At 41.4% G+C, this 144,179-nt stretch overlaps 1 protein-coding gene across 5 annotated transcripts; it reads right to left on the reverse strand.

Annotated features, from left to right (window-relative positions):
• Positions 1–17,591: 17,591 nt before the first annotated feature.
• PRR5 (proline rich 5) lies at positions 17,592–104,038 on the reverse strand. 5 transcript variants are annotated; one of them, XM_032189008.1, is made up of 11 exons: positions 103,771–103,837; positions 103,582–103,688; positions 81,696–81,833; positions 67,568–67,681; positions 58,120–58,200; positions 50,235–50,283; positions 49,517–49,574; positions 46,276–46,367; positions 43,919–44,059; positions 22,018–22,156; positions 17,592–18,945 (listed from the first exon to the last, which is right to left on the reverse strand). In XM_032189008.1, the coding sequence occupies exons 4-11, from the start codon at positions 67,669–67,671 to the stop codon at positions 18,395–18,397; spliced, it is 1,215 nt and encodes a 404-aa protein (XP_032044899.1). In that variant the 5' UTR covers positions 67,672–67,681; positions 81,696–81,833; positions 103,582–103,688; positions 103,771–103,837; the 3' UTR covers positions 17,592–18,394. The 5 variants fall into 5 exon arrangements, with proteins under 5 accessions (XP_032044899.1, XP_032044907.1, XP_032044890.1 ...); XM_032189016.1 differs by lacking the exons at positions 81,696–81,833; positions 103,582–103,688 and adding an exon at positions 103,958–104,038; XM_032188999.1 differs by lacking the exon at positions 103,582–103,688 and having other exon boundaries at positions 103,771–103,828.
• Between the last annotated feature and the right edge of the window lie 40,141 nt (positions 104,039–144,179).

The following is a 144,179-nucleotide window of genomic DNA, read 5'->3' on the forward strand; positions in this document are numbered from 1 at the left end:
TTGGTATCAATCCATTTCTAGAAGGCTATAGTCTGTACCAGAACCACAGCTATCATCTACTATAGCCACCTCAGCAAGGAGACCAAAGGAAAAACAGGTCTCCTGCTGCATTAGACTGATGCAGTTTGGGCAATAGAAATGAGATCACCACTTTGTTCTTCTATGGACAGAAATTTGAGTTCACTTCTTTCTCCCAAAGGATAGAATTCATACAGAGGAGAAGAAAATAAATAAATAAATAAATTTTCCAAGTGATGATTTGTCCAAAAGCTCTTTGTGGTTTCTATTTGACATACAACATAACACTGACAGAAAATAATTACCCCTTCCTAGCCATCGTCAAAAGTCACCAAGTCATTTTTATGGTGTCTTCTACTGGTGCAAAAAAAGTTTGTACACAAGAGATGGCCTTACAGAAGGATAATCCCAACACACGGTGCTTTGCTGCCAAACATTTAAAGGGCAACAGGAAGGGCTGAGTAGCACATAACAGGACAGAATCCTCAATCTTGATAGTTTCTCTTCCTCCCTGCAGACCCTTCTTGACAGTGTTATTTTATCCTTATAGAGCACTTCTCATTTTGTGGAGATGAATGCCCAGAGACAAACACTGATGAGTTCAGGACACAGGGCACCAGACACCATCCTTTAACCATCGGAAATACTGTGACGTTGATTGGTATACTCCAAGTCAATGAATCAGCATGGAGCCATGTGGCAGCACGCATCTCAAAGCTCCCTCTCTACTGGGGTACACTGCAGCTCTTCATCAACCCTACTGATGCAACTAGTGTCCAAGAGCACAGGGAAGCTCTCAAGAGAGTGCAGTATGCATGGACATTTGATACTATTTGGCCAAGAAATGCATGAAGCTTTACACACATGTGGCTAATGTTTCTCTACATAACATGGAAGCTATGGACTGTCATGTCCTCTCCTTTCTGAAGCATCCAGTTGTGACCTAGAGTTCCATCAGAATCCTGATAATTTTAGTACTGAGGGGAAAACAAACAAACAGAAAAGGCAAAAACGGAGTGAAGAGTACTTGCAATTGGTTAGGAAACTTAGGACAGGGAAGAAGAATCCTTGCAAGAGACAAGAAAAGGTTGGTATCAGAAAGGCTCCAAGCAGAGATGAACTACATGCAGCAGCCCATGTACACAGCCACAGTCTGCCTGCAATCATTTCAAATTGGACTGTGAACAAGAAGCAAAAGGAGAAAGGGACAAAAGGAAGAAAAATGGAAGGAAATGAAATCAAATGGTCTTGCAGAGTAATCTTGCTGCGTAAATGCAACTTTCATCCCAAAGGTGATTTCAGTTTTGGTCTTCACTGGCTTTTTAGGAAACATCTGTTTGTCAAAAATTATGTCTGCTGATTTCTTAAACGTATGTTTACCATGAAATGGGTAATGCAGAAAGATTTGGAAGAGAAATGTGTAGCTTTATAGATAAGTTACAAAAAGAAATCATGGTTCTCAAGGATGTCCTGCCATTGCTCAAGGTCACCACACACAGGTGCCTGCAAAGAGGCACAAAGCAGAAGCAGTATTTGGAATGAGGCTATGAGACATACAGCTACATGTCAGCCACATGAAGCCGAGTGCAGTATTTTGACACCATGGCAGTGCTTGCCTCAGTTTTCCCTAAGCTTCTTGAACCACTGAATCAATTCCAGTGTTAAGATCTCAAGGACTGAAGCTAAAAGAGAATCCATCTCCATCTACTTGCCAGCAGCCAGCACTCCCTTCTATATGGTAGCAGACAGCACTGCTGTTTGGGAAGTGCCTGGACCAAGGCAGGTGAGCACATATCAGGTAGCGTGTGCTTTTTAATTGCTCTTTTTTAAATGGAGCATAGGATATAGTACAAGTAGGTGAGAAGAAAAAAGGTGAGGAGCACACAAATAAAAATGGTTCTTCCCCATTCTTTTCTGCCCTGGTCATTCCATGCCTAAGAATATAAGAGTCCTGACAATTTAGTCTGTAATCAGAAAACTTTGGTAAAAAAAAGTAGTAACTAATCCTTCCCTCACTTCTCCACAGCCCTTAGTATTAAACAAATTGCTAAATATATTCTTCTGAAGGATGAAGGGGCTGTCTAAAGCATGGCATAGCTTAGCTGCTGTTCCTTTCAGCACCACCTGGTTTGGCATTGGCTTAACTTGGTGCAACAATAAGCTTAGGATATTAAACATGAATAGTGGCTGCTTCATCTACAAGGACATGCAAAAAGCAGTCAGAGGCCTTCACATCTTCTATCCCTTAAATGTGTAGGGCTGCATTTGAATCACTGAAGACACCCCATTCACTTCAGAAGGAACTGAATGCACCAGACCTTTGTGGACAGCAAATCAGAAAGTGGTCCTGAATTTGTCACTTTTCCCAATTAAAATCTTTTGCTTGATTTGCTTTATTTCCCATGTACAGCAGAAATGAGAATGTGTACAACTCCTACATTTTTTTAAAGCCACAGCAATTCTTTCATATTATCAGTGTTTTAATTTTTTATTCCATGTAAGAAATACTTAATGCCAAGTTTCCAGTTAAGGGTGGGTTAATTCAAGCTTGACACTGACTCTGCTGTCTAGAATAATGCACATGGTTTGACCAATTCATTTAAGAAGCACGTGATCAGAGCACAATGGCTTTGTGAGAGAAAGCATTGGTATAGCAGGGTTGAGAAATAGCTTGTACACTTGAGGGGAATCCTAGAAAAACAGATCAGTAGATTCTCTTTTTCAGCTACCTAAGGCACAATCAGTTGCTTTTTCCAACCTGTTAGTGTGAAATCACTGGGAAAAGTCCCAGTCTAGGACTTGTACTCCAAGGGATATACATTTTTATTTCTACTCAAGACAGAGCCTTGAAGTACTACCTGTAACTTCCAGAGAAGTATGTTAAACTGTACTGAGATCCAAACTGGACTTCTTTTCATAATTGCTACTGAGGAGGAATGGACAGGCATAATTTGATCTCTGGATTCAGTCAACTCACCCCCTTGTTCATCTCCAAAAGCACTGTTGCTTATTTTCATCTACAAGGGCTGACAGAAGACATGATTTGGGTCTTAAATGCAGGACACTCTTCTCCCCTTCCTCTCAGAGTCCTAATCTGTTGCACTCATGAAAACTGCACTTTCAGAAGATAGGAATGTAGGCAGAAACAGTCTAAGGGTTTTACAAGGTCATTCTTGAAGGATAAGCCTTCTGTGGTGGAGCAACAAGAGGAAGGAGGGCAATAGGCACCCACGAGATTGTCCTGATCTCTGTGGGATTCCAGTGCAGTCAGAATCAAGACACAGAATCCAGCAGAGCACCCAGGCTAGGCTGGGGCTCCCAGCTGCTCCTTCTCTTCCTTTGAGCATCCAAACGATCTCTGGAGAGTGAGCATCTAGCTTTCAAGATGCTGTATAAGCTCCTGCCCCACCATTGGATTGCTTTAGAAAAAGATACTAAAGCGGTATTACTGTGTGTAAATACAGCATAAAAAGTGTAAGTAGAACCTTAGCTTTATACCTAAGAAAAAGTAGTTCCTAAGTACCATAGTCTCTATAGCCTTTATCTTCATTTATTAACTGGTGTTTTAGTGACTTCACTATTGTTTTACCTCTTGCGTTCTGCATACAACTACACAACCAAAGTTACTTTTTCTTCTCCCTCTCTGAATTGTTACACCTTAGGAAACATGCCTTAAAAAGTGAAATTAATCCACTGACTTGAATTGGGTTAGGACCATGTTGAGGTCATACAATTTTATTTGTTTTTAACAATCAGCATACTGAAGAATCTCCTTCCACTTTTCTGGCTTGGTGCATTCAAAGACCTGTCTTTTTGCTCAGAGCAGGATCTGCAGTCCCTGCCACCACCAGAGTTAGGGTTAGAGTAAGGGTTAGGGTTACACTTAGGTTAGGGTTAGGGTTAGGATTAGGGTTAAGGGCTAGAGTTAGGTTTAGGTTAGGGTTACGGTTAGGGCTAGCTTTAGGGTTAGAGTTAGGGTTAGGGTTAGGCTGCGTGCATGCGTTAGGGTTAGGGTTAGAGTTAGGTTTAGGATAAGGTTAGGGTTAAGCTGTGTGCGTGCGTTAGGGTTAGGCTGCTTCCTTGGGTTACGGTTAGTTTAGGGTTAGGGTTAGGTTTAGGGTTAGGGTTAGGGTTAGGGTTAGGCTGTGTCCAGGATTGCCTCTACAGGTGTCTGGGCTGCAACCTCACTGAGCAAGGCTTTTTCGGAAGCCTGGCAGAAGAGAGGGATGACTGCTGGGGTTTTGAAAGGAGCTGGGCAAGAAGGCATGGGGAGCCTCAACTGAAATGTCTTCTCTGTAGCTTGGTTAGGCCTGGGAGGGAAACAGCAGGCAGGGTCTAAGGGAAGCTGTGACATGACAATGTGCTTGGCAAAGAGGTAGAGGAGCAGGGTCTGTTTTCATGGGAGTTCAGCTCTCTCCACTAATGGGAGCTCCTTGCAGTTCCCTGATAAGTGTCCTTGGGTTTTCACTTTTAAGGTTCTCATTTGTGTCTCCCAGCTCTATTTCATGCCTGAGCTTGGAGGACTGGATGTTCAGTGGATTATAAAACATTCTGTTCAATCATGAATTTAGATAGGATCTTTTTATAACCTTGGAAAAGCCCTTGAAATTCTGGATTTATTTTTTTGGTTATTTAAGAGGAATAATAGAAACTCCCAAAGGACATAATATTAATATTACAGTATGCCTAGGCTACAAGAATTTTGTCCCAGATTACCTCTAGCTACTGCAAAGCAGCAAGAGAGATCCACACCTGTCCTTGCCTTTACCTATTCCTTCCTTCCTCTTCTGTTTAGAGATTTAAGAAACTGAGCATTATATTTTATATAGTATCAAGGTGAATATGTTGATCCAACATCAGCAATTTAACTGTAGTTTTGTCTTTAAAGCCAAGTGTGCTAAAGCAGCTACTATGCACATTAATATATTACCAGACTGATGGCATATAAATAAAAGTACAAAACCTTGTATTTCATGCTTTAAAATATATATTACATTTAGTCATTCAACTAAATATTATAAAACTTTCTATATGTCCTAGCCAGGAACACCAGCATAGACTTTTTTTTTTTTTTAAATCAACAGCAAACTGTTAAATACTCTTGCAAGCTGAATTACAATAATCAGCTGGAACCCACAGAATCATCCAAAGCATCCCTGAGAATGGCTGAAGAGTTATATCAAATGGCCTCAAAGAATCACAGCTATTTGGCACGTTGCAAGGCTAGATCATTTCCTACGTATGTTGAGGATATATTTTTAAGATGCAGATTCTTTTTGAACTCAGTATTTCATAAGGTCATCTTAAATCTCCAACTCAGTGACTGAAGTGTAGTTTTCATGTTTGCACAATATATCAATGAAAAACCCACATTCTACCTTTAAAAAAAAAAAGAAAAAGAAAAAACAGTGCTGGAGTTTATCATACAGGTAACCATTCTTGGATTCTCTGTACATGCAAACATTCAACTGACTTTCATTGGAGTAAGCTTTTTCTTAATTTAGTCAGTCTTGGGGCACAGTGATAGAGCAATGAATATGTCTTGATAGATGTGAGTTAAGCACATCATTCTGAACTTTTTTTAAAGTCTGCCTTGCCTTTAGACCAGTGATATACAAGCTAAGCAGTCAGATGCAGTGATAATCACTCCCTTACTTATATGTTCTGGAAATGGGTGTCCCTTGGCTGTGTTGGCCCTTTTCACCACCCGAAGCAAAGCAAAGCTCTTCATGTTTTCAGTGCCACTTCTCCCACTCCTGCAGCCATAATGATTCTGTGCAAGCAAACTTATATCCTCCTCACCTCTCAGAAAAAACACAAAGGTGGCTCAATGAACACCCATAAGAGAAACAGTGTCACCAGAGGAAATGTAATATTCTGTGCTGAGTTGTGGAATATGAGTAAGGACTCATCAAGGCACAAAACCCAAACTAGACAGCCAGCAGCACATGGGGCACACAGATCTGATACAGAGGAAAGTAATAATAATAATAATAATAATAAAACACACCCTAAGCTCTTGGCTAAAGTTCTCTGCCAGGCAGAAAGCACAATAAAGACTGCTGGTCTCATGTACACAATTGACAGATAAGGAACTGGCAGATTAAGGAATAAGATTTTGAGTGAAGATGCAGTGAAACAGAGAAGTTTACTGCTTCACGTGGCTGAGAGCCAAGCCTAGTTTTTTTTTTTTTTTTTTTTTTTCACCAGAAAAACATGCCTTTTATGACATTTATACTCAGGGAGATCAGGAGATGCTGCCCCTCAGAAGCAAGACATTGCCTGTGAGCTTATCAGCAGAACTTTGCATCCTGAAATCCTCAGGCACAGGAAGGAACAAGACACTGCCTTGCTGGGGACACTGTGGCTCTCAGCTCTAGGCCTGGTGCCAGTCTGTCTGTAACCTGCCTGTCTGGAGAAGTCTGCAGAGCCTTCCCATGACACTTGGTGTGTGCCAGAGACAGCCACCTACACTGACTTTAAGGTGATGGAATAAACGATAGTTTTAAGATGGCTGGTTGGAAGTCATGGTCTGCTGGAGACTTATGACAACTGAATAAACCCCAGGCAGGACAAAGGGGGATCTATCTGACTGGATGACCCACCTTATGCCTAGATCAGAGATCACTAGTATAAACAAAAGTTGTGGCAGGTCAGGTTAGGAGAAACTCTCTCAAAGACCCACTGGTAGACCTGAACACTAATGGTATAAAAGAGGTCTGCACCTTGCAGAGTGCCTGAGACAGAGGAGCTGCATGTGGAGACTCTGGTACAAATTGGTAGGAGAGCCCTCCCCAAGCCATGGGATGTCTCTGTGGAAATGGGTCTTGTTGAAACTACTGAGTTTCAGCAGCCCTGTGGCAGTGCCTGTGTCTCAGGGTGCTGGTTCCTCAACGAGGGCATAGGGAAGTTGTCAGCAACTCCAGATGTGCTTGGGGTTAGAATGGAGCCAGCCAAGGTGGAAATAAGACATCTCATGACAGCTACTTGCTCTGGTTCTTTAGAAGACCTTCCACATCCTTCCTCTTCACACCCTAGGATATGGACCAGCTGTGTTGAGCAGCCTGGACTCTCTCTGCCTTTCTGCATGGCACTTCATTTTATTTCCTCTCACTAGGGTCTTTCAAAAGAAGAACTAATTCCCCAAGTTTCTCTGCCTTCTCACCTTAGCCATGAGATGAGAGACCAAAGAAAGGGCACTCTTCTGAAACATCACACAGCAGCTCTTGTGGAGCTTACTACCAGAGCTGGTGCATATGCCATAAGAGCCAATGCCTGAGGAAATTGGAGGGTGCTAAGGTGTTTGTGTTTCTTGACCCATCAGCCCACAGCCAAAGATGCAAGTTTGATCAGAGACAGATTTTGTTGCAAACTCACCATGTAACTGCTGTTGTCTTGAGGAACTTTGGAAAAGAGAGAACACACAAGCCCTTTTATATACAGAGCTGGCTTCTCAGCTTTCAGATGCTGTACTGCTTTCAGATGCTTTTATTTGGAGCAATGGTGCAATCCAGTGGCCAGTTAGGATAGTAACACAACAATACTGTACAAACTCTAAGCTACTGCAAAAACAGGAAGCACCTAAAGGGAGCTGCAATACTATTGAGTATTGCATAATACTATTGGAATGTCGTCTGTTAATGAGTTATCTTAAGAGATGCACAGAGCATCCACATTTCAGGAGAAGAGAGGCTCAGAACTGAGCTGGTGGAACCAATAACTGGGGCAGCAGTTTTTCATGGGCAGTATGGCCTATCCTTACAAAGCCAGTTGTACAGCCCTCACTAATACTCTCCTGAGCGTTGTTTCCCTGGGATGCTAAGGGCAGGTGCTGTGCCTGCTGGCACCAAGCCCAGCACCACACCACTCTGAAGAAAAAGCACATCTGAAAGAGGGCCTGCACAACAGACCAGGGAACACACAGCAGCCACAACAACCCTCTGGCCAAGAGTCCCAGTACCTAGAAAGCATTAGCACTGTCACTGTCAGTAATAAATTAACATTTAAAGTGCAGTAATTGTATTTATTTTTTTGAGGGCCAGCAACTGGAGGTAGGAATTGAGATGTATTTGATCTGTTGCTATAGTCTACATATTTTGGCCTGGAAAACATATTCTTAGTGGAAAGAGCTGAAGCTGCAGGACCCTTTAACCCTGAAAGGAAATGGTACAGGTGAGAGCCCATGTAGACTCTATATCACTGGTCAACCAAATAATCATGGAGTTGAGGCTGTAGAAATACAGCATAAATAAAAAGACTTGGTCCAAAGACTGACTGCTACCTAGCTGGTTGCAAGGAAGGATCTCTCCTCCAAGAACTGCTTTTAGACTCCTGCACTGCCAAACTGTCAACTTATGGCTGTGCCTGGAGCAAGCCTTGCACGGCATAGCCCTCCTAAAAGGCCTCTGCTGGAAGAGGAAGCATTTATGCTGAGCAGACTCCTTACTCCATGTAGTTTTACCTGTGCTTTAGTCTGGAGAGGAGAGGAAGGGGTGCTGCTGAAGGAAGCCGTTCACTACTTTTGACCATGCATCTTTTCTCAGCTCACTTGAGAACAGTCTTCTGCAGAGCAGGCTACAACAAGAGGGTCTCCTAGGAGACACTTGCCTCTGGGCACATCCCTTCACCATCTTCACCTCCTTTATCAAGGCCATGCAAAAAGGAACCCAAGGTGCAGATTCTGAACTCCAACAAGATTATAGTATCATTCTTTGTAGCTTGCAGAGCCAATAAGACCAGTCAGAAAGGCAATAGCAGCTTGGTTAATGAGGGGAAAAGGAAGTTACAGTGGAAGGAGCAAAGGGCATGGCTATATTGAGTCAGCCCCATCTTCAGTTATCTCTTCCTTAAACATGTGGCCAGGCCACTGTCACACCACTCAGTGAACACCTCATTACATGAGGATAGTGGTCAGCTTTTGTCACAAAGCATCCCAGTAAGCTAGCTGGTGGTGTTACTGTACAGAAGAAGAAATAAAAGGAGTGTAGTCATTTGTATTAGAAAAGATAATCCCAGCACATGCTGAAAACAAGCAGGACTTCAGTTTGATTTGGAGTATCCTCTGGGGAAAAATAGGCAGAAAATAACACACCAACACACACAAGTCCCTGAACTATACACAAGAGCAAAATATACAACAGTTTCAAGAGTAAAATAGTTTTTTTCCCCACAAAAAACATTGTATCCTCACATGTATGAGACTGTTTAGCTATGACTTAATGCTATGTTTGAATACTCTTACCACTCAAACCAAGACTGATATATCCACTGTGAGCATTTACAATGAAGTGTTTAAACTGTAGCATGCTAGCCAAGAACATTCCCCCCCCCCCCCCCCCAGGAATAGCTTTTGGAAGATACAAAACGTAGAATATCAAATTAGCTCTTCAGTCTGAGCAAATCATTAAGTAATTTCTGCTGACAGAAAGTTGAATTCACTTCAGTCTGCATAGTAACCGCATGCATGGTCTTTCCAGACTGCATGCGCCAACTGGATACATCACCATACAGTTTCTTTCCTTGCTCAGTGTGCCATCATTTTTACTCCATTTCTTCATCATTTTCTAATTACAGACTAATGGGCCAGATACTGAGCTGCACTGGGATGCTTGCAGTCTTCAAGCCTTCTTGATACTCCGCAGATAAGCTTAGTGGAAGAGTCTGGGAGGATCCATACACTGCGGATAGATCCATAGTACCTTTTGGGGCCTGAACTGTGCAAGACCAATTTCAAAGTATTAGAGCTGCTTGTCACTAAACAACTACTTGCTTATAGGAAGCAGAAAAAGAATAGCCAGGGCAACTAGCATTGCCTTGGTTATATTTAGATGCATCTGGATCCAACAGAGTAAAACTTCAAATGCCACTTTGGATCCTGGCATCCCAATATGATTTTGTGCATGAACAGAGTCCTTGGTGTTTGGGTTCAGGGAGGGGAGTAGTGGACCTGGAAGATAACCAACATGCCAAGCCTATTCTCCCAGCCAACATCCTGAGACTCCAAGAGCGCAACTGACAGCCACCTCACCTTGCAGTGCATCTGCAAACCTGGGCTTTTCTTCAGGAAGCTTTTTATCTAGTACTAGTACCGCCTGGTTTGCTGGAGGTGCAGCATACCCAACCACCACCACTCTTCAGTGCAGGAGTAGATGACAAAAGCAGTTAAAAATAATTTTAAAAGACAATTTTGCCAAAGATTGGGAACACTTGTATGACAAATCAGGATTTAAATTGAAGCTAGTGAAACTGAAAATGTTTTCCACACTTACCCTGACAAATTACTCCTGCCACAAGCCATACAAAATTCTCCTCTCAGTTCTGTAAAAGTTTTTATTTTGGAATAATTTCTGTTCACCCTTCTCCCCCAGAGAGATTTGATCAAATTTTAACAATAGGGAAGTTACAAAGTTGTTGGCACAGATGTGGGGTGAGATCTTTAGCTGCATTTTAAGTCAGTTAGGTTTTACCATTAAATGGTTCACATCTTTTTCCTGCTCCTATACCCCAATGCCATTCTGCTTCCATTTTTGGGGGTGCAATATTTCCACTCCTACTTTTACTACTCTACCTTAACATGTAAGGGTACTGTGGACACCTCAGGAAGTGACCAACTTCTTCAGCTTCCTGTAGTATGTTACTATCCCAGGTGACTGCATCCTTGTGAGATTTACGAATTAAGTGTCTTAATAATTCACAGCAAATTGAGTCTTTGATGATATATAGCCATTGTTCTGGAGAACATGAGTACCATATTTGTGTTTTAACATATGCCTGAGGTTATGAACCAAGCACTTACAAACTAGCAAGTTTCACATCTGTATCTGGCAAAAAATTGTTAGAGTGATCATAACGAATAGAATATTATGATCTCAATTTTCCACAAAACTGCTGGAAGTGGGTAGATAAAAGGAAGGCTTGATTTCTGAAGAGGAATATTTATTTTTTGGACTGGAAGAGATGGATTAAATATGAAGCAGAGATATTTGCTCCTGGGAGTTCCTGAGTATATTCAAAACAGGAAAAAAGGTATTTCAGAGGGATCTAAACTATTTAGAAGAATGGGCAATAAGAAGCTTGATTCCAATAACAAAGTAACATGCATTGAAAGAAGAAAAAACAAGGCATGAAGATACAGAGGTGACGGATTATAAATAAGAATTACTTAGCATATATAGACCTAAGTCAGTGGTGCAGCTATATTAAGAGAATATGATGGTAACAATTACAGAAAAAAACAGGGATGCCCTGTTGATTTACACTCATTCTCTAAGAGGCTGCTTCCTCTTCTCTCATTGTGCATGCTTCACCATACAACCTTTAAGCAAATCACAATCCAGTCGACAATTTAAAGTATAGCAAGAACAACTATCCCCATGTTCTGAACAGGTAACTGATACACAGAACAATTAAGTGAATAAAGCTAAGCAAAAATCCTGCTGAGGACATGGAATTAAACCATCCTAGTCTCCCAGTTCCAGTCCAGCAATTTGATCTCAAGACTGAAGTGAAGATGTTAACAGTGCCCTAAGAATTCCCTGCAAATCATGATTTCAAACCCAAAGTTCAGAGATCTAGGCTTTATAAATGGAGTACATTTTGAGATCTAGCTAAGCCTTCCCAAGACTAACTCTTTACTTTTGCAAAGAAAAAAAAAATTACTTCATACCAAAATTAAACAAATATGGAAGAGCTAGCAGTCTTAAGGTGAAAACACTCATGCAGACCCTCTGTAACAGAAGTATAAACTCAGCCTCAGACACCCCATCTTACAAATGAGACAGCTAACAAACAAAGTCCTGGCAGTTTCATTCCCCAGTAGTCCTGAGGCTGTTCATGTGCCCAGTTTTCCCTTCTCTCTCCTCTGGCTCTGGCAGAGCCTGCTGGCAGCTTGTCTCTAAGGTCAGCAATCCTGCTACAGGCAGGCGAGCAGCCAGTTTGCTAATCCAGTTACGCAATACAAGACCTGAGGGGTGCACCTTTTGTGAAAGAATAGGCTATTATATAATTACTTTATTGTTATATTAATATTAATATTAATTATCATATAATATATAATAGGCATTATATAATTACTAGAGAAGTTACCTGCCTGAAGAATATTAAAAAAATGCCAATGTAATTATGACACTGAGATAGTAGGCCAAGACTAAATTCTTTCTGCAGATCTCCCTGAAGTAAGGCTTTCAAGTGTGATGGAAAGGAATAAGCAGCAGGTTTAAACCAGGTAGGGATTTTTGGAAAAAAAAGTGTTGCATCAGCCTAACTCTGAGTCTGCTAAAACCAGTTGAGTTTAGCTGTTTCTTTGATGAAGCCAGCGCAGAGCACCTGGGGGAGTTTGCTGTCATCTGGGACAACCCAAAATGACATGTGAACCACTGTTTGGCACTTCTCTCAATATCTCAGGGAGCTCAGCCACTTGATCTAACCTCAGTCCCTCAGAGATCCCTAGCACTCAGCTCGAGATGCGGGCCTGCTCTTCCAGCTCCAAACATCATCTCCTCCATTTGCAGAGGAATTGGGATCTAGGAACTGAAGCACAACAACCCACCCCTCTCTCTGCAGGGCACAGGGGAATGGAGGAAGGCTGCCATGCTGGTGGGCCATGAGCCAGATCCAGCTCCCAGGCATTTCCACCAGATGTTGCTTTTTCCTCAGAGAAGACAGAAATTGCTGCTTGCAAGGCAAGTATAACCGTAGCAGCCAAACACCATGTCTTGTGCTAACAAATGTCTAAGCGCAGCAATCTGCTGCTGTAGCTACCATGACAAGTAGAAAGAAAGCAACATGAGAATGCTCTTCCAGGCAAAATGTGTTCCCATTTTAGAAATTGTGGATTCCCCCCCCCCACATCCCACCCCTTCTATCCTTTTGTGGAAAGGTGCAAATAAGACTCCAGTTGTAAACCAAGTGGTTTATTTTCCTGGAGGGCTTGGTGGCAAGGATTTATGTATTATTAAAATTACTGCATATGTTGTCTGCAGCACTGCTGGCTCAAGCAGTACCTGTTTTTCTTTTTTCCCCCTCAAACTTTTGCTGCTTTGAGAAAAAGAATCTCAAATGAAAGTCTTATCTCTGTATATTCAAGGTGGAGAACACAGAGTGAATGAATGCCTAAACACCAGACAAAGAAAACATACAAAACCCAACCTACAACAACAAAAAAGAGGGACAAGTTTGAGTTTGCAATATCACCTCATTCCACAAAGGGCCGGGCTCTGTACCTTTTCCAAGTGGCAGTGCAAAGAGAAATTTTCAGGGCAGCATGCCTGTGAATTGACACTTTTCATTTGCCTTGGCATCATGTGAAGCAGGAAATTTTTCAGTTCCACAAAGTTTGTTTAGGAAACCAACCCACAAGCAAAGCCTCTTGTTCCTCACCGGTGCAGAGTGCTGACCTGTGGTTTTGTGGCAGCTGGGAATTGCAGCCCAACAAAGCACCTTTCTGCAGACATCTGCACTCTTTACCTAACACACAACTGACACTGCTGAAGAAGCATTTGTGTTTTGGAGTGGGCGAGTGGACCAGAGCTGGGAGAAATTCCAGCATCCAGGACTGGACGGAGTATTCATGTGCAGGAGACATCCTCCCTCTTGCTGGCTGGAAAGCAGCACATTTAATGGGCAGGCTAAGTTAGAGGAAACAAGGATTTCTAACTGCTTTTAGATGCTGCTGGAAGTGCTGCAATAGGACACATACAAGCCTGCCGGTTAGAGGATTAAGGAGAATTTTTGGTGTTGGTTCATGCTGCAAGACATCAGGAAGGTCATTAATACAATTGCTGCCAGAAATTAACTTAAAGGACTTTCTGACATCCTTATTTCAGACATGCTCTTGCAGGATGCTATCCTAATAGAAGGTGCAATCTACACGTCTCTAACTAGAGCTTCAGAGACAGAAGATGTGTAGATGTATTTGCATGCCTATACGTTACTAGGGGCAAGTCTAGAAGATGGGGGAGGCTCCAAGCTCTTCTGTCACTGAAGCTTACCAGGTCAGATGGTATCAGCAAGCACATTTGTTTTAGTCAAAAGTGCTAATCAAAAACAGCTTGCCAGGAGCTAATTGAATAAAGGAAAGTCATTTTGTCCATTTCTAAGAAAAAAAGGCCTCCATTTGGGCAGCATTATTTGCAGTCAATTATTCTGCTATTTCCAATTGTGCTCCAGGGAGCTATATTACTTCTCCATAGCGCTTAGCAGCTGTTCATTAGGTTAGCCTCCCAGTTGTTTCTGCTTGCACAATGTTCACCCTGCAGTGCCAGATGAAAGGAATTTTAAGTGCTATCTGTTGCTTTGTATGGCCCTCACAGGATTTTGGAAGCCATCCCAACCAGAGAAAGAGTGGGGAGTTCTTGATTTTTGGATGAGAAGGTAAGATGCCATGGTTTATTTTAACAAAGGAAGGGTAGAGAGGAATAACTGGTATACTGAGAGTGCCACTTCAGGACAAAGTCTGAGTGTGACTGGCACACAAGGACACTATCAAGCAGCAGCATTTGAAACCTGGAAGCTATCACTTCATAGATATATTTTGGTATGACCCTGCACCACTCTCTGACATGTATTTTTCCTTCATAATGACTCCACGACTTGGCTCCAAGAATACCGCATCCCTGATTTGAGTGCAGCTGGTTTACTAGTAGAAGCACCGCAAGTAAATACAGTCTCACATCTGTGCATCTAAACTCATAGAACACTGGCACACTGGGCTTTGACTGCCTTCATATGCTGGGCTCAGCACCACTCACACAATTTGCCACGTCTGACTCCATACCTGTCTATACCTTGCACATGCACAAACCGAGCAGATTCACACACGTGAACTTGCAAATACAAAACACACCAGTAAAAACGCTCAGAGCACTAAGCTAGAACACATCTGCACCCTGTCTGGCCACCAGTAAAGCCACTTCTTGGGAAATGAGTTGATCATAATTTTCATCTCTGAGATCAACAGAGATAGTGGCTTTCACAGGAATTATCTGGACTACCACACCCATTTTTTTCAGTTTACAGTCATATCTGCCTGCATGCTTTAATATGAACTTCAAAGAGAGGCAAAAAGCCACCCTATCACCATTACAGTCAGGAACTTCACTCGAACTTCAGATTTTCAGGCTCTTCACAGCAAGCCTGCTGAGTCTAATGCTTCGTTTCATCAAACAAATAGTCCTGAAAATGCAGCTTGAACCCTTAGAGTCAGAAGGGGTTTGCTCCCTCTTTAGTCATTACCCCAGAAGAAGCTTTTACAAAGCAGACAAAAAAGACTTCTTTAAACACCTCATACGCTAGCAGAGATGCAAATTTAGTTCAGCTAGCTCTAAACCACAGCAGAACTCAGCCTGATCCATCACAGCATCATCTGGTTAATTTACTTTAATGCAAGCCAGTTAGGATCCTCTTCATCCTAAAGAAGATAATCTTTTACTTTCAGCTCAACAGAGCTTATAGAACACCTCACCACCTAAGAACAATTAACAGGTCTCCATTCAACTTCCTTAAATACTCGTTCAACCCTATCACTGCTGATAATCACAGGTGTGGGGGTTGGGCTGGGCTTTAGCTTTGTTTTTCTGCTGTTCTTTCCATCACAACCCCAGTGTGGTCCTGCTGTTAAAGAAAGAAGATCCTTCTGCTGATAGTTTTGACTCAGAAGAGTCCACATTAAGTATAAGAATTAGAAATGTGAAAGCTAGATTCAAGTGCTGGATTGTGATGATACAATACTCTGTGATAGCTGTAGTAGTCTTGAATCCTATCCCTAAGTAACCTTTTAAAACAGCTTGTGGAGGATTTTCATTCAGTAGCTCCATGCATGCAAGATGGGAGAGGTTACTTCATTCTCAGCATACTGGGGGATTCAACATCTCCAACCAAGGAGGAGGACACTAACTGTGCAGAAGTTCAGGTGGGAAGGGTCCTAGCAGTCCCTTTCTCCTCTGAGTTGAAACTATGCTTAATTATTCCCTAGTGATCAAATAAACTTATGACTCTCATTTCATTTAATGTTCCCTAAAAGAAGAAGGTGTGCACAGACCTTGATATGCTGCTTTATAACTTTTCTTGTATGGACTTGAATCTGTTTTGTCCTCCCCTGCACTGTGTCCTTAGAACAAAGCAGTGGTTATTCTCTTTCTCGAACCTACACAGTAATTCAGGAAACCGTGCCTGAAGGAATGAGGGCATGGGCTGAGGACAGTAACTAATCAAGAGGGAAAAAAAAAAAAATAAAAAAGAGAGAGAGAGAACAGAATGGGAGCTCTCCATTTTTGGGAGTCACTGATCCTTTATATATTGGATCCAAGTACAGCTCAACCTCCTCTCTCTCTCCTGTTGTTTATACAAGGCCAACTGTGGCCTCAAACATGCCTTGAGACTGCAGGCCCCCTCTGCTCCCTATCTGAAGAGAGTGTGGGCAAACTCCTATTGGCAGCACCAACTCCAGTTGGTATGATTCTGGGAAGCCTCAGCTGTGAGGTTGCTGCCAGGTTGCTCAGCCCCACCAAGACTGAAGTGCTCTTGGGCATGCCACGGGGCAGAACTGTGGGATGAGAGGCTTCACCACAGTCAGAAAGCAGCCAAATGGGTGGTCTAATCATCTGTGGTTTTAAGTTGTACATCCAGAGGGCTAGAGGGCCTGACTCCTAAACTATTCTGTTCACTGAGCATCAAAGTTTCCTTCAGTCACTGGAGTTGCTCTTGCAACCTGCTTGGGTCTGAATGCTCACATTCCCCACGAGGATGTGTTCCTTGATTGTTAGATTTGGGACTACTGGGACATGAAAGAAATTGTTTATCTCTGTGTAAAAGAAAAGAAGTCTGATGTAAGTGCCTAAAGCAGGGGAAGCTGCACAGCTGAACACGCCAAACACAAATTAGACACTGAACCCCCTACCGTACTTCTGGGGTTCCTTCCTCAGCTGGCTTCTGAGGTTCTCAAATCCCTGTGTTATGGGGAGCCTGGATATCCCTCTGGAGGCTGAAAACTCCAGCACAGAAGCAGGAAGGTAGCAAGAGATTGAGCTGTTTTCAGAAAGATTGAGTAGCAAAGCCAAAGGAAATTAAGTATGAGAAGTAGGGCCTCGAGCCTAGGCCCCACTAGAGGCCTAGTAATCAAAATCTGGGGACAGGTTTGGTGAATTTTGGGGTCAGCAGCACAAATGCAGAGCAAAGCTGGAGAGTCCTTGAATGTCTGAGCTAAGAACCAGGCCCTGCCACACCAAATGGATGTCCATCTTTGCTGAGCAGCTCTGTAGGGGTCTACTGCCTCTCTGCACCAGAAGAGATGCCTGGAACAGAGAGACCTCAAGCAACACTGCATAGACTGCAAAGCCATCTGGTCAAAATCTGTCAGGCATCAGGATTTCTGGTTAACATTGGTATCATATGTACCAATCTGCTGTAAAACCACTGACACATCTCTCATACCCTATTACTGCTAGTGACAAACAGTGGAGAGTGCTCAGGATTAGCAGAGCTGCAACGCTCACAATCCCTGAGTATCAATACATAATTTACAGTATAGACATTATGGTGTTCCTTTAAGAATATAAATATATAATGAGGATTTCCACTGAGAGGCCATATTTTTATTTATTTAGGAAACAATTACGTTGAATTCTGCTGGAACCGCTCCATACAATGGATGCTCCATGAGTCAGTAGTATGCAGATTTCTTGAAAGTGCCATATTCAGAGCAAATTAACTTGGTCTTAAAAACCAGTTTCATGACAACTCTCTTACAGACACAAGGCATTGGCTGTGAAACAGCATCAGGCATTGCATGACATCAGGTAGCGCATTTCTGTTTATTTGCCTTTCTTTGAGAACTCTAACTCACTGTTGGGCAAAGGAGTGCACACAAGATGTACAAGAAAAGGTTAAAAGAGACTTCTTTATCACCATATTCTGTGGCATGAAGGGCCACAGACTTTTTTTTTCTTTTTAAAAGGATATGGTTTTGTGCTCTGGCTGATGTCTTACAGTTCAGAGTACAACTTGCCCTTCTACAGGAATCTCTTGAGAAAATTAATAGTGAACACAGTAATTTACTAGGCTGTATTACTGAAAAAACACTGCCAGTTGCACTAACAGCATTTTAGCAGACACTTGTCAGTTTGTGAATCCCTAAATTTAGAAAGACAGTAAGAAATCAGACTGCAGTAGTGGGGACATGGAGAAGTGGTTGTGGTTTCTTCTCCCCTGCAACAGATTCCCGCTTATTGTAAACTGTTGTGTTTATATACTTCAATACAGCTGTGATAACCTACAACATAGGTTCTGCCCTAGACATATATAGTTTGTCCACAGTCAGCCTCAATGTGTTAGTAGTTTTCATATATAATATTAAAACCCAAGGTCTGTATCCCGATGTCCTTCACATGATGCTCTGTCTGTTCACGTCCACATTGTATGCTGATGAACTGGAACAGCCTCGGCCAAAATCAATAAAAATGCCTTCAGAATCAGAGTCAATTGACTCTAAAATTTGATCCACTATGTTCTCAGGGCTAGAAGAAGGAACTGGAATCAAGGATGGGTCCCTGTCCAACTCAAAAGACCTGTGTGGGTCATCCATTGAGTGGAAGAGTCCTTTCTGTTGCTCAGCTGTGCCAAGCTTGCCAGAGCATTCCACTGACCCAGCACTTGACCTTTCCTGATCTCCTGACAGCGAGTTTTTTGTGGCTGTCATGGAGTTCTTGGAACCATTGTCCATTATGGTGGTGAGGTTGGAGTACCCCTGGAGCTCCAGGCAGGAGGTCATTTCTGAAACAGAGTGCCTTCGGATGCCTGTTCCATTGGCAGCCATGCCCTCAGTTTCATACTCAGCTACTGGTGTCAACAGTGGATTATTGTAACTTTTTGACCGCACCACGGGGTTCTTGGCAAGGATGTCACCCGACTTGGAGCGCCTGAAGAACCGCTTCTCTGTAAACAGAGAAAGATACAGAGTAATATCAATAAAGCCTCCTATGTATAATTACAAGTGTTCAAAAGAAAAGTCAAGGCCCAAATATTCATAAACTTTTATTCTATGAAAGGACATTTTTGAAAGAATACATTTTGATGGTTTTATAGATCCATATGTTTCAGATTTCCTAGACTTCCTTATCATATTGAATACCCCAAAGCTATTAAAAAAAAAAAAAAGAGCAGAAAATTCCCTTTTATTCACAGAATCCCCTGCCAAAGCAGGTTCCCCAGAGTAGGTTGCCCAGGTGGACATCCAGACAGGTCTTGAATATCTCCAGAGAAGGAGACTCGACAACTTCCCTGGAAAATTCATACAATTTCAACTGCTGGAGTAAAAACAGTAAATATCGTACAAGACTTGATGTACATTTACAAATGCTTTCTTAAAGCAATTACAGAAAGTCAAATTTTGTTCTGTCTATAAAGGTCATAACTAATTTCTAGTAGAAATCTGACTTTGGCCTTAGGATTGGTGGCACTGATTTTTATTTAACTTTACTTCCACTTGTGCTTTCAAAACCTAATTTTTTCACATGAAACCAAAAGTGCATTGCAGAGACAGTGCCACCAATCTGCCTAAGAAAGCAGAGAACCTGCCACCTACCCTGGGAAAATCAGGTATCCAAATTTGGGGTGCACATATTACAACATACAGCTGTACTAAATCATTACAGAAACACTTTGATTCAAAGCATTGTTCGGAGACCACGCAAGGAGAGAGCACCAAGAAAATTTGGAAAGGGTAACTGGAGGGCAGTGCCCAGAGCAACCTTGCTGGCAAACAAACCCGCACTCAGTCCAGCAGCAATTTTATTAATGCAGTTGTTAACCAAGTGGGTTCTTTCCGAAGAATGAGCAGTAGGTGGCAGCAAATCAGCACGGAGAACCTGCACCAGTGGTTTAGGTCTGGAGTGCTCTCCCGCAGCTAGATCAAAATGATCATCATGCAAATACTTTGCTGATTTCGTTACTCTGCCTCACTTATGCTAAAAATATCAGTGGTGTGACTACTGTATCTCATTTCTGAAACTCTCTCCCTTCCACTCTCACTTTCCCATCCCCATGGAAGGGACAGGGCCAAGAAAAGGAACTGAATTATAACCTGGCAGTCAACCATAGCCACTGCAAATAAAAAAAACCACAACTCTCAGTTAGGATGAAAGCCCACGTTTCCCTATAAACCATTTGATTCCCTTTTACAGATGCCTTTCTCTTCTCAAATTATTCTTAGTTGCTTATCTGGACATATATTCTAATCACATGCTGTACTATTACTGCTACTAATAAAAAAAGTTTCTGTACTTAAGATTGCACTTTGCAGATGTTTTTGCCTCAGCAATAAAATCAACTGAACCAAGATCACTTCAGGACTTTTTCTATTAGGAATTGGACCTGGCAAATAGATAAGGGGCAGCCCTGCTACAGGAACTCTGGCTTTTTGGTCACACCAAGGTTTGGCTGAAGGGGAAGGCTGTGCAGGCCAGATGGGCAAGAAAAGGGATCAAGGGCCTCATCAGTCCCACAGAAAATATATCAGAACTTTAAATCATACTGTCAAAATAGCTGGACAGGATTAGACACATTAGTTCAAAAGCAGCAGAGAGACCTCTTCTCTCAGCTCCCTTGGATCCAGGTTCACTGACTAGAGTAAGAACTATTCAGGGGTATTCCTACAGATCTACACCACAGCAAGGCAAAGTGCCCAGTCCAACTAAACCTTCCTATTTTCTGCACTCATAACATTTATTTTCTGATAATCCATTTCAATGAAGTTTTATTCTCCCTGAGTGCATTTTTTTCCAACCTGACATACAAGCTTTTATTCAGAGAACAATTTGGAGTTCCTCTTAAATGCTTGTGGCTTTTAATGGCAAGCACAGAATACAAAGTAGTTATCCTAATCCATTTTCCATAAATAACCGGCCTCTATTAATTCACATAAAACTGATTTGTTTCTTAAACACCTATTGCAATATAACCATTTTTCTATTCAGCTTCAGGGGAAAATTAGCTTCCTTATTGACCATTTCTGACAAACAAATAGATGAAATTGGCTGCATAGAAAACACACAAACTTATTTTCTCCTCTGTTTTCTCTATTCAAGAAGACCATCACAGTATTTACATTAAAATATATGGGTACTACCATATTTGCTTGTTGACTTACAGTAGCATCCCCCTTGCATTTTCAACAGATTTAATTATTCAGGGGAATTTTTAAAATACTTTCATCTTGGCCTAATCTTACCTTCACAGAAGTCACCAAATGCTTCTGAACACAAGGAATCCTAGACAATAATCTGGAAGGGACTTGAGAAAGTCATCCAATCAACCTCTGCCATCAGGTAGCACCATGTCTAGCCACCTTGGTCCTTATGGATGCCGTGTATGTGGCATGTAAATAGCACCTACCATAGTGAAGAATCAACAGTCTCCATAGATGTTTATTCCAGCACCTAATCAATGCAACATTAGAGATTTTCCCTTCCAGGTAATCTAGATTTCCCTTGCTATGTGTACTCCACTCTTCTTATCTCCAGTGGAACGGAGAACAGCTTATTACCTTCCATTTTGCAGAGACATATTACATATTCAATGTCTTATCATTTAGTTTAGTCTTTTCTAAGACAAATTCCTACTCTTTCCTGCTTTAAACAAGCTAGTGATCTTTGAGCACTAATTAACAGACACTATTCAGCACTCTTAAAATGGCTTCTTCCTCCCTCCTCTCACTGTCCATAAAGCATCCTGTGTTAAAACTTCCTCCTTAAAAAATAGAATGGAAAAGCTAAACCCACTCCAAATTCATAGATTTAAAGCAATTAAGTGCTGTTATGATGATCTGCTTTCAACTTCTGCCACTGGCAAGTCACTGTGACTTTGTAAATTGCATGACCTTAGGAAAAGAGCACAGCCACACTGCGCTAGTACCGACAGTCTCCTCTCGTGTGGGCCCTGGCCCAGTGTGGACCAAGGTTTTAGTGATGCCCTCTGTGCTATGTCAAATCAAGCCACTGTTATTCTTACCCAAAATACAGGAAGAGTGTGTGAAGGGTCCATCGCTGGAATACAGGCCATATGTGCCTAAGTAAGGTGAAACCACTTTCTGGATCAGAGATTCCAGTTTCAAATAATCTTCAGTCACACCTTTTGACTCATGAACACCCTGAAATAGAAAAACAAAACAAAACAAAACACAAGATCAGTGCTGTCTCCTCCAACTACAAGCTTTCCTTGCTCACAAGAGGAAGCAGGCAGGCAGCAAGCCATACATAGCCAAGGTACACTGAGATGTGATACTGGTTTGTTTCTACACCTGATTTGTCTTACTGTAAAGCCAAGAGATATGAGTAGAACCAGAGACTCACCACACAGCACTACACAGATGCACAGAAGGAACCAGTATCTATTTCCAGGAGTTTAAAATCCAGGCTTTCAGAAAGGTATAGAATCATAGAATATCCTGAGCTGGAAGGGACCCACAAGGATCATGGAGTCCAACGCCTGGCTCCACACAGGACCACACAAAACCCAGACCCTATGTCTGAGAGCATTATCCAAATGTTTCTTGAACTGTCAGGTTCAGTGCTGTGACCACTGCTCTGGAGAGCCTATTCCACTGCCCAACCATGTTCTGGGTGCAGAACCCTTTCCTAACACTCAGCCTGACATCTCCCTGTCTCATTTCCAGGCTGTTCCTTCCTGGTATAACCTGCTTAGTGCAAAGGCACTCGAGGAGAACAAAGGATGAGGTTTGCAAAGATCAATTAAAACCATCCCTAGACTTGTTGTTATTTGCAATTCTGCACTGGCTTCCTGAACAGAAGATGAGCAGCTTCCGCCAAGTACTGCACCAGTGGCTGGTACCACACGGTGTCACTGCCATCTAAGCTATAAAACAAGATTAAGTAAAAGGTGAAACTGACTCAGAATTATTTCTTCCAGGATATTTTAAACAAAAAAAATTTAGAGCGAAGAGGTTTTCATCTCTCTCCTTGCCCCAGCGCAAGGGAGGTAAAAATCAAAAAATCCAGGCAAAAGTCACATTAAAACTAAGAATGGTAAGATTTACCCAAAGGTAAAAACCTTTTGCCCTTAGCTCTTAACTCTGCACTTCCACCCACAAATGGACTTGTACGGCTGTGGAGGTGACAGACAAACCTTGCAGAGCTGTAGGCTCCTTTCCACTTACAACTGCAGCATATATGCTCCTGTGCTGTCTGAGCAGAGCCCTATATACTCATAACCTTTTGCTACCTGAAGTGTATTCACATATGATGTAGGTTTGGCATACCTTGTTGCAAAATTAAAATCCTAAATGTCATACTCAGTGGGAATTTTGCTTGAATTTAGTTGAATTCCAGGTTTTGTAATATAGCCCTGAACTACCATAAAAACACCAAGAAAAAACATTTTGGGATGAAAGCCTCTAGAGAGCAACACAAAGATCAAATGAGTAAAATTGCAACACTTCCTTCAGTAAATGAAAAGATCCTGATATTCTGGATGCATTTGCTGCTCAGTGTGATTCACCAAACAGCTGAATCGGCCTGCAGTGTGCTTGTGAAAGGCTTGCTTCACCCCTTGGCTGCTGTGCTGCCTGAATCCCAGCTGGCATTCCCTAACAGAAGTTTATGAATAGAAAATAAATCCAACAGAAAACATATAGAATCTAAATTCTGATTCAGCAGGCTTTAAATAATGAGTAACAATTTTTGGAGATATGCTATGTCCTGTAAGACTTTCAGAGATTCACAAATACAAATATGAATACAAGGGCAAATGCAGTGAATCTGAAAGCTTGCAAACACCGAAATATCAGCAGAATGAACCAACAACTATCCCGACAATTAAAACCAGATAAAAATAACACAGGAGTAATTAAAAAGGCTTTGTGAAGGTGCACATATTATTTCAAAGTTACTGAGACCTCCAGAAGAGAAAGGGTTTCAAAAAACAGGAGGAAGGCTACTTTTCTTGTACTGAGATTTGCTCCAGGATTCCTCCACCCATCTTGCTGGTATTTAGCCAAGATCCTTCCAGACCTTAGAAGACCAACATCCCTACTGCCCTACTGCATATTCATCACCCCATCAAGTTCATAACCCACTGACAAAGATTAGGACATGAGGCCACCCACTCCAAATGGCCACTCCAATTACCACAGGAGCCAGTTTCTCAAATGTGAAATATAATACTGGTGGCAAAGACAAGTGATGTTTAGCATTGCTCATACCCTGATTTTGTGGTAAGGCTTTCTTTACTTTTCTGCCACTTAAGTAGTTTCGGTACTTGTGAAAGAGTAAACACCAACTGTGGAAAATGAAACCCAGTAGTCCTCTCACCACGCTGCCCATGAAATAACCCTGACCGCTTGAAGAACTGTGATACAAGTGATAAAAATGTCCTTGCTCAGTGGCACCTTAACAGTCTGATTTCCTATCTATCTCACATTGCCTGAGAAGGTTTTTTTTTTTTTTTTGTAGTTGTTTCCTCCCCTCCTTGCTCCCTGGCACAGGAAATGCCCCCTTCTCTTAAAATCCCACCTCCCTAACCACTCGCAGCAGCTTCTTCAGTCCTGCACTCAACTCCACTCCATATCTTTATGAGCAGTGCATGTCTCCAGCCCCTTTTTCACTTCATCTTTTAGTTACCACCTGCCGAGTAAAGAGGCCACAAAATATCACTTTTACAATATAAAATCACCCACTATCAACACAGCCAGGCATTAGTCTTATTCCTCCATTCTGCCATCATCCACAGGATGCTTTCTAAGGCATACTGATAAGTCATAAAACATCTGGTGTCCACTGGAGCTGCAATGACTTCCCTTCAGCTCTGCAACTTGGCACAACCATGCTATATCCACTTGTAACATCCTTCCTGTGTCAGCTATTGTTACTGGCCTTCCTGAAGGCACTAGACAGGGCAGTTCCCTTAATCCATTTTTTCTAATGGTTTAGATGCAGTACTGTGGTTGCAGCCCCTCTTTAGAGCAGGAGAGTAACAGGCTGCACACCACATACTGATCGTGTAAAAACGGCATTTCTCCTCCATTTCTTTCTGCCGTGTTATTCAATGACAAACTTATTCTGCCAGCCTCTGTTTAACCAAATACAAGTACAAATGCATATTGATTCAGCAAGGACTTTCAAACCCAACCTTTCCACATGACCCGAATGACAGCATCACTTATTTACAAGAGTGGCCCAGAGGAGCACCTGTAGGCTCAGAGCAAGCTGGAGTCACCTCCACCTGTCCACAGCCTCTGCTCAGGGACAGGGTGGCAAATGGTGACTTGGTTGGTCACCAGCCTGCCCTTCAGCCAGTTGGTCCCTGCTGTACCATGGATGAGGAGCTTCTCAGGGAAGGGGTGGACACCTCCTCATGCAGATCTGTTTTAGTACATCAGAGGAAGCTTCTGTTTTGCTTTAGCTGCCAGCCCCAAGAGTTCATTTAAATTCTTCTCCCCACCAGAGTGAGAGAATGAACCCAAGAATTCATTCAAACTCTTATCTTCAGCATCCACTGTGCCACATGTGAAATCACTCATTTGCGTCACACCTTCTCATTCAGTGAAAGGAACTTTTGGTGGAAGTTTTAGCATGGAGCAAAGTACAACTACAATTGCTTCATATAAATATATGTCAATATACCTATACAGGTATAGATGAGTACATATAGATGTATAGATACCTATACTATAAATACCTCTACATATTTCTACATAGATATCTATATATACAAGAAGATTTGTGAATTCTTTTATAGGCCTTTTACCAAATATGTATGTGATTGGGCTTATATAGGTAAAATTAGCTTTAAATTAAAGCCAACTTGGCATTGTTACCCAAATCACTATAGTTTCTGAGAAATGGATGTCATGGCTTACAAGTCACCAATTAAAAAAAAAAAAAGTGTTTTCCCGTTATTTTGGCATCTCATGATTCTTATACTTACTGTATGGTATGTCACTAAGTAGCAATAAAGCAAAAGTCATATCTAGCAGGCTGGCTGCTTAGCTTGTAGGTAACTATATTGTAATTTGGAAGGAAAAAAAAATAGAACATTATCAGTAGAACAGAGGTTCTACCCTTATCTTTAATACAATATTCACTCTGCTGACATGCAAAACTTCTTTACCGAAAGGGTTGTTAGACATTGGAACAGGCTGCCCAGGGAAGTGGTGGAGTCACCATCCCTGGAAGTCTTTAAAAGACGTTTAGATGTAGAGCTTAGGGATATGGTTTAGTGCAGACTGTTAGTGTTACGTCAGAGGTTGGACTCGATGATCTTGAGGTCTCTTCCAACCTAGAAATTCTGTGATTCTGTGCAAAACTTATTTTAGAAGATAAGTCTGCCCTTTCGTGAGCCCGATTTCATTTTAGCAGGAGAGTTTCATACTTCTCTAAAAATGTTAGATGTATCTATTAAACTTGTTTCAAGGCCTTGCCTGACCTATTTATTTCTCAACTGAAAAATAAAAAAAGGGCCAAAATAGCTCAATATCAAACAGCTGCAGATACCCTAGTACTTGTGGAAGAGTGTAGCTGCTGGATCACAGCCTGATCTTGGTTACACTGTTTTGAAATGCAAGAGACATCTCATTATCTTTGGAAGGATTATAGTGCACTGTTATGACAAGAGTCTGCCCTACTCTAAAGGCATGGATAATGGGAATTTGAGTCCTGAATATGTGAATATCATTGCAAACGGAAAAGGTTTGTACTCAGCATCAAGACAATAGACATGAATTTCTGCATGTAACACAGTATCCAAATCCCTGACTTCATTAACTTGTAATTAAATCACTTGGTAACAGAGAATGGTATATTGAAGTTTGAAAGCATTAAAGGGACCCTATGCACTACTGTTTTTGATACATAGATCTGTAAGCTCTCCCAGAAGGGTCATATACATGGAAGACGACCGGTTATTAAATGCAGCTCTTTTACGAATTTTCTGCCCTCTCATCTGGAACTTGTCCCCTGTCTGCCAGACCAGTCATCCCTTGTGTTTGGGAATAAACTCCACGAGTCAAAAACAGTAATTCCAGCAAGGATGGAGGCACTGAACTACTCAGGTTTCCATCCCTCTTAATGCAGTAAGCTAGCCACAAACTCCTATGGACTTTTTAAGGGACACACGGGCTTCATTTGATAGCACAGGGGAAAGAGTAGGTGATTAATTCATCTTTTGGTATGGCTAATAAATAGATACAGTCAGAAGAATAGTGGGGGCTTTAATAAGCCCACATAAAGCCACAACCTTCTTTTTAAATGCACAGGGCTTCTCTAAGCCTCAAGGTCAAGCTGAAGTGGACTTCAGTCCAGACAGGCATTTAAGAACTTGAGAATCCTCCTCAAATGCAACCTTAAAACCTGCCTGAGGTTAAAATTTATTGATTTAACCTTTTGCACATGTATTAACAACAATATCATTAAGCCTATTATTAAGCCATTACAAACATTTTATCTAAGTGTAGACTATACAACTTGAAAACCTGCCAGAAATATAATATCTGTTTCAGTAACATTTGCCACTACTTTTCTCACAAAAAAAAAAAGAAAAAAAAAGTATCAAATGTCTTCACTTTTTTTACCGTGGCAATGAAACAACCATAATCACAATTAGAACAGAATTCATTATTTCTGTATCCTATGATACATATTTTTAATGTCTTGCTCTTTTCTTCATAGGCAGCCAAGATTGACACTGGCACAAAGGCTGGTAGATCAGCCCTCCACCTAAGTCACCACGAGTAAGATGCAAGTGTGCCTGCAGCCTCTGCCCCCGTGCACTGAGGCAGTCATTGCCGCATACTCCCTCAGACTCCATCTCTGTCTTTTCGTTCATCACAATAACTGAAATTCTTTTAGTTTCAGTAACAAGGACACTTAAAATATAACCTGATAGCACCAGCACTTCCAAATTTCTTTGAAGAAACATGTAGGGAGGTGACACAGTGATTCAAACCATGTTATTAGTCCAACAACCACGTGCCCTGTTACACCATGCTCGACCATTTGGGGAGGCACTCACACTGTGAGTCACAAAGGATCCCAGAAATTAATCACTTCTCACCTTGTGTTGGCTACTGGGCTTCCTCAGGCTTTTCTAAAGAACCCAGATGTGAAACAATCTGCCAAGAGTCGCAGCCATGAGAAACTGCAGGCTGCTGATAGTCTGGTACATCTTTTTGGGCAGCCTGGATAAACTTGGACAGAGTTTTAGGCTTCCCATACTCCTGTAAGCAGATGCAGAACATCCTGTGGAGAAAACTTGGTTTGTGAAACCCTCATGTGCATCCAAAAGGGAGTTGGTTTTGTGTATTGCCTGCTGCTTATACCTCTCATTTCTCAGCCCAAAAACTGGATGCAAAGCTACGCAACTCCTTTCCACCTGCATTTATGGGCAAAGAGGTAGCAAAACGTTACTGTTTGGTGGCAGAAAATGGTAGCAAATACTTACTGTTGATAACCTGCCTAGGAAGACTAAAAAAAACAGCTCTATGTGCAGAGACTACTCTTGGGCCATGGAGCAGGCAGCATGAGTTTCTCCACTGTTGATGCATGAATTGCAGCCTGCTCACACACGCTTGTTAGCACAGCACTAAGTGGAACAAAGACAAAAATCTTCCTCTCAAGTACTTCTGGTGGGCAGAGCAACCACAAGCAAAAAAATGTTTTTTTCATCACATCATCCAACTTTCTTGAAATCTTGGGGATTGCTGGGTTACACTGGCTGAAAAATGGCTTACCCTAAAAATCCTGTAGTGCCTCACCCTCTTGATGACACTGAGCACATAAGCACAGTGTCTTAGCTGGATGTCCACATGGCCAGCACTTTCTCGTACCTGACTCCTCTGGTTTCAACCCTTCACTTCATCCCCTTGCCACTTGCTCTGTCCTAATACCCCACATCCATCCTTAGCTCTGCACAAGCTCCCTATCATCTGCTGGGCTCCTGCACTAAGCCCCCTGCATGCTTCTCAGTTCTGGTCAACTGCAACTTGCCCCATGTGCTCCTCACTCCTCTGTGCGTGAAAATAATCATAAACAACTATTAAATGCCTAACTGCTTCTACGTGGCCAACAGTAACAGAGTTTTGCTCAATATTTACGAAAGGTCCTTCAGTTTCCAGTTCTAATAGCTTCCCCCACTAGTAACAGCCAGAAATGCTAGTCTCAGTCAGTTGCTTTTCATTTCCCTCTTTAGCAACAGAGTATTATAGGACCATTTACCTAATAAATCACATGTGAAAAGATATTTCCAGCATTAAGTGCACCCCAACAACCAGGCATAATGGTGACATAATGGGCTGATTACTACAGCCCAGCCTGCGAGTGCAGACATGCTCAAGTATATGCTAGTCATTGATTAAATGACTGCAGCACTCAGCTTCAGCTTTAATGTTTCAACTGATCATCATGTTTACATGAGTAAGTACTGGTATACAAGGCTACAACCTGCTTCAGCTGTGACAAACTGCTGGGCAGCCTTTAAATTAAAATATATATATATATATATGCATCTGTCTTCCCCTGCGTCAGATCAGGCAGAGCAAAGCAAGGAGGCCTCCTGAAGCCCAGCCAGGTGCCCTGCTGGGACAGCAGTGACACAGCACATGAGGGTGGCACAACAGTGTCCATGGTTGATGTGGGTGCAGTTCTACCACAGGGGATGCCAAGCAGGAATGGCCAACAGCCAGATCCTGATTTACCAGCTTCTTGACTCTGAAAAGAAAGGAATAGAAGCCAGACTTCTGGGTTAAGGCATGGCAATCAGTACTCTTGGTGATTTGATGGCCCAGAAGAATGAAGTTATCTGCCCATGCAGGATGCAGCTGTACATAGCTCAGCTCAAGGCCAGAAGCATGCCCTGGGTGTTAGGCTGCTGAGGCATCCTCAGCCTGGACCTGCTGGGGCACCCTTAACCATTGGCCTCTGCCCTGGCCTACCAACAAAAAGCAGTCCTGATCTAGTGCTATGTGAAAGGAAACATGCTGCAGGAAGCGTTCACAGGGTCAAGTCCAAATACAAAATGAGGTCCTGGCCTCAAAAACTGCCCTGGCTTAATCACACAGGAAAACAGCTAAGAAATGTAGCTATTCTCTGCCTAAAAGCAGCAGATTCCTTGGAAGAAAGAAAAATACATTGAGAAATGCATTTTTCTCTTTAATTGGCAATGGACTAAATCAGTATGACTGACACACATGCAGTGGCAATAATCTGACAAATACTGGGTAATAATAGTTGCCTAACTACACACAGAGAAAAATGAAATTAAAAGTCACAAGACATACCACAAGGCAGACAGAACAGTATTTATAGCAAAAATACACATTACTCAGCCAGCCCTGCTGGTGGAGAACTGATAAAGGTGTACAGACTGCAGCACACACCCTGGTGACCAGGGCAGCAAGATCTGCTTGTTATATTAGTCAGAGAGATAGCAGCAGCCTTGCTTGCAAGAGGTGAGGAACACTGCCCTCACAAGCCATGACTGCCTCTTAACCCACTTTGGGGTGTGTAATGCTCTTCATGGCTTCATATCTAGCCTTTTCAAATTTGAGCAATGTAGCAGCAACCTCAGCTGAGGGCAGGCATGAAATCACTGCAGGAGGACATGGTGACTGGTGGGCCACCAGTCCTGGCCACGTGCACCACCAGCAGTGTAGCTCTGTGCTCCTAGTTACATTATGGGTCACACTCTAGGTTTGAGGTCTGCATCCTTCCATCCTCCTTTGGATAGACACACACACGTAATTAAAACTGTTCCTTTTTTACCTCAGATGTTTTACAGCATCATCTAATTTTTACTGATCTTGCAGCGATCACAGTCTAACCATTGGCAGTGAAGTTACGCTAAGGTTTACTTGTTTAAAAACAGGCTTCAGGAGTGGTCCCTGTCTGTACACTTCTTGTTGTCTATAAAACACTGTAGGATTTTCATTGACCAAGCCCACCCAGTCTCATGCTTTGGAGGATACCACAGTGGCTTCAGGAGCACTGACTGTTGTCCAAAGAGCAAAGGCTGTCCTCCTGTGCACAGTCTGCAAGAACTGCTGTTCTTACTGCACTACTCAGCACCACCGTGTTTGACTCTCCTCCCCACATCTTCTCCATCTTCAGCTGACTTGCACAACACTCTGCTGAAAAAGTCACAGATCTTGTTCTCATATCCCCTGCAGCAACTGTCTGGGCTCCACAATCAGAATGAGGATGCCCTAAGCATGTGGATACACCACGATGCCCCGCATGTGGATACATCGTGACCCTCCCAATCTTGACACCAAGGGCAACACAGTGCATTGAATCAGCCACTCAGCATTAGACCAAAAGATCACTAAATTCAACATTTTGTTGCTAACAGTGAGAGCAGGCAAAGTGTGTGGAAGAATAAAAAAGGATATAGGGTATGCACAATATGGGCTTTCTCATAGAAAACGTTGGCATTTCTGGCAAGTGGTGACATAAAAACCTACCACACGGCAATTTGCAGTAGCCCTTAAGTGTAAAGAATCTGTGCTAGAAAATATTTAACCACTGAGATGAAGATGGCGAATAACTGATAGTATTACTAGTTTCCAGAAATAAAGAACTAGCTAATCTAATGAATCCTCTGAACAAGGGTGAGAGTATGAAGTGGAAAGAGTGGTAACTTTTTCCATTTATGTTGATGAAATCCTGATGTTCTTCCACCAGCTTAAATGAGGTTCAGCATTTCTGGAAGACTTCCCATTTGAGAGCTTCAAGTCCCATACAGACATTGAGTTCAACTCTGAAGTTCACTTAGAGACTATGTGATCAATAGCTGTCTTTTGAAAAGACATCCGAGTAAAAAGAAACACCCTGGTTGAGGACTGGGAGTTTAAACTGCTGGGTCCTACTTGCAGCCCACTCATCCGTGCTGCCAGCCTGAACAGAAAATTTCAGTTATTTCCTCCTGGTTTTCCCCAATGATTCATGCTGCTTTCATCCCAGTCAGCCAACTCAGACATTTAAGCCCTTAGGAAGCAGACTCAAAACAGAATGAAAATTGCTTCAAGCATGGACTACGTTTTGATTTGCGCAAGTCTGTTTTGATGAATCTGAACCTGATCCACTTGAACTATGCCCTTTACCCATGGGGGTTTCTCTGTAGCAGCCAAAAGACAGAGTGAGAAAACACACCTAGGCTGAGGAAAGTGGAGGGCCCACCTTTGCAGACCAGGACAAGCTGAAAGAAAACTGCTTCCCCTCTCTGAGAAAGCCCTCAGCCCTTGTGAGGGGGCCAATAGTTCACGATGGGCCCACTTTCAGTGAAACCCTAAAACTATGCTAGCATGTGTTCGCAACTAGGTATATTTACTGGTGGAAACATGAAAAGCAGGACTTAGGCATCAAATACTCAGTTTCTGTAAATCAGAATAACCTCAATTATGTTAATGATTTAATACTGTTTTATAAACACTAAAGGTCATGCCCTATGCATTACTAGTCCAATTCTAGAAACCAGTAGCAAAATTTCACATGTTGGAGAGATGCAGCCACACAAGTCAAGGTTGTTTTGTTATGAGCCCCTAGCAGCATTGCCTCACATCATTTTCTCTTCATTTTGTTTTACCCAATACCACTGGCACACTGGTAAAGTCTTAAATATTTGAAGGGTTAAACCATGTCTAGTCTCATTTCTCCCTCTAGCTTTTCTCATAGCAACAGTGCTCATGGGAGGGAGAGGCAGAGAAGTTTGCCAATGCAGTATTGACAGAAGTCAGCACTTCAGATCCCTGTGACTGCCTCAGAAATAAAAACCTTGTCATATTCACTTGAATCTCCAGCAAGTGCCAAGTTCTGTCAATGTCAGTGTGAGAAGCAGTGCTGTCTCTCTCTTTCTTTCTTTGGTGGCACCGAGACACAGTCAAAAGATAAGGTAGACAAAACAGCCCGACATGGTTTGTGTTAGGCTGGTTTGTGTTAGGCTGGTGAGTTTTTGAAATGACTCGGCCGCACAGATAGCAACAGGATTCTTCTTACCAGAAAGGATCAAGCACGAAGAAGAAGTTACACTTCCTCTGATCCACAGAAGTCCAATGTATTATTTTTCCTGAAACTGCTATTAAACACTTTATATGAGGTTGCAAAAGGCAAAGCAGAAGATGAAGACTGAAGATAAGTAAATGATACAAAATGACTAGAAGTAAGGAGGTTACTTTGAGACTTTAAATACAGTAGTTAGGATCTTGCACTAGCTGAGCAGCCAGTTTGCTAACAAAGACCCACTGCCAATAATGGTACGTATTTTTACTTTCACAGTTTTAGCGCCAGAGGTTGTCTGATTCGCAGCTAAGAGACTCCCCTGGGCACAGATGAGAACTGCAATCACTCCAGTCAAATAAGCTAATGTGACTTTGAAAAACCCACCAAACAAATCTATGCATAGCTGAGTGCTCTGAATAGCTGTTTAAGGAATAAACTTGAGCTGGAGTTTGTCTGCATTTCCAGATGCTGTGGTGCTGCCACATTACACTCACAGGCAAACACGTGTGCACAGAAAAGCGAGTGCAACCCCTTGCAGAGATTACCCTGTCAGTCATGGAATATTTAGATGTGATGTTTAATGTCTAAGGACATAAAGCCTCTCATTTCTTTCGGGCTCCCTTCTGAAATTCTGGCTGATGTGTACACATTAAGCTTATCTAACCTTGCTTGGGAAATTATGACTTTTAACTCTGAGCATTTAAGTCTTTTCTGTAGTCTTGGCTCTGAGTTTTTTCTCATTGAACATTTATTTAAAAAAAAAAAATGCACATTTATTTTCAGGTGAGGACTCGAAACAGAAAAAAGGATGGCAGAGCCCTCCCTCAGTGCATCTAGGCTTTTTTGAAGAGACATTCCAAGAAATGCTTTGAAGATCTGCAAACATTAACTTGACTGCTGTTAGCTACTTGTGAGGGTTTCCGATACTGCCTTTCATGGCCACACACCCCTTTTAAATCATTAGTGAACATTCGCATCCTCCTTGTTGCTTCGACTTTTTTCTTCTTTTCTGAAACACTTGAATAGACTGAGCAGACACAGCTATGTGTTCTGGATTTTTTATTTTTTATTTTTAACAATTTCACTGACACAATTTCCATCCCCAACAACTCATCCATGTGAGCCGCGAAGAAGCATCTTCCAGATCACCTACCAGTCCTGGCTGAAGAAGTTTTCTGCCAGTGCAAAATACCTGGAAAGTCACTGCCTGGATCTAGGGCATGCACCCTCTCTCAGCAATACAGCATGTGGAGGCTAAAAAGGAAACACAGAAACACAAGCACACAACACCCGAATTTAGAGCCAGAGCACTGAGCTGCGTACTCCTTGAACACAAACAGTACAAGGGTTAAGGATGTCACCACCAGAAGTGGTTCTAAAAGGATAGCCATCCCTTCTTCACCTTGGTCACCTGTCACAATGACAACTCCACGCCGCAGCAAGAGCCAGCCACGCAGCAGCTCTTGCAAGAGCTGTGGTAGATCAGTGTGGAGTACAAAACCGCACGGCTGAAATCAACAGATGCTCTGATGTACAACTTGAAGATACGACCCTACTACTGAAATGAAAGTTACTTGTTTTCAAAGCTCACTGATGCTTTCTGTTAATTTGCTTAATGGCACACAGCTACCTCCCGAAGGAAAAATTCTATTTGCTTTGCTTTTAAATGTTAAAAACACTGCAAAATACATAACCTTATTCTGTAACTTTTCAGACCAAACTACTGCCCAGTCCCTCCCCTGATACACAGGGGTTTTAGCGGAGCTGCACTAGCATCACACTGCGTAAACACCTGTCTTCAGATGATTCAGACTTTTTGAGAAACAGTGGAAATACCCCACTGCCTCTTCAAAGGTTTTGTACTCTTCAGCTAAACAATGAAACCACAAGAAAGGCTCATGAGTGATACAGGAGGAATGAGGGATTTATTTTTTTTTATTATCTTTCTATTATTTGTCATAAAATTAGTTCTAGTATGTTTATTTTCTTGTTTCCTTGTGTTGCCCATTTGCCCATCCATTTATATTTACTGTCTCTTATCAGGCTGCACAATCTGCCATAGCAGAGACCACATTTTGATTGTGTTTACACAGTGCCCAGCACAAGAAGGCTCTTATCTATCTGTGCTGGCAAGAAGGGAGGCTTGGAGATACACAGAGGCCAGTAGCAGAAGCAGCTGACAACTCTGAGCTGCTCAAATAGAAATGATAGTTGCTTTATGTGAGAGCCACTCCGAGTGCAACAGCTGTATTTTGCAAAATACCTTTCTGACAGATCTTACCCATGGTAAGCTACGGCTCTCCTCTTGCCAGCGTCTGTGTAATTGCAGTATACTTGCTTTTTCCAAAACTGCGTTTGGACTAAAGAGCACTAAAGAGCAAACCTTTGCTTAATAACTTCAAAACAGATGATGCATTTTTAAGAGCACCAGATCCAGGCACCTTGGGCTCTGGCAGCACACACGCAGCAGTGCTGGAAGGAGAGGCAGGCAAGGCAGCATCCCCTCCCCATCACTCCCATCCTGTTTCTGATCAATGGTCAGTTCTCAGCAAAACCACACCATGCTGGCCAGCCAGTTTGCTCATAGCATGGCTGTCAGGTACAGGGGATGCTCTGCAATGCCTGGGGGCCTGCTCCCAGGCAGGACAGGACAATCCCATGGGTGCCTCCTCACACCACAGGGTTTGCTGCAAGGAGCTGGTAACTTACTGGAAACAACAGCAGGCTGGTAAGAGATAATTATTTTAATCAAAGAACATAATCTGAAGCCTGCACAGTCACCCGATTAACTGTTTATCTTTTAATTGTCTGTAATTACTGGGTAGTGGCAAGTTAATGAATTTCACAGTATGCACATCAATGTGCCATACAGCTGTTATTTCCACAGCCACAACAGAGCTAAGGGTAAGGCTGTGAAATTACCAAGAGAAGACATTTCACCCTCTCCGCTCACCACAGGAGAAGGGATAACTCCAAGAATCTCACTGAACCACTCCCCTGTTTTCTGCAGATTGCAAGCACAGCCTTTTATTTTAGAAGAAATGCACCACAAAGCAATTAGTCTCCACAAGCCTTCATGCCACGAGCCTGCTACACACTGTCCCCATGGGCTGCCTACCCTAGCAGCCACAGAAAGGGCAAGGAAAGGCTTGGGGACAGAGCTTGGGTGACATTTCATATCTTCCATATCTTTCACAACTCTTTGCCTTCCCAATGCACCTTCTAAGAAGATGTCAAAGGCTAGGAAATTCTATGCAATTTTATTTAATCACCCTGGTGGCTTAAATAGAAACACAGCTTCCCATAATAATAAAACTCTATAGCATACTTTGAAAAATGGACAAACAACAAAACCCCAGGAGAAACCACTCCTGAAGGAAAGCAAACAGCTGTCAGAGTTGTTTCCAAACAATTCATGCAGGAAACAATTTGTTTTGCTCCTCTGTAACTATATGGGATTTCTCTACAACGCTGCCAATCACATCAGTGTGGGCAAACTGCTCCCAGCAGTGCAGCGTTGGCCACTCCTGCCTGTCCCCCCCAAACCATTTGACTGCTTGCTTCACAGTGCCTGCAATTCCCACTGGCTGCAGCCTCGCTCCGTGTGATTTATCCAGTCTCTGCAGCCTCCAGGAGGAGCCAGTGGTCCGGGCATCACCAAGAGATGCTCATCCGCTGTGACTGCCTAATGGGCCCTGCAGTGTGTCCTGCCACGCTGCAACAAGCTGCTGGGGCTGCGATTCCCAGGTGGTTTTGCCTACCTGGGGATGCTCAGGAGGATGAAATAATATCCACTAAATTAAGAACTGGAAGCAGTTTAGGTAAGTTATGCATAGGCCTCTTAAGTAGAATTAAAGTGTCATTAATTTAACTTGCCCCTCTTTCTAGATTTTTAATTCTCAGAATGTGTGTCCATACAGAGTTCTAATGAGGTTTAATTAATCTTCTTGAAAAGGTAGCTCAGATTAACTTTCTTATGTTCCCCCTGTAGACAAGCTGTGAATTACAGTATTAAAGCACCCTGCCTCAAAGGATTCTTGTACCGTGGGAACAGTCCCTGCTCAGAGTTTTTCAATGGTCAAAATGTCTATACTATCTTTTATGCCAGTTTTAGTCTGCTGGCCAAAATGGGTCCACAAAAGACATTTGTAGGAACTAATGCAATTAGTTAAAACCTTCTCCCTCCTACCCAATATAATTATAGAGTCTGCAGGGACGTTCTAATTCAAGTTAAAAATGATTTTTACCAATTTAACTATATTTATTAGATCAGGATTAGCCTACCAATGAACCTGCACCGATTTTAATAGGCCAGCTCCACTAATGGAGGCAAACTCCTGGGCAGATACATATTTTAGTAAGGACTACTCAGTTTAGCTCAGGTTAAACACATACCTAACTGTCCTGAGCTGAAACAACTCACTCCTAGGATAAGGTTGCACAAGTAAATCATCATGGCCTACGGTAGTCTCAGGTACTGTATGCAGCAGATACACCGTAACTCCATGCACATCCTGAAGGCAAACATTAGGCAACACAAAGGCAGACAGGTCTGCGTTTCTCCCTTACCACAGAGTGGGACAGCACATGGGGCAGTTACGGCAGAGCACCCGATGGATGGGAACAGCCTAACCAAGGGCAGCCCAGAAAGGTGCTGCAGCATTCAGCCAGCTCCGTCAGAAGCCATGCCTTTCATTAACTGGCTGGTATTCTTTACCCAAGGGACATTTCATGGAAAGCGAGGTACTCTCAACACGTGAAGGGAGTTTGCACAAAGCAAAATACCTTGTAAAAAAATTGTGTTTAATTGCTACAGACAAGGCTGTGGTCATGCTCCCTTGAACTAGCATAAAGTGATTTTCTATTCAGAGGATGGACAAGATGCACATCCCAGTACTATGCGCCATGGTATTCATGAGACAGGTTCACATATAGCAAAACCGAAACAACCAGAACATTTTATGTTGCTCTCCTGTTTTTCCAGTGCTTAAGGTTAGAGAAGTGGCAACACACAGTACTGTCAAACATGTTGACAGCTAGTTTTAGCAAATACTCAAGTTCAAAACACCATCTGTTCCTTTCATTATGGCCACAGACTTCTGCTGGTCATGTTATAAAGAGGGTCCACATGAACACGCATCTTTCAAAGTCTGCTGTGTGGAAGCAGCAGCTGAGTTGCAGTTACTACTGTAAAAGCCCACTGTCAGTCAAGCTCACAGTGCTTAATAGCATCCACACTCACCCCTCTGCCTCTGCACCTAGAGAAAACACTGTGGCAAGCCTTGAAATAAATGCCAAGTGGAAACCAAACTAAAAACATTACAGGGGAAAAATGGTTGTGTTGTGGTTTCCCTCCTTAACTTAAAACCTACAGCTTGCAAATGGAAAATGGACAGCCAGCAACTGTCGCTGACTCACATCCTTACCACTTACACCACTGTCCCCATCTGTGGCAGGGGAATCGCTCAAGACTGACATGCAAGCAGGCGAAAGCTGTACTTTGGCTTATTTAGCATTCCTGCCTGGCACAGCTGGGACAACAGAAGTGTCAGCACAGCTCTAATATGCAATTAGACCTTCCTGGTTCCCCTGTGTCACACTCAGGCTGCTGCTGCTGACACTTTTCTGAATTCTTCCATCAATTCCCAGCTTCTTGTCTACATCAGTAACAAAGCACATCCCAACCTGCATTAACTGCTTGATGTAATACCCCAAGATGTGGATGAAATAATTCCAGCATTTTCACTGCTTCCATGCAGAAATGATTCCCAGTATCAGCAAACTAGCAAAATAATAAAAAATCATAAAAAGAAAAGCAATACTAAATGTGTAAAGTACACCTAATTAGTGAAAACTTCAAGATTTCCTTTCAAAAGGATTTTTTTTTTCATATAAAAAATGAATGGGTATGCCTTGTTAAAAATCATGGCCATACAAATTCATTCTAGGATAACAAACTCCAGTCAGTTTAATTACTGCAAGTGCAATTACACATAAAGACAATAAGCATGACAGAATAAGACAGAGGACATTGCTGAGAAGCAAACATTGCTTCTACAAAATACTCTGAAGTGTAAAACTTGAGGGTCAAATGCATAGTTTCCTTTATATCAACATAAAACGGAGGAGTAATTTTCACTGTGTGTCAGGCACTGTCCTGGCAGTAAGATTTCTTACTTGGCCCCTTACTTGCCCATGGGGCTGATGCATACAACATAGACAAGACATTACAACACAGACAAGGCATTCTTTCACCAGGAAGGAGGAAAACACATTTTTGCACTACCCAGGGGAAGTACAGGTTTTCTATATGGTGATTTATATTTACACAGGGTCTGCAATATATTTATTTATACATTTCTTTTTTTTTTTTTTTTTTTTTGTTTTGTATTAGAAAACAGGAATTACAAAAAAAAAAAAAAAAAGTAGAGGAGAGAGAAGAGTAGAGTTGGGAGAAATTAAAAGTATGATGAAACCTCACGCCCACACCACTTTGTTCAACCTATGCTTCAGGTCTAAGAGACTTAGTAAGACAACTTCTCAAAAGCAACCAGCTAATTCAAAATCCTATGGCCAGACATTGCAGTGTTCTAGAAAATCTCTTTTTCCACAGAAAGACCCCTGTAGTATTCTGATAGCAAAGGGTATTTTGTTTTTAACCACTCTGCTGTTTAGTTTGCTGTGTGGCTGCTGAGGTGGAAAAACAGAACTCTCTGTACCCACTTTCAGCTCTTGCAATGTGCTTTTCCACCCCTTTTAAGTGTGAGGAGTTGCACATACATTTAGGAACATTCTAGAGATAACAAACAGGTCCCACTGGGTAATTTTAGGTATCTATTTTTTCTCCCTTTACTGCAAGATGCAATAGGCAAGGGATGTCAAATGAAGCTCAAAAAAGCCAAAAAGGAAACCACAGGTTTTATTATTTATTTTTTTTGTTCAGAGCTTATGTTTAGTGAGGCCTCATATCTCTCAGCATGAGATTTTTTGTTGTGCTTTTCTGCCGTTTTATCGTTCTACCTTGGCTCACCTGGAGACATTCCGCGAACTCAGATAATCCTGATGTCATCCTGATACAGATAAATACTCTAATTTTGCTCTTCCAACTTTCTCAGACCCCAAGAGAGATACCTGGAGATAAGATGTTCCAGTTTCAGTGGCAAAGGTCTTCTTTGACAATACATGTTTTGGGAAATAAGGCAGATTGTTTACCCTCTGGTGGTAGTTTTACTCTCTTTGATTCACACAATATAAGGCAGAAAATTCCTTTCTAATGTCTGGTTCTGTTTATGCCTCTTCCTCCAGTTTCCTAATTCCACCTGAAGAGAAAGGTCATCAAAGTGAGATTGACAACATGCTGTATTGATGTGAACTTCTGTGCATCTCCCTGTGCTCAAAAGCAGGTTTTAGTTCTTTTCCTCAGTTACAACTCTGCTCTTGAAGGCTCTTCAAGATAAACAGGAGCATCCTGGAGGCACTTTAGCTTAAGCTGCCTGTAAGTGGCCACAAGGCATTGACATCTCAGTTTGTGCTCTGTAACTGGGTCAGGCTATGCCGGCAACAGAAAGTTTGAGTGGTATGAGGCCCTTCTTCCAAGCAGTGGTAAAAACTCCCACCAACTTCAACAGCACTGGAATTTCATTCCTTCCATCTATTTTGGGGCAGGGCTTCTTCCCCAATAGATTACTTACCGGTAATTAAACAAGGCTGTAGCACTGGTGAGATGCAGATGTGGCTCCACTGGACTGGAGATCACAAGTGTAAGAATTAATCTGAGGATTAATTTTTGATCCTCAAAATCCTTACAACAAAGCTTCAGATAAGATCTGCTATTACAACAGTTGTAACAGCTTTATTCCAGAAATGGAGGTAGTTCTTTTTTTCAAAGAGGGATCACATACAGAAATAATATTTTACTGCCTTTTTAAAAAAATCTTTGATATCTTAAAGACAAAGAAATAGAGGTATCTTTCTCTGTGGGCAAATTGTGAGGTTCTGGTCCAAGCGTACAACCTCCATCACGTCACTGTATGCCAGAGAACTGGTGTGGGTGCTATAGCACATACAAGCATATTGCATGCATAGCAGGTAGGCATACCTCCAGTAAATGTCAGGACAAAAGATTTGATGTAAAGAATGCAAAACAATCATACAACCAATGAAGTAAGTGAACCAACTTCTGCTCAGGCCCTTTCACCCAGGAGGTCTTTGGCTGGGGCTCATTTATTCTCCTTGCTAGAGCATGGCCAGCTGAGCAAGCAAGAATGTGTGTAACTTGCAATAGGTCAGTAGCCACACAGAGGTCAATGAAACTGCTCACATGCTGAAGCCAGTGAAGCTAACCCATGCTCAAGTAAAATGCATGCTTACTGTGCTTTGCTGGGTCAGCACCTGTCTCATGAGTAAAGTCCAAGAATTGCTGCAGCTTCCATTTCCTCTTTAAAAAGCTTCCTTTTACCTCCATGATGAATGTGTCTTCTCCTGATGGACTGGCAGAGCTCTGCCTTTACACTATAACAAACTAATGCATGAGCAATATCAGATGCACCCTGTACAAGTTACCACATCTCTGCTTCTTTAATCCAGTCTAGCAGGACAGACTGGTACATGTCAGCATGTGCCTTTGTCAATCTGTGACCTTCAGTTGACATTACAGCTCCTGTCTTGAAGAGTATGACCTATTCTTTTAATTACATAAGGTAGCTGCAGAAAGCTATCAAGCACAGAATAGGGACAGTTCATGCCAGGTTCAACACTGTCTATCTAGGGTCAACACCACTAGACTCAGCTTCCAAACATGGACTTCTGCTGCAGTGTCACTGAGTTTCTTATAGAAGTGATATCCACAGTAGACAGAAATAGGGATTAAACAATGTCCACACCAACACATCTTCTCTTGGACTGTGAAATCCACACATGAGATTTCCATGTGCCTTTTGGGCAGCTGAACTGTTATCTCTCTTCCAGCCCTATTCACATATTGAATTAACCTATCTCAAGTAAATGCCATTATTATGCTACAAACATATAAAATTGCTTTTGTTTAACATGACATTTGAGTTTATGAAAAAGTCTTTGCTCTGAAATCCAATTATTGACTAACACTGCTAAGCATGTACATGTAAATAGTTCATTCCCAGATCCTCTTCTGACCTTTTCCTGTAATTGCCATTAGATTTTAAACCACAAGGTTGGCAGAACTGTTGCTGAGAAAGGACTTTTACCATCCCCACCACAAAACTGTAGGTAACATATGCAGAAATAAACACCCAAGGTCAAATTCTCTCTCACTTCATTATTGACTTTCACCAACAGCTTTGCAATGAGAATGGATTTGTTCTTTTACCCTAAACACACATCCACCTTGCTAACATTTCTGGTTGTTGAAGAAAGCAGGTTTGTCAACAATCTGTTTCTTGTAGCACTGATCCTGGCGACTTCACATCATCTCCTATGAACTTTCTGGCTTAGGATGTTGTTCAGTTTCCAGCTCACTATGAAATTCATTTGAAGCCCATACTTAAGATCCTCTAAAGAAGAAACCACAACACTGCTAGCAGATCTGTCAGATCAGCAATGACACTTCTGAAGCCTGTCTTCCAATGGGAAGTTTACCTCACATCTAAGGAAGGAAGCCTGATAGAAAACCCTCCCGTGATTAAGATTTTCATAATGGTAATCTCTCATGTGGAGTCTCTGGTATCTGTTAACACAGTTGGGTTCATAGCTCAATTACGTGAATTCTTTGATGTCTCATTATGCAGTTAAGCCCATGCTTCCTGAGGCTCTCCTCTCTCCAGACACTAATTTCCATGGAACTCATAGGAATCTTAATATCTCTGATAATGCTGTTATTATGCCACCATCAGCCAGTAGTTTCAAGAAGCATTTGGCAAGAGGGAGGCTAGGGAGACAGGTAGTAAGGGATAGTCAGTTCTACTGCCTAAGTATCTTTTTCTGAGAATTTTTCTGAGGTTAAACACACTATTATACATCCCAACAAATGGGCACTGCGATAATCTGGATGAAACTCCATTTCTTGGTTAAGCGGACGTCATCTTACTTCTTTCCTCCATTTTCATCACCTGCCTTCAGATTATCCAGCCCTTTAAAACAACTTCAGACACAGTACTAATTCATATGACCGTGAAAATCGAAGAATAACTTTAAGTGTGAGAAACTATATCCCTTGTCTGCTATAAATATTTTTTAAAAAAACAAACAAACAAACATACATACAAAAAAACAACAGCAGCAAAAAACACCACTAGCCAAGAAAATCTCAGCATCCCCAGCTCCTTAGGAAATCTACTCCCAACTCTCTCCCTCATCCCCTTTCTCCCCAACACAAGCTCATGCAACTAAGAAAACAATTTCTTAAACTTGCCCTTTGCCTGGAATTCCTCTTTTTGTTTCTCTTCACTACTAAAAAGTCTAACACTGAACGCAAATATCAGCGGCCAGTCTTAATGTTTTTGTATCAACAGTTTTGACAGAATTTGGTTCCAGTGACCAAATATGACTATGATTCAACCATAAATTACATACTCACTTTGTCGCCTATTACAGGTGAGAATCTTCATGTCCAGAGCAGCTAATGAAGCAACATTCAGCATTTCATGGAAGTCATGTCATTACCACATGCATTGGCCTGCCTGCAAAAATTCTTACTTTAACCCTCACTGTTTCAAAATCAGCCTTTATTCTTGGACCCTCTAGGTCTTAAGGCATGCAGTCAGAGCCTCTACATACCTGTTTCTGACCAAGACCACATTTAATTGCACAGAAGCTCTAGCAGTCTGCAGAACTTTTAAATGAAGGATTAAAATCAGAGGCCGCTAAAGCAGACTTAAGCAATACAATAGAAAAAGAGAGAGAAAACAACCAGAGAAAAGTAACCAGTGTACCTGGAGTATTAATAGCATCTGAATAATAGATGGTGGAACTCTTGCTCTGGAACGTGATAATGCATCTTCCAGTTTAATGTTGAGGGTAATTATATTCCTAAAGTGTAGAAGAGCCAGCTGCCGAACTGAGGGCTCCTTCCCCTTAGAACAGAAACAAAGCAAAATGGATTATGAGCAGTGTGAAAATAAGCTTCCAAATCCTCAGAGAAAATTCTTTCCTTCACTTGTGAGGGATTACAGCAATGGTAAACATAAGTGAAAAGCTGAGAAAATAGAACAAAGGACACAGAATAGCCCATTGTTCCGCACAGTGAATTTGGTTTAGCAGTTCTGAATGCTGCAGACTATGAATGAGTACAACTGTGCATGAAGATGATGAGAGATGGGGGGGGGGGGAAGGGCAGGCAGAAATCTTACCTGAATGCAAGATATATAACAGTATTTTTTATTCTTACAGCAAGGAAATATATAGTATGTTAAAAAAAAAAAAAAAAGTTTAAAAAGCAGAGTTGAATTTTCATTATTTCCCCAAGGTTTTGAGCACTGGCTGGGTACTCTCCTCAAATTATGGTGTGAAACCTGACTCAACCCACCTGTGTATCCCACTGTTCTGTACAGCTTGAGAGACTTTGATATAAGAGAAGAGCAGAGCTGAAGTTTCATACTGAATTTTCAAAAACAACTTTTTGCTGTACAAGAATCGTACCTCATTTTAAAAAAATCTCTTCTGAAGAATGTGATGCTAGCTCTGCCTGCAGAGATTAACAGCACTTGCCTTATGCCTGATGAGAAATTGTAAAACTCCTCCAATTGCTGGGATCAGGCCTTTTTTGTCAGATATATGTGTCTGTACACACATATTCTTTCTTGCAGTTCTGAGTGCTGCCAGTCAAACAACACTTCTGAAAAGTCTAGTATTCAACTAATACTGACTTATCTTAGTTTGGAAATAAAGACACCTGATCCCTCCCCATGCTTACTCCTTTTCACTTTGTATAATTACTTATACCAAAGTAACGGCATCCCCCAGATCTGCTTAAATTGCTAATGAATAGATTTTCCAAGAGCACATAAGCACCAGCCGGGTTTTTGGAAGTAACCTTAGAACATCAGACACTTAGATCTATCAGAAATTACCTGAGATTTGGGGCTATTACCCCCTTAATGCTCCTTTGAAAATACTAGCAATTATTTCCACTTGAAAAATGAGGAGACTCGCATTGCTAAATTACTTTGAAGTGTCTCATGAATACAACAGTGGAAAGAGGCACTTGGTGCAATTTTCAAAAACATCTAAGTGAGTTCTAATTTAGTTAAGCACTTTTGAAAATCATGTTGAAAGCTTACCTCTATCCCTAGGTTCCTAAACACTTTGAATTTAGATTATGTGGCACTTAATCTCACATGATGTTACAATAGGTTTTTAATACAGCCTTCCTTTTACCATTTTAAACTTTCTACTGGCCACACATAAGTCAATGGGTGATCTAGCCCTGTATGTTTTCAGAGCTCTTCTCTTTCAGAATCAAAATTCAGGGGAAGTTAGAGCTTTTCCACTGAATTCATATTTGATGCCTGCAATTAACTATAGATATCAATGCTATTATCAATAACATTTGGACAATTATTTTACGCATAAAGTCCACTTGGATAAATGGGAGAAAGTTTTCGACGCTTCTCCAAATGTTTAGGCACCAAAATTCCACTGAAATCTATAGGCATCTAGGAGCAACTCCTGGAGGTCACTTACACCTATCTGGGACAGATTTCCTTGGGACTTTAGTGATAAACAACAGTTTTGTGACCATCAAGTTAGAAGTTTGAGCCTTCATCCAAATCGGATCAAGTACCTATTGTGGATTTAAAACTATTGGAATCAAATTCTGTGCTCATGTCAACTGGTCTAATTCTACCAACTACTGGTGTCTACTTTGAGTAGTACAGAACTTGACCTCAGAAATACAACTCCACAAAAATGAAGATACTTCACAGATATTCATATGGCTGAGGAGGAAATATGTACATAGAAGTCAACACAGCTCCACTTACTTCACTGTGCGCATATTTCACTTTATTTTTCATAACATTTTTGGACTTCTAGTGTGAGCTGGCATAAGGATCAACCATCTTCCCTGCACTCTGCTCTTGTTTTCAAAGTTCCCCTTCATCTTTTTCACTCAAACACTTCAAACCCTTGTTTGCCTAAATAACTTATTTGCATGACTATACAGAACAGCTGTAATGGGAGGTTGGCCCAAGGAGACATAGAGTTAAGGATTGTATCAATCTGTTGATGAACCAGTAAGGTTGCTTTTTCCAGTTTTTCAAGATTCTATAGTAACAGAGCAATTTTTCACCTGCACAGGATAGAAAATAGCCTGAAGCATGGGCAGGACATCACTGAAGAAAAAATCCCAGGTTTCAGCTAAGGTATCCAGTAGTTTCTGCCCTGCAAAAACACGAAACAAACTAGTGAACTGTTTTGGTTGTAATCGTCTAACTACAAAGGCTTAAAAAGCACAGGAAATGATATGAATCTGCGAGTTCTACACACATATGAATCCTTTACCAGATACTTTCAGTAGCATGGAATTAGTATTCCTCTCAGCGTATCAAATCATTCAGTATTCGTGTCTTTTCAGATGACAAACCTAATGTTCTCAGTAAACTCAGAGACTTTGAGGTTAAAGCTTACTCAGAAAAACCCTGTGAGGAATTAAGAATATATCAGGTTACCATCTCCTCTTCTTGCAGTAGTACCTACTGGACAAGATTGCGGGGAACAGCAGTAGAAGGAGGACACAGCAGATTCAATGTGGAAGCATTCTTGCAGAAAAATCTCCCCCACCACGTCCCCCTCTGCCCTCCAAGCCACAAGGCAGCAAAGCAAGCCTCCCTCTGTGGAGATGCCTCTACAAAGCACCACCTCGAGATTAATCCCTTGGCTTCCCTGTATCTCCACTTACATAAACAATTGTATCCAAGACCTATGGAAAAGAGAAAGTGGCACTGGCAGGCTCTCCTTTTTCCTATAGCTTTCAAAGGATGTAGTCAAAACCTGCCATGAAGTGAGTTCCCTGCAGCCTTCTCCAATCCCTTTGCAGCTGCAGCTATGTGGAAGACTCCACAGTAGAGATCAGAGAAGCTCCAGCTAGTTTGCACAACCAGGCTGGACACTGAGTTTCTCACAGAAAATTTTACAAAACACTGAGGCAAAAGCAGGAGTTGAGAGCTATGGGAGAGGAAGTCTGGCTCAACAGTTGAACACTGAATTCAAATCTGTGTTCCCCCCAAGTGGCCTGCCCCCAATTTGGCAAGTTCTTTAGTATCCCTGTGCCCCTCTTCTGTGAAATGGGGACAGTTGTATGTCCACCAGCAAGAATTAAGGAGAAAAGTATCTGAATACCTCACAGTCATACATGTAAGATAGTATGACTTATCAAGAAGCAAATTTGATAGCAATCCATCAATAATCGGTGTCAGAATCAGATACCATTAATACTTATAGCATTAGTTAAGGCTTCAGCCATGCAACATCCTGCCCAGAATTGTGCACACATCCCAAAGTTTGCATCAAAACATCTACACTAAAAGTTAGCCAAGTGCCAATCTTTATTATCGGTTACTTCATCTTACTGCATTTTAAAGTGCATGACAAACAGCACCAGCTCTGGCCATCTGCAACTCCTGAATTATTCCTGGGTTGATGACTTTAAGTTCTTCCAGTGACAAATCTGGATTGCCATGCTATACTGCAGCTGCCGGCTTGTGAACCCTCCCAAGGCCTTCATTTCTGCAGCATCAGAAAGGGATTCTCTCTGTCCTACACCACGCTCATGCACAAGACTGAAAAGGTTGTTCTCATTTTCAATGAATTTGTCTTTTTCCTAGCAGTTGTAGCAGTGGTAATAATAACAAAAACCACTGCATAATAACTTCCATATACTGTAAATATTTTAAAGAAAGAAAACCTTGTCACAAAGGAGAACTCCAACTACTCCTTAAGAGCAGATTTTAAAAAATAGTAAAACAAATTAGTTGTCTTTAAGCTAAGGCTGAATGAAAACTAAGCCCTTAAAAATTTGGTTCCAAATGTGGGTGCTGAAGATTTAGACTTGCATCCCTTTTCAAATTTTGCTCCTAGAATTGTATCAAATGAAAATATCCTATTGTGATAAACATGCCCTTGGTGTAGCACATTCCTTTCATCTTGTGGGCAGTTTGTTCTGTAAAGTGATGGATTTCTGTGCAGCAGCTCAGAAAGGCTGCAGTTAACTGTCTTTTGCCAAGCAGGCTTTTAACTGTGGATTATGGAAGAATTCCTGCAGTGTGTTGACGATTAGCATCTTTCACACCAAGGAATGTGACTTCCCTGTCCTTTCAAGATTCTGCTTGTTTTACTGTCAGGCAAAGATCCCTACACTTACTTATTTGCTGTATTCAAGGAAGCTATGCTACTCTCAGTGCTCATTTAAATGAAGCATAATATTGTCAGTTTTCTATGACATGCAAATGCACATAGGACTTTTCACAGTGCTTCTGAAAGTTAATTGAAACTTCTTAAGGAAATATAAGAATAAAACATAATTGATTGTTTCATAATAAAAGCTAAACTTGTCAAAACTTCCTGCAGAACAAAAACACGCTATAGTGTGTCCTGAAATTATCTTGCTCTCCCCAAAAACACCAAATGGATAGGGAAACCCAAACCATTAGATATAGCACAACCTGACATTTGAGTGCACGACCCCTGCTGCTGCAGACCCAGGAGAGGAGACCTGCTCAGAATGGGAGCTCCCATAACTTCCAGGCTCCCAGCTTTGTGGCAGGGATTTTGGGAGACATGGGGCCACCATCTACAGGATGGACTCTATAGTGTTGCTGCCTGGAAATCCAGATTCCAGCCCTGGAAACTCACATCCATGAAACAGATTCATAAACTACAGCTAACTTCCCGTAACTTGGAGTTTTATTGTGTTGACATTTCCATGTTTTTTCCATGTGTTCAACTGATCAATTTAATCCTCATCTCACCAGTATTTCTTGACCATATTTTAAAGAGAAATCAAATCATGAAGTGATACACCAAGTTCAAAATGACAAAATATCAACCAACCAAACAAACAAAACCAACCACCTAACCAAAAAGAAACAAAACAAAACTTCACAGCTTGCTGAAATTTTGTATTTGGTAAACACATTCCTATATTTGTAAGCCACTTAGTGGTCTTACATTTCAGTATTTCTTCTCAGCTTTAATCTCAAACATCAGTTATACTATTTTTGATTTTCAAGCTAGTAAAACCAGAAGAACAAGGGATTGGACTTCTCTGCATCTAATTTTTCAATTTGGTACTTAAAAAAACAACTTTCATTGTGATTTACAAATTTAAAGGTATTTATTCCTTTACTGCTCTAGTCAATCACTTCTCCCTAATGAAAGCAAATAGGAACACCAAGGCACGACAGAACAAAATGAACTGATACCAGTTAATCCACAGTCAAGGGAAGTTTGCAGGAAAAATTGCGCTGCCTTCAAAATACATTTGCTAAAACTCCTGTGACAGACATAGACAGCCATACTAAAATCCAAGTTACCTTCATAAAACCGGATCTTGTCCCTTAGGATCACCATGCCTTTTGTGAGCAGCTGATTCTGAAAATAAAAATAGACCACCTTTACTCAATTCTATACTTCCCTCTAGCTATCATATTTCACATTTTGTTCTTTCTTAACTTTTGACAGTAGAAGAGGTTTCATTTTAATGATCAATCACTGAAGGACTTATCCTGCCATGTCCAACTTGCTTAAATCACTTGGGACACTTTTCAAAAGATGCTGTAATCACATACTGTTTTCAGGATGCAGCACCTACTCTGCGCAGTGCAAAATACTTCTCAGACTTCAAATGGTGACCCACAAAGCCTGTACTGTCTTAGAGAAGAATACTGCCTCAACAGACAGTGTGTACTTGTAACTACATGTCTTTCCTAGGAACCATACTACAATGAAATTAACTGGTTTACTCGGGAACTTTAAGTGATAAGTGAATGTCTGATGTCCACTGGAAGACAGCAAAGTCATACAAAAATACACTGACTACACAAGTCTATTTCATAAGCTAGGGTTTCACTATCCAACTACATGTATATAAAATCCAAATCTCATTAGCCCATAAATGACAGAACATAGAGTATTCATGAAAATCTCTGAATGGTTTCAAGGGGCTCCAGATCAGCATTTAGAGTTGAAGATTTTGCTCAGTAACACTTAAAAATATATTCTGATTTTAAATGAAAGAAAACGCATGCCTACCTGTAAATATTCAGTGAAAAAGGATCCCAGTTCTGTTTTCAATAATTGCCTGTATCAAAAAGAATAAGAAAAGGATCTCTGTAATCAACAAATTGTAATAGCTGTGCTAAAAGGGGAAATTACTAGTAGCAAAATATTTTCATATGAGCACACAGCCTGTCAATAATGTCTAACTAAAAATAAAGTGGGGCCAACAATACTAAGACTCTCAACCAGCATTTCTATGTGGTGAAAAACACCTGCTGTGCTTTTACATGGTTCATTGCATGAATACATATGAAAAGAAACAGAGATTTGACAAAGAGGATGCATTTGATCTTCCATCTAACTCTTTTAAAAATGCTCGAGCTGTTCTCCTTCTGTGCCAGGGTTTGACTAGTGTCTGCAAATGTGGGAGAAGTCTTGGCACTCTGTGTCTATCAGTGTGGCTGAGCCAACAAACAAGCACATGATTTGGCTGAGGTGTGTTCATAGCCAAATCATCTCTGTTCTGTGTAACTCTCAAAAAAGAGCCGTGACAAAACGTTTAGGGAGAAACCTTAGACGGGTTTATACTGTGGGTTTTCTTTCAGGCATGAAACTTGGCCTGTTTTCATTGAAAGAGGCCATGATCTTACAAGTCAGGACCCACAAAAGATGAAGTTTTGTGTGGTTTCAGTGAAAAAGCAGGTATAAATTCAATAGTTCAGCTCTGCATTTCACGATGCCTCTACACTAAGACCTACAAACTCATTTCACAGAACAATTCAAACTCACATCCAAAAAAAATTTCCATGAACATTCCTCAAATTCAGAGACTGCATTCATCCAGACCCATAAACCCAAGGCTTGTATCCAAAGAAAAATTACTACACTGCTTAAGAGCTGTGTATTGTTTAAGTCTCACATATCACATGCTAGATGTTAAGTACTTTGCACTGAGGTCACTATTTAAATGGAAAAATGAGAGCTCAGACCATATAAAAATCTTGCTCCAACTGGACTTTCTCAACTCTTGTCAATCTGGCCTTGACATTTTATGGAAACCTGTCCTATTGTGATCACCTCAGGTACCATAAGAAATGAGGTAAAATTCTTCTTAATATCTAAAGACCTGCTTCAGCTAAAGAACTCATTTTGATCACTTGTGTAGTTATACAAATTACTATTTAGTAGCTTGTTATCATCCATCCTTTTGGGTAATGTCTTTAACAAACAAATAACTAATTAAATAAAGTATTTTAACTAGTAAGCAAATACACATCTGGTTTAAAAATTCCAGAATATCCCTATGCTCCACAAAAAGATCTGCAGGAGTTGGAGTTTGATGTTTGTAACACCACAGGATTCAACACAGCCTCTTGAAATCTTCTCAAAGTTCAGGGAAAGGAAGAGCAGGTCAATCTTAGGGGGCCAAAATACAATACCGTATTTATTTATCCTTAAGAACATGTCCACAAAGATCTCATAGCACCCTGTGGAAACGCTCTAGGCATAAATGAAATAGAAAATAAACAGAAGGAAAGTTCAGAAGCTCATAAGCATCAAAACCCTCTTCAGCTACAAACCTGATTGAGACAAACAGTCGACACACAAATATTATCAAAGCCAGCTCAAGGCTTTAGCCATAGGTCTTTCATTGGAGGGCCATTATATGGCTAGACACGTAATGACTATATGACATATAACACGTATGACATATGACATATAACAGCATGCAGTTACAACATATGGGAGAGGACAACCCTTGCAGTGTCCTGAGAATTCATCGTCAACTATACCCCTTGACAATCCCTTGGCAGGGTTTAACTCCCCTCCACAAAAATTGTTCAAGTCTTAAAACATTAGAGTAAGGATTCATGTCCTTACTTCAATGAGAAAAATATGATGCTATAGCCAAATCATGCCATTCTTATTCAAAATAATAATTTACTGTTGAAGTCATGTGATTTTTCTTCTGCATTACAAGCGATTGAAGTTTTTTCTTGCTTTGAACATGGAACATCTTGCTTTAACTACTTTTTGGTTAAAGTAACTAAAGTCGCGATTTTGAATTTTTCTATGCTAGAGACAATTTATTCCCAGATACCTCTTTGTGCTGTTAAAAAAACAAAACAAAACAAAACAAAACAAAAACACAACAAACACACACAGCAAAAACAGGTATTTCATGCTGACAGGTTTTGCTTAATTTTCTGCCCTCTCCTTAAGCTAGCAGCTGTTTGAAGTCTAGTCCTGGATTCTTCATAGTCTTCAAAGCTGATTTGCAAATATCTTCATTTTCTGTCTGAGGTTCTACTGACAATTCTGGCATTTAGGGCAGGAAATACAAAATGATGTTCTACTTATCTGATAACTAGCCCTCTGATAAAACAAAATCCCACCACATTTCCATTTGTCAGCTCTGAATGAACCAAACAACCAGCTTGTATTTAATTACATACACTGGACTGAATACTGAATCACACCAAGCAGCAGCATAGATACATTAACATCTCTGTTTGCAGGGTGGAAGAAGGACTTACAGCACAATTAATGCATCTTGCTCTTTGAATCCCTAATAATACAGATGCTTCATGCTGCTTAATTAATTTCTAGTGAAACAGTGAGGCCCTCGGGCCACATCAGAGCACTGATGTACCATAGTCATTTAGAAGAGTTCCACAACAAAACTGAATCCAAAACATTGCTTGCTTTTTTTTTTTTTTTTTTTTTGGAATCCAGGTAAAAATCTGATTAAACCTAAAAAAGATCTCTGATCAAATAGAATCTGATTTTAAATACATCTGGTTTTGCTGACAGTCATTTTGCAGCCTTATGACACTTGTATATCATTGATATTAGGTCTTTATTGCCTATTTAATGACTTCATAAATTACTATGACAGTAAAAATGTATATAAAATACACTAAAATAGCTCTTGTCTTTTTTTTTTTTTTTTTTTTTTTGTATCTTCCTGTTGCTGCTGCTTCGGTTTGTTTTGAAATTAGCTCTTGAAATGTTAATCAGAATGGAAAGTCTAACACAGAATATACTACCTGATTTTAACTTTAATAGCTATTAGATTATGAAGCAAAAGGACAGATGTGATTTTACTGGGCTCTAACTCTTGCTACAAAAGAGGAAATGCCAGTAAAATGTGTTTTGTTTGCATCAAACCAGTATCCTGAAACTCAGAAAGAAAAAAGGCAACTATAAATATGTATTAGCCTTAATACAGAACATCCTGCTTCCTCTGTTTCCCTTACCTTCTTTTTCTTCCTTGACTTACAAGTGGTGTAAATAAATACTTTGAAATCAGATGATGCATGAAATAGAAAAGGAATAAACACAATCATCCCCAATATATATTCACACACATATACTAAAGGAAGTACTAAGCAGGATGTATATTCATAGAGATTTTTATTATTTAACCTTTGAATCAATTCCCTATTAAATTACCTAGTAAGGATTCACAAGAAGTAACGTACAGGACATACACTGATGAGACTGCATTTTCCACAGTGTTTTTTCTGGTATGTGGAGTATGGAGTATCTTTGTTAGCTTTAGCAGAGTTACTCAGGTATTACAGTTATTTCACAGAATCATGGAATCATCTAGGTTGGAAGAGACCTCCAAGATCAACTAGTCCAACCTCTGACCTAGCACTAACCAGTCCTCCACTAAACCATATCACTAAGTTCTACACCTAAACATCTTTTAAAGACAGCCAGGGATGGTGACTCAACCACTTCTCTGGGCAGCCCATTCCAATGCCCAACAACCCTTTCGGTAAAGAAGTTTTTCCTAATATCCAACCTAAACCTCCCCTGTCGCAACTTTAGCCCATTTCCCCTCGTCCTGTCACCAAGGAACGTGGGAGAATAGACCAGCCCCCACCTCGCTACAGCCTCCTTTAAGGTACCTCTAGAGAGCAATTAAGGTCGCCCCTGAGCCTCCTCTTCTAACCACCCCAGCTCCCTCAGCCACTCCTCATAAGACTTGTTCTCCAGACCCCTCACCTGCTCCTGAAAGAGACTGAAATCACATGCCGATTCTTCTGGTAACAGGGCTCCTGAGCTGTATGTAACTCCATATTCAAAGCCACTTCCTAATACCAGAGCAAGTACACAAGAATGGTGTCAAAAGGCATTGGTGTATATGAGTGAAATAAATGGTAAAGCAGAAGTAAATGGTACAGATTTGCATCCACTGACATTTTCTTAAATGACCAGTGCATAAATAATCAGCATACAAAGCCTCTAGATGCATATTCAGAGGAGAACGCCATATGTGAGTATGTTTGCCCATGTGTGTGCCATACAGTTGTTGAATGTATGTGGCATTTCTGAAGCAAAATGAAGGTGTACAAACATCACAGGTGTAAAGTAATCGCTCAAATATTAACATTTTGCTTGTGAGTCAACTTGGACATCCAAGGTTTAATTACGAACGTATATCCAGGTCTGCTCTAATTAAAGTGCTAAAACAAAGTAACTTCTTTTACCATTCTGTAAATGTCAAAAAAGGTTATTGATACTAGCCATTTACCTGAACACTTCCGTATGCAAATTCTGCTTACTGGAAGTAATGGCTATTTGTTCCTTTTTATTTCTGTACTTGTAGGGAGTGTACATCTAGAACAATCTTAAGGCAAAGTCCCAGTTCTAACATCATATTTATGAATCAGATATTTTTGCATTAAATAATAATACTAACCCAAATAAAGTATTCTGAATGAAATATCAATAGTAGTAACCAGATATTTTTGGTATGTGTGAAATCAGTAATTTCTTAGTTATGGCTTGAGCTGAATTTATGACAGGAGAAAGGACTTTAGTTGCAAGTAGTCAGGAGGCCCCACAAAGTTAATGACTGTGGTCAGCCGTAAAATGAAGCATATAGCAGGAGTGCAGCTTTTGGAAGGAGGCCATAGCTCGACGTGTGTACAAACAGGCTGAAAAAATACCACTGCTATGCTTTCCTCTAGAGACTGAGCTTTTTGCCCTCTTAGCCCATTTGCGGTTCTCTCTCTTTTTTTTTTTTTTTTTGTATGAATGAATTGCACACTGAGAAGTCTAGAAGGACCTGGGGGTCCTGGTGGACAACAGGTTGACCATGAGCCAGCAGTGTGCCCTCGTGGCCCAGAGGGCTAATGGGATCCTGGCGTTCATTAAAAGGAGCGTGGCCAGCAGGTCAAGGGAGGTGATTCTCCCCCTCCACTCTGCCCTGGTCAGGCCTCACCTGGAGTACTGTGTCCATTTCTGGGCTCCCCGGTACAAAAAAGACAGGGATCTCTTGGAAAGAGTCCAGCAGAGGGCCACAAAGCTGATACAGGGCCTGGAGCATCTTCCCTATGAGGAAAGGCTGAGAGACCTGGGTCTGTTCATCCTGGAGAAAAGAGGACTGAGAGGGGATCTCATCAATGTGTATAAATACCTGAGGTGTGGGAGACTGAGGGATTTGGCCAACCTCTTTTCAGTGGTTTGCAGGAACAGGACAAGGAGTGATGGTCACAAGATAGAGCATAGAAAGTTCTGCACCAACATGAGGAAGAACTTCTTCATGGTGAGGGTGACGGAGCACTGGAACAGGCTGCCCAGAGAGGTTGTGGAGTCTCCTTCTCTGGAAATATCCAAGGCCCGTCTGGACACCTACCTGGGCAGCCTGCTCTGAGGAACCTTCTTTGGCAGGGGGGTTGGACCCGATGATCTTTTGAGGTCCCTTCCAACCCCTTCAATTCTGTGATTCTGTGAAGCTTCACAAAAAGTCCAAGTCGTCACTGAGAGGAAGGACGGATTTTGGCAATTACTTAGAAGGATGTTCAGGCCAAGCAGGAGGTAGGAGGGAACAACCTCTAGTCTGGGGTTCCTTTGAGTCACCCCTTCTACTGCTCTTCCCTCCCAAACCATAAGGGCAGATTTATACATTTCCTGGACCTGAAACCCCCATGGGCCAGGCTTTGCTGTGCTCACAGGAACAAATAACAAATTGCAAGGACACAGCAATGAGAACCAGCGTCCAAAGCCACACTGCATTCCACCACGTGCTCGCTCACACCGTGAGTTATGCTGCTGATGCCTTATTTATGACAGCAGCTTGGTCTAGATTTTACAGTATTTTGTCCATCTGCTCAGGTGTGAGTCACCAGGCATTATTCACTCCAAAGCAAAGTAAAACCAAATGATCAGTGGAAATGACAATACAGAAGCATTACTTTTACACCAACAAGAAGAAATGGGCCTATCATGAGGCAGCAAAACCCATCAAAAATTGGGGGAAAAAACAACAACAACAAAAAAAACAGTCTGTAGGTAGCTTCCCTGTTCTGCTGCCTCAGATGTTGCAATAAATTCAGTGCAGCTATATTAGCAAGCATCATCATTGTGCAGAGTTTACACCCAGGTGAATGAAAGCAAAATCTGGACACAATTCACCAAACATCTATCTAACTTCTGTTTATTGGTCCATACATGATTATATTTCTCTCTGTCACATCAGCATATAATTTTCTTTTCTGTCCCTCTCCAGCAAACAACCATCCTGAGGCAAGTGCATTTGTCCAGGAAATCTCAGCCCAGAACTACCATTCTTTGTCATTCAGATAAAGCTAGAGAATCCTAACTGCACTTACAGTAATAATGATCAACCATTACTCCAATAACTAACTCAGCATGATACATCAATCATTTTAACTGACAGCCATCCTGAAAAAGCTATTCTTTGTATGTCATCCCCAGAGATATTAGAAATAACTGGAGAGTAAGTTCATTTTAATTTCAAAAAGACAGAGAGGGATAAAGAGAGAGATCACTGGCCAAATGTAATTTGTCTAGACTTCTCTGAAGACATTCCCACAATTAATGCAAACAGACTGGACCAGCATTTTCTGGACATTCTGTGGATGTTGTCACGCTCTGGTGCCCAGACAGAGCAGGAATAAGTATTAAGGGAAGGGGAATTGCTGAGGATTTATCTGGAGACAGCCAGGGAATACAATAAGCTGTCTGTCTTTCATAAATGTGGTTTGTTTTCCATCGTCTATTCTTGAAAGCATTGGGACAAGTTTCTAAAAGGAGCTCTGTTACCTGGCCCCGTCAGTGACACAGGGTACAGTAAGTAATAATCAATACTACAACAAGTAATAGTAACCTGATATGTGGATTTACAGCACTTACATCTTGGTAAACTTGTCTTTGTAACTAAAACTCAAGTGACTCAAATGATACGATTTTCACCTTTATTTTTCTTTTAAAAAATTCTGTTATATACCTCACTGGTCTGTATTTAGTCTGTTGCAAACAGTATCAGTACAGCATGAGAAAGAAATAGAAACCTTAAACTGCATTACTCAGGACATTGTGCTAACAAGACAGCTTTATAACATCTAGAGCATATTCAGTCTGCATGGAGAACCTAGACGTAAGGGACTACCAGACATGATGTCTTTCCTCGCCCTGTCATAATGAGTGCTGGGAAGCTTTACATCCTCCATGCATGCAAGGGAAGCAGCTCCGAGAGAGGCTTAGCACCAGTGTAAAGGAAAGCATAATTGTAGTGGGATAGAGCTGCATTACTACAGGTTCAGGACAGGGTCCAGTTTTTCATTTCTCTAGTTTCAACCCAGCACATCAAGAAAGATGCTGAAATAATCCACCCTCCCCATAATCCAATCACTCTTCTGTAGAAGAAGGAACCCATCTCTGATGGGTTACTGAGCAAGGTGTCGACACAGCAGCAACATCTATTCACCAAGCCACAACTGACTGTACTGGTTGAAATCACTACTGGGACTCCCCAAACTCCCACCTCCCCCACCCCCCCCAGAAAATATATTGCTGTAGAAGGTTTCAAGTGCATGTGCTAGCAAACTGTACTGTGCATGCCAGCTAATAACACCTCCTGGAGAGCCAAATCTCTTACCTGACTCCTTCATTGAGGTTGTAAAGTTCATGGTCCGGGAGACCCTTACGCTGGAACACAGCAATTACTCCATTGTGGATACTGAAAGAGGACAGGAGGAGTCATTAGCACTAGATCACAGCTACTAGGAAGAAAATTAATTCCATTCTAACTGAAACCAGGACAAAGAGTATCAATTCCACAGTAAGGCAAATACATCTTTCCAGACACTGCAGAACATTTCTGAAAGGAACAGATGATTGCTGGTGCTCAGTCTCAGATGCCTTAAAGGAAATTGTTCTCTAGAAAATAGATGACATTGTCGAAAATAATTTTTTTAAAATATTTTTTCCAACTTCAAAAGTTATACCTCTAAAATCAGTAATTTCAGAAAATTTGGGTTCATGTATTTTAGGTAATTTAGTATAATTTTTAGTACATTAATATATTAAGTATATTTTTGTCTCTGTGAGCTCACTACAGAGACAATCAACACCTTCACTGCGAGATCTGTGATGATCTTTCTGGCATTTTTGGTATCTATTTGTCTGAGTTATGGTTTCCTGATTTCTTTATCAACAAATTAGCATTTGTCAAGTCTGGACACTACACCTGAACTTTAATCCACAAATAATATATCCCTTTACTAGAACAGGGTTACTGGAATCTCAAAAATGGTTAGTTCTTTGAAAAAATATAAAAGGCGGAAACACTAGACAATTATGAATTTCAAGGAACTTCATCACTCTCTTATTCATTATCAGAAATGAAGCAATAAATAGAAAAGGGCCATAATTTACAGCATTATTAGCTACAAAGACTGCTTCCTACTACCTTTTATTTCTCAAAAATGTATGATGTTGCTTCAGCTAAAGAAAAATCAAGGCTGCACTGAAAGAACAAAAGTCTAGAGTTTCTAAGGCAGACAGCCTTACGAAGCAATGTGCTAGGCACAGGCCAACCATCTGTCCTACAGAAATGCTCCCTTTTCATTTTCAGTGCTATTTGTAACTGTTCTGTAAGCAGATGTTGCTTAGTGGTGGGTGATTTCTCCTGCAATCAGCCACAACTGAAGACAGGACTGAGGGCAACAAAATCCTCTAGCTCAACAGAAAGTCACACACCCAACACCATCTATCCATGGGGTGGATGTCCACCAGCTTTACAAATTCTAAGATGTGAATAACAAAAACCTGCAAAGTGTTGTATGTTTTACAGGGCAATACACACGCTTGGAGGGAGGAGGTGTTTGCTAATCCCATGAATTTAAGAAAACCACACCACAAAGGGTTATTGAAACAAGTAAGTGCTTCAAGATGAAGCTCTAAAACTCTTGAAACACACATGACACGATTAGCATGATGACACATCAGCCTAAACTCAGTTTAGGTCTGAGGACAAAGGTAAATGCCAACAAAAGGTGAGACCAAACCTGTTCTAGCATTAGCAGAAGGGAGGTATAAGTCTCCTCCCCTTCTCCAACCCAATGCCATCTTTTACAACTTCTCAGCAGATTTCATCTTGGATTCCAAAGGAAAAGAAGACTCATGTAGCCTTTCTGTCTGTCAGCTAACTCTCTCTCTCCCTCACTCTTGGAGCAACTTGGCAATTTCTACCACATTTAATCATGGAGCTAAAGTCCTTAAACACTACAGTCTTCCAGGTTCCAGCTAGGGAAGAAGGACCGTCTTCTACTGACTCCACCAATAACATACTGAAGGGGAAGTTTAGCCTTTACTTGACAGGGAGGGACACAGATGCTTTACCTTCCTGATGCTAGCACAGAGGAAAGCAGCCTTGATCAACTCTGCTGCTCATAGTACTGCCACATGGTTTCTAAGACAACTGTTTTACTGAAATAACCATCATGCTCCCTGACAGTGATTTTAAGTTACTTCATTTCTGTCTGCTTCAGTTAGCCTATGTGTGAAATAAAGATGACAATCACTGAAGGTTTTTTTTTTTTTTAAGATATAGTTATGAAATGTGTAATAAAAGCAAGAAGTAGTAGTGTGATTATCAATAGCAATATTACATGCCGTCACTGTGGTTAATGGACAGTTTCTTCACATTTTCACTGCTTTTTATTCGTCCCTCACAATCCCATCGACCACAAAAGGAAAATACAGATATTGGGGTGTGGCTCTTCCTACTCAATTTTGCACCTGAGAAAAGGAGATAACACCTTCGAAAAACGTTCTCAGCTTCTGTTCAGTTCTGAGCTTACTCAGAAAAAAACACAGGGAGATATCTTCTCACTCTGCACAATCCATCTGCTTGTGCAGCTCTCATTCTGCATCCACCTCCCAGCCTGTACTCAGCAAGAGTGAGGAACAGCAGCAACCAGGGGTGCTCAGGAAGCATGTCTGGGGGCAACAAACTTGAATCTCACCCCTAGGATATCCAATGAAAAGATCTTCCCACAATCAAAAGCTACACTGTATGCACCCTCCATGAGCTTTGGTTTTACCCATGACTCTGCAACAGTATTTTTTTGAGCTTTGCAACTGTCCTTCCCCTGTTCATGCTGTGCTGGAGTCTGATGCGGTAGAGCAACAACCAGCTTCTGAGCTCTGGAAGGCAAAACAGGCCCAGATTTGCCTGGAGGTACCGCGATTTGGGGTTGGCCTGTCTTGTGAAGAAGAGCTAAAGGTGAGTTCTGTTCATAAGGTCTCTCCTTCCTGCTGGTAGGAAAGCTCAGTAGGCCTTCCAGATGGATTCAACAGCATCCTGCAAGTCCAAGAGATCACTGCAGCATCACAGCAAGGCTTGATATTTGCCTGCTTAGAGGGGGATGCGGAAGGTGCATGGGGATTGCAGGCACTCATGTTAAACCTTCTCGGGTCCACAATTAAGACAACCCCTTCCAATGCTTGCTGGGAGCAGAGGAGGGGGCTGGCAGGTAAAACTATGCTATTTGCCGACAGATTAGAACTGCAGACCCAACAACACTGAACAGCGAAGAGAAGCACTGCCAGAAAAGCTCATTTGCATCCATCTGTGGAAAAAACAAAATTAAAAGTGGCAGGTGAAGGATATGACCCACTGTGGAGAAATGCACAAGCAGATCAAAATAGGAACCTTTATCCTCTGCTCTCTTTTGCTCTTTGACAAGGTGTTAAGCACTCTCCTGCACACGGTGGTCCTACTTTCCCTCATGTACTTGCATGCACAGACACACACTGATCGTCCAACCCAGCTTATTGTGGCTGGCTTAAAGAGCCACATTTCTTTTTGGTTATTTGAAAATTGGCAGCTAAATGTGTCTGGTATATAGTGAAGTGACTTAGGTATTTTAACATTATGAGTCATATGTGAAGTACGATTAACGTAGTGAATAAAACAAGCAGTCTTTATATGCTCTTCTGATTCGGAAATGAACTTTGCAATCTTCCCCACCACCCTTTTGCAGAGAAGAATGACTAAATCTTTCCTAAAACCCAGTGTGCTCTCTCACTTTCTCTCTGGCACTCCTTTCTAAACAAGGGGGAGGTTTTCTCTTTCCAGCTTAGCAGGTCCACTATTATTCCTCAAACAGATAACACAGAGCAGGATTTTTTAATTAGAACTACAGGGAACAGGCTGCAAGCATCTAAGTTATTGCCTGTGTAATAGAACTGCTCCTACTTAAAACATTCCAGTGGTGATCTTCTCATCTGCCTGGGACCTTCCTTGTAGTGACGGAAGGCTGCCTTGTCCACAAAACAAGTCTTGGCCCTGCTGCACTGACCAACTGCCCTTCCTTCCCACATCAGACAGTAGTGCTTTCATGCTAGGATGAATGTCCCAGCCTACAGGCAGTGTGGGCATGCCATTGTGATCTCAACACTTGCTTGGGAGGCAACAAAGAGGATTCAGAATAAAAGGTATGCTATCAGCAGTGTAAGTTGGTGTCAGTATAATAAAAAACTAGCTAAAATCCTCTTAGTAAGCTTAAGCTAATGAAAAGAAACAAAAACCCAAACAACCCTTGCTTAAATCAAAGTAATGCTATGGTCTTGTACCAAGAGACACATTTTCCACGTAAGTGCCAATGTACTCTCCTATTCCTGCAGCACCACACTTTCTCCTGTTTAAGGAAGTGACCAATTTCTAAAGGACCCCAATCAGTATCTTCTGGTGGAGAATGGGACTAGGAAGCTCTGTGCACCTGAGCAGTGCACATTTGAAACAAAATGCACCACTCACAGAATCATAAAGGTTGGAAAAGACCTCCAATGGCACTTCTTGAAAGCACAGAATCAATGCATATGCTAGCTCCTCAACTGGTATGTGTCCATGCGCTAAGACACATTGTGTGGGCACCTTTTCATACAAATGTATGGTATGGGCCATTCTTGGTCTAAAGACGATGGCTGGTATCCGCAAGAAGAAAACATTTTGAGAAACTAGCAGAGGAACAGGAGGAAGCCTGGGAGGAGGCACAGGCATGGGTATTCAGGGAAGAGAGATGAATACCCAAAGTAGGCTGAGTCAAGGACTAGAAATCCAGATCAGAAAACTGCTGAGACCAGTTTTAAGTAGAAAATGAAAGTTTTAAGTAGAAAATGGAAGGTGTAAATCCACAAAGCACAGAGTTTGACACTCACTGTTGACATTCCCAAGCAGCGTAATAATGTTATTAGCATGAGTGCCAAGATCAGGAGGGTGTGGTTTATTATTCTGATTTTTACCTGATAAAAAGCCATTGCCTGTATAACTCGACATCACCAATGCATACATTTCGCTTGAGTCACTCGCTGAGCACCAGACTCCATTTTGTGAATGAGAGGCTGGCTCCCTCCAGCCCTTAAATACCACCCTTGTTCTTCCAACGATGCTCCTAAGAAGGAAGAACTATAGTGATCAAAGCACTGTTTTCTGCAGGTCAGAAACGGTTTGTCTGCAGGGCTGAGGACCAACTGCAAAACTGGGCCCGACCAGGTTACAGTCCCCCCAGTTCAGGTGGTGCCAAAGCAGGTGGTGTGGCCCAAGCCAGCAGGTAGGTAATTTTTGCATTTTGCACTTGTGAACAGCAGGTACGTAATTTTTGTTCTCTAAAGCAGTCACTATGTTTGTATGCAAGCAGCATGTGTGAAAATACCGCTGCATTTTTTATTCAATGTTTGCAAATTCTCCTTTTTAAAATGCTCCAGGTGAAGTTGGTGAGACAAAAAAAACAACAATACTGCATGAACTCTCTAATAGAACTGGAGAGTTAAAGGGCAATGTTTTCGAAAGAAACTAAATAACACGGCTCATCTTCCTTTGGACAGCATCTGGAATAGCTAATTCACAGTAACTAACCTGATAAACCCCCTTGAGGACACCCTTGCTCCAGAATAAACACTCATTTTTCTGAATTAGCTTAATCCAACATGGGAAATCCTACTTTCAGAACAGCTTCAGTCCAACTGCACTTCCACAGGCTTTGTCCCTTTCAAAAATAAGATTGCAGCTGCTAGTTCACTTATGTTTTGGAAATTTCTACCCAAGGTAAAGCAATCTGCAAAGACTGATAGGCTGCAATTATGCACTAGATCATGTAATTGAAAATAAGCTGGTCTGCAAATTTTGTCTTCAAAAAGTTTTGGAGACATTAGTTCATTAACTTCACCAGCTATACACACTATTTTTAGTTATGAAGAAGTTGAAACAGGCAGGTGAAGGCACTTCCCTGAGGTGCTACCAATAGTTGGTATTTCTGCAGAGTGTAAGACTACAGATGTTTTGGCTTCCAATCATACCTGCCTTCAAACAAGTATAGATGTATCTGGAAGTCTACAGGGAGCAGTAATTCTCTCCCCACATACCACTTTCTCTTACTGTAATCAAGGCTGGGCATACTGCACAGCACGGTGGTGGCTTGGCCAAGTGGGAAGTCCCCTGTTCCCCTTCCCTACCCCACAGCTCGTCTCTGGCAGCCCCCTGTGCATACAGAGATGAAAAGGCTCCCAAGATTTCTCCATCTGAAGATTCACGAAAAAAGAAGCTTGTCCTCCTCACACAGGCAGGAATATTTCAAAATATTTCTAAATAAATGCTAAATATTGGAAGAAAGAAAATTTCCCAGTAGAAGCAGTAGATAAATGTGCTGGTCTGGATCTTTTTCTCTACTACAAAAGCCTCACTGTAATCTAAAAAATAACATTCACATTTAGTAAGGAAATGAAATATGTTTCCTGTGACTGTCAAAATACAGCAAATTATAGTGCATATTACAAGCCTGTAAAATTACCCCCAAACCATTAAACTCCTTCTGATTCTGCATGTCTCCGTGGCTTTAATGCTGGTCTCACTACTGTACCACGCATCTCATCTTTGTGTTCTTCGCCTTTTCATCACTACCTCATACTCCTTCAAGGTTTCTGTTAATATTCCCTGTTTTCATGCAGCAAAGAGGACAGAAGTGCCTTTCACTAGAGACTTTCCCACAGCAGAGCTCAGGCAGCACCAGCACTGATTAGGCAGTCTGCACTAGCTCAGTCAGAATAAAAACCTCTCAATGGATTTTATTTTCCCTGAGAGGGGCCACCCCTGGGCAGCAAGCTCAGGATTACATGTTTCTCAGTCCAATTGGTTTAGTCAGCATTGAGCATTCATTTTTTGCCTGAAGCAGAAGGGGCTGGGTGAAAGGAACTGAAGTCAATGCTAGTGAAAAAAATCTAAGCTATTTTAATCCAATGCAAATTCTGTGAGCTGTAATGAAACTGTATTGTTCCACTATGTTGCTGAGGGTTGCTAGTTAACATGCAACCGGTGAGCTGCTTTACTGATCTTTTGGGGTTCATGGGAAAGCAAAATCGAAAGAAGCGGTGATATAAAGTCTCATTTGCATAGTAGTAAACAGCAGGTCAGCACCTACCTCCCTTTGATCTAGCAATGTCAAGAAGTTTTACAGCACTTTAGCTGGGAGGTGAAGGAAAAACATCAGGGAGAAAGAAACCATCCTCGCTAGCAATGAGCACTACATGCCCCCTGCAAACCCAGCCCGGTCATTAGGTTCCCTGGGTCTCTGAAAGCAATAGGCATCCTCTGCAGTGAACAGTCTCCAGTCAGATACTGCACTGCACAGAGCAGAGGTGGTGGAGGGGACGGCACCGGGCAGCCAGGTTGTGACAACACAACATCTGATTGCAGAAGAGGAGCTGCATCTGTCCTTGGCAGAGACAGCCCACATTGACATTGCAAATATGTGTGGAAGATCTTACCAGCATGGCTCCTCCAGCTTGCCCATGTTTCCATGCCTAGCCAACATCCTTGCTTCACCTCAAAGGGCTGACCTTCAGCACCATATCATCAGTCTCACATGGGGCAGGGCCTGCCAGGGGTTTGCACTCTCCCACTCCCTACACTAGTTTTGGAGTACTGGGTTGAAAGCCTCTTTCAAAAGCAGATACGTGCACGGCACACCCAGGCACAGCTGCTAACATTAAGCAAGAAACCGGCAGTATATTTAAATATAGCACAGCCAGGCTTGCTGAGAGGGAAGAGCTCTTCTGGTGTGTCTCAACTTCCTTGATCAGCAAGATCTCATGCTCAGTACTGCACAGAATCAAACAGCACAGGCAATTCATTCACATGGAAGGACAAATATTTCCACAAGCCAATACATGGCATGCTAGCTCTTTGTTGGGGCATTTTAATTTTACAGAGGAAAAAGCACCCTTTCACAAGCCAGTATTTTCAAACCCCACACGAGATTTCAGTGAGTCAGGGGCTCAGTCTGACAAACACCAGCCTTGTCCAGGCCAGGCCCTGTTACACATGCTATGCACGCAGGCAACACAGGGAAGGTACCATGGACAACTTCCTAACATGACTAATCCCGCATCATTTCAGCCATGACTTTCCTGAGGATAAACTCCAATTCCTCAGCCTGCAGAATATCTGAGCTACAGACCAAGGCAGGCTACTGCCTGGGTTTGTAGCTATCAGCGACACGACTGCTCACGGGCACCTGTTCCAGTAGCAGCTGCAATGTGGCAGCTCTTTGGCCATTTTGATGTGACAAATACAAGTCCAGCTCACTGACTGCCTGCCACTTTTGTCCAGCGCTATGGCTGTCCTGCCCAAATTAGAGCTAACAAACTCTCGTTTTGCCCCGTCTCACTTAGTAAAACCCTTCATTTTGGATTTCTTTGCAAATACTGGTGAGAACAAGAACATTTCCTACTTCCAAGGAGGACTTCTTTCAGCTGGTTCCTCAGCCCCCCCCCCCCCTCTGCTCCAACCTGCCTCCACAGCGTGCTTCCCACCAGACCTGGCAATGTTCGTCCCTGTCAGCACACCACCAGGAACGAGCTTTGAGGATCCTGTTCAGACACCTCGGTTTACACCAAACAGAAGCTTCCCTCCCTGCTGACTCCTGTGGGGCTAACAGAGCAAGCAAAGCCCTAGCTGGCATGAACCAAGGTGACCGAATCCTGCCCTAAGTATCACTGTCATCCAGACAGTGGGAGCATCTCTGGGACATTTAAATAGCACCATTTTCTGAGCAGAAATGTGGTCTCTTTCATGGCACGGTTTCACTGCTTATTGTGCTGCTTGTGGTAAGCAATTAATTCATACTACAGATATGCATACACAAATCAAGGGGTGAGAGGGAAGGAAGATGTGGTATTTTAATATTTTTTTTCCACAAAACTGAAATACCTTTAAAAATGTCTGTAGTTCTCTAATATTTTTCTTCCTATGATTCCTCCATGTAATTATAAAACATGAATGACACTTTCCATGCTGTGACCTAGAAAATGACATTTCATTTTCAAAATAGGCAAAAGAATATAATCCCTAAAGACTTACTCATCTTTAAGAGTGTCTTTGAAACGGTTTTAAGATGCTTTCTGAATTTCTATACTCATTCACAAGAAAAAGTTTGCTTTTTTTTTTTTAATCGAACAGTAATAAAATTCAAATGTATAAGCACAGCAAAAAAAACAGTCAAGGACTAGTCTTCCTGTCCAAAGTGCACGTGCTTACACACACACACAGCTTTTTGCATTCAAGTAAATAAATTGAGTACTTTTTTGTATCTGTATCAATAATCAGCAATATATATAGTTAGGTAGATAAAAATATATACAAATCTTAATTTTTATAAAAAAAAAAAAAGTCAAATAAACCAAATCCCCTTTGAATGAGGATATTGAGACAGATGCAAATACTTATTTGTAGCTGGATCCTTTGAAATGAGCCCTTGCCCGCCACAAGGAAGAGCAGGCTGAGCCATCTGCAGGCAGCACTGCTTGCTATCAGCCCTGAGAGAAAGGCTAACAGCAAGGCAACAAAAGCTACCCTTGCCTTTTCCTCAAGCACACATGCCACATAACATACCGAGCCAGGAGCCTTGGTGTGCTGTAATCCACCCCAGCTGGGAGCGAGCTGCACTGCCGTGCCTGCCAGCCAGAGGCTACCCGTACCGTCTCTGCAGCAGCAGTGCGGGAGTGCAGGGCAACTCAGGGGGGCAGGACACTGTGCAAGACCTTACCTGTTCCAGGTAGCGTTGGAGCAGGCTCGTCGCTGCTGGGTCCCCCGCTCATCCAAGGCTGCCTGCTCTCTCTTGCCCAGATCACTGAGGCTGGGCGAACTCATGAACTTCAACCTGCGAAGAGTCCTCATGGTCAAATGTGTGTTTGCGCGTGGCAGCTACAGATACACCATCCTGTTTACACACACACACACGCAGCTGGAGCAGCAGCAGCAGCAGCAATGCGAGCAGTTCCCTCCGTTTGCTGTTCAAAAAAGAAACTTAAAAAAAAAAGAAGAGAGAACCAGTCTCTACAGAGCACACCTCTGCCAGCAAGAAAACAAACCTTTAATCAGATCAACTCTGACGTCATGAACTGTGGTTAATAATTTCTCCAGTCCTCTTAAAAAACAAAAGTCAAACTCCCAGCTGCAGCTCAGGCACTTTGAAGGGGCCCCTTCCAACCAGCAGCTGCTCAAAGTGCGAGGGCTGCCCCCACCCCATCCCTGTCCCCAGAGTCAGGGATCCTCACTTGGTGCCATGGGGTGCTCCACCTGCCCTAGGACCTGCGCTTCCCCTCGGGTGTCTCTGGGGGCTCTGCCAGCACTCCTCAGCCTCGCTCTCTCTCTGCACTCATGAATGGAAATGAAACTGGAGGGCAACAGACAAAAAAACAAAAACAAAACAAACAAACAACAGAAAAACAAAACAACAACAAAAACAAAACAAAACAAAACAAACAAACAAAAACACTAAATCAACAACCACCCAAGCGACCAATACTGACGCACTGAGACTTTATTGGAAAGTTTCATAACTGCCTGTGCCCTGCCACGTTACGACACTGCACACAGGCACTCTCGCTGCCTTGCTCATACACAGACATGCACATGCTCCTGTGCTCTGCTCAGGCACAGGCATACTGTTTCTACAAAAGCCCCAGGTGTCTTATCTTCAAAGGAAAATCTTTCTCTGACTGCTGCGCTGGAGCTGAAAGTTATGTTGCTACAAGCCCCTCGCCCATGCTAAGCTTGCTGTCACTCACCCCAGGTTCTGCTCTACATCCAGGAATGCCTTGCTCATCGGCTGTGAAGTAATATGACAGAACTGTGATCAATTTCCTTAAAAAACAAATGGCTTGCAACAGACCAAACCAGAGCACGAGAACCACTCTTCTACTTCTGTGGCATTTGTCTGCAAACAGTCTGGTGGTGAAAGCTGCGAGGGCTCCTCACAGAGTTACCTTGCAGAGAAGGGGGCTGGAATACAGCAGGACTTATTTCTTTTTCTGCTCACTTTCTATTTCCATCTGTGATAATCTGTCACCTAGATCCAGGCTGTACTTGGATTTGTTTGCATTCCAGTAGCATCTCAAAGCTTTCATTACTGGAGAACTGATTTTTTCACAGCAAGATCTGCCCTCTGTGCATCAGTTCTTGAAACATTTCAATAAAAACTGATTCTTCGCACTACTCGCCAAAGCTCAGCTATGCTATGCTTATCACATATAAATATTTACTTCCCTGATTTATATTTGGTATTAGGAGAAGCACTTGGGAAAAAACATCATGTTTACCTTGCACTAGTTATAGTAATAGTAGCATAATCCAAATGCTTGGCTTAGTGTTAATATCGAATGCACTTCCCAACCCAAAATCTGAACTATACAAATGCGTAACACAATAGAGGGTATACTCCAAAGCATTTCACTTTGGAAGGGAACTACAGTTCCAAATCTTATTTATGAACAAAAGCATTGCTATCCCTGGTCTCCTCCAGATGTTTAAATCCTTCAAAAAAGCAAACAACAATGCACTATGTACACAGCAACAAAAGGAAAACAAACACAACAATATATCACTGTACTCTACTGAATGAGATGGCTTCTATGGCATACAAACCAGCGACCAAAATAGATACAGCAGAACACTGCTTTGTTCAAACAGGATGAAGGGCACTCAATTTTTGTGGATAATACAGCCAGGGAGAGCAGGGGAGCACAACATAATCTAAGTTTTGCAGATAAATGTGCATCTATACTGCTACAGGAAACAACTTGTTAGATAAACCTGTGGCAATATAATTCCATCTAGTTTCATTTTCCACCCAGCTTGGTTGCTTTTCTGCTGCTCACTTGCTGTGAATTTGATAGGCCTTGCAAATGGTATTATACTGGATTAAACCTCTGGAATTGTTAACTCTTTGATTCTTTGGCAGCACCAGAGGCTTTATAAACTGCATCCTGATGATGCCAGTAGGCCAGCAGCTATGTAACAATGTTTCATCTGCTTTTTAAATTTTATTATCCCTCAAAATTCCTAACTTGCTAAAACATCCAAACCCAAGGAGCTGCTGTGTCAACCTTGGACATGAAAGACAATGCTGCAAACGCAGTACTTGCCTTTCCCATAAAACACTGAATACCGACAGAAAAAAAAATAAAAACGTATCTCTTTCCCTCTGTATGTTGAAATATTACACCTATAGAAGTCAGACTATTTTTATGCCTCCCCATCAATCTCCTTAACCAGTACTAGACACGGTGTCTACACAAGCACAAAGCACATGGGAGAAGCATCATTCGTGTTTCCTAAAAGATTTCTGATGGAGGTAACAGAGGGCAGGCTTTGTCTACACTTCCTACAATTCCACCTGATCAAATGTTGACTTACGATAAAAATCAATCAATCATTCTCAACATGGGTTACCTCCACCTGCAATTACAGAGCAATATTTCACATTTACATCGTGCTGTGCATTCACAGATATCCTCGACTTCACGGCATTCATTAATTCAGACTGAACAGCTCTGGGGTACAAAGGTAAAACGCATGTCCCACACTCCAGCATTCACAGCGAAGAAGAGAAAGGCGACATGACCTGCCTGGGCCACCTGGTGAGTGAGTGGCAGGGATGCGAAGAGAGCCCAGGACCTCAAGCCACCGTTCCAGCATGCTTCAGAGGGGACAATGCAGGGCCGGGACAGCCGGAGGGCAATGAAGAAGGCTGAGCTCCTCACCAGGTCTTGCAGTGCAGCTGCTCCTCCAAAGGCACTTCTGAAGAGAGTTGCCGCAATCCAGCACTGCTTCGAGACCAGGGAGCTAACTGGCAAGGGCTGCTCGCTATTGGCCACCAAGACGGGTAAGAGGGAAGGGCAGGCGGGGACCCTCCATGGGCTCAGTAGCAAACACTACAAGCTTCATAAACAGAACAACTGTGCTCAGCACATTTGCAGAGCCGAGACTGTAAAGTACTGTTACATTAACTCGTTTAACCCTACCATGCAGTATGCAGTGCTAACACTATTTTACTCTCAAGGAATCTGCAGCTCAAAGGTTAAGTGATTTAATCAAAGCCCTGCAACAATCTCAGTGTGGCAGGAAAATCCAGCCCTAGAGCCTGCTCCTTCCCTTCCCCTCCAACATCTCTCCTCATAAAAGCAGGCCTGTCTCTACTAGAAACTGCTCTTTCATCTCTGGGCCACACATCCCACAGGTGACTGCGTGGTAAGTCCCTCAGTCTCCACGTTGCCAGAGACGAAGGGGGAATCCTGTATACGGGTACAGCATTCTGCTCGCCTGGAGATGCCTGCTGCCTTGAAGCCTAAAACAATGCACAGGGACATGAATACATGCTGACAATCCAAGAGGTTTTACGCTATTATTACAAGGCAGTGCTAGCATACAGACCCAGGACCTTGGAGAATGCACAGCTTTTGAAATAATTGCCAGGAGTAACTCTGCAGCTACCTACTGGTATGCCTGTAACGCTTGCACCGTTCCCACTGGGAGCTGGGGTTTAAAGCCTGTGTTGCTGCCGCCTGCAAATATTAAAAAATAAAATAAAATCCAGACAGAGCTCCCCAAACACTCTCTTGCTTTCCAAAGAATGTGATGTGTCAAAAAAAAAAAGAAGAAAAAACCTACACTGTTTTTACTTAACATTATATTAACCTTCACAGTAAATTTTGCTGTCTTCTTACAAGTTTCTTATTGACTGTGAGAGGGGAAGGAAGCAAAAAGTAATGTTCATGAGCAGTAAAATGAGGATATTCACAATTATGTGAAATTCATAATAAAGCTGCCAGTGCTGTGACTACTGCAGGTCAACATGTCTCTGGCTGTACTCTTCTGCTACTGCAAGGACAGGTTAACACTGCAGTGGGAATGGTGTAAGTGTGGGGATGCAAACAGGAAGAGAATTTGCTAGGTCAGCTTTATCCACCATAGCCTTGGCATTTAAAAAAAATAATAATCAATAAATATAAATTTTAACTGGAGGGAAGAAAAAAAAAAAAAAAAAAAAGCTAATTCACTTTATCTCCCTTTTCTCATTAGGGGAAGACAGCAGAAATCCCTATGGAAATGCCAAACAGTGCATGCTCTCCAAGAGGCAAAGCGCACCTATGGCAGAAAGGAGTAAAAAGCCTCCCTAGCCAAATGCACTGTAGTTTCTCATAAAACACACCACAAAACTCAGGGCATGCCTCAACATATGCCAAGGATCAGGAATTGGTCTTCTGAAAAAAAAAAACATACTTCTTAAAGGTGCAGCACATCCTGCTGCACTATCAGAGAGGGGGAGACTGAAGGAGAGAGGGAGATGTGACCACCAGGAAAAATGTGGAAAGAGTGGAGGGGGAAATGAAGTCGCAAACCTTATGACTCACCAATTCCTTTGCTACAATAGCCACATAAAGCTCTTTTATCATCAGAAAACAAAGGATAAAGAGAATAAAGAGAAACCACACAGGGTCTATTTGCACCCTTCCCCCTCCATCCCACTCACACTGCAACCTCTGGAGATACAGAAAATCTCAAGGACAATTTCCGCCTGCCATTTATTGAGGCTGGTTATAGGATAGCCTTGGTTTTGCTGGCCAATGTCTGCTGGACATTGCTCATCTGCTTACTGACTGTTTGATCCTCTCAGTGTCCCCACCTTGATCCCCTCCTGTTCTTGTGCTCCCTCTTCCTATTTTTATTTTATTTTTTGTCTTTCTTGGTTAGCTAACTCCTCAAGAGAAGGAATGGGAAAAGAAAAAGGAAACCAAAACACTGTGGTACTAAGACAGTGTTGCAAACCACTCTTAGCTGGCTCCAGGAGAACCAAGTCTTTGATAGGTCATGAATCTAGCAATACCTATACAGACCATGCACAAAGCATCCATGAAAACTCTGCCAGCAGAAGTTTTCAGTTTACAGAGCACAACGTAAGCAGTTCTTAAAATACAGTAAATAGCTAAATCTTTTATCCTTGTCCTTCAGGAGATAGAAAATAGGAGACAGTTAGGATGGGAATAGGCCCATTATACCTCCTTCCAAAAATATCAGGTTTTACATCAAAAAGCAATTCCCTCAGCTCATATTGTTCCTCATTACCTCCATACAGGCTCTGGGAATTAAAGATAGCACAGTGATCCAAATGAGCACAATGGTTACACTAGAGGAGGTGAGAATCAACGCTCTGGGTTACAGGACCTGTGCCAGTATTGCCTTCTATTCACAGCATCTCCAGGGAAGGAGATCGGCTTCCAAGAATCAGGCATGCCCCATGCCAGGTTTCACTGTTGCCCGCTCACCAAATTCACAACCATTGCAAACAGCTCAGTTTGCATATCATGCAAACTCCAAGGCAAGCACACAGCTTGGCTTTTAAATGAAGACAGGCCTATAACTGTGATTTAGAAACTGAGGTCCCAGAGTTCTGATCAATAAGCAAATCAAGTGTTTAAAATACTTTGTGCTTTTATTACAAGATCATGAGATAGTGAAAAATTAATCTTACAAAATAACTGAGCTCATAAAGCACATGACTTTTTTCTTCCTGAGCTCTACGTGAATTCTTTTCTAAATTGCCTATCTTGCATAATTTTTAATTTGATCCCAGAACACCATGACCTTGATGCAGCAGCTATAGTATCTCAGTGCTGTCTTGTACAGTTATATATGGTACAGTGCCTTCCAAATCTGTGAACCCTGGGAGATCAGAATTGTGTGCTGTGCAGCGCTACCCTTCTTAAAGCCAAACATTTTTGATTCAAGGTCTTCCGAAGGCTCTGATTGCCTTGGAAGGTCACCAAGATAAAGAACCCACTTGTAACTAGCTGAGTTTCTAATAAACTGCATTGGTGGCCAGCTGTTAGTTACAAGTGATATCCTGGCTTTACTATTAGTGTATGAGAATATAAGCATGCCTGGAAACATGAAGCATGCCTTGAGATTACTGCCACCCCCTGTGCATAAGTCAAGGAGGTCACTTCAGCACTGAGTAGTACAAGAGACAACTCTGCAAATTCAAGGGATCTTTGACTCTGGCGGTACTACCCTGCTGTTACTTGAATGGTCCTATAGCTCTTTGGAACAAATCTCATAGCCCTGTAAAAGTCACAAAAGCCTAGCCTTCAATACAAAGGGATTCTCTGAAAAAAATTATCTTTTTCCCTTAGCATCATGAGAATATATTTTCTTGAGTGGAAAAACTGCCAGAGAGGTTTTTTGAAATAATCCAAAACTGTAACATCTCACTGTGTAGTCGGACTCTGTACTGTTTAGCTTGGTGGAGCTTTCACAAGGAACTAAAAAATGGTGACCTTCTGACACCTTTTCATATACACATGCTGAAACTGTCCCTGCAGACTGAGATACTGGTCAATGGAAACAGAAAGCACACAAAAGACACCAATGATTTTACACTTGTACATTTAGCAGGCCCAGAACTACGAAATCCCTGTATATACCTTGTCATACTTTTCTCAGCATTTTCTGGGAAATCATTTACCTCAAAGGGCAGAGTGCTAGAAATTTTTAAAGTCTATGGCAAGGTCTGGCACAACTCCTTTCACTCTCACCCCAGCCCATTGGCCTACCTCAATCTTCAGTCAGGCACCAACATGACATCATCATTTGAGTTATCATCTGGAAGGAATGCCTTATTACCTAGGAGCTAAGGGAAATTCCATTACATTTCCTTCCACAAAACATTTTCTTTTCCCACAAGGTATCAACAACTAGATATGGAGTTTAGGTACTCCTCCCTACCTGGAGTCTGCATGAACATTGGCAACTTCAAGCTATATTGTGGGATGCAGTGAAGAACAGAGGTGTCATTCACAAGTTTTGTGCATGTTCAAAAGTTTTGTCATGTCTTTCTTGATTTCTGCTGCTCAAATTTTCTTACTCACCAGGTTTTCTTCGGTCATTTCAAAAGATACTTTCTCCAACCTCAGACTATAGAAACTTTTTCACAGCAGAGCAATTTAAGTTCTCTAAATATATGTATGAAAGACTAAAATTCCTGTTTTTTGCAGAAAACTGTTGGGAACCACAATGATTTTCAGCTTCAAGGCACTGGGACATGTGAGCCATCCAAGGTCTTTCAGACTTGCTGCTAGTACCAGCAGTTTGAAAGCCCACACATACTGAGCTTTCCACTCCTAAGCAGAAAGCTGGAAGGATTTATCTCAGGAATGGCTTACAGATGCCTTCCTGGACAGCTGGGATGCTGGTACAGAAAGCCCTGGGCCAGGTTCCTAGGATGCATGGCTCCTTTGTACAAAAAGCCCCACATCCTGGGCTTGTAGCCAGCATTTCCTTGCATCTCTTTCTTTGAAACATACTTCATTTTGGGAAACTGGAAAAAAGAATAAACTGAAGACCTCTAACAAATGGGGCTGTAGTCAATTCCATGTTCAAATCAGTGTCTCAGTTCCTTTTGATACTTTGGTCTTTGGAAACTAGCTGGCACCAAATGTCACCAAGCTGGTGTTTCCAAGGCAAGGCATGTCAGTCGCTGAGGGGGACAGTGAAGGAGGATAGACAGAACTATGCCTCACCAAGAAACCTTGGTCCTTGGTCCACTCTTACTCTTAAAAAACAACAAACACTTATGTTAGCCTTTTTTTTCTTTTTTTTTCTTTTTAACCCCTTCCCTGCTCTGAGTGCCCCAACTCAGTGGGCCCAGGTACAGAAGTACACACCTACAGCCTGTCACCCTGCACAGGGCAAACAGCACCACGAAATGGCAGCCAGGGCCCTGGCCACTGAGACCCTCATGGCAAGGCTGGAGGTGCAGCCTGCTGGGAGGTGGCCCATGGCCTCCTTACTGGAACAGCATCACCCCTTGCAAACATTTATAGTTGACTTAAGGCAACCTGTGCTTTGCTGTGCCCCTGGAAAGGGGTAGCAGGGCAAAAACAAGGGAGGTGAGATGGTGGCTGCGCTCACTGCTCCCTCAGGTCACCCTAGCTTTTGGTGGACAAAGAAATCTCAGACCCTTCTTTGTCTCAGACACTCCTTCATTTGTGCCTGGCCAGTGAATAAACTCACCTTTCCCTACACTTTGCTTTTGCTCTGTTCTCCACAGTTGAACCTGGAGGTAGAACAGCATGATGCTTTCAAGCACTGCTTTTCCTATTCCTCGTGCTAGGGGCCTGCTGTTTGCAGCGAGAGGCACTGGCCCCGATCCCCACCATGGCAATGGCCTTCAACCCGCCAGGGCAGCCCCAACACTGCATAGGCTCCTCCACTGCCTTTGCCAAAGCTTCCAGGAAAAGGGCTGCAGGAGCAGGCTCCCTTTCAGCAAGTCTTCACTTTTTGCCCTTCATCTGCTTTTTGCCACAACGCACATCTATAAAGATTTAGTCTCAACTGCAGTGCTTTGGTACTTGCCAACTACAGGCCACCAGAAAGAAGATAAAGGGAAGCAGCCTTTCCCACATACTTTTTTTTTTTTTTTCCCCTTCTTCTTCTTCTTCTCTGAGACTGCAAAAGGTCAGTTTGGGATTTAATTTTGTCCTGTGTAATGTTTTGTCTTGCTTTGTATTTATTCCAAGTGAGTTCACCCATTTCTTCTGCAGAAACAAAATGTCATGAAACCAGTGAATTCTGTCTCTCCTAAAAGAGGCACTCCTTTCTAGAGAAAGTGAATTACCAATGAAGTGTACTGAAAGAAAAGAAAATGTAAAAATATATTATGTTGCTGCTGGGCAGGTGGAACTGTAATCAGAGCTGAGTGTAATTAGAAAACGTGTAAGGATGCAGTTTGGATACTGCTTCCTTGCACCAATTTTTAAGCAATCAGTTTAATTTGATTGATGATCACAGGGAAAAAAATGAACCAGAACTTTTTTTTTTTTTTTTCAAAAAAATATAAAATAATTGCTGTTTTCCTTTCTGCAATATTTGTCTATACAGCACTAGGTGCCAGCACAAAGATTTGGAGACTGGGAGAAGGGAGGACAGGAAAGGGAGAGTTGCATCACTTTATACATAAAATAAATATATGCCAATCTGTATTATCTCTCAGCTAATACTCTGTGTGTGAAGGACATACGTGTGTGTGAGTGTATATATATACATATATGTATATATAATACATATACATATACATAATAATATGTATATTATATATACATATATGTATATATATACACTCACACACACACGTATGATGTTAGCTTTATTAATGATCTGCTTTAGAGATTGGCTCCAACAAATTTTTGGATCCAGATTTGAAAACTCAGAGGGATGAGAGCATCCACAACTGAACTTTTGATTCAGACTGGCATAAAGATAAATAGTGTTTCAAATCCAGGTTTTTGGTTCATTGACTCCATTTTAGTTCCCTTGGTTTGTTAGTTCAAGAATTTAGTGTGTTGTTTGAAATGTAAATGTGTCTAAACTTATTTTGCTGTAATAATAGAGAAATTTTCTGAGTGCATTGCTACCTACCTATGCTTTCAAATAAAAATCTTCTGGGTTCAAGCATTTTAAAGAATATTTGGAAAGGCAAAATGCTTTCCAACATTACTGTAGGTGCTCAGCAATCTCTAAAAAAAAAAAAAAAAGTTTAAGCTCTTTAATTTTTAGAGGCCGAATCCATAATGTTGTATAACTATTTTTCCCTGTGAGAAGACCTAAACTTTCATAACAATGAAGAAATGCATTCAAAATTACCAGCTACTTTATTAAGTCCTAGTTAAGAGGTTTAATGAAAATATGCCCAGGAGCCACTAGCATTTATCTGTGTACTTTTATTATTATTTTACCTAGAAATGCTATCTAGTCAAAGTCTAGTGTTGAAAAAGCTAGAAAAAAAGAAAACAATTAATCTTAAAACCAGAATGCAAATTCTAAAGAAATCCCCAAGAATAATAATTTTCAAGCTCACATCATTATTTATACCTGATTCATAACATTTGAAGGCCTTACTTTGGTAATCCTCATTATTTAACTTTTGGAAGATTATTCAAACCTCAGTGAGGCTCAATGAGGTCTTCCTTTGCTTAGCCCTATGGAAGTTGAGTTTCATTAGCATGAAGCTGAGGAAAAATGAAAAATGAAAGATACTTTTTTCATTCTTTTACTTAAATCAGCTACATAGGTGATATTGTTATTTCGGATACAATAAGCTAGGTAAATCAACAGATAATAGAATATTTATGCTTTTATCTACTTTTCTACTGTCTGTAATTTTACTGAGATGGTAAATAAAGAAAAGGAAGAAAACTGGGAATACCATTTTAAATCATTCCTTCCTCTTGATTTAATTGTTCACAAGAGCTGAGGAAAAGAGATAGGACACTAATGACTGCAGTGACAGCATCATAGTAACCTGGAGGTCAGAAGTGAAAAGTGAAATTAAGGTTGAGATAAAGGTCAGTCAGTCACTGCAGGTTGGTCTTCACATTTTTTTTTTTTAATTAATTCAACACCAACTACCAGGAAATGAAGTAATGGACATTGGGATTGAGACATGCATGTGTCTGACAACCAAAGACATACAGGGAAACTTAGACCTCATTTTATAGTGCTGGGGAAAAAACAGGCACAACTATGCTACACTTCAACACATACTGTAAAGATATTTAAAGCTGCCTTGGTAGGACATGCTCTGGAAGTGTCTCTTCTTACTACTGACTGCAAAGAGAATGTAATGTGAATAGTTCAGTTACGGATACAGTATTCTCAGCCGTAAATTTATCAAACTAGAGGAGATTAATCTCATTCCCAGTCTCTTACCGCTCACTGATAATGAAACAAGTATAAATAATTTGGCATCCTACTAATGAATGTTTCACTTCCCTGAGTGCATGCTCTGACCCTAGATGAAGAGACGTTTGGGAGTTATCTTGTGTTTTCAGTCTCAGCTGGTATTTCAAACAGGGACATATTAAATTAGGAGTATTTCTAGGAGAATCTGCCATTGGACTGACCAAAGGCATCACAGGATTCAGAGAAAAGATTCAGAGAAAAGGGCCAAGGTAACAGCCTTCAACGGGACGTCCCAAACAGAAAGGACAACTGGATGTACTGGTAAAGAGCATCTTCTGGCTAGGGAATTGGCTGAGATTTTTAAGGAAGAATTGAGCTGAGACTAACACCCACTCCAGCAGTGGACAAGAATTGAAAAAATGAATGAAGATAATTGCCGGGTTCTCTTGTTTTTATTGGAGGAGAAGGAGAAAAAAGGGATCAAACAAAGAAATACAGTTTTGCTAGGAACTTCTCATAGTACTACTAATTATGAAAAGATTGCGTGCTTATTAGCTGTGACATAGGAAGCATTGCTAACCTCCTTCATCCTTCAAAATTTTCACCAGCTTCTTTCTCCTTGTGAGTACAGCAACCACATCAGTTTGCTGTTTCTGATTAGGCCCCTGTCATGCCAAGCCTGGGATATTTCCACTGACTCATATGGGACCCTACACATCCAGAAAGTTAAATGAATGCACTAACACTTACAAAGAAACTTGTAAAGTTTCTCTGAAATTTGAAACTTACCTGAAACTTTCAACATGTGTTTTCTATGGTCCCCATTACCACAGGACTGCAATCTTGACTAAGACATTTAAATTATATCACAGCACAATGAAAAAAAAAAATATATAACTGTGAAAATATGCACACCGTAGGAATATGAAATTTGAATACAGTGCTGCACTTGAAGCCACAAGTATCACTTAAAGTCTACTGTATCGCCAGCAAGTGAGAAGTTTTGGTTTTTGCAATGCAAAAAAATAAGTATTTATAAAATGTTAGCTTTGCAGCATGTATGCAGTGTTTCTCCATGAGATATTGGTATTTCTAGTCAGCCAACACTTTTGAGATGCTGGTGAGTTTTTCAAGCCTTAACTTCTACTACTGCCTCACATGTTGGGAATTCCAGTCAGCCTGTCCATCACAGTAAGGTTACAGATTACACAGTACTCCATAAACAGTTTACAGTGGAATAGTTTGCAAATGCTCTGCTTGGAACAGAAGGCATGTGCATGTCCAATTGTTTATTCTAAGATGCAATCATTTACAATAGCAAGAAGAAAAAGTTCACCAATGAACAAACCAAAAACAGAGTGTTTGCAGCAAACTTTTCAAAATATGTCCTGAAGCATTAAATCGGTGTTTACTTCTGCTTGCAATGGCTGAATCCTCCTAGCAGCAATATTTGGAGATGCTGCCAGCAGAACTCATAATTAATAACAAATTAGTTGGTAGATTACTAACTTAACAAACACCAGACATGGATATTTGTTTTAGAGAAAGCTGCAAAGTTCAGAAGCAGAAATTTTCTGGTCATGCTTGAAATAACGTGGACACAGGTATCAGGAATTTCCTGACCAAGTTATACCCAGATTCTTACCTCAGCTTTTCCACAGGAGTTGAGAGCAATACCCACACCCGTATTTTTCATCATCTGAGACCCATGATGGTACACACAGCTGTCAAGTACCATCTCTGCTACTCGTGCCACTAGCTCACTCCTCAGGGAATAGGTAAAAACACCCTAGAAATCCTTGCCAAAAGGTGCAGCAGAATGGAAAATTATTTCTCTCACTTTTAAACAATTGCATGCAGTTCAAAGATGAAGCCACATACTGCTGTGGGTCGCACTGCATATGGTGCAAGGCCCTAGTAGAGCTTCAGGATGTGTCATGCCTACCTACCCACACAGCCTGGGATGAGACAAAATAACCACTGTGGCAAAATCCAGCTATCACTGTAATGAGGTAGCATGGAGTAGGTATTTCCATCATTTACATCTTGACAAAAATTTGGACGAAAGCATGCATTATCACCAAATAAATCAAAACAAAGGTTTTAAAGGCTGAACCCTTTAGAAAAGGCCTCTTCACTTAAATATCACAGAAGAAAAACTAAAGCCATAGCAGAGCTTAGCTCACGCAGCTTAGTGATAAAGTAATTCTTATAGAGAAAATAAATATCTGCATATGTTCAGAAAGAAAATTATTTTGTAGGAAGAAACTAGCAATTGTTTTCTAAGAAAATGTATAAATTACTTTGAAAAAATAAGAGCTACCATGTGTGATGATAATATCAAAAGAAAAACAGAACAAGGACAGATTAAGGACATCGACTTTTCCATCACATAAACACACATACACACAGCCCCATACACACTCTCCATTAATGACTCCCTTCGTCCATAAAAAACCTTGAATCTCAAATGCTAACTCAATTCTAGCACTGAATAGTAATGAACTTGAGATGGTTGTGCCCAAGCACCTCTGCAGAAATAGCTGCAGCTGTTTAAAATACTACTACCACTCAGCTGTTTGGTGCTGCTTCTTGCCTCAATATAGGTAATTTGATAATCCTTCATACGCTTCAGTGCACAGTCTGCCAGTGCAGCTTAATCTGCTTCTGCAGTGGTTTTCTGACTATGATCTTGGTGAACAGTATCTGAAACATCTCATTAAGCTTGAGGTCACCGTGGTGGGTAACACCAGAGCTTTAGCAGCACCCATGGTGGCTCTCTACTTCAAGGCTTTTTTTCCCCAAGGACACGGACTTATTTAGAGGTTTCTATCGGAGAGAAGAAATTCAAACTATTTTCAGTATTGCTTGCTCACAGATCTGATTCAGCTCTAAATAGATTCACAACTCTGAAAGTTCACTTTTTAAGCTGCACTAAAGCTAGAGAGATATAGACTAACATGTGCTGATGTTAAAAATCACTAAGTATTGCATTGTTATCACATATTTTTTGTGGCAGGAAATACAATAGGATCTGTTGGAAATACTGGAAGAGAAATGCTGACCCTAGTCTCTCCAACAAAAGCATCTCTCCAGGTGTCTGAAATTGGAAACATTTTACCATTGCAGATAGTGCTGCAGAAACATTTGCTTACCTGCTGAAAAGAGAAGAAAACAGGACTGAATAGCAGATAGTGAAGACTCTGCAGCAGGTTTCCAAGAATCACATGAAAATTCTTGACAGGTGATACAATTTGGTTAAAAAAAACCATCCCCTTGCAAAAAAGGCAGCTCTGCAAGAAAAGATGAACCAAAAGGTAGAATTGCATATATTGCCATTTGAGGATTTTCAAGTGTGCTAGTACCAAGTAAGTTGTACCAAGCTAGTACCAAGTAAATTGATAAACAATACACACACAAGTGAAACAGCTGCAATACTCAGTGCTGTTCCACATGCCATCACTGATACAACTAAACATTTTTTTCTTGTATGTTTCCCTTCCTTGCTTTTTCGTCTTTAAGAGGGAACCAACAACAGTGCTTAAGAGCTGCGCTTATCACTAAGGAGGACAAGAGTTTCCATTAGCATGAAGTCTGCAAGTACTTCTGTGTCCCAACACTAAACAGGTGGCAGAAAAAACACTTTGAAGTAAGTTCAGGGTTTGCAATGATCACCTTTGGAGAGCAGCTGTCCTATAAGACCCAGAAAAATCTTAAAAGCACCATTTAAAAATAGCAGAAATTCTTTTGTTATGGCTTCAAATAATGGTTGCAATATCATCTCGTGTGCTGAGATGGTCTTGAAGTGCCTCTCTGAGATGCCAGCTAATGCAATAAACAACCCAAAGTGGGTATCTTGCTGCAGCACAGAATTTATTCTTATGCAACTTCTAACCCCAGTACAAGCATCTCCACAGTATTATTTTTTTTTTTAATCACTGCTCAGTATATAGTGTATATATATATATACACACACAGTTTTAGTATATATATATAAAAATCTATGTATACACAGACACACAACACACACCAGTGTACATGTTCTGACTATGGCTCTTCAATGCCATGCACTTTGCATAGTCATTTGTACCAGCCCCACCACACCACTAAATCTAGCTAGGAGTAATATACAGACAGCCAAAAGACTTAGTTTAACCTGAATACAAAATGCTCTTGTTTTAGGTTTGTAGCATTTCATAGCCACTTTCTAAGGATCTAAATAACTTTACCTGTTTAAAAAAATGTATTTTAAGATTAATCTTTCATGCATTTGAGAGCACTAAATAATCACCTTATACTCCTGCCTTTTGTCTGCTCTATGAGTGTGAACTTCATTCTTTTACTACTTGTTTTAGTCAAAGGCAGAGGTGTTAGTTTAAATAACAGTGTTGTGAGAAGTCAGTGAGTTTTGACTGCAACACATTAAGGAGCACACATACACCAGCAGCTTGGTAGACAGCGTGCAGAATGGGAGACATGATCTGCAGCTTGTAGGCTACAGAGACACAAAGCGACATTTTGAATACCTAGGGGCAAGGTAAGGAACCCAGCCTTCTCAGCTACACACACACACATCTGAAAGAAGACACACGAACATATTTCAAGTGAGGCACATATAGCAAATGCTGAAACAACGTGCACTGGATATGAACACCTAAATCAACAAAAACTCCTGTGGATACACATAGGTGTCCTAATATATGAAAAACTGCTGGAAGCAAAGCAAGCTGCATGAGGGCAGAGCTTTTTTGACACAGCTGTTTTTATTAAGAGCATCTGCCAAAACTGCTAGAGTGGTCAGGACAATGGAGGTCTTGCAAAAGCCATGAACAACTCAGCTCTGCTGGAATTGGATACTATCAAAGCACATACCTAAAATAATAGGCTTTGTCATGAATTTTGTCTTTTTTTCATCCCTGCTTAAAAGACAAATTAAAGAAGATTTTTCATCTTCTCTCAGATTTAAAGGATATGAGAATTCCCACTGAGTTTGGACAGGAAGTGCAAAAACAGCTATTTGGTTCTTAAAAGATTAGATGCTTATGGGTCTGTTTTGCCTGGAGACTCTGCTTTGACATTTTAGTGCGTGCAGATAAAAAATATTCTCCCTTCTGGTAACCTGTGATAACTTGATTAGCTGGGATAATAAACCAACATCATAACGCTATTTTTTCGGGATGGTACATGTGTGTTATATCAGAACAAAATTCCATTGCCTTTTTTTAAATTTTATTTGACCTAACTTTGATGATTAAAGCTCAGTTATTCCTTCAATGTATGGAGCATACATTAAAAAAAAAAACAAAAACAAACAAAAAAAAAAAACACAACTTGTGAATTATGTTTATCTTGCTTTCATCTAATATCCTGTACATCTCAAACTATTTATAGGTTGAGGGGAAAGGCAAAGAGAGAATGCATTAAAAAAAGCAATACATATGAGGTTGTACAAAAGTTGTAGGAGCTTGTAATTAATTAAGCGTATTCTTTGCACCAGCTGAGCAATCAGTATGTTATGTTGGCAGGTAGAGCCAATCAAGAATTCAAAAAGCTTTTTGTTAGCAAGGGTTGAGAACATGACTGAAAGCAGAAGCAGTATTTTAGAACTATTACAGTTTTCACAGGCACAGCACTACTTACTGATCCCTCCACCTTGCTCTAGAGAAAGCAGCAATAAAAATCCCAACCCAAAATACTTTGGCAGACACAGCCACAATGTTATAATATTTTTAGGGCCCAAGACCTCCAGACCAGCATTGATTAAAACACGAGTCCAGAGGTGTTGGGAACCCAAATCTCCCACAAATCCAGCTGCAGCCCTCCTGCTCTGAGCAAGAGGGCAGTCCAATTTCCAGGTATGCTCTGTACCTGATGCAGAGGAGGAAAACATATGCATGCTAGTGGAGTTCGAAATGCTTCTTCCGGCAGAGAGGGTAGTTGCCGAAATACTCACTATTCAAAATTGTATTGTAAAACACAGGATCATGGCTCAGAAGTGCAGTATAAGCAATGTATTAATGTAACTACCCTCCTTTTCTAAATGACTAGCTTATTCGTGAGTGTGGGTGAAACTCACTGTTTTCATACAGCAGGAACTTGGGAATGTCAGCTCCTACTCAGGACTGAAAACAGAGCTGCTGTAAATCCGTATGTCAGTTGAACTAACACAGTTGCCCACTGACACCTACTGCTTAGCCAGATGTGGCCAGAAGAATCAGTCACACAGGCTAATTTGTGCTATTACTGTGCATGTCTTTCCAGTCAGCCTGGAGTGCCCGGCAAATAAGCTCCATCTTCAGTGACTGCAGTCAACAAAGATGCGAGCCAAGAATGCTAGACAGAAACAGTGATTGTAACTAAACTACAGTCAGCCTGACATGATCGAGGTCTGCTTTGTCAAAGCCCACAGAAGCAATGTTATAGACCTTCTACCAGACCACATTAATTTGAGGCCAAAATGACCAATAGGAACATCAGTGGCTGGAAATTGTGAAGGCTGGGTTTCATGGCTTTGCAAGCTCAGCTAAATCAACCAGAAGCACGTGAAGAAGTACATGGAAGAATGAATCAACAATGCATCAATATTAAAAACACCATCTGTATGCTCCGTGTTACACCCCGAATTACAGACCTGTAGATTTTCCTTGGTGACTAAGCCTCATTTCAGTCTATGAAGGGAGTGGCTTTTTGTGCTCATGGCCTTCCCCTCCTAGGTCATTTAACAAACCAGCATACAACTGTTCCCAGCAATCAAAACCACATGGTTCAGAATAAGCTATAGCTGGCTTCCCCAGTTGCCCTCATTCATTCATTTTTTTTGAGACTTACGGAAGATTTGAAGGTATAAGATGATGTATGCATGTGTTTAATTTTGCCAAAGATAAAAGATGTCTATTTCCTCTGGGCTACACTTTAATGATCTTAGGTTTTTTTTTTTTTTTGTTTTTGTTTTTTGTTTTTGTTGTTGTTTTTTTTAAAGTGTCACTTTAATTGAAACTCAAACCATAAATTCAAATTATAATAGGAGGATGAATTCTCATGAATTCCTAGCTGCATAAATCAATCGGAAAAGTCCTGTTGCCTTTCCCTGGGGCAACACTGTACCTCAGACAAATAACATGATTGTTCTTAATGCTGACTTCTTCTAGGTTATTTTTTTGCTGACAATTTGTTGACATTCCACATACCTCTGAGTTTTTCTGCTGCAGTAGTGACACTTAATCTGCCAAGAATAACAAAACTTTAACAGGATCAGCTTAGTCCAAAAGCACCAAAAGATCTCCTCACTTATCTTTGATTATGACTTCCTCCATCCTCAAAGCTTCTATTTATACCTCTCTCATCCTTTATTTTCCATACACAGAGTCTTAATTACAAAGACTAGCTGATTACATGGACCAAACTGCTGCTTTCACAGGGCTCTGCCTGTTATGAATGGTACTACTGGAACTGGAAAAGAACCAGATTCTGCTGGAAATTAGTTATGCAGCAAGTCCTATGATTTGATACTCAATAATGCTTCATTCGCATTCACTTAAGGGAAAACATTTCACAAGCAAAGATGCAAATTCAGCTTCAACACTGCCAATGTTTTCATACTGTGAGCAGGCTGAGAATTGCATCGTGGAAGTAAAACAGTATAAGATTTTTCAAGGGCTGACTGCCACATGGCAAAATAAATAAAGTAACCAACAGCAGTGCTCCCTGAGTTCTTAAATGTGTATGGAGACTGTGATTTTTAAATCTTTCTGCACTGCTCTGGCTCTGCTTTTAATTAAAATTATAGTAAAATATTCAACAAATGTCAGCAGGAAAAGAGTGGAAAATCCTATCCATAATATGCATAATTTCAGCTATATTCAGGTTTGATACATCAGTAACTGGGTTTATACCAGCAGCCCATTTATCGATTTGCCATTGAAGTCAACGTCCCACTGTGATTTCAATGAAACACTAAAGCCTTATGTAGCCCTGGGAGAGGAGCTCTTAGGTGGGTGAGTGGAGCCCAACTGAACACTACAAGCTCCCTTTGAGTTTTCCATGAGCTGTTCCAGGACGATACAGAAAGGTCTCTCCTCTGCTTCTGTTAAAGCACTCAAACTCATGAATTTTTGACACAGCATTTGAATGGTTTTACTGGAAAGTGATGCAGCTGAGCGTAAGCAAGAGGGCACTTGGGAAGAATTTCACTTGGGCACCTGCTGGGTCTCCTTTGCCTGAAGTGACTGAGACAGCAATCTCACTGACAGGGATTGTCAACTGATTTACTCTTGTAATTGAAAACTGAGCAAATTCAGACAGGGTTTTGCACAGCAGTTTGGCTTTCTCTCTCCTGCAACATTTCTCCAACAAATGAGGCTTTCCGCTTCAGCTATCTCTCTTTTTTAATAAATGGCAAACCATTCCTCATTCACCTCCATCCTCATTCCCAAAGACTGGTTTGTGGTGGAAAAACAAAAGGGAACATTTCCATTTCTCCTCCTATTTATAAGCCATTCCTGCCCACAGCCCTCCTTGCCCTGGCACCCCTGCAAGCCCCATGCTCAGCCTCCCTTTGCAGAGGTGCCAGCCCACATTTAACGCAGCTGCTTCTGAAGCACACGCAAGAAACATCCGCAGTGAACAACAGTTCCCTATAAAGAAAAACAGCAGCCCTCTATGGAGGGATTAAGAGACTGATGGATCTTGGGCATCTGACACGCATGACCAGATTAGAGAAACAAATCACTGTCTTCATGTCCAGCCCATCACTCCTGGCATGGCCAGCAGTAACCAAGGCTTGGAAGAAGCAAAAGGAGAGGCAGAGGGAGGCATCTGACAGCAGAATGGAGCCAAAAGTGATTTCCAGTGCAACACAAATACTGAATCTGCATGGAAAAAAGAATGACAAGAGCATGTCCTGCAGCCACCTCTGACAACTTTATTTCTCTCTTTTCACAAATCTGTATACTCTACTGAACATGCTTTAATGACAACCAACATTAACATGAACTCCCCCATTCAAACCACCAGGCTTCTGGTTCAACACCTTTTTGGATTGGACAAAAGGCATGTGAAACATTGAAGTTATTCATTTCCAGGCTCACCATGACCACAGGGAAAAAAAGAGTCATATCCTTGCATGGATAGTGCCCCACAATCATGTATCTTGAAAGCTGAAGTTATTGCCACTCACATTTAATAATGCATGAGAAAAGGAAAAACAAACCTTCAAGAGAACAACAAACAGGCAGTTCATACTACACTCATTAAAAAGCTTTTACAAGTCTACAAAGAGAAATTACAACACTACCAGCACTTCCGTCCCTTCCCTTGCTCTACCAAAGCAAAGCTGACAGCAGGGATGTGTGGCACTGTATCTGTTCCTGTGCAAAACCCCACTGTTTCAGGTCTGCTGCCAAGGAAGGTGAGGTTTTGGTGAAGCTGCCAGATGTAATTCAGAGATGCTTTCTGCTCCACCAGCCTCGTGCATTTTGAAAATAGTTAGCAAATAGCTGGAAGCAGTGACTTCTTAAATTTACTCTGATGTTTCTACTACAGAATCAGAATAGGCTCCTAACTATGCACAGGAAGTAGTGTTTAACTTTTTGCTTAGTCAAAAGCTTCATCAGCAAATCCAGTCACAGGAGAATACAGCTCCACAGCCTGCACCTACTGTCATTCCCAAAACACGCAGTACTACCTGGACCCCTGAAAAGCCTTTGAGAAGAAGAAAGTGATATAAAAAGTTTTTGACTCATCTCTAGTGAGGACCATATGCCCAGATAGCAGAGTATGAAATAGTGTTGGGAGAAGGCAAACGGGATCTCTAATGGCTCTATCCTTCCTCCATCGCTGAAGCTAGCCAGAAGCTAGGTATGGCGCAGCAATAGGTATGCTGCTAGGTATGGATGAAGAATGGAGGGAAGGTTTCTGCAGGAAATGAAATGACTTCAAAAAGAAGAGGTAAATACAAGTAGCAGCAGTTACAGGACTATCACACACACACACACAAAAAAAAAAAAAAAAAAGAAAAAGGATTCGACTCAGATATAATTCTGTGCTTCTGCCATCAATAACTTAAAGCCTTACAGCACAAACATTAAGGAGCTGTAATGTCCTCCCATCGTCAAGTCTCTGCACAGTTAAGGAAAAGGAGCACAGAGCCTGTAGATATTCTGTATTTTGGGATGACTACAGAACAGAGCTATTCTTGGGGATTAACAACTGCCTGAATGGCCCTCAGGCTCAGGAAGGGACACTTGCCAGTGACTATTTTCTGGAAAATCTCAATGATCATTAGTAACATCACGAGAAGAAAACCAAAAATTGTGCTGTGATTATTATTCTTTTTTAAAATACAAATTCCTATTGCTGTCAACAGATACTGGATTGGGAGCCAGGTTATTTTGAGACCCCTGAAGAGTCTGTGGCTCCAGAAAAGAGAGGTGGGCTTTATTTTTTATTTAGTATTTCTTTAGTTTCTTTTTTATTATTATTATTATTTATTTAGTTTTTTTTTTTTTTTTTTAAGTATTTTTTTAGTTCCTAGTGTTTGCTACCTTGAAGGCCATGTCTGCTTGTTTTCCCAGTCTCCACAGCAATAGATGCAAAATACATCTTCTTCACAAATAAAAGGAGGGTTTCTTCTACATGCCCAGGAGCTGGGACTGTCCAAAACTGTGCAGCCCCACACGGCAGATGGAGGCCTGGAGCTAATGAAGCATTTAAGCACATGCTTAACTAGTTTTGGGGACAGAAGTTGTCTCATTGTGGGTACGACTGGCTATTCCCCTGTGCTTTTAGATAACCCCTTGATGCCCCAAAATTGATCATGGTGTACTCAGAAATACAGGACTTGATTAAGAAAAAGCATGTGTACTGAATTATTTTTGGCTCCCAAATTCTGGGCAAATCCTGAATGCAGTGAAAGGAGAAAAGATGGAAGGGAGGCAGAGGTTATTGAAAGTTTCAAAGCAGCTAGAGGCTCTTCCTCCAGACACAGTTTATTCTGGCCCTGCTATTTATCAGTAATAATCTTCAGAGCCTTGGGTTTACTACACAACTCATTTGTCTGTCTCCACTGGGTGGGGAGAGCACAAACTGTCAGCAGCAGAGCAGATGCGCAACTTCAAGCACACAGATGGCGAGGGCGCAGCTCAAATCTTTCCCCTCCTGCTTTCCATCCTGTAATTTTCTTCCCCTTTCAGTGGGGTGAAGGCAGAGCTGCCTGGATCTCAACGCGCTCAAAGAGCAAATGAGACTTGCCTTATAACGACTTCCTGATTCTCTGTGCGAGCAATCTGTCCTCACCCAGACAGATGGTAACTGCTGCTGCACAGCTGCTCTGGCATGGGTAAGGCTGGTGGATGAGTGGCAGGCAGGTGTGATGCTCTTTTGGCTCACCAACCCCACAAAAATCCAGGAAGAAAACCCAGCCTGTCAGCTAAGGAAAGCACAATCTGGAAGCCATTCCTACAGAACAGGTGGTGGTTTATCAAGACAAATTCAATGCATGCTTGTTCATTAAGGCTTAGCCTATAGCAGTCAACACTGGGCAGCCATCAGATGGCCAAGGGAGGCTGCAGCATTCTTGCTGGCACTACCTGTGAGGTATCTCCTCTCTAAGGAGTTCTCACCAGACCTCTTATTTTCTATTAACTTCGAGTGTATGTACAGATAAATGCATAGTTTATACATACTTTTGAACTGCCTATTTTCATATACTTACATAAAGCCTAATACAATGTAGTCCTGCTCATAAATTGCTTAGGCACTATCACCACCAAGTAACTGCAACAACAGCCATATTACTAACTCTCCCTCCTGTCACCCCATAGCCAGGATACTACAATGTCACTTTGTCAACCACCACGGCACTGTCTTGTCTGCCACTGTTGTGAACAAATGAATGTAACAGCCTCAAGATGGTCTTGAGTGCTGAACTGGTGTCAACTGGACTGAAACGAAACATTCATATTATAAAAACATGAAGAGAAAAAAAAAAGAAAAAAAGAACCTTGATTCACCAATAAATAGAATAAAATAAGAATTCTTCCACATTCTTCTCCTCTCCATAAAAGCCATGAGCTATCCCAACTACCCAACTGTTTCCCAAAATGGCTAAAGCTTTTCACAACTTTAAAATGGGGAACAAGAAAGACACCTTCACCCAGATTTATATACATATTTTTAAATTAAATAAATCTGTAATTTTCCACATGTTCCTGAGAGACTCGATCCTTGATTGTCATGTTGCATTCCTACCATAATTTCCATGACTGTTGAGATTTTTACACATGAATGGATGGATGAGATTGTTTCCAAAGAAAGAGGTACTTTCTACCTGCACAGAGCTCTGTGAGCATTGGGAACACATACCAAAACACGGGGTAAAAAACCTGTACTAAATGAAGCCTCCAAGTATTAGCCTCTCACCAAGAGGAGAGAAAAAGAGATGCTAGAAAAACAAACTTTAGGCATTTCAAAGATGAATATTTTGCCAACACATTTATCAGGTTCACAGCAACACTCCAGTTCAGCCCAAACACAGTTGCTGCGCCGGTGTGAAATGGATTTACTGGAAAACATCCAAGCTTCTGCTACAACACCGTCACATTGTGCAAGCATAACCTCTGGCGGATGCAGGTGGAAGGGCAAAGAAGTCACCAGCTGCAGCAATCCTCATGCCCAGGGCAGAGGGAAGAGCACCCACACCAGTACTGTGGCAGCCATCCTCACTTCAGCAGCTTCCCTGGTTCTTCTGATTTTGCCTGAGGTGGTTAGGGAAGGCCCACATCGTCTGTTGGGCAGAACAGATACATCTGAGACTAACTCCTGGCAGCGGACACTATCAAATGGGTGAAGAAAAGGGGGCCTCTCAAAATTGTAACTGGTGTCAGTAGGCAGCAATATGGGTGACAGCGCAGCATCTCTACTGTGCCTAATTTGAGTCATCCAGCAGAAGCCTCCTTGCACCAGCTGAGAATTTCATCAAGGACAAAAACCTACACGCTTGAAAGTGATGCTGAGTGCTTACACCTTTCCACAACCCTTTCGTAAGCAGGAAACAACCCCATGTAAGTAGCAGAAGTCCCTTAATCCTGAAGAAATGCTTCTGCAGCAAAAGGTGACACAGCTTGACACCCATGTCAGTTGGTTATTCTCTAGATTCCACAAAAATAAGGGAAACGCTGGAGACCCAGAATCACAATCAGTTGAACAGCAATGCAATTCAGATTCAGGTCCCACAGCGCAACCCAACCATAAGATCTTAAAGCACATGAAACCAAACTTTGAGAGATCTTATGAAAACCCAGCATTACTATAGCAGAAGTTAGGTGATAACCAAAGAAAAGTAAGTCTGGATATCAGGCATACTGGAGCTTGTCAAAAACTGTGTTGGTGGTCAATGTTAGCGGGTAAGTGCTATAATGATGAATCTAAGCAGTCTTTTTTCTCGCTGCTTTGCATTTTATGGAGATATAATCATCTGCCTAGTGTTTATCACAAAGGGAGAGATTTTTGCTAGGGTCACAGTATTTACACTGGAGCATCAGTTATTCCACCTGTGTAACAAAGAGAAAAAAGCCAAAAAAATGTGAATCAGAAGGGAGCTCCTGAACAGTGACAGCCAGCGTTGGCAGCAGTTACCTTCGCCAAGCAATGAAGAGGCACGTTTGCCAGGGAGGATCGGCGATCTGAAGCTCCCCTCAGCTGCAGTCACTAACCTTTACCAGCACCATTGCTCAATCTCTGCTGAATTAGCAGCAAGAGCACTGCTCTACTTTTTCACAGAGAACAATGCTGGAAAGCTGCCAGGGGTTAATGAGCAACGAGAATGATGGGGAAAAACTCCAAAGAACGTAAACCCCAAACCTGAAAGCTGTTCAAGAGACTGTACGAACCTAAGTGTCCCTTTTCAGACCTTGTTCGGGGGAAAACAAAAACAAAAACAAAAACCTCTGAGCATCAAGGGCAATTGCATCTCAATAAAAATTAACTACTAGTTAAGCATTTTTTCCTCCAAGTTTTATCAAGCAGGCTCCTAAGCATCTACAAAACAGTCTAAAAGTAGTTGTATTTAAGAATTTTGAATCATCATTATTTTGCATTATTCTTAAATTGTGGAGCCCCAGTTATGAATCAAAAGCTCACTGAGTTGGGTGTTGTGGAAAGGCAGCATAAAAAGGCGAAACCAGAAGCATATGTTCTCTCAGGATATATTCTAGGCACAACCACTCATGGGTAACTAAAGAGCAGCAAAAAGAGTTTCCACACAATCTCATAGCAGCAAGCCAGACAACTCAGAAGCAAAAAGGAAAAATCCTCCCTATTTCCCGTCATTTTCAAATGATGAGGGAGAAGAAAGGCTTTTGCCAGATGCCACAAAAGACCAGTGTATCCCATTTGTTTCACACTGAGTCAGCCTCACACTCTGTATGCTGAATACCTCACCAAGACAACGGCAGCGCAGCCCCATAAAGAAGGGCAGCCCAGGTCGGCGCTGCTCCATTCCCCATGGGGAATAAATGCAGCACATTCACCCCTTAGCACTCTATTTAAAGACAACTTAAAAATGACTGCCCTGCCTGCAAATTAACTCTGAAACCCAGCAAGTTGAAAGTCTACAACTATTATTATATTGCTGCTATAAAATCCTGTTTTTATATATATATATATATATATATATGCACACACACACACCCCCCAAGAATGTCCCAGTTTTTCTGGAATATTCCTGGGATGACGTTTGATGGCTCTAATCACTTAATTAAAGGGCAAGGGAAAAAAATACCTTCTCTCTAAAATGTTAGAGTTGACACTATAACGATGCTCAAGAAAGTGAAGAAATGCACAAGCAAAAATAGCCCTCTAAGGTGAAAAAGAAAATTAAAGACAAGGGAATGCTCCCCCCTACAGCTCCCCCCAAATCCATAATTTTTAATGACTGCCTGCAGCAATCTGCAGGCAGGGCTTTAAGAGATGAAACGATCTGCTGCCTAAAATAAGGCAGTGGGATTTGGCCAGATGTCTGCAAGTTTTGCTGAAGAAAGAAATTCAGAAGTCCTTCTTGCCTTGCCTGATTTACTGTGGTCACAGAGATTTGCAGGTTGGACAGGATCTGACTTTCTATTACAAAAAAAAATAATAAAATGAAACACTGAAAGCAGGGCATAAGCCCTTTTACTCTTCTTTCACAGGAATTTCTAAGTCTTGAAAATCTGGGTCAGGATTGCTTATACATATTTGTTCTGCATTTTTTACCAAATTTGACTTTCACCTTGGGAAAAGATCTCCTAAAAAAGGAGGAGGCCAGAGGTTTGAGGAGAACCCCGAATCGCCCGGTACAATGTGAGATGAACGCAGGTACCTTCACGTTCACAGAAAACACAAAATCAAATGTGATGGCAGAGGGCACTGCCTCACTGGAGGGAGAACTGGGAGCTAATTTCCCTTCTGTGCTGTCCCTGCCACTGTCCCCCGTACCAAAGCCTTGCTGGGAGGAGGCACAAGGTTGCAGCTGTATCGAGCAATGCTGTGCCAAACGAGCATCTTCCACCTGGGCACCAGAAAGGGCACTGAGGTGCAGCAGGGCTGCTGAATCTTTATCCTCCCCCAAAGCTATTCCATGCACAAAGGCTGCAGGAAATATTTCTCTTACATTTCTTCAAGTTTGCCACATTTGCTCTTCCACTTAGTAGAAAATGCCCCCTACGTGGCACAGCATCCTAATGTGCCAAGTCTCATCTTTTATGCTGTTGCACAGTTCCATTCAGTAAAATCAGCCACGGATAAACATATCTCCTGAGACTCACACGTTTACCGTGGTAATTTACAGCTCTTAAATAGAAGAAATGGAAAAATTATTGGAGAGGGTAGAGAAGAATGGATGGGAAATAGGACAGTATTTGACTTCAATAGTACTCGACTATCAGTGCTGCAGGTATGAGCTACAGCATGAGACGGTGTTTGCATGGAAATGCCCCCAAGAAAAAGGCACACAGTGCTTCCTATGGACACTATTTATACCTGAAAAGCAGTGTGAAATATATCAGTACTTTTAGCTACTGTAATACATGGGCGTTACTCATCTCCTCAGCACTTGTTCAGACAGATTCTCCACTTAGGTTTCTGACTCGAGTGCTTTCAGACTTCATCCACCCCCATAGAACAACAGCACAAGTCCTGGCTCATCACACCCTGCTCAGTAGCTACAGAGGAAGCCACCAGCACCGAGACTTGCTTGCAGCAGCACAGGACCCACCATTCACAGACACTGCCTGCCAGCACCCAAAGCACCACAATCCATTTGGATTCCTTTTCTGCAGTAAAGTCATCCGTTAGTGACTAGACCAAGTGCTGGTCAGAGAGGAGCCTGCAATGCCAGCATGCTTAAGGTAATTTACTTTGATTCCATGGTAGGAAGATAGGGTCTATGCTGTAGAATCAGCAAAGCAATGAGGTGTTTTTAAAGCATAAGCAAAGTGATTCTCCCTTAAATAACTTTAAATGTCCCCTGTGACTTTGGCCACCCTGGCACCATCCAGACCTTTATTCTAGCACACTACACGCTATTCCTCAGAGGTCACAACTGTCTTCAAATTCCACTAAATCAACTGTTATTTCCTGTTCTTTAATCTACCAGATTAATAAATCTGCTCCATTATTGCCTCATTTGCAGAGGCAGGCAGGATACTGTGCAGCACAGCAGATGCAGGAGATTTTATTACAAACAAAAATAAAAAAGAGGGAAGGAGGGGAACCTAAGAAAATTATTTCGATTTGCTTATATCTGGGATCTCTGAACATGTACACAGAGATGTTAGAGCCAGCCAAAAGAGCACCAATAGTTGCCTAAGGTCCTCCCATACTTCCAGAAGCTTTTCTCACCACTGTGGTCATCCCAAACCACAACACACCTATAACCATTACACGGGATCATACAGCAGTAGAGTTGGGTCATATCCAAAGATCAAACCACAGGTAATCCTGCCCTGGGTTGTGGAAATATTGCTTAGAAGCAGACTTGGATAAAAGCCATTTTGAGTTCTTCAGGGCTTTGTCAGATGTAACTAACCATTCTTTGGAAAGCTCAGGTTGAAAGAGTAAGAATCCCAATAAACATGTCACCTGTTTCATTGCTCTTCCCAACAATGCACTGTTCCCCGCCTTCCCTAAGAGCACAAAGCAAGAAGCCTTGAAGGGTATATCCCTTTATGTACACCACATCCAAGGCACATCCATCTGTCCTAGCACCTACTGGTGATGAGATTGCCAGAAAAGAAGATGTCCATGGTTTGGCTGGAAACGCCTCTATGAAGAATTGCAAGCCCATATATTTTTTCCATCAACTGCACCAATACAGCAAAGGCATCATCTAGATATCAGGCTTATCTTTGTGGATTTACATTCCATGCCCATGGCTGCGTGGGGCCCTAGAGAGGCCACACTACAAAACGTGCAGAGCCGTGGTGGCCTCTGCTTTAAGAGCAGCGTGTCAACCTTCATGCTTAGCCTGTTACAGGCCACACATCTGTGTGTACGTGTACACATGTATGCGTACAGGACAGTCCATACTGAAAACCAAAGGAAAAACAAACAATCTTTAGAAAAGAACCTGGGTTCAGCTAGCTGCTCTCTGACACCCCTAAGCTCTGCCTCAAACTCAAATGCCTAGAAAATCACGCCCCCCGATTCACGTCTTCAAAGGGTACACAGTGCTCCATTCTGCAAAGCCATGATTTCTAATTTCAATAGGCTTTTATTATTCTTGCCATTACAGATGTTAGGGCCAACAAGAAACATCCCTAGTTTGAACATTTGTGCGGGAAACAGAACATCCTTTTTCACAGGACTACGTGGTAATAGAATATCCTTATTTTTAGCAGTGATTTTCTTCTCCTGTTGTTTAACACCGAACAGAGAAACTGTTGCAACAAGCAAGCAAACAAGAAGGACAACAGGAGGGACACACTTTGCCTAAGCATTCATCATCCCTTTTGCTTGAATGAGCAGAAAAGCAAGGCAAAGAGAGAATGTGGGGAAAAGCACTGCATTTCTGCCTAAGCACACTGATGAAACATAGACTTCATAAACCCTAATTCCCTGCAGCATTCAACATCCATAGGGCACAAGGCTTGTTCTTGCAACAGTGGTGCTCAGTTTTAAATTGTTCCCCCAAAGCTGGATATTTACTCTCTAGGATATCTAAATACTGCTAAAGTTTCAGCTGAGAATTGGTTTTGTGTTTGTATCCTGCCTAATACAGGGTGGTCCTAGCTACTGAACCCAAGGGTTTAAGGCACAACAACAATAATAATAATAAAAAGGAATAAACAGTAGCTACAAAAGCAGATAAACAGGGGTCTGGAACTATTTGTTAAATAAAAATGACTAAGACTTTCAGAAGTAGCACCTACAGGACTCCCTGTATGCTACAAAATAATTATGAGGGACAGGATTAAAATGTGAATGATCAAGAAACCTGCACAGGAATTCAAGAAGGACCCCAGTGTATTCTGGGGGAGATATCAGCTCTGCAATTCAGTTGCATCTCTCATTAAACATTCTTAGAAACTCCATGAGAGGGAAATGAAGTTAACTGCATTTAAATCAGATAATAGATATTCTTTTGAATACTATTCTCCCAGCAAAAAGAGTAAAAAGGAACAATGCCAGTAGCCAATGTTAAAAACTTGACCCTAAAAAGAGCAAAAGAAAGGTATTTTCTACATATGATTACACTAGCATAAACCTTGCATCTTCTTCTTGGCTGGTGCCAGTCTTCAAATTGTATCTTCTGGTAAACTTTGAGAAATCTGTGATGATTGTAACAAGGTGTATGCAGTGCTGTAGATGGGAAAAAATATCTTCTGACTTCCTTTAATACTTTCTGGTCTCTGTATAACTGCAGACAATTCCAGTAGTCATACAAGCACACACTTGAGCTTGAGTGTCCCCAGGAAATTGCTTAATAGTGACAAATAAACAAAAGCCATACAGAATAAAAAATAATAGTAATAAAAACTGATGCTGGAATTGCACGTTATAGAATTAATTTGAGAAGCATGCTGTAATGCCATATTTGATCCACACAAGCAAATCTCACACACTTGAGCCAACCTCTGGCTTCTTATCTGAACTTTCCAAACATTTCAGTTATACAAAACTGCCTTGGACGTTTTATGAGAAGAGAGTTACTCTCAAAGTTTCCAACACTTCCTATCTTCAGGGATGCCAGAATTACCACAAGAATGTCTTTTGCCTGGCACTTTGCATAGGACAGATTCAAGACTCACTGATAGGACACAGCAAAGGATTTATACCGGGAATGACGCTTTATTTAGGAGTACAGGTTTAGTTATACCAAGCCAACCTAGTCATCCATTTAGTCTGATAATCCACTGCCAGTGGCCTCTGCTGAGTCCTCCACAGGAAGCTTAAAAAACAAGTCACAGTGGTCTTTGACAAATGCTGAATTCTGAAAATGCTGCCACTTCTGCACAACCACAAAACCGTGCTAACAAGTGGTAGCAGCCAAAAGCTAATTGAGACTCTCTGTATGTAACCATTAATGCCTGTACTTTAAGAGCAAATAAAACCAAGGCGCACCTATAAAGCAATGCAGACAGCAGTGGGTGTTCCTCTTCCAATTGATATTAATTTATTTATTGGAATCAATGGAAACTGCCACATTCAACCAGATGCTGGTATTTCTCTAGATCAGGGTACAAGGAGATCAGGGTACAAATTAATCAAATAAAGAGAAGTCACCTCCTATGCTTTCTGGAGAGAGCCTCAAAAGGATATGAATACAGTGGTAAATAAAACAACCAGCAGTACTGGCTTATGGGAGGTTGGATGAGCACATTCAAGCTGGATTAATGCATTTTCTAGAAGAAGGTTTAATTTTGCTAAGCCTCCTGATTTCCTTTGAAACCAAGGCAACAAATTTCATAGTTTTGTTTCTTCTTACTTTCTACTTCAAACAGACAATGCAGGAAGCAAAACCCTGGTTCCAAGTCATTCGATGAGGAAACTTTGGGGCTCAAGTTTTACTTAATTAAAGGAGGGTCATCTGTAAGCCAGTGTTGTAAATGTTTGCTATTTTTTTTTACCTGCTGGCACTCCAATTAACCATTCATGCTAAAGAAAGTCAAACAATCACCAATTATTAAAGTGGCCACTATGAATCAGAATAAAAATATTGCTTCCAATCTAGCAGCATCACACCATCTTGGAGCATTTATTACTCTGCCTGTTCTGCAGTAAGAGCATATCTAATTTATATAAACCCTGATCTATTCCAGGATATGACAAGAAATTCAGAGGAGGAAAGATTACATGATAAGACATCAAACCACCCAAGAGAGGCACATTATCGTCCCAGCTGGTCGTTCAGTTGTCCCTTTAATTAGACTTTTCTTGAACAGACCCACCTTGTATCTGAAGAGAGGAACAGGAAAATAACCACTGCTATACAGCAATGCCACTAAACTGATTAGCTTTATGTTCAAAATCGCAACCCCTTCATATTCTTGGAACCACGTTCTAAATAATACCTCAATCCCAAATAAACTGATTAAATTCAAACCATCAAGCGTACTATCTCGGACTGAAAAAATCCTGGCATTTGCCCAAAGCAGCCATCCCTCCTCTGGCTGCAGTGTGTTTCGGATCACAGCTCTCAGCCCTTGCATTTGTGCACTGCCCAAGACTTCAGAATAGCTGCACACTCCTTGGAAGTTACTTTGCACATTTTGGCAAGTGCTCAATGCTGTGTCAATGGTTGGAACTTAGAGCAGGAAAATGCCCGAAGTATTTTACTTTCCAGATTTTCCTCAAGGTAATATAACATGGATCCAAGAACACAAAATATCAGAGTCAATGTAAACCAAGGAATATTTCTAGTCTGAGCTGCTGTGCTCACCACAGGAAAGTGTCTTCCATCACTTCCCTCTTCCCTTGCTGTGTGACCAAAAAGGCATAGCATAAGTTACAGCATTTGTTTTACATAATACTGGCATGCATTTCAGCTGCCAACAAGACACATGTTCATGTATTTCCTAGACCACAGGCTCCTATAAGCTAAAGATGGAATGAGATCTATTAATTCATCCAATCCATCTCTTTCCCTACAGGCACTAACCCAAGCTCGCAGAGAGTGACCCTGTCCCTTTTGGTAGACAACTCCAGGGAGTTCAGAAGTTGACTCCAAGCAGTGTAGCCAGTCTGTTAACTAAGAAATGTTTCTGAAGACCCCACCCCAATCCCCAGGAACAGCTCAGCCAGGGCAGATGTGATACTGAGCTGCCAGCCCTGAAGGACATATTCCAGGGTTCTCCAGGAGCTGTTAAAAAAAAAAAAAATAAAAAAAAATAAAACCACAACCAACAGAGCTACCAGCATTTTCCATGGAAGATTATTTAGCATCATTCCAACAAGAAGCTTTTCTGATGCTCAAGTTCCATTTTCATCTGCAGCCCATCAAGTCTAGTTACACACCCTTGCAAAAGCTTAAGTGCTTCTCTCTCAAGTAGATGCACCTAAAATTGTCGCTATCATTGCTTCAACTCAGTCATCAGTTTGAAAATCTACACACACTAAGCATTTCCTCATAATCAGTCCCTTCAATCTCCTAATTAGCTCTTTCCCTCCCCTCTCAAACTTTCAAAAGGTCCAGGGAGCCTTCTGAATTATTACGTAACCCAGGGAGCCAGATGCAGCCACAGCACACACACAAAGTCTACTGCTCTTCCATTCGCAACCAGGACATAGCAGACAACGGCACTGCCTTATCTCACTTCTAACAGCCATGTCTGGTCACAGGCCCTCGATTCATTTCAACTCTGTCACTTTCAGTGTGTCCTTTCACATCCACTACTCATGCTAGCCTACCATTCATCTGACTGTCCTACTTCCACCCCACAGTCCCTTCAGATGGTTCTGCACTGCTGGTCAGCCCACACCGCAGGAAGATTCATTGCCACTGACTGCAGACACCGAAATTTTACATGTGAAAAGGTAAAATACACTGAGCTCTTCTGATGTCTTTCATGTTCTTTCTTTGGTAGTCATCAGTGTGATATCCGCATCACACCAGAAGAGAGCATGACTATATTTTATTCTCATACATCACGAAGTTTCCCAAAAGAGCTTCTGCTTTATCTGCTTGCACAAGCAGCATAAAGGGTACATGTGTGATGATACCCATAATCTCTCGGTTCAACACTGCACCCCAAACTGCTCCTCAGCCTCTCAAGCAGATTGAATTTCAGCCTGAGCAACACAAAGGCGTATATTGTGGCTAGCTGATGGGCAGGAAGGGATTTTGGTTTTACAGTTCCTGTGAGCCTTCCAGCAGTCACAGGGTAACATGACAGAATGTAAACATCTTTGAAGTGAAAACAGCTTTGAATAAAATGGACGTCTCTTTTTTTCCCCATGCCTGTCTTTGTTTCAGATCTGTAATAACTACAAGTAACAGTCTTAAACTCAATTGTCTAAGCAAGGGAATTCCCACAATCATTATGTGGCATTTTCTGATTTAGCTGTCACATTTCATTTAGCATTCTGCACTGGTCCTACAGTTTGGCTTGCCTGAAAATTTTAAATACAAATGTATTTGCAGGATGGCGTGAAAGAACACCATCAGAATTTTACCTCACACCACAGCTCCTCACTCAGCTCCCTCCTCCCCTCTCCCATATACGTGGATCTTGCAGCGACTGAAAAAAACACTTGAACAGAAAAATCTTTACCTATTTTTTCCCCCTATTAAAAGACTTTTACTGACCTTTCTGCTGAAACAGATCTAAACCACTGTTTAAACAATGCTTTAAAATTGCCAACAACTTGAAACACAGAAATCTTGAACAGGCAAGTGATGTCTATAACAGCAATGAATAGCAACACTTAATTCAAACAATCCTTATATTGTACTTCCCATCTTCAAAGGGCTACATACACACTAGATAAAGGGCTACATACACACTAGATAATTAATCACTTTTTTTTTTTTCCCCACACAAATTTGCCATTCTTGTCCTAAGAAACCATAGGGAAAGCAAACAGCACCAGCAAGACATGCTTCTGGACAACCATTTGTCATTTCCTCTTTTCTTAGTGCTCAATGAGTCCTGGACCACAGATGTAGCCAGATAATTACCAGCTCTCAAAATTCAACAGTTCCTTCAGACACTGTGGCCAGGGCTATAGGAAAGGCAAATTTTCCATTGATATGAAGACATTTTTCTATCAGTAGTGTTAAAGCACTTAAACCCATTAGATCACAGAATCACAGAGTCATCTAGGTTGGAAGAGACCTTGAAGATCACCTAGTCCAACCTCTGACCTCACAGAACCAGACCGAATCGCTCTCCTTCTGGAGCAAGGATGCTCCTTCCCACAAACAGGACCAACCTAGGCAAAAGCTGAACACAGCTCAGCTATCTGCGTAGAGATATGTGAGATCAGAACATACTTCAGAAATTATAATGTCACTACTGTGCAGCAAAAAAGCTCTGATTTTCCCTTTGGTGAAGAGCTTTTTGCTTTGCATTTGTGGTTTGTTAACAAACACACGTGCAAGAAGGATGCTTTAAAGGAAAATGAAATAGGCCAGAGTGCCAGCTGGCACAGATTGTTAGAGCTGCCAACTCTGGACCAATCTACCTTGTTTAAGCTAATACCCACTACAACATTTAGCTCTGTTGTTGAAACAGGAAATGTTATTTTTAGCCATTACCTATTATTTTTGTGCAAAGAGTAATTGCCACTTACAGTTCTGTTACAGGTCTTGCATTTTATCATGTGTGTTTATGAAGTTGTTCATTAATCACGCTGGCTTTTACACACATACACAAAGCAACAAACAAACAAAACAAACAAAAAAAACAAACAAATAATAATTTTGCTGGCTCACTTTATTGTGGCTACATTTTACAACTAATTCTATCTGCCATAAAAGTTGAAAGACAATGCCTCTAGAACAGAAGTTGGGGAAGGAGGGAAGTGACTGTAACTGTAAAGATCAGATTTTCTTTGACCTGCTCAGGGCTTGATTTTCTGAAATGGTGAAGACTCAGAACTTGACCTGCACTACTGGCTGACACAGAAAGGTTTCCATCAAGGTCTCCCACAGAACTTTGGATATGAAAGTTTGAGAACTAAAAAGAAAGTACTGAGAATCTAGCAGTTTTCTCTGGAGCCTAAACACAAACCTATGAGTGTTAAAAATCCAGCTCTGTCTTGGGCAATGAATTCTTTTGGAAATTCCTCTTACACTGTCTGCTTTGTATTATCTGTTTATTGCATATCCACTGAGAAGACGTCTTAATTCCCTATTCCTTCCAGACTTTTCCCCTAATTAGGTCATTAATAAGAAAGATGAAGTATTGTCATTCTACCAATGGTGTGTATTATAAATATGAAATCCCTGTCAACATGTTTCACTGTAACATATGAATAGACTACCATGGGAAAGAAAAAAAACCAATCACCAACAACTGGGGTTATACAAAGCATTCATTTGACTCCCAGAAATAAGTTTCAGAAGCACTATTCTTTGGTTAGGGGAGAAGTTATGAACAAGGAATAGTTTTGCAAGGCAGCACCACAGTCCTAAATCCACCTATCTGCTAGATGTCAAGTGTGTCTTATTGTATAGCTGGCCTATACTGTACTACTTCTCTTATTCAAACTGTAAGGAAGCTGCCTCATCATCACCTAACACTCCTCTCTTCCCTTAAGAAACTCATCTGTGCATGAGACTTCGTGAGACAGAAAAACAAAAGCCATTTATTTCAAAGGAAGCATCAAAATTTAGACTTATCTTTTGATAATTAATCACCACCCTGATAGATGCAGAAACTGATTATTTCCTGTGATTTAAAATGAAATGCTTAAAAGCACACCGGCTAGAAATCAGAAGCAGTAGAAAAACTAAATCATTTCCTCACTCCCTTTTCTCAGGCTGCCTGCTCTTGTACCCTCCACAGTATTAAAAGGCTGGTGTGCATCCAACTTAATGCATTCCCGGCGAAAATGACGACACTGGACCTTTATCGATGCTCGCCCGATCAACAGTGACCTCGCACGACACATGCACACGGCTGCAGTGACCAAAGACCATCACCCACTACACGATGGAAACACGCACACCTTCTCTGCAATTGACAAATAAAAGCATAAATAATTCTGCAATAAATAAATGGGTAAGTATATCCTACATGCGCACATGGAGCTTACTTGCATGAATAAGGCTTCCAGCAGCCGACCCGCAGGATCCCGGTGCCCCCAGCAGCTCTTCCGGACCCTACAAGAAAGGGGATGAGCGCCAAACGCAGACCCCGCCGCGACGCCTACCCAGCCCCAGGCCCCCCGCCCCAAGCGGTCCCGAACAAAGCCGGGAGCCCCCCGGCCGCCCGCCCCTCACCTCCCAGCGCCGAGGGGAGCCCCCAAGCTCGGCCCCAGCCTCCGGCCACCCCCCACTGCCGGCGCGGAGGGGCCGGGCCGGGCCGTGTCGCACAATGCGCGGCCGCGGGGGCGGAGCGGGGCGGGGAGAGGCGCGGCGCGGCGGCAGCTGGGTGAAGGAAGCTGGCGAATAGAATAAAATAAAATATGAAATATAAAATATACATAACATAAAATGTAAAGTAAAATAGCGCAGCCCCCTCTCCCCCAGCCCCGCTCTGCCCGCGCAGGCCCGCCCGGGCGCCCCATGGCCTCGTGGGTGTGGCCCCGCAGCCCGGCCCGCTTGGGGGGCCGCAGGGCCTTGGGCCAAAACGTGCGACTTGGCAGAGGGGAGTTTTGGTGAGTGACTGGATCCAAAGCTTAAATCCGCAGGGATTTAAACCAAGGCAGATTTTATACAGGTCGATTCCACCGCGTCTCTTTCGCAGCTCCTTCGGCTGCTCCCACCTGCTTCAGCGGAGCTGGGCAAGGGAGGGGCCGTGCCAAGGAGTGGGCACACGTCTGGGTATTTCTGCTCACGGCATCCCACTACTGTCCCACCGGCACCAAAACCCGTGGTCTTCTGGTCTCTGGAGGGGCTGCTTACTATTTTTCTGCCCAGTTTGGTGGCAGCTGGGTAGCAGTGAGGGAGCATGTGGAATGGATCCAGCGTTTGTTCAGAATACACTTTGTACAGTAACAGGGTATCAGGGAAACTAAGCATTAAAACACAAGGGCTCCTCGATTTGCAATGTTCAGGTCAAATTATGCACTTGAAGCAATTAAATTACACAGTTGTCTGTTTCCTGTCTTCTCTGTAGTCAACAGAAGCACATGGGTTGTCACTGGGTATTTATACCTTCAGAAATCACGATGTTTCACTACTCAATCACAAGACTCTCAAGTCCATGACAAAGTAGTGCAAGAATCACAAAACATACACAATGATATTCCTGTGGTTTCTCATCAGCTTAACTGACCACATAAGCCTGGAGAAGCTACCATTGTCCATCTAAACCCGAGGCGAAAGAATGAAGGGAGTGTCCCTGACTGGAAAGAAGAGTTAATCTTAGGATCATGGGGTAGTTTTCTCCCCAGATCACGCATATTCTTCTTCAATACCATGGACTTTTTTTCATACAGTAGGGTCTCTAGGGCAAAATAAAACCCTTGGAAGAGATGTTTTCATATGTGCTTTTTAAGTTGTCTCAATTTTAGAAATCTAAACAAAATGATAAACAAAACAAAACAAAACAAAACAAAACAATTAATGAACACGCAAAGGAACCTGAGCCAGGTGTTTGACCCAGAGGTTTTCACAGAATCACAATTAACCAACTCTGGTTTTCTTGGTAGGAACTGGTATCTAAAATTGTCCTCAGAAGTCTCAAATACATTTGCTTGTTTTGCAAAGCAAAAATGTACAAGTTGCATTATCTCTAATTATCTCTAGAAAGCTTAGCTAAAAAAAAAAAAAAGTAAAAAAAAAAAAGTATATGTCCTATCAAGTATGAGAAGGAGAGAATTAGTGCTTAGAGCTGACTTTGGTGATGGCTAGGCCCCAGGATTGTACCAAAATCTAAAACCTGTCTGCACCCATCCATAGCCCAACTGATGTCCATCAATACTGCACAGGCACAAAAACTCTTCTGTTAGGAACCTCTTGCAGGATCAGAGCCTTATTTTGTAGTATTAGTTTGTATTGACTGCTGGCTAGGTGGAATATCATCCATTAGAAATGGCCAAACAAAGCATGCCCAGGAAAGCAGCAGAAGCTAACTCAACAGACAGCTAAGCTCATCCCTGCTCCCCATGTGACACATCCTCCTTTCCCAGAGCCAGCCTCATATTTCCACCTGAAAACATGCTTCCAGCAAGACAGGAGTCTGGGATTTTCTCTGCCCAAGGGATTTTGCTGCTCAGTGCAGATCATCTGCCAGACAAGGTAAACATTCCACACAAGGAGGTGCTAGGTCTTGGGAGCTATCCTACTGATAGAGCCTGGTCTGACTTCCATCCCTTTCCATTTTCCTGCACCAGGTGATCAAAGGGAGCAGAGGGATAACAAGCAAAACAGCTGAGACATGGAGAGAAACAGCAGCAGCTTTTACCCTGGATCACCAGCTCCATGATCTGCCTTTTCCTCCCTTGGGTGCAGTTGCCGAGGAGGCTTGATTAAGTGGCAAAACTCAGCTGGAATATTTGCAAGGAGCAGGGCGGCTTTCACCCACAATGTTACTCACCAGGCCAGCCCAAGTGGCAGCAGTGAAGGCAGCAGGAGCCACGCTTGCAGCCTGCATCAGCTATGCTCAGGCAGGTTCCAAGACGGTGCTGCAAGAACCATGGTCATCCATGTGCTATAGGAGACTGCTTGTGCTCATGTCCTCAGGCTGCCAAAGAGACAGAAGATCAGTAAAGTTAATTTTAAGCCAACATTTCCTGGTGCCTCATATGCTGAAGTGGCACCTTTTTTTTAGATGTCTCAGCTATGGCAGCAGAAAGAGTATGTAGGGCTGTTGGAAATGTAGGGTGTTAGCTGTTAGCATTCTTTTTGTGCCCTCAGTGGTTCACAGTCATCAAAACAAGGGCAAAATTATTGCCTCCCAAAGTAGAAGCTGCACAACAAAAGTTGTGGATGGAAGGAAATTTGCACTGGAACAAACACAGGAAACCACAGAGCTGCAGAAAGGATGAGTTAATGGAAAAAGGTTGATGTCCTGATACTGGGTAAGAGCTATGGAAAACTACAAGCTCAGATTGTCAAGGAGTATCACTACCAGCATGTGTCCCCAGTTAAGCTGTAGCATGTCTACTCCAGGTAGCTTCATTCCACAGGTATTACTAGAGGCAGATCATCTGCAAGAACAACAATACCTTTCCAATCAGGCATTTTTTTAAACAGTTAAGTGAGAGCACATAGGAAAGGTTAGTTTTCACCAGTGGGTTAAAATACAAGGTCAGAATTACTTTACTTCCCAGAGTTACAGGTTTTGTGTGCACACTCGTTTTACAGGTCCCTACTGCTGAATCTCCTCAGATTGCAAGTGATCATTGTAGATCTGAGGATGGGAAGCTCAGCAGAATTGAAGAGGAACCATAAACACAATGCTTGAAATGCTTGTAGCAAAAAGGTACAGGGTAGACAGCGGAAAAGGCAACCGAGGCTTGAGTAGATGATTAAATAGCTTCCTCAGCTATGGGGCAACCGGGATAAAGACCTTTAACTTCTGATCCTTGATTTAGCCACAGAACTTTGGATTCCTTCTCCATTTAAGTGGCTCAGAAGTAAGATGCCTGTATCATACAGCCTTCTTCCTACACCCCGTCTCACTGCAAAATAATTACCCCCCTTATCTAACTAAGCATAAGAAGCCTTTTCTTTGTTTCTTGGCTAGAGAAATTGCTCATTGTAGATGTCTTTTTCATCTGAGGAGGAAAGACCTTCTGATTAAGAATGTCCCCAGGCAACTGTATCTTACCTTTTTTATGAGCTTGTTAGTTTTTGCTATCAGCCTAGGATGAAGTGAGTATTTAGGAATGGAGTGGGATCTGTTTTACAACATAATGGATAACAATTTATTTTTCTGTAGCCTTTTATCCAAGAATACCAAATACTTCACTAATACTAATTACCACTCTCAAAGCATTCTGTTAAGACACTGATAGCTATTTCTTAAATTTCTATTTTATAAGCAGGTATGAGTTGCTGAAAGGCACATAACAAATCAGCAATGTATACTGACACGCATCTTAGACATCCTGCATCCCTTCTCACATTGCGTCTCGGTGGTCCAGGAACTTTCCAACCTCAACTGATGCCTCAAGTGATAAGTTAAAATGTAAGCACTTCAGTGACTCTTTACATGAAGATGGCTGCTATCAAGCATTCAGCAAACAGAAAACAGATTTGAACACTAGAACTGTTTTTTTTTTTTTTTTATTATTTTATTTTTTTATTTTGGAATTGTTTGGCCAGTACTGGGGGATACATGACATAAAACAGATGTTTTGACTTAGTTTGCAGAGAAGTAAAGGGAACTGCTGTTTAGCCAACACTACAAAAAAAAAAAAAAAAAAAAAAAAAAACAAACACAGCATCTTTAATGATATAATTCAGTGTTATGTCAGCCCTAAGCACAGTTATTGGTAACAGCACTGTACTACCATGCAGAGATGCCAGCTGGGATCACTGCTCTTTTCATGCTTCACATTGCTCAAACCCACAGGTTTAGCCAGAGCCTACCATCCTGAACCTACCATCCCACAGACAAGATGGCTACAACCATGAAGGGGACCATCCTCCTACCTGTTTTTATCTCATCTTGTAAACCAACCAGGACTGGGTATGGCAGGAATTCTCAAATGAAGCTTTCATTAGGAAAAGACTCTCAAAGCTAGACAAACTTCTGACCTACCCTGGTCAACAGATCCTGGGACTTTCTCAGCCATGCTGAGTGTCTCATGACTTCCTCAAAGCAGAACAGCTCTAACAGGGGAGGCTAAGAAAAGCTTTGAATCTTAAGAAACATTGCAGGAAATAAATAACATTTCTGTACTGATTTTCTCTGGGTACTGCAGGGACTGTTGCAGGTGTTTCCTTGATGTAATGTTTCTGCCCTTCTGAGTCAGTAGCACACTTTGATCCAGGGAGTTGGGTTACAGCACTTCTCTGGCCATCCTTTATAAGGTCCTACGGGACCTCTGAATTGGGACCACTGTTCATTTCACCACTAGATCTGTTTCAACGGATACGTCCATTCCTCCCCCACCCAAGATACCATATGGCATGGCTGACTTGCTACTAAGCAGTTGCCAGACTCCATGGCAGCACTGACTGCATTTCCTGCATAAGTTATTCTCATACCTTATGAGGTCATTAAAGCTTGTCAAGTGCTGAGGGTCTTTCTCAAAGCAGAGATGGAACATAATTATGATTAATTTTCTCAGAACAATGAGATTCTGAAGTGTGTAATAACAGACTTTGTAAGGGAAATGTTTGGCTAAAAACCCACATGTATCAATCAGCAGTTGGAGGTTCTTATGAAAATATGTTCATTTTAATATGTCTCATTTCATATTTTTTTTTTGGTTTATGTTGCACTGTTGAGGCTTTTCTTTAAGAGAGGCTGTTCTCTTCTTGAAGAACTGTTTTTAATACCCTGAAGAACAAACTCACAGTAGTCCTATGTAACAGATTTTAAATATTAATAATGGCAGGCTAGTAATGCTGTAGGGAGTAATAAGATCTCTCCTTTAAAATCTATATATCAAAATGACTTTATATGTAACATTGCAAATCTGATGCTCAAGTAATAAAATAATAATTCATACATATTTTCTCCCTTATACCCACTGTTGCAACAGTTCTTTCAAAAAAGGTTACTACTACTATGAAAAGATTTGAAGTTTCTGTAATACAGTATAACCTATCTTTGTACAGCCACTGCTGTTCCTAAATAAACATTTGATCTCCTTAATGTATCTAGGTACATTGCTTGCATAATGACTGAATGCCCTGGACCGTTTAAATCAGCCCCATTTCATTTATCCTTTCTCTAACACTTGTTTGCAGTAGCTCTCATGGCTGACCTTTCTCGACAAATACAAGTGAACTCAAATCTCACATGCAGGGGTTACAAATTTCTGGAGTTTAAACTGCTGGCCTCTACTGGCTACATAAGGAAATGGGATGTCACTGCAGACACCATACAGCTCTTTTAGGGAAAGGAGAGCAACAGAGGCTGACAAAATTCTTGCTATTCATGAGTCTAATTTTCTTTGGGAATGGCTGAAGACAGTGGGAATCATAAATTATATTATAGTATATTACATATTTAGTATGATCATATTATATCATATAACATGTCATATCAAAGTGATGATAGATAGTTTGCTACTCAGCAAGATCCAAGGTCTCAATTCTCTTCTGAGAATTCTCTTCAAGGTCTCTTCTGTATTTTCAAAACATCAAGAGGCATATCCATGTGGATATATAGGCGTGTAATTAGGTAAGTAGCAATCCTGCTTAAGGACATATTTTCTATCACAAGCAAGTCTGGTTCCTGTTCACAAGATCCTGGTATTTCTTAAGAAGGCTTTGTGGGAGAAAAAAAAAAAAATCTACCAAGAAATATCCTTGATCATGGAGAAACTCATGGTCATTTAGGAGTTTCTCACTGATACCCTGAAGAGGGACAATTCAATGAAGTTTGAGAGAGGAAAGCACTTATCAACATGGAAAAATTAATAACCTATGCAAATAATTGGAAGAAAAGCTTGTGTACCACCAGAATGATAAACACTGCCTGTGTAATTCATCTCCTCTGGAGAACATCTGCTCTGACAGGGTTATTATCAGGTGGTCAAAACAGACAGGTACAGGTATAACACTTTCTGCTTCTGCCTAATCTGAGGTTTTCAATCTTTCTAGCTGCCAAACACAAGCCCACTTAGCAATACAGTGCCTTTTTCATTTGCACATTTTGGTGGTTCCAAAAAATTCAAAAACATCAAGGAGTCCACAAATCAGTGTGGAAAATCATTGATTTAAATGTTTGTCTCAGGAGCAGACAAAGTCCATTGTATGGAATATTAAGCTTTCAGAAGAAAAACAGTGTAGAAGAGTATACTAGGAGCAAGTCATGGATGAGCAAGGTGTGTGGAAACAGTAGTGGGGTATTTGTTGGCTCCTACCTGCTTAGACAGTGGAAAATTTCTGTGCACTCCTAAGGAATACATCATTCCTACCACAGAAAAAAGCATTAAGTGCCATTCACAAAAAGGCAAGATCTATTCCAAAAAATGTTTAGAGCTCTTCCTCCCTTTCCTTCCCCCAAAGATGAAAGATGTTATCTATGCCACATGCTGCAGTTTCTGCTCTAATAAATACCTTTGTTTAATGAATAATATGTAGGAAAAAATTCCATAATGTAAAAGACTGATTAGACCAGCCACAAAGTCACTGAAGAGTTTCAGTGATATTGCATAACATCTTCTGATGATGATGCCTTTTTTTTTTTTTTTCTGTAGAAGTTACTTGTTTTCCTTTTACCATGCTTCTTTCTCACATTCTCACAAAGTATGGACTTTATATACACTACTGGATAAGAGACAGAAAAGGGCTTCCTTATTCTCTCAAAGAAATTTTCCTCTGCCTTTGCAAAAGCTTAAGACCAGTGTCTCAACCCAGAGAGGCAGATGGAGAGCCTGGAGCACAAGTTACTTAGGGAGTACCTTGCTGATGCTAGGCCAGATGTTCTGCAGAGGGGAAGTCTTATAGATCTAATGACTTTTAAAGAAGCAGGGGAGGATGTGCCTCTGCCTGGGCCCATGGCAGTTTCAGCCCATACTGAGCTGAGGAGAAGGGAAGTAAAAACAAAGCTACTGAACCAACATTAGGAGAGGTTTGGTGAATATGATGCTGCCTCACAGGGTTTAGAGTCACTTGTGAGTGTCCGAGACGAAACATAGCCAATGCCTCTGCCCAGGGCATCAAGACAGCAGTGCACCTGATGACCAAAGTCAGAGAAAAGAAGTGCCCATCTCTCCTCTTCAGATCATCTTCGAGCAGCCTCAACCCAGAGCAAGACCACCAATGTGCAGTGTACAGTACACAGTACAAGACAGTTACTGCCCTAAAGGCTGACAGCTGAACAGAGACAGGCAAAAAGAGATGCACAAAGAGGTATGGTGATCTGATGATTCATTCTCAGAACTTTTTGAAAAGTGTAGTAACAAAATAAAGTCTTTTTTTTTTTTTTTTTTTAAAAGAAAAAAAAAAAAAGAAAAAAAGACCAAAAAAAAGGTTTTTTTTTTCTTTTTTTTTTTTTAAAAAAAGAAAAAAAAACAACTATGATGATTCAATCCAGGTCAATTTGCTAACTCATTTTAAGAAAGCCATCAGATTGTGTGATAGGATCCCAGGTTGGCCAAAGCTTTGATTATGAATCTGTCAAGACCTTTTCCTTCATAGCGAGCTCCTCAGAGAGGACCAAGGTGTTCAAATGCAGAGAAAAAAAAAAAAAAAAAGTCTGTAAAAAAAAAAAAGAAGAAAAAGGAGGACCAAAGAAAACATGTCTGCTACCTGATGGGGAAGGTCTCCTCAGAGACAAGGACATAGGCAAAGCAGAGACGTTTAATGCCTTCTTCACCTCTGTCTTCAACACTGATGCTGGGCTTCAGGACCCTGGGTGCACTGAGCAGGAGGACCATGATGATGGGAATGACAAACGTCCAACTGTCCCTGAACGTGTGTGGGATTTGCTGCTCTGCCTGGATCCATACAAGTCCATGGGTCTGGATGGGATTCATCCTAGGGTGCTTAAAGTGCTGGCTGATGCCATCACAGGACCTCTCTCAATTATTTTTCAATGGTCTTGGGAATCTGGAGAGGTCCCAGTAGACTGGAAGCTGGCAAATGTTGTCCCAGTTTTCAAGAAGGGCAAGAAAGAAGACACTAGCAGTTACAGGCCTATCAGTCTCATGTCAGTGCCTGGTAAAATTATGGAGATTATCCTTGAAATTACTGAAGCACATCTGGGGGACAATGTGGTCATTTGTCCCAGCCAACATGGGTTCATGAGGGGTAGGTCCTGTTTAACAAATTTGATTTCCTTTTATGATATCACCCATCTAGTCAACCAAGGGAAACCAGCTGATGTGATCTTTTTGGACTTCAGCAAAGCTTTTGACACAGTTTCCCATAGGATCCTACTGGACAAAATGTCCAGCATACAGCTAAACAAAAACATCATATAATGGGTGAGCAATTGGCTGACGGGCAGGGCTCTAAGGGTTGTGGTTAATGGGGCCACATCAGGATGGTCACCAGTGGGGTCCCCAAAGACTCCATTTTAGGAGTCCTCTTCAATGTTTTTATAAACGATTTGGATGTAGGACTAGAAGGTGTTTCGATCAAATTTGCTGATGACACCAAACTTGGAGGAGTTGTGGACTCAGATGAGGGTGGAAAGGCATTGCAGGGGTATCTGGACAGATTGGAGAGCTGGCTGATCACCAACCACATGAAGTTTAACAAAGGCAAGTGCCAGGTCCTGCACCTGGGATGGGGCAACCCTGGCTATAGGTACACACTGGGTGATAAGATGTTGGAGAGCAGCCCCACAGAGAGGGATCTGGGGGTTGTGGTTGACAGCAAGTTGAATATGAGCCAGCAGTGTGCCCTGGCAGCCAGGAGGGCCAACCGTATCCTGGGATGCATCAAGCATGGCATCGCTAGTTGGTCGAGGGAGGTGATTGTCCCGCTCTACTCTGCACTGGTGTGGCCTCACCTTGAGTGCTGTGTGCAGTTCTGGGCACCACAGCACAAGAAGGACATTAAACTATTGGAGAGTGTCCATAGGAGGGCGACAAAGATGGTGAAAGGCCTAGAGGGAAAGATGTATGAGGAGCGGCTGAGGTCACTGGGCCTGTTCAGCCTGGAGAAGAGGAAGCTGAGGGGAGACCTCATCATGGTCTACAGCTTCCTCACGAGAAGGAGTAGAGGGGAAGGAGCCAATCTATTCTCCTTAGTCACCAGTGATAGCGACCCATGGGAAAGGTGTCAAGCTGAAGCAGGGGAGGTTTAGTCTAGACATCAGGAAGAGGTTCTTCACTGATAGGGTGGTTGCACACTGGAACAGGCTCCCCAGGGAAGTGATCACTACACCAAGCCTGTCTGAATTTAAGAAGCATTTGGACTGTGCATTTAGTCACGTGGTCTAAAATTTTGTGTAGACCTGTGTGTTGCCAGGAGTTGGACTTGATGATCCTTATGGGTCCCTTCCAATTCGGAATATTTTATGATTCTATGAAAGGCTGAGAGAAAGGCTGGTCATGACTCTCAAGGCTGAGAGAAAGGCTGGTCATGACTCTCAGTCTATATTCTTAATATATTTCTTAATTTCTCAGCTCTCAAAGAAATTATGTCAGCATAGGGGTATGGCCTGAAGCATACTCATTGCTTTTCAACAAGCTTTTGGTTGTTGTAGTGATGCAGGTACTCTTGCAGAAGTTCCTGCTCCCAGGACTGGCAGCAAATGACTTGCTTTCCAGCCTCACTGGTACACACAGGCAGACAAGAGGGTGCCTGTGGTGAGGAATCAGCTCCTAGGCCTTCAGGACAAGAATAGCCAATATGCTGTAGATGAATATAAAGAGGGAAGATGTCATTAGATCCACCCACAAGCTAGACTTCAGTGAAACTGAACAGGAACTTTCAGTATGCAAAACTTGGAAAGAGGACATTTCTAAAGAAAGCCACTTGCTTTGTCAGTATTTTGGGGGTGGTGGGTGTGATATTCACAGTGTTGAGATACTGAATTTGTAAAAAGATTGAGAGGATGCTTTAGCTAAGAAACCCTAACAAGTATCTGTTTTGAACAGACTCTATCAAATCTGATTGAAGCTATCAAAGGAGTCAACTTTAAAATGGTATTGCCACATATGCTGCCAATGATGTAAGAGATATGTTTGTTTACTTTTGTAAGTTACTCTTACAATGAGTTTTTCCCTATTATGCTGTGCATTACAGAAGGCTGCAGAATCAAATACCAGCACAATCCTCATCACTATCTCCCAAAGTATGAAAGTGTGTTATGCATACCGAAATAATTGTCAACAAAAGTCTGATGACACTGACTTTCCTTTTTCTGCCAACAGTTCAAGATTTCAGTACTACCAAGTCAATTTTTGCCCAGTGGTTTCATTTTTTAATCTATTCTGTACGTGGGCACAAGGAAACATGTCCCAGCTAAAAGCCACATCTTCACCGACATTAACTCTCTAGAGCACCACCATATAACTGCAAAGGGAGTACAAGCTGTTCTGTGAACACTGCTGTGTTACGCTGAAAACAAGACTGAACAGAGATGTCAGAAATTCTCCTGTCTGCTTTCTTATCCTTTGTTGCCCCCAGAAAACACCCGTGTCCACCACTTAACCCTGCTTATCCAGAGTCTGTGTTGCTCAAGGGAAGATGTTCTTGCTCAGCCCCTGCAGTGAGACTTCTGCATGGAGTCCTTAAACCAGGGCTTTCAGATCTGGCTTTCAGGAATATCCGTGTCCACTTAAGCTAACTGAACAGGCTCCTTCTACAGCCCATGTGGAGATGGCATTAGAGTTGTGCTGTAGGCTAGGCATGGTCAACAAAGGCCTGAAGATCATGTGAAACCACCAGACTAAGGGTGTCAAGACATAGGGCATGGACTGGTGACAAATGGCTGCTGCAAGATAGAGGCAGTGTATCATAGAATCATTAAAATTGGAAAAAAGACCTCCAGGATCATCTGGTCCAACCATCCCTCTACTACCAATATCACCCACCAAACCACGTCCCTAAGCACCACAACAATACCTCCACGTGGAATCAGTTCTCAAAAATTACTTCTCCTGCACTAACACATTATTAATGCAGGCAACAAACTCACAGTCCTGACAAAGTGTTGTGACCCTCCTCTTGCCTCTGCTTAAGCCTGTTTCTTCCATTTTGTCTCCTGTGGTTGCATTGTTTTCCAACAGGAGAGTTTATGGTAGTAAATTTAAGCATGCATGCAATTGTCCACAGGCCTGGAGTGAAAAAATCCTATGACTAAATGAAAGTCATCCACACATGAAACTGGGCACACGCAAGACTCAGGGAGGCTGAGGACTTTCCACCCATCATGCTCTTCCAGCATTTCTGCCCAACAACACCAAATGAATTAAGAAGTCTCAGGAAAAAATATCAGCAGTGCACAACTTCGCTGCAGAAAATTATTCCTCGCTCAGCAAAAAATAAAAGAAAGTGATTAAAACAATGTGAACAATTCGTATCATTCCACTTAAACAGCCTTTCAAAAGGCTGTGTGTGGACATGCCACAATTATTCATTTCTAAGCTGTATCTCACTACTGTTATGATGTGGATTCTGCAAACTGGCTGTTCGAAGCACTGTGCGTCTGAACTCACTGGATCATGACATCCCCTCTCTCTTGTTTGAAAGAGGGAGTTAGTTTTCTCCAAAGAGCTTGCCAGAGGTTAAACTCAGTGTCTCCTCACTATACCATCATTTTCAAAACAGAAATTATTTCTATCCCATCTAGCTAAAACAAATTGTGGGCACTGTCTGCAGAACTGCTGGCCACAGCTCTTGCCATTCAAATTCAGCTTTGTAATTTTAATATATAAATATAAAAGGTGATCACAAGAGATGGGAATACAAGGTGAAGCTCATACTTTCAGAACTTTGTCAGCCAACCATACACCTAAGACATGGATCACACCATGGAAGAATAAACAAAGGACCATGGCCTTGAAAAGATCTAAAATAAATCCTGCATCTTTGATACGGTATTGCACAACTACAATTAAACACGCATATGCAAGACTCTGAAAACCAGAGGGCTCAGTTCTCAGTAAAACCCACATTGAATATATGCACCCTTTTGAACCTCTTTTCAGTTCTGGATCAGTGTTTAATAGTCCCAGTGTAATTAAGATTGTTTTCTTTTTCCATGAACCATTTGGGCAGTAGGTCACTATGCATGCTATGTGAAGGGTGCTGAATATTTCTTTTTACTACAGTGTTGGATATCACTCATGAGTCTCTTTGCTTCATAAATTGGACTTTCTGTAAGCACCTAATGAGTCCCTCTGCTAACACAATGCAATTTTCAAGCTTACATGAAAGAACTGATCAGAAGATCATAATCTTATATTTTTGCTTGAGCTTTAACTGTTGTTTAGCTTAATTAGAGCATTCTTTTTTTTTCTTTTCTTTTTTTTTTTTCCCCCAAAAAATGTCAAAGCTGGTTGCTTCAAAGGATTATTTCAATCACCCCTGCAGGAAGAGAGAGAATTGCTCAGAAAGATTAAAGAGTGCAAGAGAGGGAGGTACAGACAGAGACAGAGTGCAGAACAAAGTATCTAATGAAAGCCTGATCCTACTCCCACTACTGTGAATCTGCAGAGAAAGCAGAGAGACCAAATATAATTTTTGCATCTAAGACACATTCATGACAATATACCAGAATAGTAAATGCAGCTTGTGACATTTGTGAGAGACATTTTTGCTGAAGTTCCTCTTCTTCAAGAGGAAGAAATCATTGCAGTTCTGTGCTCCAGGTATCAGATTGGTGATACACATTCCAGCTCACAAGAGCAGCTTCAGAAAAGCCAATTTTAACTATGCATTCTAAGTTCCTTTCTTCTCTCACCCAACAATTCACATTTAATGGGATAGGCCTTAAGTCACAGTACCTTCCTCCCCCTGACTACACACCTCAAATGTTAAACCTTGGTGATAGAAATGTGTTTAACATATTTCTACATTATTTTCATTCTCTGAAATCAAATATATAGATGTAGAAGAATTCAGAAGCATGAAGTTTAGCTATGTTATGGATGTCTAAAATATTAACCTCATTTCAGCCTAGGCCACAGTGACATTATCTTTATGTTTTAACATCAAAAGCTGAGGAAACTGTGCTTCAGTTTGTAAAAACAGAATAACTGACTTCAGTGGAAATAATACCTTTACACAGCATTGCACCATGCCACACAGATGTATCCAGAGGGCAAAAAGCCACATCAGCTCCTTCAGGCACTTAGCTTGAGCATGTTTCAGAATACAAGAGCTTATCACAGAATCACAGAATTGAAGGGGTTGGAAGGGACCTCAAAAGATCATTGGGTCCAAGCCCCCTGCCAAAGCAGGTTCCTCAGAGCAGGCTGCCCAGGTAGGCATCCAGATGGGCCTTAAATATCTCCAGAGAAGGAGACTCCACAACCTCCCTGGGCAGCCTGTTCCAATGCTGTCACCCTCATCGTGAAGAAGTTCTTCTCACGTTGGTGTGGAACTTCCTGTGCTCTATCTTGTGACCATCACTCCTTGTCCTGTTCCTGCAAACCACTGAAAAGAGGTTGGCCAAATCCCTCAGTCTCCCACACCTATTTATACACATTGATGAGATCCCCTCTCAGTCCTCTTTTCTCCAGGATGAACAGACCCAGGTCTCTCAGCCTTTCCTCATAGGGAAGATGCTCCAGGCCCTGTATCAGCTTTGTGGCCCTCTGCTGGACTCTTTCCAAGAGATCCCTGTCTTTTTTGTACCGGGGAGCCCAGAAATGGACACAGTACTCCAGGTGAGGCCTGACCAGGGCAGAGTGGAGGGGGAGAATCACCTCCCTTGACCTGCTGGCCACGCTCCTTTTAATGAACATCAGGATCCCATTAGCCCTCTGGGCCATGAGGGCACACTGCTGGCTCATGGTCAACCTGTTGTCCACCAGGACCCCCAGATCCTTCTCTTCAGAGCTTCTTTCCAGCAGATCATCCCCCAGCCTGTACTGATACGTCTGGTTGTTCCTTCCCAGGTGCAGGACTCTACACTTGCTCTTATTAAACCTCATTTGCTTTCTTCCTGCCCATCTTCATGCCACTCCAGGTCTCTGTGAATGAGAGCACAGCCTTCTGATGTGTCAGCCACTCCTCCCATCTTTGTGTCATTGGCATACTTGCTGAGGGTAGACAGTCTTCCCTCATCGAGGTCGTTGATGAAGATGTTGAACAAGACCAGACCCAGCACCGACCCCTGGGGAACACCGCTAGTCACAGGTCTCCAGCCAGACTCTGCGCTGCCCATCACCACCCTCTGAGCTTGGCCAGTCAGCCAGTTCTCAACACACCTTACTGTCCACTCATCTATCCCACACTTTCTCAGCTTTGCTATCAGGATATCATGGAAGACAGTATCGAAAGCCTTGCTAAAGTCAAGGTAGATGACATCCACTGCTCTCTCCCCATCTACCCAGCTGGTGATGCCATCATAGAAGGCAACAAGGTTGGTTGAGGACGACTTCCTCTTGGTGAATCCATGCTGAGTACTACTCATAACCTTCTTCTCTTCCAATTACTTGGAGATGGCATCCAGAACAAGCTGCTCCGATACCTTTCCAGGGACAGAGGTGAGACTGACTGGCCTGTAGTTTCCTGGATCCTCCTTCTTGCCCTTCATGAAGACCGGAGTGACATTGGCTATCCCCCAGTCTTCAGGCACCTCTCCTGTTCTCCAGGACCTTACGCTGCCTACATAGTCAATGAATAATAAAGGCTACTTTTCCTGGTGGAGAAAACAAATGATTAAAGGTGCTGAGGTTTAATGCCAGAAGCAGTCAGTTTGATTAACCATTCTCAAGCTGAAGTTCTGTGAAGAAACAGGATGTTTCTAGGTAATAAATAGAGAAAACAGATATCTCAGTTTTTGGAGGAAGAGCTTACCCAATTTTAAAAATGTTCTTAATAAACTTATCTGCATTATATCACAAAGACAAGTAAAGCTAAGAACCATGGAGATTTCTAGCCCAAGTCTGATATTATCTAAGTAGATAAATCATATAAAAGACATTCAACAGCAAAAATGAAAATGTTCAAAGATCTTTTCCTTTCCTAGTCACAAGGCAAGCAGATTACCTGCTAGGATGAGATGGATGACTTGAGGGCTGGAAAGCCTGCTGTCCTGGTTTTAGTTAGGACAGAGTTAAATTTCTTCCTAGTAGCTGGCAGAATGCTATGTTTTGGCTTAGGATAAGAAGAGTACTGATAACACCCCGATGTTTTAATTATTGCAGAGCAGTGCTTACACCAAGCCAAGGATGTCTCAGCTTCTTGCTCTGTCCTGCCAGTGGGCAGGCTGGGGGTGCAGCAGGAGCTGGGAGGGGACAGACACAGGACAGGTGACCCAAACTGGCCAAAGGGATATTCCATACCACCTGACGCCATGCTAAACATGCTATAGGGGTGGCTAGTCAGGGGAGGGGGGCCGTACTGCTCAGGGTTAGGCTGGGTATCGGTCAGTGAGCAATTGCATTGTGCATCACTTGTTTGTACACATTATTATTAGTAGTACTATTATCATCATTATTGTTATTATTATTTTCCTGTCTTAATAAACTGTCTTTATCTCAACTCATGGGCTTCACTTTCCCATTTCTCTCCCCCATCCCAGAGAGGGAGGGGGAAGGGTGAGCGAACAGCTGTGTGGTGTTTAGCTGCCAGCCAGGTTAAACCACTACACCTGCTTTCATTCCATCACATAAGATAAACATGTAAGAAGAACTGATAATGAGCTCTTAAGAAGCTCCATAAAGAAAAGACTTTGATATTAAGTCAAAAATTAAACTACCAGCACAGTACTACAAAATACGTTGATTGGAAGTTTGAAAAGTCAGTCAGTCACCTATCTTTTGAGGTATTACCTCAAACATATAACACCATTGAAATAGCAACCAATGGAGGAAATCCTGCACTGACATCACCTGCCATATCCCCACTCCACAATGACCTAAACACTCCATCTCCAAACAAATGATAAAGATGTTACTTGTCTGGCCTACACTGATCCAAAAGGTGATTGTATTAGGTGTCTGCAAATACGTGCATCTAGTCATGTACACATAAATGTTACATGAATGTCACAGACTGCTTTTCTTGACTATTTGGCCAAGGAATATATAGTATAGACAAAGTAATTAACCCAGTAAATATCCTTGGTTCAAGTTCCCTGTTAACTCTTCAGTTTGGACCCCAGATCCCCTGGATAGCCAGGGTCCTCCTACTCAGTTGCTTGTGAGCCTTGATTATTCTTTTGTTTTACCTGGTCTTTCAGCAAAGCCACATGAAAAGTGTCTCAGTACAGGGAGTTTTAATTTTATTCAGTTTATTGTCAATCAACACCAACTTTTGTTCAGTAATCTGCATAATTAATGTGCAAATATTTTACTAAAGAATCCTGCCACCTCTAAGCTCAACTTAAACCAAACACCTCTCTTCTGTTCCTTGTACTAGCTTCTCACATCAAGTAATTCTCACATCAAGTCATACTCTGTCCCTCCCAGTTCCTCTGGTGAGGTGTTGGACAGCTCTGGAGGTTGGAGTTGCATGTTTAACACTTCCTTCCTGCCACACTCATCTCCTTTAATAATCTTCCTCTGCTGCAGCATGGGTCATCCATGGTCACTTCATGGGCACCCCTGCCCTCTGTCCTGGGGTTCTCTGTCTGCCTGGAGGTGTCCCTGCTATTATAAATTAATTTTAAACTCTCTGTTAAAATTATGGTATTGTATTTTCTTTATAAACTCCACTGCTCACCCCCGAGGACCAGACTATAGGAATTAACATATCCAACTGCCTGAATTTACTACATATCCCAAATTCTTCCCCTTGCCCCTGCAAACCTGGTTGTTGGGGTTTACATCAACCCAAACCCAGTTTATACCCATTGAAATTCCATCCCTTGCTTCTGCAGGTGCATATAGGAAAAATCTGAATACATACCTTTTCTACACATCACCCCTTGCTCCTGATAGCATGATCATGGGGATTCTCACGATATGAATACCTAGTACAAACTTCACATCTCATTTCTGCAAAGCATCCAACCAAGAACATCAATACTAGTTTAAGCTGTGCACTTTTTCTGTTAAGATATAGTGAAAAGTTATTAGAAATAAATATTAATACCACCGTTGGTATTCATTGAGTTTCTGAGTTCAGTATGGCCCCAAATGGTTGGTGAACACTTGACTTGAGAATAAGCCTTTCACCAGCTGGAGAGTAAAATGATTCATCAAGGGTGCAGCTCTCATGGAGCTTGCTGAGTCCTGCAACATTAACTGAGCTCTGATCCTTCCACAGTGCTTGCAGTCCCTTAAATCTCACCTCAAACTCCCACTTCATCATGCAGTACCCCTCTTCCTTCATAAACCTAGAGAATTCCCCACATGTGAATTAAGAAAATAAAATAAAAAATCAAAATTGTCAAATATTTGCTTGTATTTAAAATTCAAAGCAGAAGGGAGGTTTAACAGAGAAGCTATGGCATTCCGTTTTATTTCTAATTATGCACTATTAATCTGGATGTGCTACAGACATGCTTACTTTATATATCCTAGGCTCTATCTCATTTAATATGCTTTCATCAAGATGTGCATACCTAGTTAACATTTGGTTTAACCCAAATGGGATGATGCAGACAAAGCTTTATAGAAGGCTACACAGGCAAAGCAATTAGATTTAATTAGGCTTACAGCAGGGGAAAGAAAATCTATGTATGCACCACAAAAACACAAACAAAAATAAAATAATAATGGGGAGGGGAAAAAAATATCAGAAAAAAAAAAATCAAAAAAATGAGTGGGAAAACCAGGGAGGGAAGGAGTTACCAGGGCAGGCTTGGAGCCTTTCCTAGAAGAACAGTACAGGGAGGACAGCCTCAGAGACATTCTGAGGACAAATGAGAGCATAACATTACCCAGAAGCAATACCTTTAGCTCAACAGTGAATTTTGGACAAAGGTTAAAGGCAGATTCACGTCTGGGATTCATAACACGACTAATCTTTATTTCCTTTTTGCCTCAAAGCATTGCATTGAACATACAGGATAGTTTTGCTAGATTTCCATCCCCCTTTGCTAGTCTGAGGATAGAATACTTTTCACAAACCTACTAAAATTACACAGGAGAAGTGGCTGTATATGAACTTCTTAAAAGCGAGGCCTTTTTTTATCTACTCTCTGGCTGCAAACCTTAAACTATTTTTGTGGCCACAAGACCTGAAACCATCTGTAGTCAGAGTGGAAAGTCAAATATTTAAGTGACCTAATCCTTATTTGCTCTGTAGTTATCTGAATTTGTTTCTGTTAAGAAAAGAGACAAGTAATCAGTGGGGGGAAAATGTCCTCACCTTTTTTCTTAAACAATGTACAAAGCTGAAAACACAATGAAATGGAAAAGATTCCAAGAAAGGAATTGCTCATAAAAAACATGGCTAATAGGGCAGAAACACTTTGCTGTACTTCTCTACTAGGCATGAACATATGGTAAATGAAAATCCCAAGTCTCTGCTACATTTTCCAGTTCTTTACATGTGCCAGATTTCTGCTTTTTTCTTTATTTAGAGGCTCTAAGGCAGCCTTTTCTGACATGCTTCTTACAAAGATTTACAGATGTGATATATGTGATATATTTTAGGATTACCTACATTACTTCATACAGGGCTCCTCCAAACTCTCATCACTCAATTCATTTTCATCTGAGCTGATTTTCTTTGGATTAACTAAAAATTAGTTTTAAAAAAATAGTAAAAAAATAAAATAAAATTAAAAAAAAATAAAAATTTGTTTTCAAAAAATTTTCTTTGGATTAACTAAAAAACAAACCCAGAAAAGCAATGAATACAATCACAATTGGGATAGACTTGGACTTTAATTGTACAATTGGGATAAACTTGGACTTCGGATTGCTTTCTGGAAACCACCATTACAATCAAATGAATTACAATAGTCACTTGTTATTAATTATTTCTCTTTTTCTCAGTCTCCTATTCAAGGATTTAGGAGCAGCTCCTCGGTTACCTTTAAATCTATGAATAATGTTAATAATATTACTGTGTCTTAGTGGTATAGTTGATTATTACAAAGCTTGTCTAACTGCAGGTACTTGGTTCTTACTCCTCCCTTGACTAGACTCACCCACTATTTTAATTACATCAGATACAGATATTTTCCAGCCATGGGTTGAACCTGATCACTTTGTTGAAAAAAGCATGATTTATTATAGATGAGCAAGGTGATCTCTTGCCAGCAACCACCATATCAGACCAATAGAGACCACCATATCAAAGGCAAAGAGGCTGATGGGGACCAGACTGCTTTTCTCCTCACTACATCAAAGTCAGTCTGTGTATGATCATGTCCCTGGATATCCAACGAAGGAATGGAAATTGTTGTGTGACCTAAGTACCACTTCTCTTTAATTCCTGCAAAAGAATAGTATTTTTACCTGGAATTCACATTTAATGTAAGCAGCCAATAAAAAGAACTGTAAGCTGCAGAAGATATTTGGTGAGTAGTTATGAACCAGAGCCACTGCTCTAAACTGAAATCATCATCAAACGTGTGGAAACCAGTAGAAAAAACAAACCCAGGAAGGATTATTTTCGAATGCAATACATTAACTATGGCTGTCAATCTGTTTTCTATTATAGACTAGGACATCTAGTATGTCTTTTCCTATTTACAACAGGGTAGTGATCATGCTATTAGCTTTCAACAACAGCAAAATGATGAGCATGAAATTAGAGCATTGAGTAAACTAGACTGGAATAATTATAATCACAAAGAAATAAAATAATTGCAGGTAAACTGTAAGGGCATGTATTTGTCATGTAAAATGCTAACATTTTAAAATGGGGTAGCCATAACACCATATGAAATTGTAATGAAGCAAAAACATTACTGTGCAGTAAAATAGGAATCTAACTGCTGAGGAACAGTAACACTCTTGCAGTATGCCAAACAATGTTATAGGAACTGAGGCCTTGGATTTAGCAGGGGCTATAGTGAATGGGTATACCTTTATGCATTCGGGTCCTGCACCTGGGGTGCAATAACCCCAAGCAGAGCTATAGGCTGGAAGATGAGTGGTTGGAAAGCTGCGTGGTGGAGAATGAACTGGGAGTATTGGTCAATAGTTGGCTGAATATGAGCCAGCAGTGTGCTCAGGTGGCCAAGAAGGCCAACAGCATCCTGGCTTGTATAAGAAGCAGTGTGGCCAGCAGGTCTAGGGAAGTGATTGCCCCCCTGTACTTGGCTCTGGTGAGGCCACACCTAGAGTACTGTGTTCAGTTTTAGGCCCCTTGCCAGAAGAAGGACATCAAGGTGCTCAAGTGAGTCCAGAGAAAGGCAATGAAGCTGGTAAGAGGTCTGGAGAACAAATTCTCCGAGGAGCGGCTGAGGGAGCTGGGTTTGTTCAGCCTGGAGAAAAGGAGGCTCAGGGGTGACCTTATCACTCTTTATAAGTACATTAAAGGAGGCTGTAGCAAGGTGGGGGTTGGTCTATTCTCCCATGTGCCTGGTGACAGGACGAGGGGGAATGGGCTTAAGTTGCACCAGGGGTGTTTTAGGTTGGATATTAGGAAGAACTTCTTTACTGAGAGGGTTGTGAGGCATTGGAATGGGCTGCCCAGGGAAGGGGTTGAGTCACCATCCCTGGAGGTCTTTAAAAGGCGTTTAGATGTTGAACTTAGCGATATGGTTTAGCGGAGGACTTGTTAGCGTTAGGTCAGAGGTTGTACTCGATGATCTTGAGGTCTCTTCCAACCTAGACAATTCTGTGATTCTGTGATATACTGCCAATATACATATTATAAAGTTTTGTTAAATTGCAGCCTATATTCAGTAGGCTGCCAGTCTGATCTACAATGCACCAGCAAACACTATTGAAGATGATGACTTTCATAAATAACCATGAAATACACTTTTTCAGGTCACGAATCATGGTTATAAAAAAATCATATTGATAATTAAATTTTTCATTCATTAAATAATTGAAAATAGACTTGCCTAGTGCATTTCACAAGAGATGCATTCAAAATGAATGGCATCTATATTATGAGTCATTAGCATATAATATTTGCAGTGTTTTTTTTTTGTTTTTTTTTTTTTTAATAAAAGAACACATTTCAAGAAATGCTTTTTCCTCTTCAGGCTGCCAGTTCCTTATTATCATATGAGGAAAGTCTGGAAATTTCTATATAAGCACAGAGACACCTAAAAAGACATATCCACCTGACAAACACCATTTAATTAACTAGTCTGACTGGTAATAATTCACTTTTAATAAAGCATTGATTTATTTGCTCTGAAAGATTCTCAGCTTCACAAAATTAGAGTGCTGAACAATGCAAAGGCTGAAATTCAGATGTTTTTTGTTTTTTGAACAGGTGGACTGCATGCATCCCACAGAATGACACTACTAAAACCAGAGGAAAGTATTCTTGGGAGATGGTAAGATTTGAATAGCAATTCAGTAGAGCTGTGATTGAGTCAACTACATCAGATTATCACTGGCAGATCTTTCCCATGTCTGTACCCATACAGAGGAGTTTTACTACCAGCACTGCCAGAACCTCCCTGGCAATGTGACGGTCTACAGAATACATACAAATTCATCTGAGGGCAAATATAATACATTGCATTTTGACAAATGAGTTACCTCACGGAACCCAGGTTTTCATTTGTACCTCAAGCATTTTCCAGTTCCTGGGTGCTCTGTGAAGATGATTAGGCTGTAGATAAAAGTTTTAGAATGGTCTGGTGGGACATAGCTCTCTGTTGAAGCTGTAAGTGTTGCTTCATACTGTGTAAAGGAACAGTGGGACAAAATGCATTTAATCCACTTTTTCACAAAGAACAAAGATGTTGGAAAGAGCTGAAAGTCTGGGGACAGGCCTCACTAAACCCCCATAACAGAAGCTGAATGAAATGCTCATCATGAATAAGTGACTAGCAAGAGGCATGATTCAACCCAGTGGAGAAAGTGAGGAAGGAAAGTCAGGAGGTAGAAAGAAAGATTTCATCTGTAGCTCTGTAAGGTCCCAAACAAAATCCCATAACAAAGCATAAATCTCATCAAATACAGTGATTTCACCTCACCCTTTTGCTCATTTCAGCACAGCACTGAGGTCATCTCCTTTAACACTCCCTTTATTAATGTATTTACCATGAATAACCAAGCATTCCCAGCACTTGGATGGATGGAGATTTCTGTCTTCCTGACGATGTTTCTGACAGTCATTGGCACTTCCTTCCAAAAATGTCTGGAACAATTATTTGGCAAAACATCAAATTTGATGTCTGTCACCATTAAGATAGTGCAGTGGCTGCTGTTGTAACTGTTTTCCTTAAATCCCATGGTTTTGCATCACGTCTACAGCTGACCTCTACTAGACACATGATCCTGTTACTTGCAAAACACAGATGGATTCACTTCATTTTATAAAGCACAAACAGTTACTTGGAAGGTAAAAGTGAACAGCAGTAGCAGGAGAAAACAGCTACATTTGTATGACTTTGTACAGAAACATCATTTGTAGCAATAACATTTGTTCTGAGATAATATATGGAGAATGAACATACATGTATCTTTGCATTGCAGCAACATTAATAAATGTTGTTACCCTATAATTACATAGTGAAATACTAAACCAGTATGAATTCTTCTGAGTCACCCATGTAAGAGTTAGTCAGCAATACTCAGCAGAGCTGGCTGGAGCATGGAAATAGGTGTGGGAAGGTAGTAGGATCAAACTGCAGCAGTGAAAATGCCTGACAGATCCATGACTCAGGTATTCATCCCTTCTCTTTTTTTTTTTTTTTAAAGACAATAGTAAATTCAGGATGCTCTGAAGTCTCATCCAGCCACAAGGTAACATCCTCTCTCCCTGTTCTCCCTCCCCTCCCACTCCCCCCAACCCCCCCCCCCCAAAAAAAACAAAACAAGCAGGCTGGTGCACAACACCTACTTCAAGTACATCTGCTGTAAGTATCAGAGTGCTCTCCTCTGGAGAAATAGCTGCTGGGAGCCCAACCTTGGACACCACTCTGCAGTTTGGGAATGTCAAACATAACTTGGCATCAAGACGTGATTTAAGATGCCTCTCATTTGGTGGTGTAAGCTGTTTCTCCTCAACAAATTGCTCCTCATTCTGTTAGCCCATCTCTTCCAGGAAGATCATCAACCACTCCTTGATCTAAAACCCATTCCTTGTCCTCCCATGCCCATCTACCTGCTTGAACAAGCCACTGCTGTTCTGACGACAATTCCTCCTATTACAGCTCTCAGCAAGAGCAAGTGCAGCATCAACGATTAACATAGCCCTTCTTGCAAGCATCAGACTCAAAAATAGCTTCCCCCACTTCACAGCTTACAAAAGACTCCAGTAGCATCTCCTTTCCTTCTTCTTTTTGAGACTGTGACATTTGCACTCTAGTTTAAGCCCAACTGCCTCTGTGATGGACCCTGTGCACAAAGACTTTGGCACACTAATACAACTAGAAGCTTCTTCACCTTTACCAGAAAGGATCAGGAAGAGGTAAAGCAGGGCTCCTCCCTAAAGGAAGGTGAGACACAAGCCAAGGGGGATCTCATGGCCACCAGGGCAGAAGCATCACTAGCCAGGGCCCACACCAGAGCACATAATTTTTGTAGCAGTTACAAATCTAAAGACAATGGCCAGGTCCAACCAAGAACCCAGAGGTATGTGTAAGGTTGAACTAGGAAGTCAACCCACAGGCCAGGATTAGGATCAGTGATCACCAGGCAGGTCTCAGGTCAAACCATGGAATCAACCTGTGTGTTGTTAAGGTTCAGATCAAGGATAACAGTAGTCCAGCATTTCTCCAACAGAGTTCTGTCAAGGAAATACTTTCAGGCCTGAGCTTAAATAGAGCCTGTGTGGGTGCAGACCCCAGGTGAGGCTGGTCAGGGTCATTAAGACCTATTTACTGGTGCCCTCAGGGCCCTGACAGAGATCCTCTCAAGTGTAGTAAAACTATAAAAACTTTTCAAACCTTCCTATCAGTTCTTTTGTGTTTTTGTTTGTTTGTTTTGTTTCTTCTTCTTCTTTTTTTTTTTTTTTCCCTCTTCCTCTTTTCTTTCTTTCTCACTAACTGGAGCCCTGCACAGTTTTGGGCAAAAAAAGTGTCATTTGTCTTTTAGGCTTCTACAGAGGAGTATTGATGCTGTCCTAACATCCATAGATCTGTGCACAGCTACGTTTGTATTTTAGAAATGATTGATACTGCTTAGCAATGCAGTGGTAATTATTACAGGGAGAAAGGTGTCTTGCAAACATTCCTTACGTGTTGACGTGCAGTTCCAAAATAGCTGTATAAGGTACCTTTTTGTCTGAAAAGCTACAAACTGGTTGCTATTGGGCATGGAGTATAGGAACACCTGGACCATGCTCACGATGGCCACATTCTAGTTCTAGCACAATTCTGCTTTGGGAGGACCAGCAGTCCCTTCTCCTCATGGGCTGGTACTGTTTCAGGTTCAGGTTCCTCGGGACATTTATTAGGATGCAAACCAAACCATTGTGGCCACGATTACTTTGCACTGAATGTCTTCCTCTATCTAAATTTTATTGTTAAACATACACCTGATTACATTAATTAAAGTTACACTACTACAGAATATATCATAGAATCATTAAGGCTGGAAAAGACCTCCAAGATCATTTGGTCCAACCATTCCCCTAATACCAAGCTAAAAGTAGTAGCAGAACTAGAAAGTATACTTTTAGCAGCTTTGTACCTAAAGGAATTCCCACTTTTTGTTTCACTGGAGTTCTAATTCAAAGTTTTGTGGAATTCCAATTGCTTTTTTTAAACCAAAATTTCAGGGAAGTTTAACAGCCATTCAAATGTTGAGTTTATTGTTTGTGTAGAAGAAGAAAGACAGAAATACCAGACGAATGCCTACTAGTGATGAAAGCAACTCAAATGCAAAGCAGTCAAAGATGCATGGCTGTGACAAAACCAGATACTTATCATTAAACATCTCTGGATTAGATCTGTTTTTCCCAGCTGATGGCATGCAGTCAAGGACTTCCTTATTCTTTTCCCCGTAACAGCTCTGTACTGATTCAATAAATTTGATTTGTGTGATGTGGCATTTGCCAAGTTTGGCTCCAACTTCTTAGCTACAGCTCCAGGCCCACAAAGATTCTGAGCTCTCTCACTGAAGATCCAGGTGCATTTATCTTCAGCCTCCAGGTGTGATTCTGGTGGATGCAATCAGTACAGTCAAGTTTGACTTCTAATTTTGTTCCCTGATTCTGACTTTGTTGTACTGCCCTAACACATTTATCCTATCCAGTACTTTGAGGAGCTACAATCTCACTAACTTTAGCTGCTGTGAGCTAGGTATAATCCTTATTGTACTGGACTTCTCAGACAGTTCTCCTTCTGGGGACAGCTAGTGGAGGGGATGAGTCAGCCTGTCCCTTCAGGACAAGTAAAATATTATTGAAAGTAAGAAAAGTACATGCTTGAAAAAGACATCATGGTTCAATTATGAGGTATACTGATGGGTTGTTTCCCAGATTTTTATACTGTCTATATTTGATCAAAACAGTCACAGCTATCCTTTAAGTGAAAACAGGCCATGGAAGTAAGAAAGAAATTCTTTGGTCCAGACTGAACTGTTTTGGCAAGCTGGGGAAAAGCAGATGAATGTGACAGCCAGTGGAGACAGGGTTTTGCTCCTGGGAACACTACACATACTTGAAAAAGCAAGACATAAAGAACAAGTCCTAGAGCTCACAGTGTTTACCAAAAAACTCAGCAAACCCATCACTAAATGTACCACATTGCTAAAACACCTGGTAGAGTTGTACTGGGAATAAAGATGATTTCCATGGAGAGATGGGTAATCTTTTCATAAGTTCAGAAATGGTTTTGGTCCAGAAGTGGAAACATTAAAAGAAAGACTTAGGAAGCAAGAGACATTATAGACTAAAAAAGACACACAGGAATGTTAAATTCTTTCTGGAATCATCAAAGATCCTAAACAATTGCATAAGTATTATTTTGAATGTGGCAATGTTATTAATTTATGCTCACTCAATGCCAAACAGAAAGGAACAGAAAGCTAAACATAAAATGTATGGAACAGTTTGGCTCTTGCCATGGCTTTTTTTTTTTTTTTTTGTCATCTTATATGATGCATTAGAGGATTCAGGAATAATTGAGATCCCACATAATCATCAGATGGGGTTCTCTTTCCAATCCTGTGAAGACTATTGACTCAGTCTGACATAGGTCAAGCCTTGTCATCAATCTGCGCTTCTGCCTGCATTCTCCTTTTCTGGATGCAGTTTTGGTAAAAACAGACTTATGTTAGCTATATCTGGCTTGAGATAACTCACCTACACAAGCTATTACAATGAAAATATAATAAAACCAAGTGTTAGCATTGATATAAATATGAGCTATTGTCATTACAATTTTACAGAGGTCCGTTCTGCCACAGCCTAAACCCATTTTGACCTCAGAATGTGTAAAGTACAAGTTCATATTGCAAGTAGGGGAAAGGCATACAGCTTTCTGCACAAGGTCTTAGACATTTTGAAATCCTTTCCAGTGCTAGAAATAAACAGGCAGCTGCTGGGCATGAGAACTAATGCTACAGAAGAAAAAATAAGGGACTGTAGAGTAGTACCAGAGAGTTACCAGACAGTGTGCTTGCTGCAGAGGAAAAGAAATGTGCATGACATTCACAGGTTGTCATAGCCATGTGAATGAAAGCCTGTCTGAGAATTGATAAAAGGAATTGCTCACTATCAGACACCAACAAAGAAAGCAAAAATGAAACAAACCTCGAACATTTTCTCCAGGAATAGAAGTGTAACCTTCCATATCCTGTGGATCACCACCAGACTTCAAACAAAAATTAACTTAAATTGATCCATTTTCTGCAAGAATCTGGTGTTGTTGAAATAAGTCAAGTGCTTATGCTGTTTTCCTAACTCCATGAACAGGATTTTTTTGTTATCTCTAAGGTATGCCAGTGTCCTATCCACTTTTGATTTTTCATTTCTAAGGTGATGTAAGGTGCAAAGCAATTGCCATGCTATGAAGGAAACCAAGACAGCATCTCACATATGTTGCTACCCCAAAGTGAAAGCCATCATGAACACATGTGATTGTGGTTCTCGAGAATCTACTCACAGATCTACTGGGCATCCACTCTTAGATAACAATGCTCTGCCCATTTAAGCCCTTGCCCTTGGCTTTGGATCACCTGCCCTTGGCCCAACATGCCTATGAGAACTCCAGAACTGCCAAGGTCTGGTGTTTGAAATACTCCCAGACATGACCCCAACAAGGCCACCTGTCCTCATATTACCACCATATAACACCTGTCCTCACCTGGCCTTGGGGCCACACCAAGCCTGAGACCTCAGGTTTGAGTCCTGATGGTTACCTGATGGGAAGTGAATGTATGTCCATAGTACACAACTGGATTACTTCCAGGTCCCTTTTGGGCTATGTGGTGAGGCACTGGCACAGGTTGCCCAGAAGCTGTGGATGTCCCATCCCTGGAAGTGTTCAAGGCCAGGCTGGATGGGGCTTTGGGCAACTTGGTCTAGTGGGAGCTGTCCTTGCCCATGGCAGGGGGGTTGGGTTGTAAAGTCTTTAAGGTCCCTTCCAACCCAAGACATTCTATGATTCTATGTCCTCCCACAACAACAAAGAACAGAAGACTTTGCCCTATAGCAGAGTGTGGGCAGGCAGCAATGCAAAAGCACAGGGAATCTATCAGGGTAAACACATCAGTGGAACCGCCTGGTTTGCTGCAGCCACATGCAGAATCGGTGCAAACATTTGGAGGAAGGAGAGAGAGCATGACAGCATGATTACTTATCTTAAGGTTAGGTATAAAAGTAGACCAAGTGGTAAACATTGAATATTTAGCCCGATGCAGATACTGATGGCTCCCTTCAATATAATACAGCATTCTGCTTTATACAGATCAGTCTGGGCAAAGACCTGGCAGCTCCAGTTTCCCTTTCTTGGTCCTGCTGAGGTCCTGGTATGAGAGGGTCATGTCTTGGATGATGCCTTGGGACACGGGCTTGGCGAAAATCAGCGGTGTGTCCTAGCTCATGGACAGCAAGGCAACAAAATGCTGAAGGAATGTTTCTTCCCTCCCCTGATGTCCAATTTCAGTGTGAAGCACTGTATTACTCCCGGTCATTTCATTTTCAGACCAGGTGACATATGATTAAGAGACTCAACCTCAACACAAATTGGCCTAGCATCATTCTTTTCAGGCTTGTTTTATTTGCTGAACATTGGAAGTAGATTTATTTTTTTGTGCTATTCAGACTGGAGACAAATATTTAAAAATGCAAAAAAAAAAAATATAAGCTCCAATGGGAAAAATTTTACCACTGTCACTTGAGACAAAGCCAAAATACTCTTTTTGAAGAGGCTGCTCCTATATTCTATATAGCTCTCCGATAGCCTCATCCATTCAGTCCTCCTAGTCGGGTGGCCTGCAGCAGACCCCAACCACAATGTCACCTGCCCCTGCCGTCCCTGTAACCCTGACCCACAAGCTCTCTGTCAGCTCCTAACCCATCCCCAGGCAGAGCTCCATGCACACCAGCTGCTCACTGACATATGGAGAGGTGATGACCCCTCCTCACCTCCCTTGTCTGTCCTTCCTAAAAGGCCAGTATCCTCCCATTCTGACACTGCAGTCACAGAAGCCATCCCACCAGGTCTCCGTGATGCCAACAAGATCATGGTTCTTTTGTTTATTCCCTGCGTTACGTGCATTTGTATAGGTATCAAAGTTAATGGCACGTAATTTTTGTTCATGCATAGCAGGTAGAAGGAAAAAGTTCATTTTGGTTCTGTCCAGCTACACCTGCTACAATTCAGAAAAATGGCAGAGTAACACTTAGATAAAATTTTCAAATTGCACTAGATCAGGAAGAACTGGGAAAATACCAAATTAAGGAGATAACAGGAAAAGAATCCTAGGGGCTTGTAAGGGACAGGATGGATTGCCAATAGTGGGTGACATTGGTGGTAGGGTGATGATTGGACCAGATGATCTTGAAGATCTTTTCGAACCTTAATGATTCTATGATTCTGTGATTGTTTTCTACAAGCATTTGAAGCATGTAACCATCAAGAGTAAAAACCTGAAGTCAACAGAAACTTTTCTACTAATAAAAGTGAAGCCACAATTTAATTCCAAACATGAAGACTAATTTCCCATTAGGCAAAAAGGACTAACAAGAGAATTCACCTACAGGTGCTGAAACTGTGTCAGGTAAAACTTCCTGTGAGCATTATGTATGAGACAGCATTATGCTCTGTCAAAGGGAATACTCAACTCTATTAAAATGGACTGGACTACACACTGGAAAATATACTGTATTAATATTTTTTTTCCATAGCAACTGATTGGATTAGGAGGTTGAACTAGTCTTTCACATTTTTAGAGTTTTTGACTGACATATATAAAACATTTCTAGAATTTGCCTCTAGGTCTATATAGGCTCCAAAAAAAGGGGGTATAATTTTCATAAATTAATTCAATTGGTGTACAGAGTACTTGGTCCACTGAAGAGCACGCACTAACTTAGGTTTGTATGTTGAATCACTATAGATTTTTATTTTGGACTTCAAATATTAGATTCTGATTTGCCCAGATTTGGAAAAAAAAAAAAAAAAAAAAGTGTTGCTTCTAAATCAAGTAGGATTTGGTGTTTCAATTCATTATTCCCAGCCTCAACCTGCTGAAATGGCCATTGCTGTGTACAGAAAAATGGTGCATGCTAAAAGCTGAGGAGACAGGGATCAGATGGAAAAGCTAGTGACAGATCAGTAGTGTTGGAATAAAATATTTCATACTGTCTTACAGGCTTACTGTGAATTGATTAACTTTTGCTGCTTGGATCCATGATCAGAGAATTAAGAGAAGGCACTGAAGCAATACAAAGGCCTCATAATTGCAAACCCCCAAATCTAGTTATGTCTAATATTACAGGTGAGCTGACAAAATCTTTTCTCCTTAATATGTTATATATTCATTAATAAGAGCGTTAAATGGTTCCTTTTTAAAATCAATTACAAACTGATTACTAATACTTTCTAAATATTAAACACTTAGAAATTGTCTTAGAATTTGCAAATTTTCACAATGTCTTGAATTTGGATCACACACATGAAGTAGTTCTTTTAGTTGAGTGTACCTGAAAACTTGGAAATGTTTTGAAAATTCTCCATGTTATCTCAACTCTTGTTTCACTGAAATCCCTAACTATAATGATTAATTCACCTCATCAGGACAAGATGGTTCACAACCAAAAATTCCTTTTTCTCCATACGTTGCTTAGAAACAGAAAATGCAGGAGATAAGTGGGTTTGAAAACAACAGGCTGGAAGGTTTTGAGTAGTGTAACCCAGAAAATTGGAGCTTGCATGCAGAATGGTTTTCTTAATGGAGCAATGTCTAAGTATAGCTGACTGTGACTTCTGTGAAATTTTCTTCCCACTGCATAGGGAGGAGAATGCTTTCTATTCTACTGTTTACAGAAAGGTATTCATGGTAACATAACTGAAAGTCAAATCCAAACAACTAAACTACAGAAAAAAAAAAAAAAAAAGAAGCAAATCACAGGAACCCACAGTTCATGAGATCTGAAAAGACACCCAGCTTTTGTAAACAAATGAGATTTATTACTCTTCCTTGGCAGCAAACAACCCATCAAAGTTAATATCACAAAATACTCTGTAATTGTAACCTCCTGTTTTCACTTTCCCCCAAAATGTCTGCAAAGGATCAATTTCACATCAAATGTTTTGAAAGTTTAAGGAATATTTTTATCACTTACATCTAAATGTGTAGTCTGGTAAATTATACCTTTAAACAATGCTAATTTCCAACCTGAAAGTGATTGCCAAACCATGCTAAGACAGCAACTGGTAACTGAGTGAATGAACCCTTGGATGTGTTAAACGTTAAAAATAAATGTTTTCCGCAGCTGGCCTTAACATTAGAAAAACAGGCAGAAGGACTTTCACACCCCATACCCCCTAGCAAAATCGTAGAGTTGAACACTGCTTAGAGAGAAAAACTGTAATTACATGAAGCATATGAAAGGAGTTATTCAAAAATAGTTGTAAATGACAGAGATGGCAAAGATGTTTGCCTCCTCAGTCAAGTCTGCTGATACATGGATGAAACAAAGAAATAGCACATACGCAAGCAGGATACTGAAAGCCCAAATGCAGTCACATCAAGCTACAGGTTACACCAGCACCATGCAAAAGAAGAAAACAAAATCTATCCAGGTGAAACTAACCTAAAATGATGAGATTGCATGCTCCCAGTATTCCAACAGTGGTTTAAATTCTTAGCAGACTAACTGGAAAAAAGGCCTACATTTCACACAGTGCTTACAACACAGAAGTGATGACAACGAAAATAATTCTTTAATTTAGTGACACTAAACCTTGCACAAATGAGTCACAGAGTGAATGTACAAGTGAAACCAAAACATAAACTGACAACAGACAATGCCCTGTCACATCTTTGCAAGAGTTGCTAGAAGATTATCATGATGTTTTTGTCTGAAGAAGATAGTTTCCAAATATGTTTCAGCTGGGATAAAATGATTCAGATGGTAAAATAGATGCTGCTGAAAATAGCAATCACATGCAAAGCAGTAATGGGAGTAATAAAGCCAATGCAAAAATTAGAAATCTTTCCTAAAGTCCTATGGCCCATGTTAACAGCATGTGACATATTGAAGCGTCAGGCAGGTTCATCTTTGCAAAGATCAAGCAACTCTGTTCCCCAAAAAGAGCTCTCTCCCAAAAGATCATGGTCAGAGGAGTACTATGTAACTTGGCCTAACCCAGAATATTGTCAGGACTTCATGCCAAAGAGTTACTGGAGCAAAAATACAGTTATTATCATCAGAATTGGACACCGCTCAGTAGATACAGATGGCTGAGAGTGTTTAGAGATTGAATTGACAGCAGACTATCAGACTTGCCAGGAAAATATGTTAATAGGTCTCACAGGGATCAGCATCATGGTTTATCATATTCTTATGTAAAAATGGGGAAAAAAGAAACAGACACTACGGAAGATCACAATCATAGTACTACTTCTCCCTCAGAAAAGCTTGGGGAACTAATCAAAAGCTAAAGAAGTAGGAGGTAAAATTGCAATCAAATGTGCAACAAAGGAATTCTGATTTGCTTTTACAAGTAACATTTTAGCCCCTTCCTCCCAAATATAAAAACTGCAGCACAGATGGCTGAACATAGTGATACTAAATTAGTTTAGAAACCATTAGAGTTTGTAAATTATCTGTCATTTCTCCAGTCTTTTAGATATGTGTCATGACTGAAGCAGCCCCTAGATAAAGGTGCTCAGATATAATTAGTTTAAATATATGCAATCACCTGCTAATAGCAATGAACTAGTGGCAAGACAGTTTCATCAGAAGCCAAAGGAGACTGCAGTGAGGTGGGACATCTCTCATACAGAAGGGCAGATTACACAAAATCACTGCTGTCAGAAGAGACAGTCAAAAATTGCAAAGGGCTTGTTATAAAAAAGTTGCATACCTAAGGTCTAACTAGTATGTCCAAAGATCTGATTTGAGGAAAGGTAAAGCTTTTGTAAATCACCATAGGAATTTTATAAAAGCCATCTCCCACCAAATACTCTTGCCTTTGATACTTACTCCTGAGCTGTCAGTGCTCCACTTATGAGCATTGCTACATTCTTACCAGCACGTAGAAGCACCACACAAATAATTCATTTGCACAGGCATAAGGTAAATTTACAATACCACTAAATAGATCAGTTAAATGACATTTTCTAAAGGAGGAAACAGAATGAATCATTTAAAACGGTCGTTTTTCATGTATTTGTGTCCAGGACGGCATCACACTAGAACAAAATGCCTGATTGTCTTTCACATATACTTGAACTGTTTGAGACAAATTGAGAAAACAAGACAAAAATCTGTGAAAGACAGACCACTGATAATTCTTGACACACTGGAACATATATAGAACTGAAGACTATCTCAATCAGCAAACTGCGATTCAAGGTCCCAGCAACAGAACCAAGCAGGGAAGTGCAGGCCACCTGTGTCTCCAGCTAACCTTTACACAAAGCACAGGTGGTGTTTTCCACTAAAAACTCTCCATGTGATTTCATTATCTACATTGCTGTTCAGATGTCTGGGAACCAGGAGATGGAGCCTCTGTGACTACTAGAGTGCTCACTCATTGTGGACAAAGCAATGACACAACCTAGCAGATGTAATGGCTAAGCAGTATAGATTTGCAAGATGAACAGACAGTTTTTTCGTAGTGTTTACTTGGAAGTAGGAGCTGTCATATCCTCTCATCTTTAAGCCATTGTCATTCAAAAGGCTACAACAATAGTTTTACAAGATAGTTTTCATGACCTTGTTTTAGAAAGCTGGTGGCTAGAAAAGCAGCAAAAGACCATGTTCCATACAGTATGCTAATGGATGCATGAATCTCTCTAAAATATGTAATCTTCAGTTACATACACATGCAGAAATGCAAGCATTGTAATGCATGAAATACACCCTCAGTTTACTCTGATCACTTACTGTAATCCTTGAAATACATGCTCAGCTGCATCTCATCACTAGAAAGCAATGAAGAGAAAATGAAGAATGAAGAAAGAATCAGATATTCTGAAGAACTGCAAAGCTGTGAACACCTATGATGACTGTGGCATAGGAGACTACCCATACCTGTCACTACAGATCACACAAATGTATGTAGTTTCCATTTCAGCCTTTCATCACACCATGAAGAATTGCCCAGAGACAAAGTCAAGGCAAAATTCTTTCTGACTTGTAACACGGCCCAGAGCACTGGGCTGGGCTACTAGACATGTCCATCATCTTCCCAGCTCTTCTACTGATGTTCTAGACCCTGGCAAGTTCCCCATTTCTAGCACAAGGAGTTATATTGGTCTCAAACATAAAATGCTCAGAAATCTGCTGATGAAGACTCTAAGGGTTACATGTTACAATTCTGAGTTAAGACAGTACGAAAAAAATATAAAATGCTCTGCTTGCATTACTTCGAATATCCACAAAAATGAAAGATGTAAGGTCTGTATAAAATTATTTTTAAGAAGTATGTCAATTGATGGTTTTGATAATTTTAAACAAAAAACACACAGAACTCTTTTTCCCAGAACCCAGCTAAGCCTTGCCTGTACTGTAAACTCTGTGTATGCTTTTTTATTTTTTTTTTCCAGCTTCTGGCTACAGCTGGAACAGTTCCCCCAAGACAAAAGAGGTCAGAAACTGCAGTGGCTTATAGTTCAGCGGTGACACTATCATGGCTCCATTGTTCACATGCTGAATTTCTTCCTCTTTTTTTTTTTGTTATTCCTCTGGCATGTGTCGCGTTAAGGGGTGTAGCTGATTAACCGTTACGGGCCCGGTCAGATTCAGGTTACTGAACCAGTCGGACATTCACCAAAAACACATTAACCGCCTGGGGGTCCAGTCAGACATTCACCAAAAACGCATTAACGGCCTGGGGGTCCGTTCAGACATTCACCAAAAACGCATTAACCATCTGGGGGTCCGCTCGGACATTCACCAAAAATGCATTAACCGCCTGGGGGTCTGGTTAGATTCAGAACACTGAACTATCACGGATAACCACCCTCACCCTCGTTGCACTCAATGAGAGTTATCACAATGCAATCAAGTATGGTTTATTACAGCAACAGATAATCAGGTTCTTTTGGATTGCCGGCGATAGTGACTGTCTGCAAAAGCAAGCTAGTATGCATAAAATACACAGGTGTTATAGGTGTTATAGATGTTATAGATGTTACAGGTGCGCAGCCTAGAAATAAACGCGTTAAAAGGATCAAAGACTCTATAGAGATTTATAAGCAAGTATTCAGATCTCACCCAAAGGCGTTCCAATGGGGGGGAAGAGAGGCTCAGCCCGTCGACTGATCCCAGGAGTCAGGAGGTCCTAAGGATGTTGTCCTCGGGATGGTATCTCCCCTGACGGTGGTATCTTCCCTAACATCCCCTTTCTCTTGGGCCAATTTATATTATTTTCTATCTTTTAGGTGGAGCTTGAGTGGCTCTAGTCAAGCATATCTTAGTTATGATTGGTGTAAAGTTTTCCCGTCTCCGTTTAAAGTAATAGGCTCCGAGGAATTCAGAGCGCATGCTCAGTGAGGGGTGGTCGCACCTTGGAGGCGGGTAGCTTTTGGGATGGAGGTGTGTTTTGGTATTATAATGATATTATAATGAGCAAAAAGTACACTAGGGTACAGCATTTGTCAAAACATGACAGGTCTTTGGCTTAGGGTGGCAAAAAGTGCAGCTGTGTGCACAAGAACAATTGAGGTCCCATCTGATTACAGAGCCTAGCCGTGGTGTCTCCACTCCACTCTATGCTCCGTGCTGTTCCTTAGAGCTAGCACACCAAGTTTCCCCAGCGCGATAGCATCTAAGGCTGGGAGCCTAGGGAACGCTCTGATAAAGCAGTTATGCCCTACCCTGAAAGCCTCTTCAATGCTGTACCTTTTCCTTAAAAATGTGAATGTTAGTTTTATTTTCCTAGTTACTTCAGGCATTTACACCACATAATCCACCCCGTGACTATAGTCACTCAAGCTTCACGACAGTTGGAATATGTCGGGGATATCACATACATTCTCGGATTGAGGTTTATCGAGTGTATGTACATTGTGTAGAGATGCTAAGTGTTTCATCATAAACCAGAGTTTAACATACAAACTAATTGTCAGTATAAAACATAATACAGTGAGTATTAGCAGAACAATAACAGGGTGAAGCATCTTGTTGAAGATTCCCTTGGCAGCTGGCGACCATCCAAACAAAGTGTCCCACCAACGGTGTCTCTCATCTCTCTGCACTCTTTCCATCACTCGATGTATTTCTTGTGCATCATGATGGACAGTAATCAGAGTCTTTCGTCCATTTTCTCGGACCTGTGTCATCAGCTGCTTCAGGTCCTCATGTACCAGCAATTTCTTCACCAAGGTAAGGTTCATTCCAATAGGAGTAGGCAGCAGTTCATGAAGCAGAATATAATTAGATGCAATAAGTTGATAAGAAGTGACAGGAACTGAGTATTTAAAATCACATCCTAGAATTTTGGTAAAATTGCAAACACAAACATTAGAGTGATTATTGATATCTACCACTGCATTATCTACGACTATAGAATCACAATGAGTTCTCATGCAAACACAACCTTTCCCAATATATACAAGTACAGTTTCAAGGGTTTCATTAGGATGTATCTCAAAGTGGCAAATATTTTGCTCAGTGTCAAGACAAATGTCTTGAGATTCCAGCATGTTACTTTCACAGATGAAACCTTTTTGTTCACGCACAATGCATGCTTTTACATCAATTGTTTGCCACTTTCCTCCCTTTTGATGGGCCCATACTTTATGCTCTTTAGGATAAAGTATAGTTCCATTATGATTGAGTCCTAATGCAATGATTGGCTATACATTGTATACAGTGGCATTACTTATAGTAAGTATAAAGGCAACAATTTTATCATTTTCTGCATAATGGGTAAAGTTGACTAATTGCCATCATGCTTGAAATTCTTTTTCAAATTCTGAAGCATTATCCCAAATCAATTTTCGAATTTCAGTGGGCAAAGTTACTCCTTCTCCCTCTCCAATAATAGCTGCTGCTACAGATTGTATCCATAACTGTGCTTGGATACAGCTCAAGGCAAGGGAGGTATTGCCTTGGGCTTTTCCAAGGGCATTTACAATTAATTGATGATCATTTTCCTCAATTTGTTCCCAATGGGGTAAAATATCTGATAGAAGCCATTGATTTGCTCCTAAAGCCAATAAAGTTGATTTTATTGGTTGTTCCAGTTTCCTTAGGTCATCTGTAGTAGCAGTTATTCTACTTATTAAAACCTCAGCATCAATGCTATTTAATATACCTAATCCTGTCCCTAATAACCCAGTTGCATCCCGTGGCCCTCTTTTAGGGACCAACTAGGGTCAAAGAGAATTTGTTGTTGAATTATGTAAGGGCCTGTATTGAAGATGGAAGGAGTTAGACCAATGGGAGGCTGAGTCGGTTCGTTTTCAAATATCTGCGGAGGCAGAGGCTTCTTATTCTGTGCCTCTGTAACCCCAAAGACAGTACACAATTATAGGTTTGGTGAATCAATGTATACTGTCTTAATTTCAGTCAGCCGATTATAAGTGGATCGGTTAGTTATTCGGCAACCAATTTGTATTGTCTGTCCAGACATAGCTTGAAGTTCAGCCATTCTTAGAGAATCATTCCAACTCCATTCATCTTTTGAAAATATTTTGTTTCCATGTAAAACTAAAGTAGAGAGATTTAGGTCCTTTCTGTTTTGAGATGTTCCAGTGACTGTGCTATACTGTGACAATACATGGTTAGATGCCATGGTGAAACACCTCAGCTCCATGCACAGACACAGTAGTTAAGTTTCCTTTAAGGTCTGTAATTGCATCAAGGTCAGGGTAAAGCATGGCATTATTAATCCAAACTGTTCATTCGTCATCTTCCAGCTGTCCATATACAGTTTGCTCAGGGTTCCTGTGAACACAAAAGAAAATAAAATATGCTCGGTTGTATTCAACCGGCAGGGTTAGAAAGAGGGTGAAATAGCAATCTTTGATTTCCCATGCATAGAAATATTTGGGAGTAGTTAGCACTATTACTACTGTTAGATACACAGAGGGCTTTCACTATCTCTGCCATGTTTGGAACTGCGGCAGTCAAAGGTATAGTGTTAGCATTCAACTGTCTGTAATCCATTGTAAAATGCCATTGCCTGGTTGGTTCCTTTACTGGCCACACTGGTGAATTATAAGGTGAATGGGTCCTTTTAATAATGCCTCTTTTTTCCAATTCTGTTACCACCCCGTCAATCCCCGTAAATACTGCTGCTGACAACAGATATTGCCGATCATTAATGATTTTAGCAGGGGATAAGGGTATGGATGTTTGTAACAGGCTCAGTCTCATGGTGCCTGAATCCCTTTGATGTGTCGCGAAACTCCACACAGTTCCATCAGGGAGTTTCCACATGCGACCATGCAGTATGTCAAATCCTAAAATATTAGTATATGCAGCACCAACTAATACTTCTATTCTGGTTAATTTTTGTTCCTCTGGCAACCAGAGTGAAATTTTTGCAGTGGGGCATTGTTTTTCCACACCATTGATTCCCGTGAATTTAACCCTGCGTTGACCAGGTGTTATGCTCAGGGTTTGTGCTGTCTCATGTGTAATTACTGACATTTGGGTCCTGGTATCAATAAGAAAATTTACCAATATTTTTGGGGGTTCAACAGGAATGGCAATTATAGGGTCAGAGTGTTCATTAGAGAGCCATTGAATTGCTAATGCCCGCTGAGCAGGGTGGCTCACTGCCCTCCCCGGGGACAAGAGTTTTTTTTTTGCCGACACCACAACTCACTCTGTTCCCTATTAGGTTTGAACCTCTCTTTGAATTTGGGGTATCTGGGATTTTTAGTGTGGATTTGGCAGACTCGCCGAGAGTGGTATTGGGATTTAATGCTGGATGAATTAATCCAGCCTATTTGGCATCCGTATTTATCTATGTCTTGTACCAATTCACTCCAGGTGGGAATAGGGGAGTTAGGATTTCGCCTACAACCACTATCATCATCCCTACAAGCAGCTAGTATGTGATCTTGGGTGTTTTCTACAAACATCTTAAGACAATCAGGGAGTCCACGAATGAGAGGAGTTAACCGAACTGGATCAATGGGAGCCAACATTGGGGATTTCCTAAATTCATCTCTTTCATATATCGCCTGAATACAGGCTGCTTTTTGTACTGCTACAGCCAGGTCAGAATAGCCTGTAGCTCTAATTTCCAGGGGTTCCCCTCTCTCTTGGGGATCTATACCACCTGCCCAATATGCCGCTCGTGCAGTGATAGAGTAGCTATGGTCTCCTGGTGTGGTGGTTAAAAACACTCCAGGTCCCCAAAAGCCACCTGCTTCTTCCTCACTCAACATAATTCGATCTCCTCCTTCAAGAGAAACTTGACACACATACTCAACTTCTGATTCCCCTGACCGCCTTGAGAACTTCTCCTGTATTTTAACCAACTCTGCTGGTGACAACGGAATCGTTTGCACAGTAGTACGGATTTCATCATTATCATCAACAGTAGTCTCAGTCTTAACCAAAGGTCTCAAGGAAATCGATTGAGGTTCAGAATCAGAAATCTCTTCAACACCATCATCACTGTCAGACCAGAAATCACTGTCCCAGCTTTCAGGTTCTGCACTATGCAGCACTCCACGAATCTGCTTGACCGGAGCGCAAGGCTGTACTTTATTTAACAGATGACTAACCCTCTCCAGCAATTGTTTAAGATGATTATTTTCACTCACAAGTTTATCATTTTCAGTCACAAGTTTGTCATTCTCAATGGAAAGTTTATTATTTTCATCCAAAAGTTTATCCACTCTGATTCCTAATGTTTTTCCCGTCTCCTTTTCAAAGGCCAATGATGACTTCAACACATCAATCTCTGATTTCAAAGCTGTATGTTCCGCATCAGAGATCAGTTTGGGAGCAGGAGTTTCCTTAGCTTCTTGCTGAGCACAAGACAAACAGGCTCCTAACACAGCACAAATCGCACCTTTACCCTTTCTTTGACCAATCTTTCGTGAAGCCTGACACTGCTCAATGCACTCCACCACCTTTTCCTCATCTTTCCAAAACCTTTGGGCCCACTCCTTCCCCG

This window comes from Aythya fuligula, chromosome 1, assembly GCF_009819795.1.
Source record: "Aythya fuligula isolate bAytFul2 chromosome 1, bAytFul2.pri, whole genome shotgun sequence".
In the NCBI taxonomy this organism is placed as follows: Eukaryota; Metazoa; Chordata; class Aves; order Anseriformes; family Anatidae; genus Aythya; species Aythya fuligula.

What these genes read in the sequence shown, in the direction of transcription:
- PRR5 (XM_032188989.1), bottom strand. Translation starts at nt 67,698, where the DNA reads ATGAGGACTCTTCGCAGGTTGAAGTTCATGAGTTCGCCCAGCCTCAGT. An exon ending in TTTTCACTGAATATTTACAG is followed by an intron (nt 49,575 to 50,234) that starts GTAGGCATGCGT and finishes TTTTATTTTCAG; the next exon opens with AATCAGCTGCTCACAAAAGG. An exon ending in CTATTTTCTATCCTGTGCAG is followed by an intron (nt 44,060 to 46,275) that starts GTGAAAAATTGC and finishes TTCTGTTCTAAG; the next exon opens with GGGAAGGAGCCCTCAGTTCG.